Source organism: Rhineura floridana, chromosome 6, assembly GCF_030035675.1.
Source record: "Rhineura floridana isolate rRhiFlo1 chromosome 6, rRhiFlo1.hap2, whole genome shotgun sequence".
Lineage (NCBI taxonomy): Eukaryota > Metazoa > Chordata > Lepidosauria > Squamata > Rhineuridae > Rhineura > Rhineura floridana.
The window spans coordinates 16,005,905-16,150,083 of record NC_084485.1 but is presented as its reverse complement, the minus strand read 5'-3'; the positions used below and the strand labels follow the sequence as shown (position 1 = coordinate 16,150,083).

The window sequence follows — 144,179 nt, the reverse complement described above, 5'->3', positions numbered from 1 at the left end:
AGTATGTCACATCTCCTAAGTATCTTAAAGTAATACTTGATGATATTTCCCCAACCAGTAAACAAACTGATTATATTACAAATAAGATTACCTTTCAACAGAGCCCTTTTAAATGAGGGAATGACAAGGGTGAAGGTGTCTTTGCTGGCAGCCGGAAAGGGGGGGGGGACACAGGGAATCTGGTCAGCTTTTTCCCCTTCAGAGACACTTCAATCTGTTAAGCGACAACTTGATGGTTCTAATTTGATTTTATTTCCCATTATGTTTAGGAACAGAGACGTAAGAAAATGAAGGCTGTGGATGGGATGGGGTTATGTATTGTATCCAAGTAAGATCTACTCAGAGTAGATCCAGTGATATTAATAGACCTAAGTTAGTCATGCCCCATAACTTCAGTGGGTCTACTCTGGGTAGGACTAACATTTGATATAACCCTAGGTTGTTGTTTTTAATGCAAGAAATAAAAAAATTGGGAAATGAAATAAATATTTGTTTTCAACCAGCGATTTGGTTTGTTGGGGGTTCCCCGGGGTATGATCTCAAGGTCACCACAGAAGCCAAGCAGGCACTCCTGCAAATGACCTTTTTACAGAGCATTCATCCTGATTTGCTAGCACTAAGCTTGTGCAGAGATTATACAACGCCCAGTCTTTCTTGAGTGTTTGTTCTGATTTGTTTATGGGGAGGTCTTATGGAAATGAGCATTCATCCCGATTCTTTTGCATGAAGGTTATACTTCTTCCCATCAGTCATTATCCCACACTTTTTGTGCCTCTCCCCATCACTTTCCTAACCACCAAAAGTCAGTGGTGCTTTTTAAAAAGTGGATTTGTTGCAACGGAGCACTTTAATCCACTTTAATTGCACAGACTGAAATTTGCAATATGAGATTGAATCCCTCTCACAAAATACTGACAGTCTAGAGGTGACCAAGGTCTGGGGCTAGTGAGTGCCTGGATGGGTGACTACCTGAAAACTATCTTGGGTTCCACAGTGGAAGAAAAGTGGGATATAAATGTAATCAGGGCTGGTGAAGGGCCCCTCATTAGGGTGAGAGAGTAGCGCTCCCCTTCCATGATCTGCAGGTTCCTGCCACAGATTGCAGGGAAGGAGCTACTAGGTCGCCTGTCCGTTTGCATGCTCCACCTACCTCTCTCCTGTCTTTGTTGCTGCACAGGCAGGGCTGCCATCAACCAAGATGGTGGTGGAGGCTTCTTTAAGAGGCTGATGCCCCTACTGCCATCTTGGTTGATGGCAGGCATGTGCACGTACCATACCTCACATGCGTGCCATCAACCAAGATGGCGGCAGGGGCATCAGCCCCTTAGAGAAACCTCCACCACCATCTTGGTTGATGGTAGCCCTGCACATGCACCATGCACAGCAGCAAAGACAGGAGCGAGGTAGTGGAACAGGTAGGAGCCACGTGCCTGGGGCAGGCTGGTGCCCAAGGGTCCAGTCATGCCTGGGGCCAGCCCTGAATGTAATAAATAAATTTGGTTCAGAAATCCTTGGTAAACAATCAGGGATGCAACAGATTCTATATACAAAAGACCTAAAGCATTAACAAAAGAGTAGTGCTCCTAATGAGCACTGCTATAATTCCTTATGAAGAACAGTCTCCATTGAGCAGGATGCTGGAGTCAGCAAGGCCAATATAAACCTTTTTTCACACATACTCCTTAAGAAAAATTGGCCAATTGTTGGAGCCACTACTGAATCTTCATGCACAAGCAAAAATATTGTTTGAATGGGTATTAAGTAGAGCTGAGATGAACTGAGGGAGCTGGTTACATGAAAAATGCTGTGCTCCTCAAAAGCCTGCTTGCGGGCTTCCCCCAGGCACCTGGTTGGCCACTGTGAGAACAGGATGCTGGACTAGATGGGCCACTGGCCTGATCTGTTCTTATGTGTTCCTTGCTTTTGGCTGCTTTGGTGGCGGACATTCAAAAATGGAAATGGACTGCCTTCAAGTCGATTCTGACTTATGGGCGACCCTATGAGTAGGGTATTTAGTAAGCGGTATTTAGAGGTGGTTTACCATTGCCTTCCTCTGAGGCTGAGAGGCAGTGACTGGACCAAGGTCACCCAGTGAGCTTCATGGCTGTGTGGGGATTTGAACCCTGGTCTCCCAGGTCATAGTCCAACACTCAAACCACTACACCACACTGGTTCATTGGATGAGAAAGAGGAAATGTATCCCCACTGCTGTGACAAATTGGCAGATGCTCCCTATTTCACCTTGCTGTTCTTCCACAATGAGAGCATTGCAGCATTGGCCCAAATGCACACTTGCAGTTCCATGAAAATGAACATCTGAGTACTGATGGGTGCTTGAATGCACATCACCACCCATTTTCAAATATGTACTCCAGTGCAAGTGCCAACATAACTGTAAGGGCAATGTTTGCTTTCACCAGTGTCACCACATAGCCAAATATGATTGTCTTCAATGGCACTATTATGCCACCATATTCAATACATGATCCCTGATTGGTTGGGAATCATATAGTAAAGAAAAAACAAGCTTTAACAAACTTGGGAAGGGGATATAGCACGAGAGCAACCATAGACTGAATTCTCATTGGGCGCAAAAAGAAGATGAAAGAGTGAGAAGTAGGAGTGAGAGGAGTGAGTGAGAACACATTTGGGCCCTAAGAATCATGTTCTTCACCCTGGAATTCATTGTGGACTAACTTTCAACAGCTCTGCTCAACTCTCAAGCATTTCCTGGCTCTGCACCAAACCTACACAAATGGTCACCCATCAAATCCAACACAGTCCGCCAGCCATGTGGGTCCGCCAGGACTAGATAAACTGCCTGTTGTTAATGTTGCCGACTTGGGACTGCAAAAAGTGGGCCCCTGACTATGCTCAGCATGCAGCTTGATCCTATAGAAGGCTATTGAAATCCATGAGTTTAAGCCATGATTCTGCATAGGACTGCAACCTTAGTCAAAAGGTCGGGTCCATCCAAACTAGGGACAAAGGCCAATTTAATTTAAGAACTTGTAATTCTTCTGAATTTCAATGGAAGAGATGGGCCAGGCAGTCCCACCACATTGACGGCCCACTTATGTTGGCTTTATATTGGCATGTCCTTTATATTTCACCAGCATTGGGCCACTAAGAGAAGCTAATCCCCAGCCAGCTTATCTGGAGTATAGGAATGTGTTCTTAAGCAAGGGCTTAACTCTTCCATTGATATCAGGCAATGGGAATACTTAACTTCAGCTAGATGATGTCTGAGGCCCAATTTCAAAGCTTTCCTTATAGAGTGGCATGGTGATATTTTCTTTTGTATGCATTGGGAAAATATTCATCATTATGAATTAGGAAAATTGACAACCAGGGTTCTCTGATTGTAAAAGTTCAGGCCAAGGGATTTTCCATGATTTAACTGAAAATGGATATCACACTTTCCCATTCAGTAATTAAAAACTTATCTGTCGGTTTAACAGTTCACAATCGTAATTATTTACACCAATGAGTGTCTTTCTAATGTAAGAGTCTCTTCGGCACTTTGACAGTTGCAGTTTGATTATAAAGTTCTTAAGACCTTTTTACAAGAATTTGACAACATTGTTTATGATCATGATTATTACAGTTGTTTCCTTCAATTACTGTCATTTTCTTACACTAAGACTTTTTATGCTTTATTCACTACCTTTGCTTCAAGCAAACATGTAGCATTATTATTTTCTTTAAAAACTGCCATTGCTTCAACAACTCATGTTGACCCACTAAACTGTCATTTATCCAGCCATTCTTTCTGACCTCCTCTACTTCATTTTGGATGCCGCTGCCAGAACAAGAGTCCGTTCAAAGCTTTCCTGCTACCTAATAAGCTAACACTGGGGTCACTCATTCAGACAACACATCTGCAAGTATATGATGGGTGAGTTGATTTGCAGGAGCTGCTCCATATCTTAATAAAAATATGATGTGAGATGCAGCCCTGGGAAAACAACTCTTGGAAAGGAGCAAACGTTCACATTTCAACAGCAGAAAGGCTGATGGAAGGAGATCCCACACAAATCCAACATCCGAACCACCGTCCTTGCCCAGTTTCCTTGGTGATGTCTCAGGATACTCTCTGCTATATATTACTTTCACATCCTTTGGTTTTATTGATTTATGAGTTTTGTTGTCCTGCCCTTCAGCTAGGATAAACATTCCAAGGCAGCTTACCATTATCAGATAAAACAATCACAGACAGTGGTGGCTGGTCGATTAGGACAAATGGGGCGCTGCCCTACCAATCTTGGTCAGCCCCAGCCAGCCCCCGCCTGCCTGCATTCTTACTTATACCCAGTCCTGGGGATGGACCTGGCTGTCAGCTTTCTACGCCTTAGTCTCTATGGTGCCATTGTGGAGGGTGGGAGCTAAACTAGCATTAGTTAGCTCTGCCTGTCATTGTTTCTGTCTCCACCAGCTACTGGGCAATCTGTGTTCTGCCCCACTTGTCTCAATGGGCACCAGCTGCCACTGATAGCAAAGCAAACCTACAGCTGTTGTGAGAGCATCTGAGCAGCCACAGGAAGCATTTGATCTCCCTCTCTGTGGGTAGAGAGAGAACTTGACCCTCAGAGAGGGAGATCTGATGTGGGATTCCCACTCCCCACTGCCACAGAAGCTTCCATGGCTCTTGCCCTACCGACATTGGAGCTCCAACATTGGTAGGGCCTAAAGGGGGCATGCTGGGGAAGACTTGGATCCAAAGGCCCCAACATTCCCCATTCCCTGACACACACCCAAACCAGTGATTGACCTATGCCAGACCTGGAGCAGGCATTGTTTCTTCCTCTTTATTTTGGGAATAATTTAATTTTTTAAAAAAACCATAAAAGCCCTAACTTCCCCCTTGCTGGTGAGAGTCCATCAGGGTGTTGGATGTGGCTGTTGACCTTCCTTTGATTCCACACCTACCACCACCACTGCATCTGAGGATTGCATTCGAAAACCATTTTTTATCTGTCAGGTTACAATATATTAACAACAGACCAAAGAAGTGAGGGAATCAACAGCATTAACTCCACAGGCAGATAAAAAGAAAAGAAAAGGCTTGAGTACGTGAAGTCTCGTCCAACACCGAAAGAACAAAAGCTTTGGCAATACACTTGTGCCTTTCTAATGTCCCCAAATGGGACACTAAAGGTGGGAGAGAAATTTGATTCAGTCCACATTTAAAGGCAAACCTACCCAATTTGAGCTTTTCAAAACAATATAAAAACAGAAAGACAGGCATCCTTCCAAATTTGCACTTCTCTGAATTTTGCAATTCAGTTCTCCAGCCAAGTAATTGTACAAAAATGCATATGCTGGCATTAAATTGTGCATAGAAATGCATATATTAGTGAAAATAACATACAAAAATGCATTATACTAGGGTACATTGCTCTGCAAAAATGTATTGCATATGAATGTGTGTATATTAGGATACATTTAAATGAAAATGCTAATATTTTAGGATCTACCCTGTTCTCTTGATTGCAACTAGTCTAACACTTTTTAATATTGTATTTTTACATCATTGTAACACACCCTGGGACTCTATGGTGAAGGGTGGGTAAGAAATCATCACCATCACCATTGTCATCTAGAAGAAGTTGGACACCATCTCCCAGGATATGAAAAAACTTTGTCCCTTAGCTAAGGGTCCAAATCATCATCAACAACAACATAAAAATGTAAGAAGAGCCCCACTGGATCAGGCCAATGGCCCAGCTGGTCCAACACCCTGTTCTCACAGTGGCCAACCAGATGCTTATGGGAAACCCCAAAGTAGGACCTGAGCGCAACAATCCTCTCCCTCTTGTGATTCCCAGCGACCAGCATTTAAAAGCATACTGCCTCCAACCATGGAAGCAGACCATAGCCATCATGGCTAGTACCCACTGATAGCTTTATCCTCCATGTCAACATGGATTATTCAGCAGGTACCATGCCTTTGCGTGACTGTGTAATTCCTTTGACACATCCATGACTTTTGGTTCCATGTGAGTTACTGAACAGACAAAAAGTGGGTTCTTCAAAGGATACAGTCTTATAACAGGTGCTGTTTGGTCACGTAAGTGTTTAGTCCTGTTTTTAATGTGACACCTTATCACACCTTTGAATTCTCATCAATAGACCTACGCCATTTTAGCTTTACTTAAAATGTTAGTTAGTGCTTGGAGTGAACTCTGTTGCCTTCCTTGGCAGAGGGGAACACATGCTCCTAGCCATAACTGACGAGCCACCATGGGTGGGAAATTCTTTGCAAAAGCAAACCAATCAAACGGCATGCAAACAAGTCTAGAAATCAAAGCCAGACAAAACACACAATCCTCTTCTGAGTGGCTTAGGCAAATTCAGTGATTATCAATGGCTGCTAGCTACTATTCATGGACTATCAACGATTATGGTCTATCTCCATTGTTGGAGGCAGGATGCCTCTGAATACTGGTTGCTTGGAATTGCAACAGTGCAAAGTGTTGCTACACTCCGGTTCTGCTTGCAGGCTTCCAGTAGGCATCTAGTTTGTCACTGCAAGAAGAGGATGCCAGACGGCCCGTTGGCCAAATCCAGCAGGGCTGTCCTTATGGTCTTATGTTATTGTGAGTGTTAAAATGACACTCGAGTCGAAGTCCTCCCCTTGTAATATTAAACTTTTAAAAATTCTGTTCCCTTTTCTATTTCAGAGAGCCAGTGTGGTGCAGTGGTTAGAGTGTTGGACTACAACCTGGGAGACTAGTATTCAAATCCCCACACAGCCATGAAGCTCACTAGGTGACCTTGAGCCAGTCACTGCCTCTCAGCCTCAGAGGAAGGCAATGGTAAACCCCCTCTGAATACCGCTTACCATGCAAACCCTGTTCATAGGGTCACCATAAGTCTTGACTTGAAGGCAGTCCATTTCATTTTCAAGCATGATTGCACAGGAGTAAATCCCATTGAACTCAATAAGCATGCAAATGATCAAACCTGCCCTCCCCTCCTCCTCCTCCCATCACCTCTGTCCCCCTCCCCTCCATCCCTCCCCCTCCCCTCCCAATCCCCTCCTCCTCCATGGTCAGTTTACCTATCCTTTACCTTATTCTTCATCTTCAGATGTCTCAACTATTAAATAAATATGCTCAAGGATGGTTACTACCCCTAATATTAAACATTTGTGCAAACCTTAGTGGTTAAGGTGTTGGACTACAACCTGGGAGACCAGGGTTCAGATGCCCACACAGCCATGAAGCTCACTGGGTGACCTTGGACCAGTCACTGCCTCTCAGCCTCAGAGGAAGGCAATGGTAAACCACCTCTGGATACCGCTTACCATGAAAACCCTGTTCATAGGGTCACCACAAGTCGGGATCGACTTGAAGGCAGTCCATTTTCCATTTTTTCTATTTCTATAGATGAATTGTTTGTTATATATCTTTTTAGACAAACTTTCGTTCCTCATTTTAGCAAAGCTGTTTCTTACCAACCAGGGAACCAAGGAGTTAGCAATAAAGAAAGGAGAACTTCTGTGCTCTGCTGTAGTGTGTGCTTATTTCTGATGTGTAGGCTGATAGCACCACCTGCTGTCCAAAGGGGTAAACAACCAGGTTAAATAACACAGACCCTCGATCTAGTAAAATATTGTTAAAATCTTGTCAAGCTATTTCTGCAAACATCTCAGAGGGAAGTTGCTTCAATACCACGTAGAAACTTATACAATTTTTCAATGCCAATAGATCAAATGAGATTGTGATTGTTTTAAAGTGTCCTCTTTGTTTTCACTTACCTTCCTCTATTTTTAATGTGGTGTGGCTGCATTTGGGATACTGTGGTCACTTTACCTCAAAAATGATATTGTAGAATTGGAAAAGGTTCAGAAAAGGGCAACAAAAATGATCAAAGGGATGGAGCAACTCCATTATCAGGAAAGTTTGCAGCACTTGGGGCTTTTTAATTTAGAGAAATGGTGAGTCAGAGGTAACATGACAGAAGTGTATAAAATTATGCATGGCCTGGAGAAAGTGGATAGAGAAAAGTTTTTCTCCCTCTCTCGTAACACTAGAACTTATGGACATCCAAAGAAGTTGAATGTTGGAAGATCCAGGGCAGAGAAAAGAAAGGACTTCTTCATGCAGCGAACAGCTAAACTGTGGAATTCACTCCCACAAGAGGCAGTGATGGCCACCAAAATGGAGGACTTTAGAAGAGGATTAGACAAATTCATGGAGGGTAAGGCTATCAGTGGCTGCTAGCCATGATGTCAGTGCTCTGCCACCATAGCCAGAGGCAGGATGCTTCTACAAACCAGTTGCCGGAAGCCACAGGAGTGAGAGTGCTGTTGCTCTCAGGTCCTGCTTGTGGGGTTCCCATGGGTATCTGGTTGGCCACTGTGAGAACAGGATGCTGGACTAGATGGGCCACTGGCCTGATCCAGCAGGATCTTCTTATATTCATTTGTTCTGAATATCTTACCATCTGACCTCTGTCTGCTTGCCCTTAATATCGGCCATGCCTTTGTTTTTGGCTTCTGAAGAGAACTTCCCTGTTAGTTGCAACTTTAAGGGGTTTGTTTGCCATTGCCCCCCCCCCAGCTGAATGTACTGGACACTGGATGCTGAGATCAAGAGGGGGTGTTGTTTTTCGGTCTTGCATATGGACTATCACCCACACCAGTCTTTGTGCTAGGGTGGGAAGACTCACATCAGCAGTTTCCATCTGAAGGTGCACTTTTTGGACTATACAGATGAGAAGCCTTATTGTAACTGAGTTAGTCTCTATGTTATTGTTTAGCTTTCTTGCTTAGTGTTTTGGTGTTTTTGATGTTTTATATGTTTTTTGCTTTGTACATCACTCAGAGTGGCTGGGTAGCCAGCCAGATGAGCGACTAAGAAATCAAATAAATAAATAAATATGGAACGAGAAATGCCAGACATCCAAGCTGGATTTAGAAAGGGAAGAGGCACCAGAGATCATATTGCAAACATACGTTGGATAATGAAATGGACGAAGGAATTTCAGAAGAAAATCACCCTGTGCTTTATAGACTACAGCAAAGCCTTTGACTGTGTAGATCATGAAAAGCTATGGAATGCTTTAAAAGAAATGGGGGTGCCACAGCATCTGATTGTCCTGAAGTGCAACCTATACTCTCGACAAGAGGCTACTGTAAGGACAGAATATGGAGAAACCAATTGGTTCCCCATTGGAAAGGGTGTGAGACTGTCGGGACGCGGAATTGGGGTCCCGGGGATTTAGAGTCAGAAGACGAGGGGGAGGGGAGCCCCCTGTCAGACTTGAGCGAAGGAGAAGGAGAGGAATGTCCAGAGATAGGGTTGCCCAGCAACGGAGATCCTGGGAGCGCCAGAGTCTCGGAGCCAACCTTGAAAGTTCACACGCCTCCCCCTCCGCCCGGACCTCCCCTTACGCCCATACCGGAGTCGGAATCTTCAGAAGGGGAGGGGCCGGCGCTTCCCCCCTCACCACGTACTCGACGACGAGTGAAGAGACAAGAAAGGGGGAGGGGGAGACAGGTGGCCCCTGAGGGGGGATTGAGGCGGAGTGAAAGGCTTCGTGCCCGTTTGGGTCCTACTTAAGAGTTGGGCGGGAAAGTGCACTTCGCTCTGTCAACTATCTTTCCATGTCGCAGGATCTGTAAGTCAGTGGCGCTTTATGAGAAGGCGCAGCGTTTGTGTGGATGTCACTCTAATAAAAACTGAATTGCTTTCACCCACTGGTCTGGTTCCTCAGTCTCATCCTGGACCTGACAGAGACAGGGGAGTATTTTATCACCCTATTTGTTTAATCTGTACGCAGAACATATCATACGGAAAGCGGGATTGGACCAAGTTGAAGGAGGTGTGAAAATTGGAGGGAGAAACATCAATAATTTAAGATATGCAGACGACACCATACTCTTAGCAAAAACCAGTCATGATTTGAAACAAATGCTGATGAAAGTTAAAGAGGAAAGCACAAAAGCAAGACTACAGGTGAACATCAAAAAGTCTAAAGTAATGACAACAGAAGATTTATGTAACTTTACAGTTGACAATGAGGACACTGAACTTGTCAAGGATTATCAATACCTTGGCACAGTCATTAACCAAAATGGAGACAATAGTCAAGAAATCAGAAGAAGGCTAGGACTGGGGAGGGCAGCTGTGAGAGAACTAGAAAAGGTCCTCAAATGCAATGATGTATCACTGAGCACTAAAGTCAGGATCATTCAGACCATGGTATTACTGATCTCTATGTATGGATGTGAAAGTTGGACAGTGAAAAAGGCGGATAAGAGAAAAATCAACTCATTTAAAATGTGATGTTGGAGGAGAGCTTTGCGGATACCATGGACTGCGAAAAAGACAAATACTTGGGTGTTAGAACAGATTAAACCAGAACTGTCACTAGAAGCTAAAATGATGAAACTGAGGTTATCATACTTGGGACACATCATGAGAAGACATGATTCACTAGAAAAGACAATAATGCTAGGAAAAATAGAAGGGAGTAGAAAAAGAGGAAGGCCAAACAAGAGATGGATTGATTGCATAAAGGAAGCCACAGACCTGAACTTACAAGATCTGAACAGGGTGGTTCATGACAGATGCTCTTGGAGGTCACTGATTCATAGAGTCACCATAAGTCATAATCGACTTGAAGGCACATAACTATAACAACAGAATATATGATCTGGCAAAAATGGACAGAGTTAAGGTATTCTCTCTCTCTCTCTTTCTCTTTCTCTCTCTCTGTAGGGGGGCATAGCTCTCTGGGAGAGCATCTGCTTTGCATGCATAAGGTCCCGGTTCAATCCCCAGAACCTCCAGGTAGAGCTGGGAAAGACTCCTGCCTGAATCCCTGGGGAGCCACAACCAGTCAGGGTAGACATTTCTGAACTACATGGACCAACTTGGTCTAAGGCAGCTTCCTATGTTTCCAATATACCGGTGGAACTATGAAACCACTTTCAGGTGCTTGAGGATGAGACTGGAGGACAGCCTGCAGAGGAAGAATGACAGGAGACCCCATGGAACAGCGAGTGAGAGGCTGAAGCGCAGTCAAGCAGAGGCAATGAAACCACTCCCTACCACATGGGATTGAAACCCAAGTATGCCAGGAAGACCCATGAACTCACCAGGTATGCTGTCTCTTTGGAGGATGGATGAGAGAGCTCACTGAAGGGTTGCCAACACTCATAAATCCCACTGACACATATCCTTTTCTTCTCATCCATGTAGGAACGTATGATATAGCCAAGAGGAGCTACAAAGAATTCACAGCAGACTTTGAAGCTCTGGGAAGGAAATTCAAGGATCTGGGGAACCAGATGGTTTTCTCATCCATCCTTCCAGTACTTAGAAGAGGAGTAGAAAGGGAAAGAAAAACATTCCAGGTGAATGATTGGCTATGAAAGTGGTGCCAACATGAGAGATTTGGATTATGGGATCACAAGCTACATTTCCTGGAAGATGGGCTGCTGGCAAGTGAAGGGTTGTACCTCACAAGGACTGAGAAGAATATGTTTGGCCACAGCATGGAGAACTTCATCAAGAGGGCTTTAAACTGAAACCTACAGGGAGGACAGACATATACTTGGAGGTAACGATTGGTGAAGCTATGCACAATAAAAGGAACTGAGAGAACACCTCAAATGGGGCCCAATAACAGTCTTCATAAAAATATAGGCAGGAAGCCAGGCCATAAATTACATGGTCTTCAGTGTCTGTATTCTAATGCCCAGAGTATGGAAAAGAAACAGGACAAACTTGGACTCTTAATACAGGAGGATAAATAGGACTTTAGGTACAACTGAAACTTGGCGGGATGATTCCCATGACTGGGATATTTAAGGATATGAATTGTTCAAAAAGAACAGAAGGAATAGAAAGGGAGGCAGAATTGCACTATATGTTAAAAATATACTGTATATCCCTGCATAGAAATACAGGAGGATGAGCTTCGTAGCCCCACTGAGAGAATCTGGATTATAATAAATGAGGCAAGAAGTAAAAGGAACATGGTGGTTGGAGTCCACTACCAACCACCTAATCAAGAAGAAGGCGAGGATGAAACTTAAACTTTTGAAAAACAGATTGCCAATGGGGGACTTCAATTACCCTGATATCTATTGGAAGACAAATTCTGCCAAACACGGCCCCTCCAAGAAATTCCTGATGTGTTGGAGATGTGTTCTGTCCTCTACAGAAAGTGCAGGAAGGAACTAGAGCAGTCTTTCCTAACCATTGGGTCCCCAGATGTTGCTGAACTACAACTCCCATTAGCCCCAGCCAGCATGGTCAATGGTCAGGAATGATGGGAAGTGTAGTCCAGCAACATCTGGGGACACAAAGGTTGGGAAAGGCTGAACTAGAGGATCAGCTATCCTTGGATTGATTCTAACCAGTAGAGATGACTTAGTGAATGAAGTGGCAGTTACGGGAACTCTGAGGGAAAGTGACCATGCTATACTTGAGTTCTTGATTTTAAAGAAAGCAAAAGCTGAGAGTAGCCATATGTGTACCCTGGAATTCAGGAAAGCCAATTTTAATAAACTCAGAACAATGATAAGTAAGGTCCCATGGCAAGCGGCCCTCATGAGAAAAGGAGTCCAAGATGGGCAGGAGTTTCTAAAAAGGGAAATTGTAAAGGCACAACTGCAAACAATTCCAACAAGGAAAAAAGGTGGAAGACAGCGGAAGAAACCAATGTGGCTCCACAAAAAGCTTAAAGATGACCTGAAACAAAAAAGGACACATATAAGAAGGAAGGCCAGGCCACAAAGGAAGAGTACAGATAGGTAGCATGTAGTTGCAGGGATGGCGTTAGGAAGGCTAAAGCTGAGAATGAGCTGAAGCAGAAGAAAGGCAGCTGGCCGAGTGGACAGCAGGAGAGCAAGTGGGTGGTGGCCAAGACAGGAGAGAATGGAAGGGGGAGGGCCAAGCACACAGTGGGAGAACAAGCGGGAGGCAGCCAAGAGGGAGGGGAAAGTCAGCGGGTAGCTGAGTAAAAAGTGAGAAGACAGGGGTGATGTCCTGGGCAACCCGCAGAGCCACTTCCTGGGAGGCCTCAGTGTCACTACCGTGAAGACTCTCTTTCTTCCAGGCTGTCAGGATGCAGGATTGGGGCCCTGATGTTTCAGAAGATGAGGATAGGGAGGGGGTCATTTGGCCAGAGCTGTGTGAAGGAGAAGCAGAGGAGGGGGAGGGAAGCCCAGAGATAGGACTGTCTGGCAGCAAAGACCTTGAAAGTCCAACAGACACAGATCCTTCCCGGGAGCTTCCCACGCCACCTCCCCCTTCGAGCTCAGAGCAGTTGGAGAAGGAGGGAGGGCAAGGGGGAATTCAACCCCCTCCTGATCCAGGGAAAAACAAGGAAAAGCAGCCAGATGCTTTAAGCATTGCCCCCCCACTTCCCCCCATACCCGACTCAGAGTCCTCAGAAGGGGAGGGGGCTGTAGCACCCCCTTCACCATGGACAAGACGGCAGTTAAAGAGGCGGCAAAAGAGGGAGGAAAGGAGGGGTGTGGATGAGAGCACTTTGAGGCGGAGTGAGAGAATTCGCGCTCGATTGCCCCCTTCTTAAGGGACATGGGGCCTGGTGATTCCTTGTTCTGTCAACTCTCCTTCAAGTCGCAGGTTATGTTTCATAGTGAAACTTCATGAGAAGGCGTAGTATTTGTCTGGATATTACTTTAATAAAAACTGAATTGCTTTCACCAACTGGTCTGGTTCCTGAGTCCCAACCTGGATACGACACAGGCTGTGTGGTGGGGGGGAGGAAGGAGGGTAGCAAGATCAGGTAGAGAGCTGCGGGGGAAGGAGCAGAGCTTGGAAAAGTTACTTTTTTGAACTACAACTCCCATCAGCCCCAGCCAGCATGGCCACTGGATTGGGCTGATGGGAGTTGTAGTTCAAAAAAGTAATTTTTCCAAGCTCTGGGAAGGAGGGTGCCCTGGAGACCTGGGGGAGGGGGAGGGGCCTTGGCAACCTGGGGAGGGGGGCCTTGGTGACCCACAGGAAGGTGAGGGGGGAGGTCCCTTGGCAACTGGGGGGAAGGGGAGGAGAGGTGTCTTGGCAACCCTGGCCGAGGGTGTGGTGCACGAAGCACACAGGGACAAAGCTCCTAATAGAGACAGAGCTCTAGCATGGAGGATGGACACACCATATGGCTTTTTCTCCTGTGGTATCAAAACATCTTAGGACAGCCCTGATGACAGGGAAACATTTAACAGCTTAACTGGGCTTCAAAATGTCCAGGGAGCTACAAAGATGTGGAAAAAAATGGTTGGATTTCTGTCTATCATATCGTTGTTAATAGTACAGAATCTGTCATGGTGGATGGAGAGAGCAGAAGGAGAGAGAGGGCAGGATAATAGCCTGACTTGAGGCAGGTGCATATTATGGACACGTTGGAGAGTGGACAATGCCAGGCAGTTTCTCAGTATGGTGGAAACAGCCCACGTGCAGAAGCAGCTACCACAGGGAGCAATTTAAAGCAGCCTTTCTGGAATGGGTGCTTGTGTGCGTCGATACTTGAAGAGAATAGTTTAGGGAGCATTGAGTTCTAGCCAGCAGCATACTGCACTGTGTTCCTGAAGTCTGTGTTTTAACCATCTCTGATGACTGAGGGGTACCTTCTTTTACACAGTCAGGATGGTGAGCAGAGAGATTTCTCAAGGGAGCAAGGAGAACGGGCAGGTTGTCCCAAAGGGGTAGACACCAAAGAGGAGAGGTGTCCCCTCTGAGGCCACTGCTTTTGGTTTCTCCACAAGGGAGAAGGGGCCGCTCCCTTCTCTTTTGTGTTTGTTTTTTGCTCTGTTACTCTTGTGGGGAAAGGGGTGAGATGTTTTTGTTGCAGATGCCTGCGGGCAAAGATCCGTGTCACTCAGGGCGAGAGCCTGGATGGATAGGAGATTGGGGGTGGAAGGTGTCACCTTGCTCAAAAGCCACAAAGTGAGAGTCTGTTGGCACAGAATGGGGCCCTCTCTGTGTGAAAGGCAGAGGTGGAGGGATTGGGGTGCCATAGGTAAAAGAAGGGGCGGGCACTGTTAATAAGACCATTTGGTTGTTCAGGCAGTCAGATGTCCTGTTTTCTCTACCCAGATATGTGAAAAGGGGGAAGAGTGAATGTGTGCATGGCTGCAGTGAACATGTGTGGTTGCGTAGTGCCCACAAGTTTTTCCAGCTTGCTATGTGCCCACGGGTCCAAAAAGGTTGGCAACCCCTGTGTTAGGGAGACAGGCTGATGTCTCTCAATAGCTGGCTTTCTCAAGCTGACACAGCAGAAAAGTTGATATGGATGTTGTGTTTTAGGTGTCCTGATGTGAAGAGAAGCTACCATGAAGAAAAAGAAAGGCATGGACACAGAAAGCTGGATTTGGTCTCTGTGGCTATTGCAGGCTGCTCTGGCTGCATTTTCCTAGAGGTCTGATGGGGTAGCAGTGGATGTGGACTGTCTGACAGAGTGTCTAAACTGTGCCACCACCTATGTTCAACAGGTATATTTGCAAATAAATGCAAGTAGTACAAAACACCAATAAGCCTCCAGTGACTTCCTTCTAAAGGGAACAAAATGATAGTTATGGGGCAGAACCAATTACTAACTGCTCCCCATGATCCATATGTTGAGGTGACCTGTATATACAAGTCCATATGCCTTTGAAAGCAGGAATGTACCAGCTGCAGTTTCTGAGATGCAGCAACAGGGAAAACTACAACTGTTGACATTTCTCCATACGAAAGGACCGCGTGCTTTCATATATTTATTATTTAATTTTTATATATATTAAATCAAATCTTTGCAGAGCCATCCTGCTTGGCATCAAGTGTAAATTTTGGACATGGGCTGGACACAGACCTTTTAAATTTGCCTACGATGCAACCTTTTGCATTGTAATGCTAACATAGGAACATAAGAAGAGCCTGTTGGATCAGGCCAGTGGCCCATCTCATCCAGCATCCTGTTCTCACAGTAACCAATGAGATACCTATAGGACAGAGCTTGGAAAAGTTAATTTTTTTGAACTACAACTCCCATCAGCCCAATCCAGTGGGCATGTTGGCTGGGGCTGATGGGAGTTGTAGTTCAAAAAAGTAACTTTTCCAAGCTCTGCTATAGGAAGCCCACAAGCAGGAACTGAGTGCAAGCAGTAACTGCTATTCAGAAACATACTGCCTCCGACCGTGGAGGCAGAGCATAGCTGTCATGGCTAGTAGCTATTGATATCCTTATTCTCCATTTGTCTAATCCTCTTTTAAAGGCATCCAAGTTGGTAGTCATCACTGCCTCCTGTGGGAGTGAATTCCATAGTTTATGGAATCGGTGAATTCCATAGTTTATGGAATCGGTGGACACGATTGCTCCCGAGCGTCCTCTCTTTCGGAGTGGAGCCAAACCGGCCCCATGGTTTTCCAAGGAGCTGGTGGTGATGAAGCGTGTCAGACGGGGACTAGAGCGACATTGGCGGAAGACTCGGAGCGAAGCTGATCAAGCTCAGGCTACAGCCTATTTGAAGGCCTACTCTGAGGCAGTACGGACTAAGAAGAAATCTTTCTTCTCAGCCTCCATTGCCTATGCTGGGAGCCGTCCAGTGGAACTGTTTTGAGTGGTTAGGGGGCTTTTAAGTTCTAGCCCCCGTGAGGGTAATTCTGACCACTCAGCAGACCGCTGTCAAGAATTTACACGGCACTTTGCGGACAAAGTCGCTCAGATTCGCTCTGACTTGGATGCTGAAATTGATACAGTCTCTGAGGATGTAACTTCGGCGCCTGTTTGTCCAATTAAAATGGATTCTTTTCAACTTGTTTTGCCTGAGGATGTGGACAAGATCCTTGGAGCGGCGCGTGCCACCACGTGTGTACTGGACCCTTGCCCTTCCTGGCTCATTAGAAGTACCAGAGGGGGACTGGTCGATTGGGTCAGGGGAGTAGTCAATGCCTCTCTACAACAAGGCAGAATTCCATCATGCTTAAAGGAGGCAGTTATAAGACCACTGCTGAAAAAGCCCTCCCTGGATCCCTCTTTACTAGGTAACCATCAGCCAGTCTCCAATATTCCATTTTTAAGCAAGATAATACAGCGTGTGGTGGTCACCCAACTCCAGAGATTCCTGGATGATACGGATTATCTGGATCCATTTCAATCTGGTTTCAGGCCTGGCTATGGGACAGAGATGGCTTTGGTCGCCTTGGTGGATGTCCTACGCAGAGAACTGGACAGGGGGAGTGTGTCTCTGCTGGTTCTACTGGACCTCTCAGCGGCTTTCGATACCATCGATCATGGTATCCTTCTGGGCCGCCTTGCCGAGATGGGACTTGGGGGCACTGTGTTACAGTGGCTCCAGTCCTTCCTGGAGGACCGAACCCAGAAGGTGGTACTGGGGGACTCCTGCTCGACCCCTTGGCCATTGACCTATGGGGTCCCTCAGGGTTCCGTTCTGTCCCCCATGTTATTTAACATCTACATGAAACCGCTGGGAGAGGTTGTCCGGGGTTTTGGGGTTCAGTGCCATCAGTATGCTGATGACACTCAACTCTATTTCTCTTTTCCACCTGAAGCCAAGGAAGCCGTACAGGTCCTAAACCAGTGTCTGGCATCAGTGATGGACTGGATGAGGGCAAACGTTGAGATTAAATCCTGACAAAACAGAGGTACTCCTGGTCAGTCGGAGGGCAGATCAGGGAATAGGGATTCAACCGGTGCTGGATGGGGTCGCACTCCCCCTGAAGTCTCAGGTTCACAGTTTGGGTGTACTCCTGGACTCAGCTTTGAATTTGGAGGCCCAGATTGCTGCTGTATCCAGGAGCGCATTTGCCCAATTAAAACTGGTGCGCCAGCTGCGCCCGTTCCAGGAGCTGCCTCATCTGACTAGGGTGATGCATGCCTTGGTTACATCCCGCTTAGACTACTGTAACGCACTCTACGTGGGGCTGCCTTTGAAGACTGTTCGGAAACTTAAATTGGTACAAAGAGCTGCAGCCAGAGTGCTAACCGGGGCTGGTTACAGGGACCATACAACTGTAACAGCTGTTACAACAGCTCCACTGGCTGCCAATTTGTTTCTGGTCACAATTCAAAGTGCTGGTTTTGACCTACAAAGCCCTATACGGCTCAGGTCCAGGCTATTTGACAGATCGTATCTCCCTACATGAACCTGTCCGGAATTTGAGATCTTCAGGTGAGGCCCTTCTTGTGTTCTCCACACCTTCACAAGCACATATGACGCAGACACGAGATAGGGCCTTTTCGGTGGCTGCCCCTAGGCTGTGGAACTCCCTTCCGAATGAAGTACTTTCAGCTCCCTCCTTGCCGTCTTTCCAGCGACAAGTAAAGACTGTTTTATTTCAACCGCATTTGGGATAGAGAACGACCAGGATTAAGTGTCATAGGTTTGGTGACTACATTATATGATTTTATTATTTTAAATTGTCCGCTGTTTTTAACCTATTTTTTATGGTTTTAATTTTTCTCATAGTTTAATTCTTTTTTAATAGTATACTTTGTATGTTTTAATTGGTGTTGTTTTTACTTGTAAGCCACTCTGAGTCCTATTGGAAAAAGGGCGGGGTAGAAATAAAGTTTATTATTTATTATTATAGTTTAACTATGCACTGCATAACGAAGTACTTTCTTTTGTCTGTTCTGAATCTTCCAACCACATGCTGCAAGTTGGACTTGCTTTTATTGCTGTACTCATGTTTTAGCATTGTTTTAAATCCTTTTTTGTATAATTGTGTGCAGCCGTGGAAGTTCTTAAGACTTAAACGGCATAACAAATATTTCAAATCATTTATGTTTGGACAGACGCAGCAGCGTTGCTAGAAAAAAGGCAAGGCAAGGAAGCCTTTCACCTTCTCAAAGAAACAGAAAGTCTGTTGAGCCTCCAATTCTAGCTTTGGACATTTCACTAGGCATTGCCCACACATGAGAAAGCCTGTGTTCACATCCGTAAGAACTAGAGACCTTGAAAGCTTGAGATGTTTGAGGTTACTGAATTCTGCAATACTACTAAATTGTGTGCGTTTCCCTTTGACTGCACTCTCTCCTATTTTATGACCTGCAACTTGCCGAAGGAGGTAGGGCAAGTAAGTTAGTTAGAGAAAAACACCGCTGAGTCAGGAAGAGAGGGAGAATCTCCAACAGTGATTGTAGCAGGTGTCGGAACTTTAAGCTGCTACAGGCAACCAGAGACTTCTTGTCACAGGAGAGCTATTGCTTGCAGGCTGTTATGTCATCTAGGGTTGGATTCTGGATCCTGGAATGTTGGGCTGCAACACTGGATAATGTCCATCTCCTACCCAGAAACCAAATCCTTTGCAGTACAGACAGTTAAAACCATCTCCTGTGAGTTGCCGGATTACTAAAAAAATTAGCAAAATAAAGAACTTTATATTCCATTTGCTCAGTCTATAAGAATTTAAGATTACACTCACCACCCCTTGCCTGCATCTCTTTTCTGTTGCAGCTCCCTCTCATAGGAATAGCCTCCCAGGTGATATCCCTCTCTCATCTGTTAGAGTCTAGCAATTTTAGATGCTTCACAAATATTATACACTGCATATGGAGGTTGCTGGCAGTAGCAGCTGGCTCTGTTGCTCTCCTGGCTTCTGAACATGGTGAGTTGTGGCTGCTGGCAAAGAGGGGTGAAGCATGGGGAGAAGCGGGGTGACAGGCAGCACACAGCAGCAGGAGCATTGGATTGACTTTACTGTACCATGTTGAGACTCCTGCACGGGCGTCACTACCGGGGTGCAGGGGGTGCGGATCGCACCCAGGTGACACCATGAGTGAGGTGACACCCAGAGCCGCGCCGCCCCACGCCATTGCCCAGCAAATGAGCCAAGAAGCGCTCCGGGTTGGTCGAAGCAGCCAACTCCTCCTTGGAGGCACGCAGGCGGGCGGGTGAGACCGGGAGCAGTGTCGGTGGGGCGAGGGAGGTGCGCCGGCATTCCCAGGCCTGCTTCTCCGGCTGGGTGCCCCTCTGGCACGCACCCTCCCAGGGGCATGGACGGGGGTGGCTAGCCTCACGCACATGGTCAACACAAGATTTGGGGGCTCGCCAAGGGCCCACCGGCACCCGGTCCAGTGCATGCCGAAAGCAGGCGCCCGCTCGCTGGCGGTGAAGCCTGGATGGGCCTTCCACCGTTGCCTGGAGCATGTGGTGAGTGCAAGCATGCATGCCTCTGGGAGGGTGCTCGCCGGAGGTCCGCACCGCCCCGCACTCCCGCTAGTGATCCCCCTGGACTCCTGCCCCTCCTCTCTGCCTCTTGATCAGCAGCAGCAACCAGTAATGTAGTGGCAAATTCAGAAGTGCAGGGTCCCTTCATGATAGTCACAGCCATACACACCCTTTTTTGCTCCTGGGTTGAGAATCAGATTTTTGCTAATGCCTTCTCCCACAACAACAGACATCTCTAGGAGTCAATCAGCATGAAAGGGAAGGGGAGTGTTAGCTACTGAAAAGAGTCTTCTCAGTGATGACTCATCTCCTTTCACTCTGATCAGCTCCAATCAGCAGGAAAAGACAAGGAAGCATGTTAGAAGCCTCTTTTCAGTGACTAACACACTCCCTTGTCATGCTGGTTTGTAGGATGCTGGAGACATGGGGACCCTGTTGGGACCCTGCTCCCAAAAAAGTAGGGGGACTAAGACCCTCCCAAGACCCTGGACAACTACACCCCTAGCAGCAACCCACCATTTCAGAAATGGGAGAGCAATGGAGCCCCACCTGTGCTACTGATTCAGAAGGTGGTATTCAATGTCAGTCCTACTCTGAGTAGACCCACTGAAGTTAATAGATATGAGTAACTTAGGTTCATTCATTTCAATGGCTCTACTCTGAGCAGGGCTTAGTTGAATACAAGATTTTTTTTAAATGCATAATTATGTATTTCCTCTTTCCTTTTGTGACAAGCATACACTGTTCACCGGTACCCACTCATCTCCTTTTGCAGTGAAGAAAAGGCATAGAAACATAGGAAGCCGCCTTATACCAAGTCAGACCAAGTACATCTAGCTCAGTACTATCAACACTGACTGGCAGCAGCTGTTTAGGGTTTCAGGAAAGGTGGGATTATAAATTTAAGAAAATAAATACAATTTCCTTTGGGTACACTGCTGGCTACATATAATTAGCAGAATCATGATGTGGACTGATCTATTTCAATTATTCTCCTCATGAAAGGAGACTGGACTTAGTTGTTGTACACATGTATAAATTAGGGTTGCCAGGCTCAGGGCCTGAGACTGATCCTGTATCTTTAGGAGAAGAGAAAGTCAGCCAAGTGCAGGTGTTCTTGCAACACTGTAATGGAAAAAGCCACAAGGTGGAATTCTCCCTTCCCTCTGCACAACTTTTAAAGATACAGAAGACCTCGAGGTTGCCAGGCCCGGCCTCCAAGAGGTCTTCTGTATCTTTAAAAGTTGTGCAGGGGGAAGGGAGAATTCCACCTTGTGGTTTTTCCCATTACAGTGTTGCAAGAACACCTGCACTTGGCTGACTTTCTCTTCTCCTAAAGATACAGGATCAGTCTCAGGCCCTGTACCTGGCAACCCTAGTATAAATCCATGTATGTTACTCAGTTCCAACATATGTATACCAAAGTTGGTCAAGAGTTGGACTTTTTAAAGTGGACCTCGGACTGACTTTCCAAGTTTATGATACATACACTATTTCAAGTGTGGAGATTTAATGCTTCTATTGTAAATATAAAATGTTCTCAGGCCTTGACACTGAAGAAAAGAACATCAAAGGCTGCAAATCCAACATACATTGACTGCGCATTGATCTCAGTAGGTCTTACTTCTGAGTAAACATGCATAGGACTAGGCTGAGAAATATATTGCCTCTTGAAACTCAGAAACCAGGTAGCTTTACAGTGCAATACTATGCATGTTTACTCCAGTGCTTGGAATGACCTAGATCACTGAACTAGTAAAAATAACTAAATCTCTGAATTACACTTGAAAGTAGTTCCCATAATTGCCCTGCCAACAAAGGGTGAATCAAGTTCATTTTGGATTCTAGTTCATTTCTCCCCTACCAGAGCTTGGAAAAGTTACTTTTTTGAACTACAACTCCCATCAGCCCCAGCCAGCATGGCCACCGGATTAGGCTAACCCCAGCCAAGTAGGAGGCCCAGATACTTAAGTTTTCATTTTAAAAAAAAAGTTAGATATCTATAAAGAAAGTTATAAAACAAAATGTGGAGACAACATTCCAAGGCTTATTAGGCAGATATGGTGGTGTTGCCACTGCCAAGGCCACTTAGGCTGCAACCCAATACACACTTACCTGGGAGTAAATCCTATTGAACCCAACAGAGCTTACTTCTGAGTAGACATGTATTCAATTGCAGCCTTAGTCACTTAACACTATTGCTAAGCAATCAGAAGGATGGGGGGCATTCACTCTCTTCCAACAGAAGCAGCTTGCAACAAGACATACAGGTACAGGAACAAAGCAAATGATGCCTTGTGCCTTTAACAGCTGTGTTTCAGTCAAAAATTAAACAGGATAAGCCTTTCTAGTATGGAAATACAGTTATGAGAATAGCTTCACCTGCTGATATTCTGTCAGAAGTCTTTTTACTTGTGCAGGGTCTCTGATTTACTGCTGGGCCCTATACTTCAGCACAGCAGCTTGTAACATTCTGAATGCTAAATTGTTGTTGTTGTTATACCAGGGATGAAATTTTTATGAACTAACACGTTTATCTGGATGAAGTTGAACTTCCTAATTCATTTTGTAAAAGGATGGACTGGAACTAGTTCATTTTTGGATATAGTTAACTTGAATTTGAACTAACTCCTTTCAAGCACTGGTTTACTCATAAGGAGCTCAAATGCCGGCATAATTACAGCCTCCTCCATGGTTTCCTGCCCGTTCCCACCCCTCTTCTCAGATACTTTTGTCTCCATTTGCACCTCCATCCACCTCTGCCCCAAGCTCTGTATATTACCCAACACTGATGGAAGCACAGAAATATATATATATGCATGAATTAAGCAAAAAGCCAGCATCCTAAAGCTACAGTATAAACTTAATAGTGTGTAGGCAGTGCCTGAAAATATCTCGGAAGCCAGATTTCACAGGACTGAGTAAATAAACGTTCCAATGGTCAGGAGATAGAGCTGGTTTGGGGAACCTGTGGCCCTCTAGACATTGCTGGATGACGACTCACATCACGTCCGACTATTGGCCACGCTGGCTGGAACTGATGAGAGTTGGGGGCCAACAACTTCTAGAGGATGGCAGATTCCCCAGTTGTAAAGGGTGGTGACAATGCCTTCCATCTCTATATCCTTCGTTAGCAGAATTTATTTATTTATTTATTTATTTATTAAATTTATATACCGCCCGACTAGCAATAGCTCTCTGGGCGGTGAACATAATTTTGCAATTATGCAAAATTGCCATGTATCCGTAGATACACTTCATTTGCATAGTTGATCCAGGTCATAGAATTCAGCTTTTTAAATTTCAGAATTAGCACTGCAAACCTTTGTAAACCAGACAAGCAACCAAACTTTGAAGAAACTTACCTGTTAGATTTAGCTCCCTCTGCAGCTCATGTTGGCACATATGATATTCCACCCTCACCAGCTTATTCTCTCAACAACCCCATGAGTTAGGTTAGGCTGAAAAACAGTAACTCATTCAAGATTAGGGTTGCCAGGTTCAGAGCCTGATCCTGTATCTTTAGAAGAAGAGAAAGTCAGCCAAGTGCAGGTGTTCTTGCAACCCTGTAATGGGAAAAACCACAAGGTAGAATTCTCCCTTCCCCCTGCACAACTTTTAAAAATGCAGAAAACCTCGTGGAGGCCGGGCCTGGCAATCACTAAGTATAGCAGCCTTCCCCAGCCTGATGCCCTCCTATTTTGGACTACAAATCCCAGCAGCCCCAGCTAGCACAGCTGTGCTCCATGCTCTGGTAAGCTATAGCCAGTATTATTACAATATGCTCTATGCGTGGCTGCCCTTGAAGATGACTTGGAAACTAGTCCAAAATGCAGCAACCAGATTACTGGCTGGGGTTCTATTCAGAACTCATAAAACCCTTGTTTTTAAACAGCTGCACTGGTTGCGAGCTCATTTCCAGGCCCAATTCAAGGTGCTCGCATTGTGTAAAGCTCTAAACAACTTAGGTTCCAAATATCTGAAAGACCACCTCCATCCCAACTAGGGTTGCCAGGCCCATGGCCCAAGACTGATCCTGTATCTTTAGGAGAAGAGAAAGTCAGCCAAGTGCAGGTGTTCTTGCAACCCTGTAATGGGGAAAAACCGCAAGGTGGGATTCTCCCTCCCCCCTGCACAACTTTTAAAGATACAGAAGACCTCCTGGAGGCTGGGCTTTTCCCATTACAATGTTGCAAGAGCACCTGCACTTGGCTGACTTTCTATTCTCCTAAAGATACAGGGTCAGTCTCAGGCCATGAACCTGGCAACTCTAATTCCGACCAACATTCTCAGGAGTTAAGCTCTGCAGAGAAGGTTCTCTTGGTAGTTCTGCCACCCTCAGAGTTGCAGGGAATGGTGGCCTACGAGAGAGCTTTCTCTATGGTGCACCCCAAACAGGTGCATCTAATATCTTCACTGTACAACTTTCACTATATGCTGAAGACATACGACTTTACCCTTGCCTTTGACAGTTAGGGTATTTTGTTCAGTGGGTGCCACCTCTTTTCCTGAATGTATACTGTTCGGTTCATTTTAGAATACCTTTATGTAATTCAGAATTGTAATGGTTTTATTTGCTTTTATAATTCTATATTCCTGTTGTTATAATCGTATAATGGACAGGTCTCTCTCTCTCACACTCTCACACTCACACTCTCTCTCACTCTCTCTCACTCTCTCTCACACTCTCACACTCTCTCTCACACTCTCTCTCACACTCACTCTCACACTCACTGTCACACTCACTGTCACACACTCTCACTGTCACACACTCTCACTGTCACACACTCTCACTCTCACACTCTCACTCTCACACACTCTCACTCTCACTCTCACTCACACACACACACACACACACACACACACACACACACACACACACACACACACACACACACACACACACACACACACACACACACACACACACACACACACACACACACACACACACACACACACACACACACACACACACACACACACACACACACACACACACACACACACACACACACACACACACACACACACACACACACACACACACACACACACACACACACACACACACACACACACACACACACACACACGGGCACCAAGCTGAAACAGGAAAGTCCAGCATTCTAACCACTACACCAGATAAGCGGAGTCATAGATGCAGAATTAATTAGGCGAAGTACTAATTAAGTTTATGTAACTGGCATAATTTAGTCCAAGTGCAGAAGCTGGGCTTGGAGCACCTTCAGGCACTGATCACCCTGATGAATTGTCTCTTCTCAACACTGCTTAAAACCAAGTTTTTTTCCCCTTCAAGATTTGTTTTGGTAGCAGTGTAGGGGTGGGGGGAGAAAATTAAATAAATCCAGGAACAGAAGTATTTTTATAGAGCAAAAATACATACACCGATACAGATAAATTTGTTTTTAATAAAGGAGTTAATTTTCTTTCAATCCTATATAAAACAATAGCAATTAAAAACTTCATTTTTGAAAGTAAAATATTTACATATGAACAAGGAACTGTGCAAAATTTACATGAAAAAAAATGGAAAGACAGGATTTTTATTCCCTAAAAGACAAAATAAAAAGGTGTAACAGTTTGTAGGGTGTTGATAAAAATACTGATCAGCATTCAGTTTACACACAAAAAGAGTTAAGGTGCAATCCACCAGAAAAGCTTCCTGCACAAGGCTCCGTTGAAATCAATGCCAGTTCATGTTGCTCAGCTGCCTTCATTTCAATAGGATTTGCACAGGAAACATTCATGGTGGCTCCTGCCCTTAAAATCTAACATGAGAGTTCACACAAAGAAAGCCGGCATATTTACAGTCATAAAAGTACTATCAATAGACAATTTAATACAATAACCTCTGAAAATATAAAGAACCAATTAGTATATTTGTAATAAAAAAATAGGTACAAAGAGGGGAATTTTGCTTTGGACTTCTTTAAAGAAAGCCCATCGCTTGCATACAGTCTTTTAGCAAAATAATTATAGTTTACATAGCCATTTTTTAATGTTATGTGCCAAAAATTATGTACAATTACTGACAAAATACACCAACCATTTTTCAACACTTGATTTCACACTGAGAAACTGTCTTTTTGATGATTCCTCTCAACTTTGATTTTTATTTAATCTAAGCTTTCACTTTCGCTAAAAAACACAGTGCAAGTAAAATATATTTATGCTGAAAAGGTTTTTCTTTTTTTCCTTTTTCCTTTTTTATTTTAAACTTTACAGCTTTACAAACTATAGCAAATAAAATGCATTTTTTTTCTTTTTTCTTTTTTTACAGATGCTGATAAAACATTCAGAAGTAACCCTCCTTTGTGGGCCTTCAGAGGGGGGGTGCCTCTAATAAGCGATAATAACGAGATTAAAAGAATTGAAGTTACGCTTAAAATTAAGTGTAATCTAGAATTTGAACAATTTTGGGCAGGAAAAGATAAATATTTATTACAATCAGTTCGCTTTGCTAACTGACTCCTTTTAAAAGCTAAAATAAAATGAGGTCATCTGCTGTAGACATATACCTATATAATTGATTTTGTTAAGTAAAACTGAACTAAAATGCACAATTAATGTTGAAATTGCTACAGGATCTGACACAGAGTAGCTGGTTATTTGCTAAACGGTTCCATCAGTCTCTATAATATGGCTTGTTTGGCAAGAAGGCCACTCAATCAAAGAGATGAGTTAAACTTTAAATTGTCCTCTTATCGACTCCTCAGGCCTTTGCAAGTCTCCTTACTGTCAAAGAAAGGGATCTCTTACACCAAAGAGTTTATAATAAATGGGAATAAAAAACGGTTCCTTGTAAAGAGGTGGTTGTCTCAGAGTGGTGGTGGTGGTTGATGACAGGTGTGGTGTTTTTTTTAAAACAATATCCCATATGCTCGTTACAAAAAGGTGTAATCTGCAAATATATATAAAAAAAGTGTCCCCAGGTGTCTCTTCCGCCAAAAATACCTTGATGTTCTCCACTTTTACTTAAGGAATGCTTTGTATAGCAATAGTGAATGGCTTGTCTCTCGCTCATTTTCTAAACAAAATATGAGGTCCCTGAGGTTCACCCGCGTTATCCTTTGCCGTGTAAACTGCCTGGTTGTTCCAACTCCGGAGCTGCCTGGGACTGCTACACTCGTACTGGATCCCTGAAAATGAAAAAAGGAAAAGTTATTTTTTTTAAAAAAAGTCCTCATATAATCCTTTGTGATGACAACTTAAGCCATATGCAACACAGTGTGAGTGAACTGGATAAAACGATATTCCTTCAAGCTAGCAGTATAGCTGAATAAGCAACAGATACCCCCTTAGAAGGTTTCTCTGTGTCAGGGATGGGAAACCTGCAGCCCTCCAGACTTCAGTGGACTACAACTTCCATTTTTTATCTGACGTGCATGCTTCTGAAAACCAGTTGTTGGGGAATATGTGTGGGGAGAGTGCTATTGCGCTTAGGTCCTGCTTGCAACTTTCCCACAGGCATCTGGTTGGCCGCTAAGAGAACAAAATGCTGAACTAGATGGGCCTTTGGCCTGATCTAGCAGGACTGCTCTTCTGTTCTTAGCCTTAACCAGCAAGGCCATGCGCACCTGGGGATGATGAGAATGATAGCCCAACAACATCTGTGGGGCAACAGGTTTCTCATCTCTGCTCCGTGAAAATATATTAAACTGCCCTATACTGAATAAGTTCAGCTAGCTCAGTATTGTCTACTCTGGCTCTCCAGGATCAAGGAAAGGAGCTTTCCCAGCCCTGCTATTTGAGATATTCTTAACTTTTCCATGGATTTTCCCTATGTGCACCTGCATCTCCTCTGGAAGAAGATGTAGCACTGATGCTTTTAAAAACAGCTGCTGTCATAGCAGAGCTGGTTTCAGCTTTAAGCGGCTCCTCTTATTTCCTGCCCTCCTCCAAAAGCTCTAGTGCTATGAAGACTCTAGCTCTTCCCATCTGCAGTCACTATTTTCTGTCTCTTATGTGCAAATGCATTCAAGATTGTTTACCATTTCTGTACCCTTTTTTCAGTAGTTTTCATTTCTTAACCTTGAAACAATTCTGGGAAGACAGCCTGGAGTGGCCAGCAACACAAATGACTTGCCTCAAGATGACCTAGAGAGGCAGATTTCAACTTGTCCTACCTCAAACGCACAACCCTTTACTATTACACCACAGTTGCTCCAGGGAGCATCCACTGATATCTTAGCAGAGGTCTGGACTTTTATCTGAAAGGGCGAATTGGCCGATTTATTTATTTATTTTATTAAAGCAAATTTACAATTCGTTTTGTTTCAAGAGAAATACTGAGGGTGGCTTGTAATAAATAAAACTGTTCCTCGCTTGCTTGCTTGCTCCTCTGGGTTGCTGTCTCCTGAGTCCCTGGCAAGTGCTGCAAGGACTGGGACCCCCTGCCTGACCCTGACTCCAGAGAGAGGCTGCAGTTAATCTTGCAACCTCTTGCATCAGCTCCTGGCTGGTTCAGGGGCATAAAAGCCTGGCTGCCCTTGGAGTCCTTGGGAACAGCTGCAGCACTGGAGGACTGGAGAAGACCTGCCCCGGGAGGGAGTACTTGAGCATCTGGGTGCTTGCTCACTCGCTCCTCTGGGTTGCTGTCTCTTGAGACAGCTGAAGTCCAGGTAAGTGCTGCAAGGACTGGGACCTCCTGCCTGACCCTGAATCCAGAGAGAGGCTGCAGTCAACCTTGCAGCCTCTTGCATCAGCTCCTGGCTGGGTCAGGGGGCATAAAAGCCTGGCTACCCTTGGGTGGCGGGTCTGCTGCTGGCAGGGTCACCACTGAAGAGGTGACACCAAAGGGAGTTGTCTCATGGGGAGCCCCTTAGGGAGTCCTGAGAGTGAGGGCCCTAGCCCCTTCTGTATTTGTTTTAGACCAATCTAGAGGAGATTGGTAGGGCTCCTGCTGGAAGAGCAGGATATAAATCAAATAATAAATAAATAAATTGGTAGTGGGGAGGGTGTATAGTGCATGTGTTGTTCCTGTGCAGGGCGAAAGCCTGTGTAGTGAATTGAACAATAGGAGGAAGTCGCCAGATGCCTTCAGAGTGAGAGTCTGCAATTGGCAGAAGGCTGGCCCTCCCTGGGTGTCAGACGGCAGAGTTGATGTGCTCTGTGTGAAAGATATTGAGTGGGTTTGACTGTTCCCAATTCTCTCAGAGGCCTACTGGGAAATAAAATAAAAAATAACTGGTTCAGGCAGGTTTTGTTGGTGGGCTCTTGTTGGGTTCATATCAGGTGTTTAGGAGGGGTCTTAGCAAGGAGGGACATGGGTGATGCCACCCCAATTCCAGTGATCATGGGTAGAGGGAGGTATAGTCATGGGAAGGTAGGGAACTACCATAGAAGACGAGGGCAAGGCTACCTATGCGTTGTTCCTCACTCCCACTCCTTTCATGGATGGGTTCCTTGTTGCTCATCTACTGTGCCCACTGGCCTGTGTGTTGTTGTTTAACGCTAGATCAGTACATAATAAGACCACACTCATCCATGATTTGATGCTGATTTGGTGTGCATTACCGAGACCTGGGTGGGTGAGCTGGAAGGAGTTGATCTGACCCAGATTTGCCCACCTGGATACTCGGAGCAACCCCAGCACAGGCTACAGGGCCGGGGGGAGGGGTTGCTGTGGTCTACAGAAGTTCCATCTCTGTCACCAGGAAGCCACTCTGTCTTGGAGCTGGCTGTAAGGGCCTGCACCTGGTGTCAAGCCAAGGAAACAGTAAACTAGGGTTGCTGCTGGTATATCGTCCACCCTGCTGCCTGGCAGCTTCTCTGACTGGGCTGGTGGAGGCTGTCTCGACTGTGGTGTTAGAGGAGCCCAGAATGATAGTCCTGGGCGATTTCAATGTCCATGCTGAGGCTGCCTCTGGTGTTCCAGCTCGGGTCTTCATGGCCTCCATGACAACCATGGGCTGTCTCAAGTTGTCACCAGCCCAACATCTAGGGCAGGTAACACCCTTGACTTGGTGTTTGCTCCAGACAGAGGAAGGGGTGGTCTGGAGATGGGAGGGTGGATGTCACCCCATTGTCATGGTCATAGGATTCCTCAATGCCCTGAGGGAGTTCACAGTAGATAGAGTAGATGACCCTGCTGAAGCCCTTGTCATGTTGTGGAACAGCGAGACGCGTTGGGTTCTTGGCATGGTTGCCCCTGAGTGCCCTCTCCAACGTTGTGAAGCCCGGTTTGCACCGTGGTACACTAGTGAGCTAATGGCAATGAAACAGGCTGGATGATGGCTAGAGTGCAAGTGGCCAAACTTCTAACTGTGCCTACTGTGTGGTGGTGAGCGTGGCGAAGAAGGCCCACTTCTCTGCCACCATTGCAATTTCAAGTAGCCATCCAGTGGAGCTTTTCTGTATTCTCAGGGGTCTGTTGACATCAACTCGAGGAAATGGAGTTTGAGACTCTTCGGGGGCCCACTGTGATTTGTTTGCAAAGCACTTTGAGGGCAAAGTTGCTCGCCTCCATAGCAGTCTTGATGCCCCATCCACATCTACTGTAGTCCCCAGTGAGGTGTCAATTTATCTGATAATGTCAATTTACTGGCTTTCAATTTATCTGATTATCATGACAATCTTAAATTCAATTACTTTGTTTGCAAGGCACTTTGAGGGTAAAGTTGCTCATCTCCATAGCAATCTTGATGCCCCGTCCATATCTACTGTAGTCCCCAGTGAGATGGCCAGTGCAATGTCTGCTGCAACTTTTTGGGAACAGTTTCAGTTGATGCTGCCTGATGACATGGACAAGGTGCTTGCAAAGATGTAGCCAGCAAAGTGTCCTCTTGCCCCTGGCCCTTCTTGGCTTATTAAAGCTTGCAGAGGGAGTTTGACCGAGTGGATCCAGGGTGTGGTCAACACGTTGTTGCGGGAGGGAGAGGTTCCACCCCCCCCCCAAAAGAGGCAGTGATCTGACTGCTTCTGAAAAAGCCCACCTTAGACCCATTGGTTTGTGACAACTACTGCCAGATCGCAAATACCCCCTATTTAGGGAAGGTGATTGGGAGGACTGTGGCACAGCAACTGCAAGTAGTCTTGGATGAAACAGATTATCTTGACCCATTCCAGTTTGGGTTCAGGTATGGCTATGGGACTGAATTGGCCTTGGTCGCCCTGATGGTCCTTTATCGGGAGGACAGGGGGAGTGAACCTTGTTATTCTTGATTAATCTCTTGGCGGCTTTTGATACCGTTGACCATGATATCCTTCTAAGCCGACTTGGTGAGATGGGTATCAGAGGCACTGTTTTACAGTGGTTTCAATCCTATCTCTATAGTCGTTTTCAGAGAATAGCGTTGGGTTATTGTCTTTTGGCTCCTTGGCAGTTGTGCTGTGGATACCACAGGGTACCATCTTGTCTCCCATGCTGTTTAACATCGATATGAAGCCCTTGGGAGTGGTTATCAGGAGATTTGGGTGAGGTGTCAGCAATATGCTGACAATTCCTTGCTCTACCTCTCTGTAACATCTGAACTGGGAGAGGCCATGCAAACCCTGGACCGCTGCCTGGACTCGTTGGTGGGCTGGATGAGGGTCAAGAAACTGACTCTGAATCCTAGCAAGACAGAGACACTCTGGGTTGGTGGTCAGTTGCCTGCTTTGGATGGGGTCGTAGTCCCTCTGAAAGAACAGGTCCACAGTCTGGGGGTGCTCCTGGATTCATCTTTGTTGCTAGAGGCCCAGGTGACCTCAATGGCTAGGAGTGCCTTTTACCAGCTTCAGCTTGTAAGACAGCGTCGGCCATTTCTGGACCGGGATAGCCTGACCACTGTTGTCCATGCACTGGTAAACTCCAAGCTGGATTACTGTAATGTGCTCTATGTGGGGCTACCCTTGAGGTTGGTCCGGTAGTGCAGCTGGTACAAAATGTGGCAGTGAGACTGCTCACTGGGGCAGGGTATCGCCAACATGTCACCCCACTGCTGAAAGAATTACACTGGCTACGTATTAGCTACCGGGCCAAGTTCAAGGTTCTAGTTTTTGTGTACAAAGCCCTATATAGCTTGGGACCAGGATACCTGAAATACTGTCTTACCCCTTATATACCCAGCAGATCACTACACTCTGCAGGTGAGGGCCTCCTGCAGATACCATCTTATCAGGAGGTCTGTTCCCCACAATATAGGAAACGGACCTTTACTTTAGTGGCACCTATGCTTTGGAATTCCCTCCCCTTAAATATTAGACAGGCACCATCTCTGTTATCATTTCGGTGCCTACTGAAGACCTTACTCTTTTAACAAGCCTTCTAAGCAGAGACCTTATCCCAGTCTGTGTCTGTGTTGGAATTGCTTTTCAGGATGTTTTTAAACCTTTTTTTAAAAAATATGTTTTTAAACCTTTTTTAAAAATGTTTTTAAAGATGTTTTGTTTTAATATGTTTTTAAAAATGTTTTTGTGTTAATATATTTTAAAGTCTGTTTTTATAATGGTTCAAAGTGTTTTTAGTACTTTTGTTTGCCGCCCTGGGCTCCTAACTGGGAGAAAGGGTGGGATAAAAGAGCAATGCAAAATAATTAAAACCATTAAAACAGAATTGCAGCGAGGAACAGACAGAGCAGGTAAAAAGCTAGTACAATTTTACAGATAGCTTAACAACATAAAACCACACAGATTAAATGCCTGCTGAAATATAAAAGGCTTCATGAGGTAGGAACTAACATTCATAGTATGATGTGACTCTGCCTTAGCATCCGTGGGGCAACAACTGTTTCATAAGCTGTTATGAGCCACACTCATGGGAACTGTATTATTCAGGGAACCCAAAGCCTCAGGGGAACTACAGGTTCCACATAGGAGTCAGAGGGAAAATAAGGCACATCCTGGGATTTTGAATCCTCTAGGGTGTCCTTTTAACATGCACTGAACATTCACATTTGTAGTACTACAACGTAAATGGTGCCACATAACAATTTGCGTGTCCACAGGGATTACTTCTGCATCTACTGGATGGTGGTTGCTGTTTTTTTCTAATAGTGAAAACGCTTCACGATGTTATCACAAAACAAAGATCTATCTATGAGTGCTTCTAAAGCGCTTTAAAGAGAACAGAAGATATCTGGCCCACTACAAAAGGGTTAGCTTTCCGTCACCAAAAGGTTAGGCATTTTTCATTTCCAGTTGGTGCCTGGGGCTGGGAGTTGTAGTCCAAAATATCTCAAGGGCACCAGGAGGGCAAAGACTGGTCTATGGAAATGCCAAAGGGAGTGGAGGACCCAAGATTGGGAAATCTTAAAGTGGTCATAGAAAGATTTAAGTGTCTAAGGCTGCAATCCAATACATGTCTACTCATAAGTAAGCTCCACTGGGTTCAATGGGACTTACTCCCAGGTAAGAGCATCCTGGATTGCAGCCTTAGTTACAGTTTGGGCCCCAGAGTGTTCTGGTTTTGGTATCACCATCACTGGGCACTTATAAACTGAATATATTATTGTAGCAAGAGCATTGAACTTGTGCTATATGTCTGAGGCTAATGCAGATGTGCTCACAAAAGCCACAAAGATAAAGGTAAGCTTAAGGTACAAGCACTAGAGTTTGGCAAATTTACAAAATTCCCTTTCAATCCCTGGTCTCCACCCCAAGTCTCAGTTCCTATATGTCCCAGGAAGCCAAGTGCTTAACTTTCAACCAGCCTATGTAGTTAAAACCTATCTCGCGACCAGTTCACCTAGCTTGGGCAACTATTCAAACACTTGACACCCGACATATACAACCTTTTATGAGCATGCAGCGCAGCCCCTCCTGGGACTATACCAGCTGAACGTGTGAAACCTTTGCAAATAAATGAGAGGTAGGAGCAAATGCTCTGGCCCACAATAAAAGTGATTGTGGATGACTGAAGCTGAACTTGTTTATCACCATAATATTCAGAAAAAGCTCAATATTTTTTAAAAGGGAAGGGACAGCAGGGGTTGTAATGGCAGAGTTTTGCATTCTAAACCCAAGTAAAGTCAATGCAGAGTACATAATTTATCACACTGAAACTATAGAAGCAGCAGGTGCCCTTTGCTATGTAAAATTGTTACTGAAAGGTGAGTCAACTTAACAAAAAATTAGCACAAGAACAGGACTGGGTTAAACAGACGGTTTTGTAGCATCTCCTCATTGTCAGGGAATGTGTGCAGAGCGGCAGTAATGACCTGAGACCAGCAGGTGGCACAGACGGACCAGAGAATTTGTCTCTGCTTTGATTTTCAAAAAAGAACCAAGGGAGATTTATTGCCTGGAAAGATTGCTAATTGGTGTGCAAGTTGCAGTTTGCACAAACTGAACATTAGTGCTTTCGTACTATTTGTCTTAGCAGGGTCATACTGGAGAGAAATATGAGGAATTTTTAGTGCACTGTGATCCTTTCCCCCCATGTCTCTCAATCCTCTGCATTCTTGATTCTCAGCACCCCCTCAACATTTGGCCTTCCTTTTCCTGATGCAGTGTACTGACCCAATAAGGTCCCATTCCTTCACAACTCCAGCCGGGAGCATGATCCCGCTGCCCTTTCTTCCATGTGCAGCCTTCCTTCTCTCCTCTGGACTCATTGTGAGTGAGGCCAAGGCTCACATATCTCACAATCCATCCCTGCTGGATTCTTCATCCTAACCCCCTTGCTTTAGACATGACAACCCCAACCCCCTCAATTTCCTGGCCTGATTAGGAACAAAGAAAGCTGCCTTATCAGACCATTGGTCCATCTAGCTCAGTATTGTTTACACTGGCTGGCAGCAGCTCTCCAGGATTTCAGGCAGGGGTCTCTCCCAGCCCTACCTGGAGACACTGGGGACTGAACGTGGGACCTTCTGCATGCAAAGCAGATGCTCCACCGCTGAGCTATGGCTCTTTTCCATCCCTTCCTGTTTCCCTTCCTGTTTCATCGAAGTCTTCCCCTTACTTCATCTGATGCCCAAGCATAGCTTTCAAAGAGGAAATGGAACATATGAATGGCTGCTGCAGAAAAAGCACTACCTTAGGTAGCCAGCCTGTGGTACAACCAGTTCAGCATCTTTTAACAAGGCAGCAAATTTAATGCAAACTCTTGATGGAAGCAGTTTTTCAGGGTTAATTAACAGAGCAGTCATGCAATCAGTTCCCCGGGCTGTACAACAGTTGCTTCCAGGCAATGAGTCTGCCTGACCTATGGCACCACAACACCAACTCACGTTGGTCAAGTCTTCATGTTCCCACACCTACCATGTTCAATTGCACAGGACTGCCGTACAACAGGTAGCTTGTCTGTACAACCTAAACATGCTTGGATAACCTAAGGAGCCAGATAGTTACAGGAACATAGCCTTTAGAAGATATAAGGCTGCCTTTTTGTATTTTTCTTGCTCCTTGTGATACAACGGGCATGTTTAGGTTGCACAGATAAGGTAGCTATTAAATGGCAACATCATGCATTTTGGACACAGTAAGTGTGAGACCTCAAACAAATGCTCTATGCTGTTAAATGTGGCATTGCCTAGTTTAGTTTAAAACTAAAAGGTATGCAGGGAAATTAAGTTCTTTTTTGAGGCAGGTGATCTATCTGATGTTTGCTGGCCAACTGGATAATTTCCTATAATTAGAAGATTAGCAACACAAATGCACTGGAAACGTCTACTGAACCAAATAAATGACACCAATGACATACAAGAAGCACAGTTCTGGTGGACTTTGACATAAGAACCTCACCATAAGCATGGTTAGATGCTTAAAGATGTGGAACCACATTAAGTATAAGACTGCCACCCTTCACAAATTGTCAAAAATGCTTGGATAAGCCTGAAGAATGCCACACATCAGAATATGTAGGACTGCCAAAGCTTTGTGATGATCCTCAAAAGAGGCTTGCAGGAAGCCACAAACGTTGAGCTAAGACTTACTAGATCATGAAAACAAAAACCCAAGAAGCTGGAAAAAGGTGGGAGACAGAGATGTTAAGGTTAAGTTTTAGAAGATTTAAAACATTCTGAACCTATGTTCAACTCTGCATGGCAAATCCTTGCACAGACAGCATTAAAAGTTTCACGGTTGCGTCTGATCTTACATGTTTTTAATCTAGCCATGGCGATTCCAGGTTGCTACAGATATATCCTCCTTTTTTCTTAAGAAAACAGACACCAAGATCAGATCATGTAGAAGGGGAAAATAGACACACGAATGGGGGGTGTGAAGTTTCAGGGACAGAGCAGACTCTAGGTCAGATACAGCTTCCCCCATCTCCCCCAGAACAGCTGCAGCTTTGCTTGCCTGTGTGTGCTTTTAGAATTGGGCCAGATATCCCGGTCTGTTACCTAATGTGTGTGGCAAATATATAACTGCACACAAGGATCTCCCCGCAGACTCCTCTTTTGGATAGATGGATGGTGCTAGTATGGGGGCTGTGATGTTCCTGCTTATAGTGTAAATATGGTAAGTGCTGTTTATATAGAAGACATATGGTAAGTGGAGTGAAAGAGGAGGGGGGAGTACATGAGCAATAGAATGCTGGATGATTGGCTGAGCGTTTGAATGGCTGGGAGTATAAATGGAAGAATGACAGTTGAATCTGGGTGGATGTTGGGAGTGTGGAGAAAGAGGGAGTTGGAGTTCTGATTAATAATAAGTCAAGTACAAAACAGGAATAGATGAAACCATACGCTTGTGAAACATTCTAAAACTAATCTTGCTATTTCTGATATTTAATAAATACTTATTTGGTTTACCAAAGGCCTGATCCTTGGCTGGGGGATATACATACCAGAAGGGAGGGCAAGGTAATTACCAAGGCTGAACAGAAACAGTATCTAATGGTGGCAGCGGTGAAGGGAGGAATAATAACAATTCAAGTATCCAGAGCAACCCAGAGTTGTATGCGTTATCTATAAAGATACAAGGGGGTTGGGAACAGCATAAGCACGCAGTCACAAAAGTAACCAGCTAGAGAGAGACTCAGGCAAAGTCTCTGGGAGTATTGGTTATAGGACGTGACTGGTGGTGCTGCCTAGCAGGGGGATCTAGTGAGATCTGTGCTAGAGCGGAGTAAGAAACCATATAAAGGACGGTCCAGACTGGTGGTATCCCTGGTGGTGCCTAGTGAAAGGCAGTAGCCACAAGCAGGTGGGAACCTGACAGGGAGAACCAGGGAAGGACGTCACATGTGGTGGCTGTAGCGGTGGGATACGAACAATAGAGAATCCCTAAAAGTGGTGTGGCTAAAAGAAATAACAAATAAAGATTACTTGTGAGAGTGACTGGCAAAGAGTGTGTGGCAAAGTGCGAGTGAACTCCTAAAAACATGGCTGAATATATAAAGATGAAAAGAGAGGAGCTGGTGGAGAAGTGCATAACATTCAATTTACCTCATGAGGGTAAAGGGGTAGATGAATTGCGAGTAGCATTGATAGCATTCACATCTGTTCAACAAAAACAACCTGTCAGAGAAGAGAACCCAGAAGGGTACTCAAGCAATCCCACTTATATAGAGTATTTGAGAGAGAAGTTAAAGTTGGAAACTGAGAGATTGAGGATGGAAGGTGCAGAGAAGGAAAAACAGCGGGAGTTGGAAATTGAGAGAATGAGAATGGATACTGAAAGGATGAGAATGGGGTTTGAGGAGAGGGAGAAGCAACGAGCATTGGATGCTGAGATACAGGAGGAAAAGTTAAAATTTGAAAGAGACGTTTCATTCTGATGAAACACGGAAGGACAGAAATGAAACCAAAATAAAGGTTACACCAAAAGATTTTGCGGTGTTTGAACCTGGACAAGACCCACAGATTTACCTCAACACCTTCGAAAAGGCAGCTCAGATGTGGGGGCTACCGGAGGATAAATATATGCAATATTTATCAAATCTGATCAAAGGGGAATTGGCAGAGGTATACCAATATTTCCCCTCAGACATGCCTGTCACATATGCCGAGTTTAAAGAGGCAGTGTACAAAAGATTCAGACTGGGACCTGACTACTTTAGGAAGTTATTTCGAAACTGTCAGATCCAAGCAGGGAGGTCTTTTGTTGAACTGGGAGCAAAATTGATGGACATATTTGGAAAGTGGATGGGAAGTGCCAAAGCTCAGTCAGTGGAAGAGGTGAAAAGCCTCATGAAACTGGATCAATTATACCATCAGTTACCACCAGAAATAAGGCTCCTGGTCAAAGACCGTTCCCCTACATCTGTTCAAGAGGCCGCAGAGTTGGCAGATCACTTTGCCTCCAATAGAACTGGCTGGGTGAAATCTATGGAATTAATTACAAATATGTGACAATGGAAAAACTCTTAAGAGATGAGCCAGTGCATTTTGTAAAAAAGAAGAGCAGAGAAGTGACTTTACAACAATATTTCAGCAACATATTTAGAATTGATGGAAAGGACATATTTGTGATGGGGGAAATTCCCATCAGACTGTTATATGACTATGGCTATGACAGCAAGATCATCATGAGATACTGATAATGGATGAGTGGATACTGAAACCACTGGATTTAACAGGACTATTGAAGATGGAAGATAGAATTAATACTGATAATGGAAGAATGGTTATGGAAATTATTGGACCTAATAGATTCGACGAGATGGATTAATCAATATGTTTATTTGGATTATGGCTATGACAACAAGATTATTATGGGATACTGATAATGGAAGAATGGCTACTGAAATTACTGGATTTAACAGGATTATTGAAGATGGAAGATGGAATTAATATAGATAATGGAGGAATGGCTATTGAAATTACTGGACCTAACAGATTTGAATCAAGATGGATTAAGCGACATGTTTATTTGGAGAAAAATTGAAAGATATATCTCTCAAGGAATTGAAATCTCTTTTGGACTTTTTGTGGAAAGAATAAAGTAATGTTTATGAGATTTGATGATTAATTAAGATAACTACTGGAGGAAAGTGATTTTGTAATATAATTTTAGAGACAGGATTGTTATATATTGTAGACCTATGGTTGATCTGCGACAAATCGGAAGTCAACATTTTATTTTTTTTGTATAATTGTTTTTGTTTTGTGTTGTTTTTTTGTTTTTGAAAATTTGAATAAAAATTAATAATAAAAAAAAGAACTGGCTGGGTGGGGAACACATCAAGAGAGTTTAAACCCAGACCATATAATGGTGGCAGAAAGGATGTGGTACCACAGCGAGTGAGTCCTCCAATAAAGTCTGAAGGGCACAGGACACCCCAGAGTGGATCTGTGTACCCTAAAATGGAGGAGAAATTATGTTATAAATGTGGTAGACCGGGGCACCTACGTTTTCAATGTGAGGTCGCCAACCCCATTGGTAATCCTGCTCAGGGAAGGGCAGTGAAAACAGAACCAAGGGAGTTAGAAACGAAGAAGGTTCAGTTCCGCCAGATAAACTGGACAAATGTAAAAGACTTTGATTCGAGTCTGAGGGAAGAAGTGAGTGTGCAAGGGGCAAATTATTGGGCATTGCTTGATACTGGTGCCGCTCAGACGTTACTGAGGCCAAATTTGATAAAATCTGAGGAAATATTACCTCAGGAAACGGTGACAATCCAAGGAGCGAGGGGTAAACCAGAAAGCATACCCATGGCCCTGATAAAATTAAAGTGGAGAGGAAAGGAGGAAATATGTAAAGTAGGTATTAATGCCCAACAACAAGAACCAGTGATACTGGGAAGAGATGTTATGGGGGCACAAGGAAAAATATATGTGGTGACCAGACAACAACTTGGCAAAGCAACAGAAACCATTTTAACAGAGGCCGAAGAAAACAGGGTGGAACCTGTTATCGAGCCTACGGTCGCCATAGCAACCCCTGGCAGGCCTACTAAAAGAGACACAGGGGCCCAGAAAGAAAAGTGTTTATCCCTACTTGTGAACACTCCCAACCTAGCACCAGTTCAAAAGCTTGAGAAGTGTGTGCGTGCGTGTGCAGAGAGAATGTGTGTTTACAGAGGGAGTTAGGACACAGTAGGTGTCTGCTGAAATACCAGTTCAAGGGCTGCCTATGAGCTGAAACTCAAATTTTCACAATAAGAGCAACAAATTAGTCCTTGATAAAACTTGGGTGTTTGGCATTGTTTCAGATACTGAATATTATGTCCACAAGTTAATTATGCAATTACACTGAAGGGATTACATTCCCTTGGCTTTTGTTCTTGTAGTTAGTATTAATTTTCATAAAGGTAACTTTACATATAATTACTAAGACTGGACATTCCTTGGACATCAGCATGCCAATCTGATCAAACCATTTTGGTAATATGTTTTAACTGCAAAAAAAAAAAAAACCAGAACAAAAAACCCTATGCAGATAGACACTAAATGAGAGACAAGGGAAGCTCAGTTTAAAAAATGTCAACTGCAACAGCAGCTGCACAGCTGTGAGTCAATTAGATCCAAAGCAGCTGGTTCTTAATTAAGTAAACAAAAGCTCCAATTCAGGAAGCCTGCAGCTGATTTGGCTATCAAGTAACTGATTAATCTTAGATAACTAAATTCATCAGAGGTTGTTGAAACGCAAACAAGAATATAAAGGAGACTCACTATATTAAAGGGAATATTACGCTAAACGTGCATGTATATAGGCATGTGCGCAGACACACACATACATACCTTACATACTGAGTCTGTGCTAGAATTGCTTGTTAATATGTGTTTTTTAACCCTTTTTTTAAAGATGTTTTTAAAGCTTTTTAAAAAAAATGTTTTTAATGTTTTGTTTTAATGTATTTTAAGGTCTGTTTTTATGATGTTTTAAGGTGTTTTTATTGTTTCTGTTTGCCGCCCTGGGCTCCTGCTGGGAGGAAGGGCGGGATAGAAACCAAATAATAAATAAATAAATAAAATGAACCTTGGATAAATACACAGGAACTCTGTTTAAATGAAGCTACTTTCAGACATTACCAAAGGAACAGTAGCAACCCATGTCCACTTAACAGGCAGTGAACCACCACTGGAAAGAAACAATTACAATAAGGCCTCGTGGTATGATGTACTTGGGGGACAGCTATGCTAATGCACACTACTGCGGGGGGGGGGACCTCAGGCCCAGGGGCCAGATGCACCCCTTCGGGCCTTTCTATCTGGCCTGTGAGGCCGTGCTCCCTCCCCAGACCGATACTGCTCCAAGCACTCCTCCAGTGCTTTTGCCTGGCTGGAACTGCATGATGCCTCATGCTTGCCTGAATGGAGGAGGGGGGGTGTTTATATGGTTCAAAAGGCAAGAATCACATCCATTGTTCCACCAGTTCTTGCCTCTGGCCCCACCAACCACTGGCATGTGGCCGACAGCATGGAGCATCTGGAGACAGACTTCCCAGATTATGAGTCAGACATGCAGACATCCTTATCCTAAACAGTAGACAGAAATCCAGATCCTGAACAAATTGACTAGAAAACAGGGCCACTGCTCCTCCTTGAATCAGTGAGTAGACACTATTGCTCAATAAAAGAAATTGAGGGGGGATGCACCATGCATCTCCATCTACCGTTTCTTCTCTCCCCCCCACGTTCCTCCCACTCTTTAGGGGAAAGATGACAAGGCCTTACTTCCACCTCTTTGTGCTGCTAAGAATGGGTGCGGTTATTAGGTATGTGCTTATATCACCTCCCACAGCATGTGTGAGCAAGCAGGAGGGGTAATAGTCATTACTGGAACAGCCTACAGCTGTGTCTCAAGGAGTCTGTTTTCCAGGTTTGTACCCTACACCTTCAATGTTTTCCCAGGATGGTATACAGCTAAAAAGGAATAACTCGGGGTGGGGAACCTTTGGCCCTCCAGATGTTGCTGAATTACAAATTCCATCAGCCCCAGCAAGCATGGCCATCTGACTGGACAGTTGAGACCCATTCACTGATTCTGACCAATAATGTTTAGAAGTAAGTTTACTGATAAGAGTTTGGAAGTGAGTTATTTTAGAATCCAATGCTAAACAAACTTCCTAGGGAGGAAACCCCACTGAACACAGCAGGTCTTACTTCTGAGTAAATAGTTCTAGGCTTGTGCTACGTATCAAATGGACGTGGACATAGTGAATCTTATTTTGAATCAGTTTGGTCAATGATGATTTTACTGTATTCATTATTTTTGTACATCCCATTAAGTGCTACTACTGCTGAGAATGCAACTAATACGTTTTAGAATTAAATATGTTGTGACCCCAATTCCCCTCTGTTCTCTATGGCTTCATAGGCATAGTCCTTTTAGGGTATCTGCACTCAAAAGGATTTTCAAAAATATTTAATATATATAACTGTTTACAGATTTATAAAATCTAAGATTCATAAAATATTTACCAGTAACTACATAAACACATCAACCATCTTTTCATCATGCTTATCAGAGAAACTTGCATTTCCTACTAAAGGGGCATTTTGCTATTTCTAGATAGGATTGTCAGCTTTGTGCCTTCAGCCAGGGCCAGCCACACATTTTGGCAGAGTGAGGCAGGTACTTTGGGTAGTTGATTTGGGGCATCATAAAAGGACAGCAAATTGTTACGTTATTTAATTCATTCCTGTTGCATTTTTACTGCCTGGGAGGAGAAAGAGCTGCTCATAGGATTTTCTGCCGCAGGTGCCAAAACATACTTGGCTGGACTTGGGTACTAGTGTGCAACTGGTGCTCTGCCTCAGGCAGCAAAATGACCTGGGCCAGTCTTGCCTTCAACAGGCAGACATTCAACAGGTTTCACTAACTGTGTCACTGTCTCCAAAGCAAGAAAGCTGCACTGGTTGAACTTCTGCCTGTCATTACAGCCTGTTAGGAGAGAGCGCAGCAACTGTCTTTCAATGAGTGTTATCCGAATTCCTATTTTCAAGAAAAGCTTCAACATGTCAAAGAATCATTTTGGCAAGAGCTAAATACGTAGAATCAGATGAACTTCAAAGCCCATCTTTTTTTCACTGCTACTACAGCAATAAAAAAAGAAACTGGCAGAAATGTCTTTTATAGTAAATATCGGTTTTCCGTGAGGCAACTGGAGCTGCAGATCAGATATATCGAGGCTTTGCTCAAGAGAACTACAACTGTTTGTTATCAAGCGTTCCAGAAGTTATATCTCATACACAAAGTGCCAACTTCATATCCTGTTTCACTCCAAAAGAGAAAATTTGCATATTCTGCACCACTAAGGCAAGACAGCTGAAGAAGTCATCTACTCCAATGCATCTTGAAATTATCAGTCCAAGGACATTCAGAAATCTTTAACAGTAGAGGCCCCTTAAAATATTACGCCTGTTGAAACGTAAAAATGCACTTTCTATGAAAGAAAATGGCAGATTCGTTTAAAGACATTTAAAAATACATAGCAAAACACACTAAGGGTAATTAAAAGATGAAGCGGGGCAGGAAATTGCAACTTAAGGAATTCCAAAGTATAGAAGCAATGAGCATGATCTACTGGAAGAATTCCCAGACCAGCAACTTGCATAGAAACACAGGATGGTGGGCATCATTGAGCTTGGGGTGGGTATTTCTAACTCTTACACCCTCAACAAGAAAATCTGTCTGAAGCAAGAGTAAAATGTGCTTCCAATTTTAGTTCAGTTTAAAGATATACCAGAGCTATTAGAACTTTGGGTTCCAATGTTACACAAACAGAGTTATGGTCTTGTACCTCTGTCCCTGATCCAGAGCCTGGGGAATCCACTTTCCTCTTCTTTCTGGGTCCTATTGCAGCCAAAGCAGTCAAGTTGGCATCCCTCTGTCTCATTTGTGCTAGTTCTTGTTGCTGCATCTGTGTTTGGTAAAACAGAACAGTCGCAATTTGTGGTTTTGTTTTGTTTTTACTCTGTCTTAAGCTTTTCAGAATGCAATCATTATTACACAGTTGTAAATATAATGAATGCAGCATCAAAATGGTAAATATTGTTGAAAATGGCATGCACTTTTGGAAACATACCTCCTTGGCTTTTTGTTTCAACCTTAGCTGCTCTGGATCTTCTTGTCTAGATCGAGACTGTGTTGGTGAAGAATTTTGACAGAAGGGCATTTGGGGGGGGGGGCAACAAACAGGTAAGAAATGAAAGAATAAATCAGAAACATTTTTTAAAAATTGTGCTTGGCTATACCTTACATTTTATATTTTAATTATATTCAATACATGGATAATGGTACATTCCCATATTTTCATCCTTAAAATATAATGGGCTACCTTGAGCATTAAAAATAGCTTAAGGGCATCAATTTAAAATCAGTTACACCACTGGTGGCCGAAGGAAGAGGGAGGAAATGGACCCGATCCAGCCAAATTCCCAGACAACCACCAACCCACCCAAAGCTCAGGCCTCGGTCTACATAAGAAAGAAGGCTGAATGAGTTTTTCCTCCTCTAGCCAGACTTGACAACACACTTCTTTTCTGATGTCACATCCAAGAAACCTAACAGGGGAGGCCTTCTTTTCCCCAAATTCTGGAACTCAGTGGGGCTCAAAATGATCAGGCTTATATACAGGCTTATATACAGCCAAAGGCTAGCGGTTGCTTATTAACACCTTTGTACCCTGCTTTTCCTTCAAGGAGCTGAACAGTGAAGCCTAGTGGCTCTGATGCCAGTGGGGCAGTGAATCTACTCTGGGTTTTAGTCTAGGCTTCAGCACCTTGGACAGCTCCTTGAAAGTCCAGACCGAAACCTAGAGCAGATCCACTGCCTCACTGACATCGGAGTCACCAGCCTCTACTGGAGTCACAGATGGCGTACATGAGGTTATCCTGTTTAATCCTTCCTTCAATACTGTGGGCTGAGACAGAAGGTCGTATCCAATGCTGCTGTTCCACTCTCACAGCAGATTTCAACTTGTGCAACAGAACTTTAGGGAAGAGGATCTGCCTTGCACGCAGAAAGCCACAGATTTAATCCCCAGCATCTCCAAGTAGGGCTGGGAGAGAACCGTGCCCGAAACCCTGGACAGCCACTGCCAGTCAGTGTGGACAATACTGAGTGAGACTGGCCAATGGTCTGATTTAGTATAAGGCGGCTTCCTATGTTCCTAACTTCCCCCTCCTCTTCTCTGCTGTTCCCACGTACACTCAAAATCTGCTCCAGAGGATTGGGGGACCCTCCAGAACACATTCTGGAGGGGTACAGGGAGAGGAGGGGGAAGTCCTGTGGCATAACTTCCCTTGTGCACCAGTGGATATAAACCACAGTGAATGGCCCAAACTTGTCCAGGGAGCTTTGTGGCTCAGTAGGGATTCAAACCGAGCTGCAAAGCTCTCATCTCTGCAAAGACAAGGCAGGAAGTTCTGCACTGCCCCTTTTGTGCCTGGTTCTAGAAAATGATTTGCCTCTTACAAGGTATTTGTTTCTCTTCCTCTTTCCCTTAGAAGAGGAAAAGAGGTTTATTAACAATCAAGAAGAGTGCAGAACACTAGGTAATTCAATCTCCATGTCAAAGGGAATACAGAGCATCTTCCACTTAAGTTTCATTCCACTAGAGAGTAAAAGGAATGCCATTAGACATAGGAACGTTTACATATCCACACCAGAGTCCCCAGCTATCTTGGTCAGAGCACAGCACCAATATGCTGTTGAAGGCCATTTCCAAAACTTTTGGGAGTAGCTTCTGGATGATGCCGAACACTACCCCACAAATGGGGGTGGGGGGGCACTTGATGCCCCATTGTGCAGATGAAGCTCCTCATGTAGCCCTTTAGTAGCACTGAGCAGTGGCTGGCATCCAAAAGAGCAACATCACACTGTGTGGTGTCTGGGGTTAGGAAAAGAGCTTCCTGTCTCATTCCACAGCCTGGAGAATAAAAGAACCTCTGTTCTTTCAATGTCATATGTGACACTTTGTTAATCTACTAGGGGTAAAAATCCCAAAGCACTTGCCTTTGCTGCGCGCATTAAAATTTCCCTTTCTTGTTCATCTTTCCGCTGTTTTTCTATTTGATCAAGTTGTTCAAAGAACTTGAGCTGCGCCCGAACATCACTTGCTTGCTCGTATCTTTCATCGTCCTGAAAAATGCAATAAAATGCTTTTCAAAAGAAATGGGAGGGAATCACAAAGCTGCCCAATTGTACTATACAATACACACACATATATATCAAAATGTTCACTTAGTCATCGTCAAACAGCATGTTAATCTTTAAACTCATAGAGCTGGCTAAAATTATTTTTTATTTCTCATTCTTTTTCTATAATCTCATCAGGGCATAACGTTTAAGTAATGTTTTCAGTTTTCTTTTTCAATTTTTTTTAAAAAATCAAGTTCTTTAGGGCATGAGATCCTGTCAAGTCAACTCAAGTAAATCCAACATTTATCTTTAATATCTTATACAATTTTAACTTCCAGAGCTTGGTCTTTGGGAACAAAAGAACAGGACCGGTAGGTCAGGCTAATGGTTCATCTGTTCCTCTCTTGTGTGTCTAATAGTGGCCAGAAGTGGGTTCTTGAGAAAGCAAATAATGGCACAGAATATTCAGGACAACAGTTGCCTAATATCCTGTCATGTCCAGTGTTGAGCACCATTAAGTTTAGAGATTCTCTAACCATAAGTAAGCCCTGCTTTGACTATCTCAACTAATTGCTGTTTATATTATATGTCGCCCTGGGCTCCTGCTGGGAAGGGAGGGATATCAATCAATCAATCAACCAATCAATCAATCAATCAATATTCCTATTTGCCCTAAGTCAAGTCAGTCCTTTCCATGGATTCCATTTTGAAGGTGCTGGCAGCAATGAGTTCCACAGTTCAGCATCATGCTGTATTGGAGGGTGCAGGGGAATAATTATAGTTCTGTATTATACAGAACAAGAGAGTGGCTGTATACTATAGTCAGCAAGGATTTTTCGCATTCCGTAATGTTAAATTGAAAATACCCACCATGCCATTCTGATGCTTACCATATGCTCATTTCAAAATAAACCCTTACAAAACTTATAGTCCTGAACTCAGAAACACTTGCTGACCAATCCTCTAAATTTTCATGGTGATACACAAAACAGTCAGATAGAATCGAGATTCAAAGTGTAAAAAGAGAGAAAAAACAGACCCTTGATGGACTTTTTTCTGTCAGTTCTCATAATCTGTTGAAATTAATTAAAAATCACTGATGTTCACAGAGTACCTGTAATCTTATTACTGACCTTGCCTCATACTCTGATCTTCATCTTCTGCAGTTTAAAAATTAAAAAAAAATGCCTGACTGATTTTTAATTAATTTAAGGCATTTTTGCTTGAACTCAATGATGTCAGGCATACTCAGTAAGAACCAACTGTGTTCTAAAAGCCAGACTCACATCTGCTGGGTTTGCCTAATCAGGGTGCCACACCCGCACCAGACTTTAATTTCGCATCAGACAGTCATGGCTTTCCCCAGAGAATCCTGGCAAGTGTAGTTTGTGAAGGGTGCTGAGAGAAGACTCCTATTCCCCTGACAGAGCTCCAGTGGCAAGAGTGGTTTAACAGACAGCCACTCCGATTGAAGCTCTGTGACTGGAACAGGGCATCTCCTAGCAACTCTCAGCACCCTTCACTAACTACACTTCCCAGGATTCTTTGGGAGAAGCCATCACTGCCTGGTGTGGATGTGGTCATGGACAGTTTTGGTTTAAATTTGGGTGGGAGGCTACATGTACCTGCTGCAGAATAAAAAGGTGGGGGAAACCCTGAAAAAGAATGATACTGTTCACAATGTTTTCCTTTTGGAAAGGAAAGGGGCTTTTCCTCTGGCCAGTGTCTGGCCACCCAATCTCCTCCCCTCCCCCTCCCCTTCCTAACATAAGAACATAAGAAGAGCCTGCTGGATCAGGCCAGTGGCCCATCTAGTCCAGCATCCTGTTCTCACAGTGGCCAACCAGGTGCCTGGGGGAAGCCCGCAAGCAGGACCCGAGTGCAAGAACACTCTCCCCTCCTGAGGCTTCCGGCAACTGGTTTTCAGAAGCATGCTGCCTCTGACTAGGGTGGCACAGCACAGCCATCACAGCTAGTAGCCATTGATAGCCCTGTCCTCCATGAATTTGTCTAATCTTCTCTTAAAGCCATCCAAGCTGGTGGCCATTACTGCATCTTGTGGGAGCAAATTCCATAGTTTAACTATGCGCTGAGTAAAGAAGTACTTCCTTTTGTCTGTCCTGAATCTTCCAACATTCAGCTTCTTTGAATGTCCACGAGTTCTAGTATTATGAGAGAGGGAGAAGAACTTTTCTCTATCCACTTTCTCAATGCCATGCATAATTTTATACACTTCTGTCATGTCTCCTCTGACCCGCCTTTTCTCTAAACTAAAAAGCCCCAAATGCTGCAACCTTTCGTCGTAAGGGAGTCGCTCCATCCGCTTGATCATTCTGGTTGCCCTCTTCTGAACCTTTTCCAACTCTAGAATATCCTTTTTGAGATGAGGCGACCAGAACTGTACACAGTATTCCAAATGTGGCCGCACCATAGATTTATACAACGGCATTATGATATCGGCTGTTTTAATACCTTTCCTAATTATCCCTAGCATGGAATTTGCCTTTTTTACAGCTGCCGCACACTGGGTCGACATTTTCATCGTGCTTTCCACTACAACCCCGAGGTCTCTCTCCTGGTCGGTCACCGCCAGTTCAGACCCCATGAGCATATATGTGAAATTCAGATTTTTTGCTCCAATATGCATAATTTTACACTTGTTTATATTGAATTGCATTTGCCATTTTTCTGCCCATTCACTCAGTTTGGAGAGGTCTTTTTGGAGCTCTTCGCAATCCCTTTTTGTTTTAACAACCCTGAACAATTTAGTGTCATCAGCAAACTTGGCCACTTCACTGCTCACTCCTAATTCTAGGTCATTAATGAACAAGTTGAAAAGTACAGGTCCCAATACTGATCCTTGAGGGACTCCACTTTCTACAGCCCTCCATTGGGAGAACTGTCCATTTATTCCTACTCTCGGCTTTCTGCTTCTTAACCAATTCCTTATCCACAAGAGGACCTCTCCTCTTATTCCATGACTGCTAAGCTTCCTCAGAAGTCTTTGGTGAGGTACCTTGTTAAACGCTTTTTCAAAGTCTAAGTACACTATGTCCACTGGATCACCTCTATCTATATGCTTGTTGACACTCTCAAAGAATTCTAATAGGTTACTAAGACAGGACTTTCCTTTGCAGAAGCCATGCTGGCTCTGCTTCAGCAAGGCTTGCTCTTCTATGTGCTTAGTTAATCTAGCTTTAATAATACTTTCTACCAGTTTTCCAGGGACAGAGGTTAAGCTAACTGGCCTGTAATTTCCGGGATCCCCTCTGGATCCCTTTTTGAAGATTGGCGTTACATTTGCCACTTTCCAGTCCTCAGGCACGGGAGGGACAAGTTACATATTTTAGTTAGCAGATCAGCAATTTCACATTTGAGTTCTTTGAGAACTGTCGGGTGGATGCCATCCGGGCCTGGTGATTTGTCAGTTTTTATATTGTCCATTAAGCCTAGAACTTCCTCTCTCGTTACCACTATTTGTCTCAGTTCCTCAGAATCCCTTCCTGCAAATGTTAGTTCAGGTTCAGGGATCTGCCCTATATCTTCCACTGCCCCTCCCCCATGGTCAGTTTTACCTATCCTAAGCATGATTGTACAGGGGTAAATCCCACTGAACTCAAAAAACATGCAAATGATCAAACCTGTCCTCCCCTCCTCCTCCCTCCTATCCCCTCCCTCTTGCCCCTTCCCTCTCCCTTCTTTAACCCCTCCCTTCCCTTCTCCCATCCCCTTCCAATCCCCTCTTTCCCCTTCCCCCTCCTCCTCCCCCATGGTCAGTTTTAACTATACTAGCCATGATTGCCCAGGAGTAAATCCCATTGAACTCAATAAGCATGCAAATGATCAGACCTGCCTTTCCCCTCCTGCCCCTCTCCTCTCCCTTCTTCCTCTCCTCTCCCTTCTTCCTCTCCTCCCCTCTTCCTTCTTCCTCCTCCCCTGCCCACTCCAGGCTTCCCTCCCCATGGTCAGTTTCACCTATTCTAAGCATGACTGCATGGGAGTAAATCCCACTGAACTCAATAAGCATGCAAATGATCAATCCATTCTCAGCAAACTTGCACAGGATCCAATTTCTTACCTCCCGGATTAAAAAGCAGGGAAATTGTGGTTTAACAATGTACCTATAGCCAACAGATATTTCTATTAAACTTTAAAAAGCAGGGAAATTGGGCAGCTATAGTGAATGCACCAGGGGAGCAGGAGACCTCACCTCCTCTCTGAGATATTGGACTGCCCTAAAATTTTGTCAAAATGCAAACACAATTTGGGTTGGTCTTTCACAGTCCAATCCACTTGCTGTGTAGCTTGGAAGAATTTGGTAACATGTGCCTCTTACAAATTTTTACTTTTTAAAGTTTGATAGAGATATCTGTTGGCTATAGGTACATTCTTAAACTGCAAGGTTTTTTGCCCATTAGTGAATTTACTTTAAATGTGCTGTGCGCCCTTTAGTTGTCAGGCAGCAACATCCAAACTGTATGACAAGAGTGTCCTGAGAGAAGCTGAGGTATGCTTTCCTAAGCCACCATGTAGGAGACATCCATCCCTGGGCAGGGAGGTCCTCCTCTGTAGCACTCATTTCAGTACCACATTCCACCAACAGATGGGGAGGGACATCATTTTGAGGAAGAGCACACCAGCATTCTTTACAGATGAAGCCTCACTGTTGCCCAGACATAACAGTCCATCTCTGACCCATGCCTGATCAGGCAGAGGAGAGGGTGGGACCAATGAAGGCAAAATTAACCAGGCTATCCTGCAGGTGGAAATAAAGCAATAAAAATCCCTATGACTGGTGATTAACTACAGTTTGCCAGTTCATAACGACATGCTCATCCTACTCACCTTTCTATGAGCCACAGTTCATAGACACTGAAGTTTTGAAAATGATGCCGCATGATGCCCTTGGAAGCACACTACACTGTGGGAATTTTGGGAGGAAGCTGACTCAATGAAGATGCACCATGATTTGTTCTTTATGAGAATATGAGGCTTGTGTATTCCCTCCTCTCCACTCGCCTTCCTTTGGACAGGAGGGAAGGAGATCAGAAGCTTCGGCTTCTGGTTTGCCACTTCGCCTGAATACATCTAATTGTGTTTGGCCTTCAGCCAAGATGATGTGCACCTAAGTCTTCTCTAACCTTTAGAAGAAGAAGAAAATTAAAAATCTCTACCCTCTCCAATTTTATCTATACTGCATTGCCCACTTTTGAATGCACTGGATAAATATATCTGATTTCTAACCATACCTGCCAGCACCTGCATTGGTTTTACTTCAGAGCATAAGATTCAGCCACAGAAAGGGCCACACAGAAGCTAAAACCAGCCAATGATTGTGTAAATCTGAGCTTTTATTTATTAATTTAATAAAAGGCATGCCGCTTCCAAAGGAAACCAAGTGTTATATCCGACTAGTTCTACTCAGAGTAGATCTATTGAAATGAACGGACCTTAAGTTAGACTAAACCCATTGAAACTAATGGATGTGACTAAGTAGAACTAACATTAGAAACAACCCTAAGAATGTAACTTGATTGCAGGTTTCAATAACCCAAATTGGCTTTTCCCTTTTTGTCTATGCAACAGCACTTTAAGTTTAAGAAGCAGTCCTGGTATAGTTATTAAAGAATAAAAACATTCCTGTTATTCAAGCCAATTTTTTTACACTGCCATTCAAGACCCTTCTTGGGGTTTATTAGGAGTTGTTTCATTCCCACACTGCCTCCATTATCACAGCAAAGGTTGTGTCTATAATTCCTTCAGACCTAGAAGCCTTTGTTCATCACCATGAGGTTCTCTGCTGCTAGGAAGGCTGCAAAAGCTGTAAATCACTAGCTAGAAGAAGAATTCCTGGGACTTCATCAAAACCCTTTTAAAGTGAGCTCAAAAAGAACACAAATTGTCAAACAGCCTCACAATTTAAAAGGTTACTACCTTGTAAGAAATATTCTTTTGCTGGGCAGTCTCCGATACCTTCTCAACCAGGTTTTGTAACCTTTGTTGCGTTGCATGCGATACGTAGCTAACTACATCAGGGTGGATTTCTGTTATTCCATGCTTTTTACCTGGGTTTCCAAGAAAGACAAAGGCATGTGGTAACAAATCAAAGCAACTGTTGCAAACTTAGGGTTGAGTTCATATAGTCACATTACTTGGATTCTCATTACAGTAGGGCCCCACTTACCGGCATTCTGTTTTGCGGCGTTCCGCTCATGCGGTGGCTCTCAATTCGGGGAAATTCCCCATTTTAAAGCCGATTTTGCACTTTTACGGCGTTTTGCGACATTCTCGTGTCATTTTCGCACAACGCGGCCCATTATAGTCTATGGGTTCCGCTTTACGGCGGGGGCCTGGTCCCTAACCCGCCATATTAGCAGGGCTCTACTGTACTTGACTTGCAAGTAAATGTGTGGACTGACTCCACAGAATAGCACTGGCTTCAGATGATGGGAAAGTTCTATCTACGGTATATGAAGTGTGACGGTTCATTTATACATACATGATGCCACTTGATACTGCAGCTATGAAATCAGTGGCCATGCATGAGCAAACCAGCCCTTAGAAATAAGTCACCAAATGTGACTTACAAACCAAGAGGCCCATGAACACCTCTTGGGCAATGTCTCGGGAGCTACTCATGTACTATGAACCAACACAACTAATATATTAGGATTTCATTACCAAGAGGACTGTGATCCTAATGAAGGAAGTGCAGTGATATTATTTAGGATCATTTTACTACTTTTTCAAGCAACATGCATAATCATCATCAGTAGGTCCCAGGACAGGTCACAACAATACAAAATACATTAAAAACAGTTTAAAACAGATTATGAGTTCCATTGTGTTCCTTGCTTGGAAGACAACCAAGTGAGGTAGGTCATGATAAGACCTGTTTTAGAGATGGCAAGTATACCAGAGACTGACTGGGGCTCAAGGCTGTGCAGGAGTTTAATCCTAAATCTCCATCAGTTTCCTCCATGCATGCCTAAAGCTGGACCACCACCACCCTCGCAAGCACCTTGCCCAAGAAGGGGATATTTGCCACTGGGCAATGGTTGTTTAACACTTCTGTGTTCAGGGAGATCTTTTTAGGGAGGGGGTGCATCATCATGTCCTTCAAGGTAGATGGTACTTCCCCCTCTTCCAGTGAAGCATTGATCACTTCCTGGACCTACCTGGTCAACTATGTCTAGCTCTAAGAAGCCAAGATGGGCAGGGGTCAAGGGGACAGGTGATCAGCTGCACTTCTAAAAAACGCCGTAAAAGCAGAACAAGCGCCTTAATGCGGGGACTTTCCCTAATTGAAAACCACCGCATTAGCGAATCACTGTAAAGCGAAGCGCTGTAAAGCGGGGCCCTACTGTATAGCAATTTATTTAACAACTTGAAAAAGCTTCTTACTACCAGAAATATTTTTTGCCAAGAAACAAAGAAAGAAATCTGGTAGCCTGCCACAGAAGCCTGATACAATCGTTATGCATAACTGGTGATTGATGGAGAAAGTATATTTGTGTGCACAAATGCATCCTGCTTTGCTGCCTGCTACGTGCAATTGTTTTGCATGAGTCAATTCACACGTTGAGGAGGAAAATACAGCTTTTCCCCATACTGATACATCCCACAGGAAGCTGTAGCCAAGCCATGGTCCCTAGTAGTGCGTAACTACACTGCCCATGTTTTTTAAAAAACTTCAGTTTTGGAACACAAAAGTTACATTTTGTGTATGCAAATTATGAATATATTCTAAAAGCTAACATAAAAAGTGTCTCGTAAGCCACTGCAGTACAGGAATGTACCTAATGCATCTGGCTCTCACAGTGGCTGAAAGGCCTTTAGAACGGCACACAGACAAATCTTGCCTCCATCCCACCCACACCTCATCCTCTGTTTTGGTTTCATGTAATGGCTGTAGGTGTCATCTCTAAGCTGCAGCCTTTATGGGTCCCGTCACTGGCAAAAACAGCTGTATTGGCTGCCAGTTCATTTTGGGGTCCAATGTAAAGGTGCTCACACTAGTGTTTAAAGCCCTAAATGACTTAGGCCCCAAATATCCGAAAGACTGCCTCCTGCCCTACAGACCCTCTCGGATGTTGAGATCAACAGAGGGGGCCCTTTTGGTAGTTCTGCCTCCCGCAGAAGTGGGCATTGTCTGTGGAAGCATCTAAGTCATGGAATTCCCTCCTCACCGACATGTGCCTGGCACCTGCATTATACAGCTTTCGTTATATGCTGTAGACACACCTCTTTACCCTGGCCTTTGACACAAGAGATACGTGTTTTCAGGACCCACCCTATTCCTGTGACTGTAATGTCAAATTTTAGATTGTTGTAACCCATCCTGGGACCTAATGGTGAAGGGCGGGTAATAAATTGAACTGTAATTGTGATGACATCATGTGTAGTCCTGGGTCACTTCATATCATCAATCAGGCCATTACACTGCCAAGCTATGCTTACAGCAGCAACCCACCTATTTCTAATATCCTTCTTTGCAAAGGTGCCGGGAGAAGAAAGGTTTCATCTTTGCACGACCTTGTTAACGTTCCCACCAACTCAGAATTTGTGGCCAATATACGCGCACTTTCTTCTGACAGATTAACTCCCGCCATCGATGCAACATCGTTAATATCATCATCATCCCTTCAGGAACAGAAAACATTAGAATCAAAAACAATATTTTATCATCTGGAACGTTAAAAAAAAGCCAAGAATTTGCAAAACAGATTTGCAAAGTTGGGCAGCTGAATATAATAATACAAAGGAAAACCTAAGTCAAGGAAGTTGTACAAACAATATTATGGTACAACTCAATGGGATTTAAATATAATTTAATTGGCTTGAATCCAGAGATTTTGGAAAGGCATGTTAAGGAAAACATAAGCATTTTAGATTTTTCAGCTAGGGGTAATTTAACATATTATTCAAAAAATCCGTATTAGAACAATACCTTTATTAGACCAACTAACATGTCACAAAACAGCAAAACCACAAGTCTGTAACTTTCACAATAAAACAGAATGTGAAACCTACACAGAAACAACACAGCCTCATATTAAGGTCTGCCACCTTCTCCCACATTCAGTCTTAAAATGCTAACAACCTGCAGACTAGTGGCTTTAATCAGCAGCTAACTTTTCCCCTTCTTCCTTGTTTACCATCTAATCTGATGAAGACTCCTGGAGAACTCAAAAGCTTCCAAGCTATTTTGCAACAGTTTAGGTGGCCTAATAAAGGTATTGCTCTAGTACAGATTTTGGAATTGTTGTGAGCCAACACAACCAGCTTTACTTTTTGTCCGACATGTGTAGGAGTAAAAGGAGTGAGTCACTAGTTACATAAATAGCCGCAATTCTAAAAATTAATTCACTGAAGAGTGTTCATGGTCTCTTGCACCTGGTTCATCATCCCTACTGTTTTTGATCTAGTAACAAGAATGACATGCGGATACCACTCCTAATACATGGGAACAGAGCTCAGCAGCCACTCCTGACAGACAGGCTAGATTGGCAGTTCTCAAACTGTAGGGCAGATGGGGTGCGACAGGTGGAGGACAGCGTAATAGGCCTGGGGATTAGGAATCAAGGAGGAAGAGTTTGGTTGGGGGATAGGGGAGAATAGCTTAGCTCTTTGAGTGTCCCCCATGTCCAGCAGGGGGAGCTATTACCCAACAACAAAAGCAAAATATAAGGGAAATGCAACTCTAGCTCAGTTTCCTGCACACAGGTATTACTGCCCCTCCTCTTTAGTATTTATTTGTTTATTTATTAAATTTATATCCCACTCTACCTCCTAGAAGGAGCCAACGGTGGCCAAGGTTGGCAAACAAAAAAACGTTAAAACATCTTAAAAACAAAAGCCTTTAAAACATATTAAAACAAAACATCTTTGAAAACTTATTAAAACAAAACTTCTTCAAAAAAAACCCAAAGCTTTAAAAACATCTAAAAAAGTATCCAACACAGATGAAGACCTTCAGCAGGCGCCAAAAAGATAATAGAGATGGTGCCTATCTAATATTGAAAGGGAGGGAATTCCAAAGGGTAGGTGCCACTTCACTAAAGGTCTGCTTCCTATGTTGTGCGGAATGGACCTCCTGATAAGAAGGTGTCTGCAGGAGACCCTCACCTGCAGAGCGCAGCTATCGACTGGGTATATGAGGGATAAGACGATCTTTCAGGTATCCTGGTCCCAAGCTGCATAGGGCTTTGTACACCAAAACCAGAACCTTAAACTTGGCCTGGTAGGTAATGGGCAGCCAGTGCCAGAGGAAGAAAGGAAAAACATGATGTGCTCCCTGGTTCCAGCTATGCATCTTGCAGCCAATGTTAAGTCTGCCTACCTTTTTGTGTGAGAAGTGATATGAGGCTTTTCTATTCCCTCTCATATTTAAGACACCAGGAGAAAGAGAGAAGGGAGTGGGGGAAGCAACATTCAAGGGGCCCCCATTTTTACTGGGTAGGATTTAAAGACCATTTCCATCACCCCTACTATTTCTGGGGAAAGAAACCTGGTGGTGTATTGAGATGGAGAGGGAGGGAAAGACAGCTCCTTCCTGTCTTCTTTTCCCCAGAGTTCATTCCATCTCTTGTTATGCCTCAAACTAGGAAAGACGTTTAGGCTATGCCATCTCCCTCCCTTTTTCTTTAATAGGCATCTTATTAGGGGCAGGGGATCCCAAAACTGTGGTCCGTGGACTACCAGTGGTCTACAGCATGGTCACATAAGATATTCATTTTGGTTTCTCATTTATTTGTGTTGCTTCTTTCATTTATTATATTGTACATTGTTGTATTACGGTAGCAATTCCATGGAACACAAATTGTAATGCAATATAAGAAATAAAAGAAGCAATACAAATACAATTAAAAATCATCCAGCATCCAGCACAGTGCACTGCAGTTGCCACAACAGGCAGAAAAATCATTAAGTGCTCCACCAAGACCATTAGCAATTTTGAAGTGGTCCACAGGGGGGAAAAGTTTGGGAACCACTGTATGAAGGTATACTGCTTCCTCACCAGAGAACGGATTCTTCCTGGGATTTTCACCCTTTCACTATCTCACTGAAATGGGAAAGTGTAAGAGAGGAGAAGCAAAGAGATCCTTATCCAGGATTCATTGTATCCCTTTGTCCAAATCGACAGCGCTTTGTGCACAGAAGTAGGCTACGGGTATGCAGCTACATGTGAGGATCTCCATTCATTAACCTATCACATGCGTAGTTTGGGAGGCATATTAAGTATCTTCAGAAGCTGCACAGGGGTGCAGCTCCAGGGGTGCAGCAAATCCAAAAGATTTCAGAAACACTGGGCTATAAAATGACTACAGAAAAACAACTCAACTTACCAGAGGGGTGCTGCCTCATTTGCAAACCTATGGCTGCTGAGAAGGTAACATACAGCAGAATTTTTTTTTAAAGTGAAGTATTTGTCACAGAGGCAGGTGTCATCTCCCTTATGCTTCCCCTCCTACAAGTCTTTTGGCACAGATGCACATATGTATAGAGTTAATTACCTGAAAGAACCTCCCCCAGGTTCCTTGAGTTTATTTTTTTGAGCAGCAGCTGCTTGAGTTGAAAGTGTAGAAAGAGCTTTGGTTCCAGGTAATACTGTCTGTTTTACCACAGGGACTGCAAGGAAAGAAAATCAAGAAGGATGCTCTATAATTCTAAATTTGCACACACATATACACAAAAAGCAGAATTGTGCAAAATAAGGGAAATTATGCAAATTTGCTCAATTTGCATAATCAATATAGGGCACGGAATCTGTCTTTACTTGGAACAGAATTAAGAGGAGAGGGAGCTAGGCATAGAATACACATGGTTCTGCCTAATGATCTGATACTGATGATGTGCTGGTTCAGAAAGACTGCACTAGCTGGGGCTGATGGGAGTTGTAGTCTAAAACATCTGGAGGGCACCAGGCTGGTCAAGGCCGCTGTAGAGAATGTGCAGCCGAGATCTGATTCTTTAGCTGACATATTTCCTGTGCCAGTTATCTGTCTTTCAAGAATCTAAATGAAACATCACTTTCCCAAATCAGTCATAGACCAACAAAAGGCCCTTGCCTGAAAATATTACTGAAAAAATATGACACACATACATGCACACCCCATTACAATAAATAATAGGAATGCTTCTTTCTTACCTGTCTGAAGTGGGTTTAGCTGGATTTGTTGAGGAGCTGTAAGCATAATACGGTTGTGCGGTGGCCGCAAGGCTACCATAGGGGTCTGTGTCAACGTCACCTGTGGAGGCCTAATCAAGGTGCCTGGTTTTTGAGACTGCTGGATAACCTGGAAACATTTGAAGAGAGAACATAAACTAGGTGAGGATTGGAAGGTGGTCAAAAGATGCCATAAGGGAGAAACCACTCAAAACTTTTGTGAGTAGCTGCAGTTGGCTAAGAATGGCCAATTCAACTAACTTTGGAGCCCTTTAAACATGCAGCTAGTCTCTCCAATTAAAGTGGGCATGTGTGAAAAGCATACTTTGCAAATTAGTCTGTTAGGGGGCAGGGCTACAAGCTACGTGAAGGCCCTTGATTTATTTTATGGAGCCCTAGAGTGGACCCCCTTGATGCATTTATGCTACATATGGTCTGCAGGGGCTCCTTATCTCATATCGCCACTAAAGCCCTGCCCAAGGTTTTTCAAGAATGAACCCCATTCAGTTTTGTAGTGGACAAGGTTGCTCTGACATACTTTGGGGAGCAAGGATGTCAGAAGCTTTTCCCTTTGCAATGCACAATTTAAACAGCTCTCATGGATCATGAGTGCACCTTGCCACAAACCCCAACTCCCTGCAGCACATAAGTAGTGGCTTCTAATGAACACCAGTGGGGGCCACAAGAACCTCTTACTGTGAGTCTCTTTAGTTTTTAAGAGTAGCTCACCCCCACAGTTATAAATACAGGAAGAGAACAGATTAGTTCTTCAAATAACTAAGAACAGGAATATTGACAAGCAAGCACAGGTAATAAAAATCAATTCAGACTTTAATCCTAAAACACAACCCATAATCAAACTGAAGGAAGACTGAAGAACTGTCTTATTTTTAAATGACAACAGAAACTCTTTTGGAAAGGTTACCAATTTGCTCTCTCTTATCCATGGCCGGCCTGATGCTCCTGGGAATCTTGCAAGCACAGTAAGATGGGAATGGCTATCCCATCCTGTTTACCCCTAGCCTCTGCCAATGCAGTGGTGCACTGCTTCCGAACGTGAAAGTTTTACCTGTCATACATAGTTAACAGCCACTGATAGACTGATAGAGCTATCTAGAGCAATCAACAGTAGTGGCTATCTTTCTGCATTGAAGCCAATAAGTTGATTTTGCACTGTTTGACACAGTTACCTTCTTTAATTTGTCCTGTACCTACTGCTATATATATATATATATATATATATCTCACAGGTTGCACCATACAGCTGAGGCCAAGCTAGACACTATGTGCAAATCTGTGCAATATCTCCCTGATTTTTTCTTTTCTCTACCAAGGAAAAGCAGGTTCAGATAAAGGGCATGTGAAGCAGAGAAGCAGTTTTGGGGTGCAGGAATCATTAACTCTTTCCTTATATACAAACTTTTTCCACTCTGAATTGCTGTCTCTCTTCTCTCCTGCCCCCCTGCCCCAAACCAGCTACTTTCCCCTTGCAACTGGAATCCAGCTGGGGCAATTTGGAGCAGAAATACTGTATGGGGAGAGGGTGAAAGCACACTCCGCTTTACATGGCCCCCTCCTGAAGATACTTTTCCTGGAATGGGAAAAAGGGTGTCATTGACTAATGAGTCACACACATTTGTAACATCTAATTTGGCCTGAATATGTATAAAATATCAATAAGATATGTTTTGCATCCAATTTATGCCCATTATCAATTAGCTTTAGGAAGAAAAAGCTTCAGTTTTCTGGGAGACAAATCTGTAGGATTAATTCATTTCGGTTTACACACCACCTGCGTGGGCTGCCCTTGTTTGCCAACCCCAACTGGCATTGGCTGCGTTAGACTGATGACCGGCTGCTGCAAGGTACTTGTTACGGTGGCAGTGGTCTTCCCTGCTGTACGCTGGACTGAGCCACTCAGCATTACCGCTGTTAGAGACGTCGTGGGCTGTGGCACGGGCTGCTGCGGCTGCTGCTGGCTTTGCTGAATGAAAGCCGCCGAATCGGGAGTCAGCTGTCTCAAGGCAGGTAAGCTCCGCTGCAAGAACAGAAAAGAAACTGATGTGATACTGCTCTGCAGCAAGCAAAAATACATATGCATCAAGTTTCAATTATCCCCAGCGGTCCCCAAACTTTGTTCCCCATAGACGACTTTAAAATTGCTGAGGGTCTTGGCAGACAGCTTAATGATTTTTCTGCCTATTGTGGCAATTGTAATGCATTGTGCTAGATGCCGATTCATTTATTCCATACAGTAAAATACAATGTAAGAAATAAAAGAAGCAATAAAATACAGTTAAAAACTGTATGGACACACCGCAGATGACCTGAATGCAGCTTGCGGGCCACTGGTGGTCCATGAACCACAGTTTGGGAATGCCCGAGTTATCCCAACGAAACTAGAGGCATCCAAAATGTGTCGTAATGCTGGTAACATAATCTCTCATGAATGACACTCCCATCTAACATACTATTATACTGGGAACAAAGGATGTGATATACAGTCAAGAATCAGAACTTATCTCAAAGGCTGTTATCCAGAGATTTAAAAAATCCCCATCTAGATGAACAAGGAATCACAGGATGTATTTGTAACACTTATTTGTCGAAATATTCATGAGTGACTGTCTTTCTCTGTAGCATGGTGAACTCTACTCCACCTGCGCTAATACACAGGCTACAATTTTTCATGAGAAGGGCAAATCAATACCCTGCAGCTGTGCCAGTGTTGTCTTTCAGCTCATTTCAATCAGTGATTCACCACAATGAGAACTAGCGTAGTGGCTAACAGAGCAATCCAACTAAGGGGAAGCCGGCAGAAGGGGAGCCAGCGCAAGAAGAGCCAGCAGGAATGTCCACGGCATTCAATTGCCGTTCAGAAGTCTCCGGCCCAGCTGAACACCGACTTAGCTGGGAGCTGCACACAGGGAGCAGAAAGTAAAAGCCGGCTCTCACAAATACTCCTACTGAGGAGTAAACGCTCTCCATAGACTTCCATTTTCTTCAACCGACCTTTTTCCCGGTGTAACTTCTGCCTGGATCGGGGCCTGCAGGAGTGCTCCGAATACGAATATGGGTGTGGTCTAAGTCCTCCCCTCGGCCCTTCCTGCAACACCCCCCCAGAATGCCTCTTTTGGAGGCTTCTGCCAGCTCTCATGCCAGGCTGGGCTTCCTTGGTGGACTCCTGGCTGAGCCAGCTGGGTCCCAGCTCCAATGAGGCTGAGCCGGAACCCAGCTGGCTCAGCTGGGGGTCCACCATACCCAACTCTCCTCAGCCCGGCATAAATAGCAGCTGGACTGCACCCTAAGAGTGTGACACGTGAGCCAGGGTGTCCCCAGTTCTTGCCTCTGACAAGAACACAATAGGTGACCCTAGGTAAGGTACATGAACCCTGTTAAGGACTGCCTGCAACAGTGTATGAAGCACTAAAGCAAGGGTCAACAATGGGAGGCCCCTGGGCCAAACATTGCTTCCTGGGAGGCCCACCACCTGTCTCTCTCTTCTCAGACTGGCCCTCTAGGAAAACTAGTTGCTGACTAGTTGTTCCTCTAAAGCACTACAATTCTTCTTCTTTGGTGGGTGCTATTTTAATTTCCCCCCCAAATATTTATTAGCAAGAAATAACTGTTGTTTTACCCCTTGAATATGTCATCAAAAAGAAAGACTGCTACCCCAGGATAATTGCTCATCTAAACACATCCAAAAAATAAAGGCCTGTGTTTTACTGAAGTGGCAAAATTGTATATGGCTGTACGTCAGACAGCAGGTGGGACAGATCACACCATCTAATGCTCCTCCATACAAAAAATAAATCCTGCACACAAAAAGCTGGCACATAGCTAAGCTAGAACCTTTATCCCTGATGTGCTGGTTTTCTATGCAGAAGGAACTTTTGGTATGGAGGAGCATTTAAGGTAGCTCCTGCCTGCAGTCTGAAGTGGTGCCGCTCAGACATAGGTTTTTCACCACAGTGAGAACTAGGCCAGAGTTGCACAATCATGTTCCCTCCCTCCAAATGCATGTCAATTTCTGCACCACCCTGTGATGAGAATTACAAGATATCCATCCTTATTGAGTCCCACATAGTGGTCAACACTGGCATGCCCATAATTATCCCTACACAGAGAAGAAAGGCAATTATATGAAAGCACTTTTAAGAGTGCAGGCCAGACAAAGTACAGAAAACCAATATATCACGATTTCAAGAACTATTTATTCATCCCAAAATCTCAATGACAAGATTTGCAGACACATACAGTTGCCCAACATTTCCTGGTCGTGCTCACTGTGGCCAAGAGGAGGCTGTGCCAATTATATTTGATCCAGCAATATGTGGTGGAGAAGAGGAAAAATCCTCCCCTCTCCCCATCCCATCTCTTTCAAGCCATGCTGTGGCCAAATCCTCTGGACCATCCTTCTCCCCCATGCCCTATGGTTCTTAATAAAGAAGATACAAATGTTTTATAGGATACCTGATTTGATTAATAAAATGACTGAAGACCAGAATACGCTACTTCAAAATGGCTCTACTAATAATGCAATATTCTTCATTGTTAAATAGTTTACTTTTTCAGCACCTACATATGTAATCCAACTGCCTTCATCATGATCATCATCACCACCATCATTATCATTATTCCATTTGTTAGTCAGTTTATAAAAAAAAGTCTCAAAAAGACTTAAGATAAAAAGCAAACAGATAAAATCAATTAAAAGTGAGAAAATTTAAAACAATGAACAATACAAAATTCCTAAAAGGCTCATCCAACAACACAGTAAGGACAAGTCTGACCCCACCCCACTCAAAGATGAGCAATGATGACAACTGACAATGAAGGTACCAGGCGTGATGGTACCAGGAATAGGAAGAGCATTCACAAATGGAGGGCCATCACTGCAAGACTGCTCTTGTGAACCTCACCATCCACACCTCCCTTGGAAGAGGCACATAGAGAAGGGCCTCTGATGGAGACTGCAGGGTCTGAGCTGGTTCATGTGGGAGAGGTGGTCCTTAAGGTAGGGGGGCATATGGCTATTAAACAAATTCCTTTTGTACTGATGCATTTCTCGTGGTACAAAAGGGTATCAAGGCTGTTCTATGCTCCTTTGCATAGTTTTCATGTAGGGCACTAAACTCTCTTGTTTGAATCTCAGATCTACACTTTATGTTAATTTACTAGGACCTCAAAGCTAAAGTTAGAATTGCATATACCCCTCTTCACATTGCTAAAATGGAAATAGTACTTGGCATCTACCTCTAGCCAGGGGAAAGCCCATCCTTGAGGAGGGAAAAAAATGTACAGTTAGCAACCCTTGACTGCACACGCTGACAGGAATGCTGACTTCTGAGACAAGGAATACCTCATGAGTGTAAGCTTTGGAATTTCAGTGCTGATCCCCTAGGATAGTCTGGAAATAATGTGCATTTTAACACTATATCAGCAGGAACCATACAAAAATGCAGTGTACACTGCACTGTAGTTAGACCTAACAGTACACTGCTAATCACTGGGATTGGTTCACAGAACTACCATCTGGAAACTGCAGCATGTGATATCACTATATGCATGTGTGCACACACCTTCCACATACAATATAACATGGACATAGCATATGTCCACAACCTAAAATTCTTCCGGTTGTTCCACATAGACCTTGTTTTTTAGGGGAAGGAATGTGGAGAATACATGTGCATAGCCCGTGTCACACTTGATGCCTTACACAACGCAGGTTCCACTATCTCACATGGAGCACAGGATTTCCAACAGTGATTTGTGTGAGCCAGTTCTTACTTCAGTATTCTGTATCCCTAGTTCTTCACAATACTTGTTGCTTTAGCTGAACTCTATAGTTTTTACAGCAACAAATCTACCTATGATTCCACTTACTAAGGAACAGTGAAAGAAGAATTTATATTCTTGTAGTCAGTCAGTCATCTTTATTACCCTAAATCTGGAATCATTTTAAACAACATTTGCAACTTCTTTATTGAGAAGGGCCGGATGTACCTCTGCAAGAGATGCAATAAAAATGAAGAGAAGTTATTACCTTCAAGAAAGGCACAAGGTAAGGTTGAGGTGAAGAATTAAGTTCCCGGTAGAGTCTGCTGGTGAAATCTTCTGCTTCAATTTTTCCATCCTTTGGAATAAATTTCAGATTCACATTTCCCAGATAATGAATTGTAGATATTAAGCCCTCAACCATTTAAATGTACAAGGAGAAAGTATCTTCTTAACATGATATTTCACTGTATAAGTTAAAAGACTCACATTCAAGGCATTTTCCAAGAAAAATGCTACATATCCATCAAACAGAAAAATACGTATATCACATCAGCTAGTGAATCTAGTTCAAACACATATTTAAATCCATCTGCTTTTATTTTCTGTCTGTATACAGTGGAATGTCCTAATGATTTCAGAAAGAGGTGAAGTATTTGTTTGCATCAACTGGTAGAACTTGAATTTTGTTTCATTTTTAATTGCTATTTCTAGTTATTAAAGGGTTAATTGTTTTTCTAATATTGGAGTACAAAGAACACATCTTTATGCTTGAAGTCTTCCATAATGTTTACGCCACATGGATTAATTCTGTCTTGATAAAGATATATTTTGCATAAGTTTTGTTATTAGATACATATATAATTTTTCTCAAAAAAAAGTTGGGGTGAAAGTCCAATATCTTCATTTCAAACACTACATCTTTTTAATATTTTGAAATTATTTTCTTAATTCATCTTTTTTAAAAATCAAAACTTGTTTCTCATAAATAAAAACAGAACTATAAAACACTGGAAAATTATGACTGTTTGCTACAGAGGGCTCAGTCCTTTCCTATTGCCTGCCTTCCTCGGTTACCTGATCTCCACAAAACAGAGTTTTTGGAGCAGCAGTCATAAGACTCTGGGCACTACTTCAAACGTTGTTCACAGGTATTATAACAGGGGTGGCTAACTTGTGATCCTCCAGATGTTGCTGGATTCCAAATCCCAATTGGCCCTAGCCAGCATGGCCAATAGTTAAGAGTTGATAGGAGTTGTAGTCTAGCAACATGAAGGCTGTGTTACAGGAAACAAAATGAGCAACCCTTTATTCAACTGATAAACTCATGAAAAATATCTGTCATGGCTACTGCTTCTCAATCTCTGTTTCATGAAACAGTATTGAAAGCCAACATTCCAATCTCCATTTTGAAGCTGTTTCACAACAATTAAGTTTAGGGGAACAAGCCACAGCACAAGCTCCCCTTCTCCTGAAGGAGCAGAGTGGAAGTTTTCGTTTAGAACAAATCACAGTTATATGTTACATTCGAATTCAAGGAACTGTGGTTTGTGCTAACTGAAGTTGTTTAAAAAAATTATTAAACTGTGGTTTCAGATCCTGTTAATTCACTTTGGTTGAGTTTGGACAAACCACTGCTCCTTAAGTTTGGACAAACTGGGAACTGAAGTTTGTTCTGAAGTGGAAGCTTTCATTCTTTTCCTCCCAGATGCAAAGTCAGAGGACAGGCAGCAGCCTCATCACAGCTCATTCTTTAGGTGACAATCTAAACCAATCCCACAACTGTCTTACCAGCAGATTCTGGACTAGTTCTTTCACATTAGCAGCAGTCTCTGTAGATTGCTTTCCAGAAGAGGCCAGTTTTATTAGCGTAGAGAGAAAATTCTTGCATTTCTTCACATTTTCCATGGTTTCCTATTGGACAGAAAGACAGAAAAGGCAAGTGAGACAGGACGTTTTTAAAATGTAGCATATCTGAATTCTGTTTGAGCATTCTAGAATCCATGCCAAGCCCATCATTTGGCAACCTCGCCGTTCAAACGTGTATTTAGCCAGGGATATGAACATTCCTTGCTGACAATGAGAACAGGCCAGATTCCTAAGGATCTTGGCTTTCATTTTAAGAAGGAAAGAAAAAAAATTAAGAACTTTCTGCCCTGTCGGCAATGCCTGATGAGTCTTAGAAACCAGAAGGAATAGTTGAATAACTATTTGGGGGGAGGGGGAGGTTTCAGCACCCTGCACAGTTCTTTGCCCCTCCCAACACCACCAGGAGTCAAATAAATTGTACAAAATAAGAACAGTATGCAAATTACACATATAATAAAATCCAGCACAGAATTCTCTACTTGGCACAGAATTTAGTTTACTTTGATGCAGAACTTTTATTTACTTTGTTTCAACACAGCATGCGTGCGGCACATTAATGTTTACCATAATTCCCATAAACGTTTATCGGCTCATAGCATAATCACCTCACTTAGGCAGTATCATACTCATAAGGGATATAATGGGCTGTTAACACAGTGCCAGTGTAGTTAGTGATCGGTATGTCCCCACACTGAACATTTATTTGATGGCAATTAATGGATTCTTCTCTCAGGAAGCTGGCAAGATTTGGCTTTTGACTTGCAGCAAACAGTCATCAAGATCTTACTGTGGCTGCAGTTGAGGTCGCTGTGGATCCTTGCACCGTTCTCTGAGGAGTTCCAGTCTGCACAGCAGTTGCTGTTCCTAATGCTGTCGTTTGTGCAGGACTACCCAGAACAATCTGAGGCTGCAAAATACACAGATGTTAGGTAATTATACAGTCACAAACAAAGGGAGAATTTTTGTTATCAGACAGAACATCCTCCATAGCAGTGTTAAAACAGGCAACAAAAAGGGGGCACTTGCTCTGCTGTCCATCTGGCACAGTTAAAAGAAATGACCGCCAGGTGGCACACAGCTCTATGTATTCAAAATTTTAAACTGTGAAAGTTGATTAAAGGAAGCATGTGTTTTGCTTGAAAGGTAGAAGGCAGCGGAACAGTGTACATAGAAGTGTATGAAATGGGCTACAGACCTTCTGGTACAACCAGATAAATCTATTTCATTTCTGCTTCTTAAAACTCACTCGCAAATATTTTAAGAGCGCTGTGCATACAAACAGAACAGGCACAGGAGATTAATCCTGGAAACAAAAACTCTTGTCGACATGCCACATCACACAAGAAGGTTGAGGGCGACTGTCCAATAATAGGTGCAAATAGAAATGAGCCGAACAACCCAGTGAGGTCAGCACAAGCTGTTATTCAGGGGGGAACTTAAATGTATGAATAAGTGAAGTCACTGAAAAAAATGCTTTAGTGGTTCCTCCTCCTGTCCATTGACTATCAAAAGTCTAAAATAGCTGGAATAACTGTTCACAAGTACTAATCTGAACCATTTGCAAGAGGATTTCAGAGGATTAAAGAATCTTCCACAATACTGTAATTGTGCAGCTCCTGCAGAAAGTCCACTCCACTTCTGAATTAAGACACCACCGTTTGAATGCAGCTTTCTAAAACTCAGCCTGTGTCAGGGTATTCAATCATTTCTGTTTACATTTATTTTTGCACTTACTCTTCCTTTACAAGCTACATTATTTCAACCATAGGAAATCCAGAAAAAAAGTATTTAAGCAAGGGGTAAGGACTACTATAAATAAACTAGTTTATTTGGCATGAGCATGGTAACTAATGGCATACTTCATCAGATACATGAAATGGACTGAGAAGTTGGGAGGTGCATGTGTATATGGGAAGTGAAGGATAACCCACCCCACAGTGATAGTGACTATGAAATGCATCACAACTGCGGGAGAAGAAATATATTAATGCACAGCATGCTGGGAGGAGGAAAAGGCCAAATTATTTTTTCTGGTGGTATATTCTATAGGTTTTCCAACTTCTGTTCTTCATGGAATCCTTTCAAAATATGTTTCTCTGTCACAGGCAATGCCCGTGCACAGAAGTCCACTCTCAGTTTGCATGGGATGCCAGCCAGGACTACAGGGCCTAACCATCGCCCCACGTAACCTGAGAATGCACCCAGCAACCCTGTGAGGTTGGAATACTGAAAGAAAACCTGCATTTCAGGTAGACTAATCCATCATTACCAATTGTCTTGTCAAAGAACTACCAATAAACTTCCTAGAAACCCAGGTTTCTCAGGAACACCACTGGAAAACCAGTGTAGGCTATTTTGAGGAATGTGCAGAGCAATCCTATGCATGTTTACTTAGAAGTAAGCCCCATTGTGTTCAATAGAACCAACTCACCTATTTGAGAGAATGCCCCACTCACCCAGTGCGAGTTACTTCCAAGAAAACATGTCTGGTAGTTTTCCTTTTCCATCTACCATTTTCATAAAAATGAATGGCACCCTCATAGCACAGTGATTCCCAGCTAATACCTCATTATAGGATTAGCAGGCACACATGCTGGTTTTGACAAACTCACCTGAACTACAGGCGGCCGCTGTAGCGTTGTTGTGGACTGTACATTTGTCTGTGCCTGAGAGACTTGTTTGATTATAGTGGTTGGCGCCACCTGCCGTGCAATTATAGGCGTTCCAGGAGCCTGCAAAAAGAATCCCAGGTACATTCACAGAGAAGCAGCTACATACACATAGATGACATGCCCAGTTTAACCCAGAATCCTAAACAAGTTATAGGTACAAAACAATCTAAAAGAACTTGGCTTAAATTTAACTTCTAGCACTTTCTTCAGTTTAAATCCTTCAAAGCAAGTCTTTCCACAGCATCAAATTTGGTCCGGATTTTTTTTAAAGCCATCTTTCATAAGCATAGTTATGAAATCACAGGGTATTAATTCATTATTGATTTCTTAAAAATCACGTTATAACACATTTGACTGTAAAAAATTTATATACATTATGGTCCTATGTTTACAGCCCACAAAATCATGTAGAAAAAGCACACACACAAAGGTTAAAATCTAAGAGAGCTTTTTAAATTTATTTTTATTTATTTATTATTTGATTTATATCCCACTCTTCCTCCCAGCAGGAGCCCATTTAATTGAATAAATGTGTTTTAAAATTTAAACAACATTACTATAATTAATAGCCATCTATACTGAAATACACTAAGGGTTGTTGTAGTGTGACGGGGGCAAAACAGCCTCTCCATAGCAACTATGACCTGAGTTGTCACAGGTGGGAAGCGAAGGAACTAAAGGAAGAAGAGGCAGAGGCATGAGATAGCAGCAAGCCAAGGGTGTGTGTGCATGTGCTGGGGGCAGTCTAGAGAGACAGAAAAGGATGATGGAAAAAGAAAGAAGAGGAAAGGGAAGGCCAGAAAGAAGACTTTCAGAAAGCAGGAAAACTGGGAGAAAGAACAAGTCCATCACAGTCATAATTTTGCTGCAGGACACTGGAATCACAGCAAAGTCATAGGGCTTCTCTTACTATCCTAATCCCAAAATTAATGTGGCAAATTAGATCTTCACAAAAGTTACTGTGAAAATGAATAAACGTCAGGATGTAATTGGAGAGAAGTCTGAATTTGATAATTGGCATTATTGTTATATTATTTTATCACTAAAGTTCTAAAAGATACATGTCAAGTCTCTGAGCCTCTATGAAAAACCTTGAGATAAAGACTGCTTTTCTACTGGAAAAGTTCTCCTTCAATTCTAATATTTACGCCACAGGATATCAATTTATTTGCATTTGTCTGAATTGCAAAAAAAAAAAAATGTTATGGCCCTAAGACTAAATCAGCATGTTCTAATAGTTACTCTATATTGATAAATCACTATATTTATTGTGAAAACAGCTGAGGCACAAATAGAAAACCTGAGAAGATTAATTATTAAAATAAAGACTTTCAGATCTTTAAAGTAATCCATCCCAGCTTTCTCCTGGCTTTGCCTCAACTCCAGGTCCCTGTCAATCCATCCCTCAGCTCTGGCCAAATATTTACCCAAACCCTTAAATATTGCAGTTGAGATGGATTGTAAAAACCTCTACAACTTGAGCAGGTTAACCAAGCAAACTCTACAATTTGAGCACATTAACCATGCTATCACATAATTTGGATTTTGAAAAAGCAGAGGCAGACATACAATACTAAACTTAGATAAGGAGTTACAATTTGCCTTAGAATATCCCACATGGCACCCAGTACAATCCTGTAGCTCACGGCCAAACCAGATGTTAATTGGGAATCACCGCTAGGCTTATTTTTCTGTACTGAAAAGTAGCCATGGGAGGTTGCAATCAACCAGAAGAATGGGGCCGGGGGCCGGTGGGTTGCTTATTTATTTTTGGAATTTATATCCCACCCTTCAATTGCCAATTGGCATTCCCAGAGCAATTTACAAAATAATAAAAATAAAATCTTATAGGAACATTGAAAATAACAGTATAAATAAACCCCAAACAACAAAAATGCACAGCAGCTTAAGAGAGTTCAAAAATATAGGTTAAAAGTTTGTTGTTGTTGTTAGGTGCCTTCAAGTTGATTACGACTTATGGCGACCCTATGAATCAGCAACCTCCAAGAGCATCTGTCGTGAGCCACCCTGTTCAGATCAGTTAAGGTCTGTGGCTTCCTTTATGCAATCAATCCATCTCTTGTTTGACCTTCCTCTTTTTCTACACCCTTCTGTTTTTCCAAGCATTATTATCTTTCCTAGTGAATCATGTCTTCTCATTATGTGTCCATAGCATGATAACCTCAGTTTCATCATTTTAGCTTCTAATGATAGTTCTGGTTTAATTTGTGGTAACACCCAATTATTGGTCTTTTTTGTAGTCCATGGCATGCGCCAAGCTCTCCTCCAACACCACATTTGAAATGAGCTGATTTTTCTCTTATCCGCTTTTTTCACTGTCCAACTTCCACATCCAGGTTAGAAGTTAGCAACATTAAACAGACTGGGGGGAAAACAGGAAAGTCTTTGCCTAGCACCAAAAGGCTTAACCTTTTCCCTTGGGCATTTTTCCATTCAAAACCAAAGACATCCCCAAACTGCTCTTACACCTGCCCTGTGGAGGGAACTATATCTCTCCCTAGGCAGAAAAGCACCTCCTCACAGTTCATCCAACTGCAGCTTCCTATGGTCTTTTATTTTTGTTTAGAAACAAGCAAAACACTGGGAGCACAGTTGCCTGCATCATTCATGTAGGTCTCCCTCAGAGTTCTGAAGTCTTAAGGTTCCTTCTAACCACAATGACCAATAAGACTTATGCCAATTCCACATATCTAGCCCATTACCTTATATATTTTTCTTAAGGATTGGTTCCATGAGTGAAATTAACATAAATCTAACAACTGACCTCTATCTAACAACTGAAAAGTGGGTCAAGTTCCAAACAAGAGTCTACAATAGGCCTCAGATTTAATTTACAAAGAAAGAAAGAAGGGGCAGAGAAGAAATAGGAAGAATTTCAGGTCTCTAAGCTTCCTTATTAACATGTCAACATATATTGGGAGCATCTGCCACACACAAAGTTCTGGGTGGGAATTCCAGTGGGCAAAGAGCTGGGATTTTTATTTACACAACTCTCAGCCTCTCCGCATAGCCCATAAATGCATGTCTCCCAATATACACACTTTCCCCTTTCTTTTACAGTTGCTCACAATATGAAAAAACCAAATGTAGTACTGGACTACGCAAATAACATTATGCACACGTATTAAGCAAATCTTTGTAAATTTGGCCACATTTAGATCATTCATTTCAGCTATGAAACTGAGTTTTGGAGCCATAGAATTTTGGAGCACTTTCAGCACCATGACGGAGGTTCTATGACAGGAAGTACAGGCAGAGGTGCTACTTATTCTCAGGAATAAAGGCTTCATTGGAAGGCTGAGTTGGTAATAGTGTGGCACCTGAGCCCTGAAGAAGAAGAGAGGCAGTGGCTTGAGAATCCTGCTAGCTAGAGAGTCAGCACAGACAACCTTTGCAGGCACACAGAATAAAACACAGGCCATATCAGGTAAAACCGCCTGAAGGCAGCTGGTTTGGACACCCTAAAACGTAAGGAAATTTAAGATTTTGTTTTACTTACGTTTCTCAGTGAACTGACCTGCACAGTCGAGATCTGGACTGGAGAAGCACTGGTAGGTGTGGCAGGGCGAGGAGTCATGGTAGTTTGCGGCTGGGATTGCGCATGTGCTTGGGCCTGCATTTGCGCCAAAGCTTGTTGAGGGATCATCAGTAACTGGCCATTCTCACTACGCACTAGAACCATGCCTAAAATAGAATACAGGAAAGTACCAATCAGGATTGGTCTGGGAAACAGAAAGTTATTCCGTGTATAGGAGCAATGAAGATGCAACTTCAGACATCATTCAGTGAAAAAAGTTTAAATGCGATTCTGATGTTATATTTTAGGATAATTAAGCTTAAAATGACTAAATAATATTTCCATTACTAGAGTGCACAACAGGGACCATGGTTTGGCAACAGAACATGTTTTGTGTGCATAAGGGCCCAGATCCAATTACCAGCACCTTCACTTAAAAGGCAGCAGGGCTGAAGACCTTGGAGAGTCACTGCAAATTCAAGTAGGCAATGCTGCGTTTGATGGATCAATGGTCTGACCCATATAAGGCAGCTTCATATGAAGCATTAGTTCATATGAAGCAAGCAATTTGTTCAGAGCATGGAAGAAAATATGCTAGTTGTCCTTTAATTTCACATTATGTCTTTTAAATGGATAGTCTGCCACATCCTGAAGGCTCAGAGCAGGCAACAAGAGTAAACATATAAAAATCATTAAAACAGAGGAAGGCATGGCTGAATTCAAGCTGATAAAGTAAGTTAAAGTTCTCCCTGAAGGCCACCTAGAACCGCTCTACTGGACAGCTCTTGCAATGGCAGTACCTTGAGCTTGGTCTACCTGTTATTCCACCAGCCAACACAGCAGCCATTGTTAGTGGCAGCATCCAGCAGGACTCCCTAAAGCCCCAAAAATCTTCATGGCCCCTCTCCCATTCCGAGCAAGATTATACCTTTCCAACAAGCTTTGCCTACTTCCTTACAACAATGTTCTCATGAAGCAGAATGAGGGAAGAGAGCAAGACTGGCAAGAGAGGTCTAGTAACCTTGCTTGATAAAACAAAGGGACATGCTCCAAAGGCAGAACCAAAGCTGGAAAATTTGTAGGCCAGTTACAATGCATTTGTAGGCCACTTACAATGCATCCCAAGCTCTGAAAGGACCATGAAGGTGCCTTAGATACACAGTCATGCACATTCCTTATATGAACACTCAAAGCAGGGTGGGTATGTGTGTGCGTGCGCTAGAAGAATTTTTTGTAACACACCATATCTGTATCCCACTCTTCCTCCAAGGAACTCAAGGCAGTGTACATGGAATCCATCCTATTTTAATGGCTCAAAAGTCCCCTAGGGCAGAGGTGCCCTAACTGTGGTCTGTGGATCACCAGTGGTCTGCAAGCTTCATTCAGGCGGTCCACTGCATGTCTGGATTTGTAGTTGAAGAAAGGAGATGGTACATCCATCACATTTAGTATCCACACTGATTTTAATTGTATTTTTATTGGTTCTTATACTGTATTTTATTGTATTACAAATTGAATTCTATGGGATATGTAAGAAATAAAAGAAGTAATAAAAATACAATTAAGAATTATACAGCATCTAGCACAGCACACTGCAACTGCTACAACAAAAGAAAAAAATCATTCAGTGGTCTTTCAAGACACTTGGCAATATTCAAGTGGTCTGTGGGGGGAAAAGTTTGGGAAACAATGTCCCAGGGTGTTTCAGGGCATCTTCGACTCCCCAGTCGAAGTCCAAAATTCTGATTACTACACTGTACCAGTTTTCACACTGATGTAGAGTTACTTATCCCGAAAAATCATCCAGCTTTCCCCATTAGTCACTTTTGAATACAACAGCAGAAGGAAAAACCTGCTATTAAATACAATCCTTATTAGGCCAGCCTTAAAAACCACCAACCAATTAAATACAGGGTTCGTCAGAAACGGGAAAGCAAATTGTCTAACTTCTAAATTAATTTTCCATAACAGATTTAGTCACAAAAGTGGTTATAAAAACCATAACCAGCCTCCAGTGCATCTGTAACAGACGGCGCACTGCTGAATTACATCCCAAAAGAAAAATAAAGGAAAGGCAAATAAGGCAGCCATTCCCTGCATAGCCACACATGTCTACACTGATAACCCGCTGTTGCAGCTACAGCAGGGAGACGGCTAAAAACAAAACTTGCACCTGGCACCAGTTCTTATGGGCAGAGCCCATGGGATGCAACAAATCTAACAAAATTAGGCAAGTATTCATTCACTGCAACTCATATAAATATATGTCATGGTCCATCCACACAGATAACTGAGCAAGAGATGAACACTCATGTCTGAACTAGCCCTATTATACAGAATTTGCACATAATGCATTTCTGTGGAGCCAGTTCACACATTCAGCCACAAATAAGAGAAAAGAGTAAGAAAGCAATGCCCATGCATGCACAAACAAGCTCAAAGTGTGGCTGCTAAGCAGGGTGGTTTGCACTGCTGATAGAATATTTACATAAAATGGGGGAAAAGACATCTGACCAAGAATGTGTTATCACAAGGATCACATTAAAAAGAGGGGCACTCTCATCCTCTCCCTCTTACTTAAATGCTCCCTTGTACTTAAAAGATCAGGCTAAACCTTCAATGTGCCCAACCAAAGGATCTCAGACATTAACAGTAGGTAAAAATCTTTGGAGAGCTGCTGTCAGTCCAAACTGACAGTTTTGGGTTGGAAGGACCACAAATTTAACTTAATGCAAGATAACTCCTTATATTTTGATGCTGCCTTCCACGGGACAGGAAGAGTCTCTAGAAAAATCAGCCCTGGTACAATTGTCCCATGTCAGTATCCATCAAATATCACAGAAAGCACACTTCCCAACCAAAAAGTAGATTCACTAATAGGCAAAAAAAACCTTGTGGTTTAAGAACGTACCTGTAGCCAACAGATATTTCTAACAAACATTAAAAAGCAGGGAAATTGGGCAGCTATAGTGAATGCACCAGGGGAGCAGGAGACCTGAACTCCTCTCTGAGATATTGACTGCCCTATAAATTTGTCAAAATGCAAACACAACTTGTGTTGGTCTTTCACAGTCCAATCCACTTCCTGTGTAGCTTGGAAGAATTTGGTAACATGTGCCTCTGAGCACATGGTGAGTGGTGGCAACACCTGCCATCTCCAAAGATGGAGAATTACATTTTTGTATGTTTGTTGGTGTTCTTACTTTGCTTCTTTCCTGTGTTACTATTGTTTCTACAGAGAATCTAATCCAGAAATGTTTATTTCACTCATTATTCATCTTAGAAATCTGTGTCAAATTTATTTTTATTAATTTCAAAACCTTTTTATTGGTCAATGTCATCTGATGGTGAAGACAGCCTTTTGTGTTTCAAACTGGAGGTTATGGTCTATTTCCATTTTGGGTGCGTTAACAGTCGAATCTGAAACTGCAGTTTGATGTAAAATCAGACTGATTACAATATGTTGCTACTTAAGCAATGACTCTAGCTGTTGGAAAAAAACAAACTTGGCCTACCCAAGATGCATGTTTTTAGCCTGCTATGCTTAAACTACTCCACTAAAGGAAAGGTGGGCATGGTCAATCAAAAACATTGAGCACACCTAGAATTTTGCGAGAATATATTTCACCACCCACTGTTTTATCTTGTACAAACTGAGACACTCCTCATGTCCATCAGAAACTATTCTGCAGAATAACCAGTGCCATTATTCCACAATTGTTTTTGGACGTTTCCTTTTAGTGTTGCAACTTGCTGCTGTACTTCACATATTCACAGAAACAGAAGCAAAAGAAAATGATTTACTCTTGGAAACTTCACTAAAATTGCAAAGTAAATCAAACATATTTAAAGTGACTATCTGAACTATATCAGCTGTTTTAATATTGTTGCTTCCTCCCTGCTAAAACAAGATCAGCAGAGCACGTCTTGTTTCTGTTATTTGGGCTGATTGCAGGTGTTGCCACCATTCACCATATGCTCAGAGGCACATGTTACCAAATTCTTCCAAGCTACACAGGAAGTGGATTGGACTGTGAAAGATTAACCAAAATTGTGTTTCCATTTGGACAAATTTTTCGGGCAGTACAATATCTCAGAGAGGAGGTCAGGTCTCCTGCTCTCCTGGTGCATTCACTATAGCTGCCCAATTTCCCTGCTTTTAAAAATTTAATAGAAATATCTGTTGGCTACAGCTACATTCTTAAACCGCAAAGTTTTTTCCCTATTAGTGAATTTCCCTGCTTTTTAATCCAGGAGCTAAAAAATGGGATCCTGTGCAAGTTTGCTGAGAATGGATTGATCATTTGCATGCTTATTGAGTTCAGTGGGATTTGCTCCTGTGCAATCATCCTTAGGCTAGGTAAAACTGACCATGGGGAGGGAGACCTGGAGTGGGATGGGGAGGAAGAAAAAGAAAGAGGGGAGGGGAGGAAGAAGGGAGGAGGAACTGAGAGGAGAGGGGCAGGAGAGGAAAGGCACGTCTGTTCATTTGCATGCTTACTGAGTTCAGTGGGATCATGTGCAATCATGTCTAGGATAGGTAAAATTGACCATGGGCGAGGAGGGGGAAAGGGGAGTAGAAGGAAGGAGGAGAGGGGAGTAGAAGGAGGGAATTGGAATTGAAAGGGTGGAGGGGTTAAAGAAGAGGGAGGGGAGGGGTAAAAGGGAGGTGATGGGAGGGAGGAGGAGGGGAAGGCAGGTTTGATCATTTGCATGCTTATTGAGTTCAATGGGATTTACTCCCGTGCAATCTTGCTTAGGATAGGTAAAACTGACCATGGGGGAGGGCAGGGGAGGGGAGGGGCAAGAGAAGAGGGAAGGAGGGGATTGGAAGGGGAGGGGGAGGGAAGGGTGAAGGAAGGGGAGGGAAGGGGCAAGAGGGAGGGGATAGAAGGGCAGGTTTGATCATTTGCATGCTTTTTGAGTTCAGTGGGATTTACTCCTGTGCAATCATGCTTAGGATAGGTGAAACTGACCTGGGGCGCAGGGAGAAATGGGGGGAGGAGATTGGATGGGTGGGCACTGGGCAGAGGGGAAGACCCTTTCCTTTCCAAAAGGAAAACATTGGGAACAGTATCATTATTTTTCAGGGTTTCCCCCATCTTTTTTTTCTACGGCAGGCACATGTAGTCTTCCACCCAAATTTAAACCAAAGCTGTCACTGGCTGCATCCACACCAGACCTTTATTTCACTTTACACAGTCATGGATTCTCCCAAAGAATCCTGGGAAGTGTAGTTAGTTGTCGGAAGGCAGAGCTGGGGTCCCAATCCCGGGGAGCTGGATCCCGGAGAGTTGGGAGAAGAGTATTCGGATGGATGGCAGAGGGAAGGGGGAGGAACTTTCCCCCTTTGGAGCGAAGACGAAACAGAGGAACTGCCAGTGATAAGGTCGCTTAGCAACGGGGAGCCTGAGCCCTCCCTGGACATTCTCACGCCTCCCCCTCTTTCAGGCTCAGAGCAAGAGGGGGAAGAGGGAGGGCTGCTCACAGCCGAAAAGCGGGGAGGCAGTTTACCATCAGCCCCTCCCCTATCCCCCATCCTGGAATCGGAAACTTCAGAAGAGGAGGGGGTGATGCTTCCCCCCTCACCGCGCACACGCAGACAGCTGAAAAGACAGGAGAGAAGGGGGGGAAGGTGGGCAGTACCTGAGGGGCAGTTAAGGAGGAGCGAAAGATTGCGCGCCCGTTTGGCCCCTTCTTAAAGAACAGGCGGGAAGAAGTCCCTTGCTCTGTCAACTTTCTCCCAATGCCGCAGGGCCTGTATCCCTGTATTGCTTCATGAGAAAACGCAGTCTTTGTTTGGACATTACCCTAATAAAACACGAATTAACTACAGCCGTTGGTCTGGTTCCTGAGTCACATCCTGGGCCTGACATTAGTGAAGGGTGCTGAGAGTTGCTAGGAGATGCCCTTTTCCACTCACAGAGCTTCAATCAGAGTGGCTGACTGTTAAACCACTCTTGCCACTGGAGCTCTGTCAGGGGAATAGGAGTCTTCTCTCAGCACCCTTAACAAACTACACTTCCCAGGATTCTCTGGGAGAAGCCATGAGTGTCTCATGTGAAATAAAAGTCTGGTGTGAGTGTGGCTCTCTGATTAGCCAAGCCAAGCAGCTGTGAGTCTGGCTTTTAGAACACTGACACTTGGTTCTTAGTGAGCATGCCTGGCCTTATCATTGAATTCAATGCTAAATTTCTTAAATTAATTAAAAATCAACCAGGCATTTTTTAACTTTTAAACTGCAGAAGATTAAGGTCAGAGTATGGGAAAAGGACAGTAATAGGATTACAGGTACTCTGTGAACATGCCTGATTTAATTAATTTCAACAAATTATGAGAACACTGACAGAAAAAAGTCCAACAGGGGTCTTCATTTCTGAGTTCAGGACTATAAGTTTTGTAAGGTTTTGTTTTGACATGATCTTATGGTAAGCATCAGAACGGCATGAAAGGGGGTATTTTCAATTTAACATTGCGGAATGTGAAAAATCCATGCTGACTATAATATACAGCTACTCTTGCGGCTGTATAATTCCTTTATCTCTGAAAGTAGTCCACATTTTATTATTATTTTATTATTATTATTTTATTATTACATTGCCTTCTAAAAGCAACCAGACTCAGGAAAGTTTTCATAATGTTATTTTTATCCTCCTCCTCCTCCTCCTCTCAGAGCTCTGACCATCCCTACACCATCCTCCTGTCCACTCAAAGATCCTGAGCAAGTTTTTCATCCTTACCTTTAAAACTCCCCATGGCCTTGCCCACCCCACCCCTCCACTCTCATTGCCCAACACTGTCCTTTCCTTGTCCAATTCACCACCATCCCTCCAAAGACTCTGTTCATTTCCTTTGCTGCCTTTATATCTAGAACTGCCTCCCAGAATGCCTGTGTGCAAACACCTCCTTTACCTCCTTCATGTCCCTCTTTAAAATCCAACTTTTTCAAGAAGCATTTGGAACACCCTATCTAGTGATGAGTATTGCTTTCCACAGTGGCTAACGAGATGCCTATGGGGCCAGGTGACCTTCAGGGACTGCCTGCCCCTGTATGGACCTGTAAGATCACTTAGATCATCTGGGGAAATTTTACTTGTGGCATTGCAACCTACAGAATATCACAAGGTGGTGACCTGAAAGCGGACATTTTCTGCCATTCCTCCTCCACTGTAGAATGCCGTTCTCTACCATACATGAAGCTGCAACCACCAGTTGTTTCAGTTGTTTTGTGAAGACAGATTTTTTGGCCCAGGCTTTCCCTCACTCATAACATTAGACCCTGTTAATTCCTGTTTTTACAATGCTGTTTTACTATTTTTATAATCTTACTTTTGAGTAACGGAGCAAGCTTTATCCAAGAGCCCTCAACACAGGTTCCGTGGTAGGCTCAGGTTACATAGGGCCACAATACAAGAGTCTGACACCCGGGTTTGGAGTTCAAGACTGGGTGGTAGCAACAAAGATGTCCCAACAAGCTGCAACTCCCTTTCCTGCCTAGCTTTAAAAGAGCAAGAAATGGTGAGATCACTCATGCATCTCTCATTCAATCACAGAATCCAAGAGTTGGAAGGGGCCTATAATGCCATAAGTCCAGCCCCCTGCTCAATGCAGGAATCCAAATTAAAGCATACCCAACAAGTGGCTGTCCAGCTGCCTCTTGAATGCCTCCAGTGTTGAAGAACCCACCACCTCCTTACATACTTGGTTCCATTGTCATACCACTCTAACAGTTAGGAGGTTTTTCCTCATGTTCTGTCGAAATCTGACTTCCTGCAACTTGAGCCCATTACTCTGTGTCCTGCACTCTGGGACGATCGAGATAATATCCTAGCCCTCCTTTGTGTGGCAACCTTTCAAGTCCTTGAAGAGTGCTATCATACCTCCCCTCAGTCTTCTCTTCCCAAGGCTAAACATGCCCAGTCCTTTCAGTCTGTCCTCATTTGTTTTGAGTCCCCTGATCATCCTTGTTGCCCTCCTCTGAACCTGTTCCAGTTTGCCTGTACAAGAAGACCATGCTGGAAGATGGGTGCTTCTACCGGGAGGGAGGGTACAACTGCTCGCATCAACAAAGGCAGCGCAGAGTCCTTGGCACCTCCCTGTCTCCTCCTGCTCTGTTGCCGCTCCCAACTGGTCAAAGACTTCCCCGGTTCCCAGTGAAGCATTCTGCTCTGTGGGCTGCATGGGGTCAAGAACCAAACATTCTGCTGCCCCTTCCCTGGCATCCAGAGTCAAGAGGGTTGGATCCTCACCCTCCTACCCAGTTTGTCCCAGCTCACTTGAGCCCTCTGCTTCCTCCTCTTCCTCCTCATCTGTCAAGCACTACCACCCCAGCCCGGACCATTTAGGAACCATGGGGCTCATGACAATACTGTTTGAATTGTATTTATGTTATTTTTGTATATCACTTAGAGATTTTAAAATATTAAGCAGTTTAGAAATGCTTTTGAATAAAATGAACAAAACAAATAAACCCTATTAGTTATCCTATTGTAATTAAGTCAAACTATGTTTAATTAGGGGGAGGGATGGCATTATGCCACAGGGGTAGCTAAGCGTGGGCCAGAGTTCGCATTTGATACCACTAAGGAAATTAAAGACATCAGGCCATGGCTCAGAAGGCCTAGAGGGCATGATTGAGTTGATCCAGAGGAGATAAGTACTGCTGTTACTAGGTGTTTGGATGGCGACCAAGGGCTATAAATATCTGCTGTTTCCTAACCCTGTCTTTTAATAAATATTTTGTTAGACCTTATCAATCTGATGTCTTTAATTGCCTTACCAGTATCAAATGCAAACTCTGGCCCACGCTTAGCTACTCTGTGACGTAACAGATGGCATATTCTTCCCATATTTACCACTGTCTCCATTCCCTCCTCTGCTTTACTCAGTTGTTTCCCTGTACAGTAATACCTTAGTTAACAAATCCTCCAGGAACCAAGCTCCTTTTAAGAAAGGCTTTTTTAAAGGCAAAACTGTCCAGCTTTGCTTTGCTATGGATAAACTTTCAAACCTGTTCCTTTGCTTTAAGGTGAAATTGACCAACATGTTGTTGCTTTGCTGTCAATAAACTTGATAATCCTATGCCTTTGCTTTAAGGTGAAACTGATCAAGCTGTGTGTTTGCTTTGCTGTGGGTAAACTTTCAAGCATTTGCCTTTGCCTTGCTAGGGTGAAACTGACAAATCTGTGTGTGCTTTGCATTAAAGAGATCTCTGCTTTCTCCCAGGGCTGGGAAGGGAAGTATTCAATATATTCAGAAGGGGAGGGGGAGGGTGATGGGTGGGCATCCTTTAAAGCCCTGTTTGAAGCTGTCCCCATCATCTATGAGCGGGTGTAGAAACCTATCCCTGTTCTTTCCATGTTATTCCTACCTCTGGTACCAAAGATTCTGTTAAAGTAGTAATGTCCAAGAACGCATCTACTTTGTTAACTGAGGTATTACTGTTTCTATTTGAGATGATAAGCCCCTTTAAGTAGGGATCTGTTAAGCCTGATCTTTGTGAAACGCCATCTTTAGAGACAGTGACATATATGTAAGTAACACCACCTAGTGGTTCTTCCCCCTTGGGAACTCCTTCCCATTATATATCAGACAGGTGCCTTCTCTACTGTCCTTTTGGCACCTGTTGAAAACTATCGTCTTTCAAAAAGCCTCCAAATATGGAGATTTTCACCCCAGTTGGTATCTGTATTACATTTGAATAGATTTTATATATTCGTGTGTGTGTGTGTGTTTATATTTGTTTTTATATATGCAACGATTCAAAGTATGTGTGTGTGTGTTTATAACTGTTTTTATATATGCAATTGTTCTATATATGTTTTTATTGCATCCTAAATCAATTTGGGATACCTCATGGGAAGCAACTCATAAATGAAATAAATAAATACAGCAACAAGAACTTTTTGCATACACTTGACATATGCAAGTCTCAGGAAACATTGAGTTATGAGTATTTTAAACCCTCAGGAAACAAGAGAGGGAAAAGATGTATTAGGTAGAAAGCTAAACAAGAAGATGAGCACATAAAAAAACTGAGAATGAAAGGATTCTCTCTCTCTCTCTCTCTCTCTCTCTCTCTCTCTCTCGGGGGGGATATACACAGACAGAGAAATCTGTTTCTTAGTTCACCTATGACAGACTGAGCATTTTTGAGAGACCCAAATCCTAGAGCATCCTTGTATGTATGTATTCATACTTTCTTTCATTCACCATAAGTCTTTTAGATCAGGCAAATAAAATAACCCCATGATATTTCTGACTCCCAAGCATCCTGCAGCAAACAAACCCTGACACAACAGTCCTCCCCTACATAGTCGATAGAGAAACTCCACAAGCAACAGTAAGGAAGGATACAGAGTATGCCAGTGAAGTCAACTGGTGCAAGCTTCCCTCCTTGGATAGAAGTTATTACAATGGAAGTACTTGGAGATTTGAGATTGCAAAACTTGATATTTTTAGTCTGGAATATCCATCTTCTGAGACCATCATGACAAAGGAAAAGGATGAGTCAGAGAAGATCAATATAACCTGAGAGAGTTCTGCTTGAAAAGACAGCCCATAAATATTTTTAAATAAAAAATCCATAATGCACAAGTATATGAAGAAAAATTATGCGAGTCCTTATAGTATTAGTAATGGAAACAAAAAAGTTAAACTGACCAAGGGGTTGGAGCAACTCTCCTATAAGGAAATATTACAAAATTTGGGGATTTAGTTTAGAAAAGAAGGTGAGTAAGGACAGCCAGCATGATAGAGGTGTAAAAAATTATTCATGGTGTGGAGAAAGTTGATACAGAGAAGTTTTTCACCCTCTCTCAAAATACTAGAACCTGGAGTGGGCTAATGAAGCCCACTCCCTTCTATTTGACACTGGTTAGGCTTCATCTTGAGTTCTGCCCAGTTTATTTATTTATTTTATTTTATTAAGCTTATATACCGCCCGACTAGCAACAGCTCTCTGGGCGGTGAACATTAAAAATACAATAAAAATAACACAATACAGTATATCACAATACAAAACTGTACACAAAACTGTACAGTCTAAAATCAAAATATAATAATTTACAATTAACAGGAATTAAAATGCCTCAGAGAAGAGAAAGGTTTTAACCTGGCGCCGAAAAGATGATAGTGTCGACGCCAGGCACACCTCCTCGGGGAGACCATTCCATAGTTCGGGGGCCACCACTGAGAAGGCCCTAGATCTTGTCACCACTCTCCGGGCTTCCCTATGAGTCGGAACCCGGAGGAGGGCCTTCGTAGTAGACCGTAGTGTACGGGCCGGTTCATATCGGGAGAGGCGTTCCGACAGATATTGTGGTCCCGCACCGTATAAGGCTTTATAGGTAAGTACCAACACTTTGAATCTGGCCCGGAAGCATATTGGAAGCCAGTGCAAACGGGCTAGCACAGGTGTTATATGCTCAGACCGCTTAGTTCTTGTTAGCAGTCTGGCCGCCGCATTTTGCACTAGCTGTAGCTTCCGAATCGTCTCCAAAGGTAGCCCTACGTAAAGCGCATTGCAGTAGTCCAGACGCGAGGTTACCATAGCGTGTACCACTGATGTGAGGTCCTCCTTACTCAGATAGGGACGTAGCTGGGCTACCAACCGAAGTTGGTAGAACGCATTCCGGGCCACCGAGGCTACATGAGCCTCAAGTGTGAGGGAAGAGTCTAAGATGACTCCCAGACTACGCACCTGTTCCTTTAGGGGGAGTGTAACCCCATCCAGGACAGGGTATATATCCACCATCCGATCAGAGAAACCATCCACCAACAGCATCTCAGTCTTGTCAGGATTGAGTCTCAGTTTGTTAGTTCTCATCCAGTCCATTGTCACGGCCAGGCAACGGTTCAGCACATCGACTGCCTCACCTGAAGAAGATGTAAAGGAGAAGTAGAGCTGCGTGTCATCAGCATACTGATGACAACGCACTCCAAAACTCCTGATGACCACCCCCAGCGGCTTCCTATAAATGTTAAAAAGCATGGGAGACAGAACCGAACCCTGCGGGACCCCACATTGGAGAACCCACGGTGTCGAGCAATGTTCCCCAAGCACTATCTTCTGGAGACGACCCGCTAAGTAGGAGCGGAACCACTGCCAAGCAGTGCCTCCAACTCCCAACTCCGCAAGCCTCTCCAGAAGGATACCATGGTCGATGGTATCAAAAGCCGCTGAGAGGTCAAGGAGAATCAACAGAGTTACACTCCCTCTGTCTCTCTCCCGACATAGGTCATCAAACAGGGCGACCAAGGCAGTCTCAGTGCCAAAACCAGGCCTGAACCCCGATTGAAATGGATCTAGATAATCGGTTTCATCAAATAGTGCCTGGAGCTGGTCAGCAACCACACGTTCCAGGATCTTCCCCAGGAACGGAACATTGGCTACTGGTCTGTAGCTGCTGAAATCCTCTGGGTCCAAGGAAGGGTTTTTCAGGAGTGGTCTCACTGCCGCCTCTTTCAGACAGCCAGGGACCACTCCCTCTCGTAAAGAGGCATTAATCACTTCCTTGGCCCAGCCAACTGTTCCTTCCTTGCTAGTTTTAATTAGCCAAGAGGGGCAAGGATCCAGTACCGAAGTGGTCGCACGAACCTGTCCAAGCACCTTGTCCACGTCCTCGAACTGAACCAACTGAAACTCATCCAACAAAACATGACAAGACTGTGCTCCGGACACCTCAGTAGGATTAACTGCTATTAAATAGGAGTCTAAGTCCCGGCGAATGCATGAGATCTTATGCTGGAAGTGTTCAGCAAATTTATTACATCGAGCTACCGATGTATCTGCCGTATCTTGTAGGCCTGGATGGAGTAGGCCATGAACCACTTTAAAAAGCTCCCGTGGGCGTGAGAGAGATGACTGAATAGTGGTGGCGAAATGTTGTTTTTTTGCCGCCCTCACTGCTCCTACATAGTTCTGGACACTGCACCAAGAAGGATGCAGACAAACTGGAACAGGTTCAGAGGAGGGCAACGAGGATGATCAGGGGACTGGAAACAAACCCCTATAAGGAGAGACGGAAAGAACTGGGCATGTTTAGCCTTGAGAACAGAAGACTGAGGGAAGATATGATAGCACTCTTCAAGTACATGAAAGGTTGTCACACAGAGGAGGGCTAGGATCTCTTCTTGATCGTCCCAGAGTGCAGGATATGGAATAATGGGCTCAAGTTCCAGGAAGCCGATTTCAACTGAACATCAGGAAAAACTTCCTGTTAGAGTGGTACGACAATGGAACCAATCACCTAGGGAGGTGGTGGGCTCTGTGACACTGGAGTCATTCAAGAGGCAGCTGGACAGCCACCTGTCAGGGATGTTTTAATTTGGATTCCTACATTCGGCAGGGGGTTGGACTAGATGGCCTTATAGGCCCCTTCCAACTCTATGATTCTATGACTCTATAAATGAATTCAGGACCAACAAAAGGAAGTACTTCCTTCACACAGCACATATTGCAGTTATAGAATTCACTCCCACAAGATGCGGTGATCCCCACCAACTTGGATGGCTTTAAAAGAGGATTAGACAAATTCATGGAGGATGAAGTTATCAAAATGGCTAATAGCCATGGTGGCTATGTTCTCCATCCACCGATGGGAGTAGTATGCCTCCAAATGTCAGTTGCTGGAAATCACAAGTGAGAAGAGTGACATTGCACTCAGATCCTGTTTGCAGGCTTCCCACTGGAAGAATGCTGGACTTTAAGGGCCTCTGGCCTGATCCAGTAAGATTCTTATTATGTTCTTATCTACTCTAACTGCAGCCTTTCCCCACAGTGGATGTTTCCTGTTCTAGGAAGAAAATGCTCCCTAGACAACTACTAAAGGAATATACTTCTCTAACATGAAATCATGGAACTGATATATGTATGTACCTGTAAATCCCACACACAATAACTTTGATGACTTTCAGTGTGAATTCCTTTGGTAACGTGAGCCTTGAGAGATGTTGCCTTGCTGCAACCTTCTAGTAAGACCAACATCTCTCAATGAATTTCTGTTGCTGCTGCTGGCTTTATTTGTAATTGCAGTCTGCAATTTGTTTTACACTGTTTTAATCTTATTGTTTCATTTTGGTTTAGACTATGTATTTCAGCCTTGGGAATTTTGGGTGAAGGACAGATTATAAGCAAACAAATTCATTTAAGCAGGCAACAAGAAATTGCATGCAGGTGAGTGCATGAGCAAGTGAGTGGGAGGAAGGATGGAGTGCTTTGGCCTTTCCCTGCGCCCAGCACAGAAAACCGTTGCCAGAAGAATGGAGCTCTCTAACCCTCCTCTGCCAAAATCCAGCAAGCTAGTATCTTCTGTGGACTCATTTACAATATAGCCTTTCTAGGAAAATTGTGTCCCTGCACCCTTGAATATGTTCTTAATCAAAATGTGATGGGCGCTTTATTATTCCCCCCTTCCCCCCGCTACCATTTTCATGCCTTGCTGCTTCTTTTTCTGCTTTCTTGTTTTTGTTGCTGCCCCTCTTTTTAAACTGCATAGTACAATTTAACCATTGCATATATATGGCTTCCGCAAATCATTCTGTGTGTGTGTGTGTGTGTGTGTGTGTGTGTGTGTGTGGTGGGGGAGAATGCAGAACGCTCGAATCCACATACTACAGAGGTCTGTGCCATGACCAACCTATGCAGGTACAGAAAATTGGGAGTGGGTCCAGGGTTCAGCACCTTGAGAACCATGGTGCTCTCTCATTTTGGTTATAGAAAGTTTCTAGTCCTTATGAATGGCTAGGTGTGTGGCTAACACGTCGTAAAATATCAAACATCAGAAGGTGAACTAAGAGGTTGTATCCAGTACTTGCCCCACTCACAACAGCCCCACTGTAATGGAAATGACTAAGTTAGGTCAATTAATTTAAGTGGGTTTATTCTGGGTAAAACTTAGGTAGATACAACTCAATGTTTTCTAGTGGTTATGAGGTCTTGTTTCAAAATTCTTTATAGCTGTTTGTCCAGCCCCATGATTATCCACAAGAGGGCATTCATGTGGAGGAGTATGGGCTGCCACTTGGATTAGGAGGACATTGTGTGGACACTGCAGAGAGAGAAAGAAACAGCTTCAAATCCACATTAAACTCCTGTGTGGATGAGCCCTAGGTGTTCTTAATTTGCATAATGTATTCATGTCACAAAATTTGTGTTTTCTTGGCACAGGATTCTTATTCAGTGCTGGAGTGACTAGATAGGAGGAAGGCATAAGTACTGCCCACTTGCTTGTAGATTCTGGCTGTACTCATATCATTTAACTATAAATACCTGGATTGGAAATACAGCTGAACTACACCCCCCCAAGTAATTTAGCCAATGACTTCCCTACCATTCTGCAAATCCAAAATATTTGCCTACAATTCAACACCTGCCTTAACCAACACAAATCCCCCAGGGCTCATCCATTTATCAGAGGCTGATAATTGATGACAATTAGGAAGAAGGGCAATGGCACGAATCATTCAAGCTGAGTCAATATTCTGAAGTTAGTATTCATGCATTGGTCAACAGATGTGCCAAATTTATATTACTCTTCACTTGTCAGCAAAAAAAGCCATCACCTTCGTCACTTTCACAGACTATAGAAACATTAACTATATTACTTGCTGATAGCCAAAAAAAACTTGAAATGTTTGAACAGCAGCCTGAAGCATTTTCTACTAATTTAGGGGTTAGCAACATACTCTGCAGGAAAGTCACACTCCCCCACCCCATGGCATGCACTTCACATGTCAAGCAGAGTATGATGAATGAATGCAAATGATGCAAAGCCATTAATAATGGTTGTATTACTATAGCATTTCTTGAATAAGTGTAACAAACAAATATGACAATTAGCCTACTTGAAGCTCAGGGAAATGTTTGAAAAACCACGGACAGAAGGCTCATATTACTTTCAAGCCCAAAGCAAAAGAACATACCAACAATGTACAGTATATCTTTAGGGGTATCTCTGCAACAATGAGGGCTTGACTTAAAAAAAATGAATAAAAAGCAAACTCCAATCTGAATCATTTTTAACAAACTCATGTTCCACACAGAAGTAGCATGAGGGCAGCACTTTTGGCGATGACCTTTCCTTCACTCCTTTCCAGAATAATTCGGAACCCTTTAAGACTGGTAATTGACGGTGCAATCCTAAATCACACTGTGTTCAATGGGATTTACTCCCATGTAAGTGTGCATAGGACTGCAGCCTTAATATAGATAATTTTGGGGGGTATGCTTAACAAAATCTTGTTGGAAAAAAAACTGAGCCACAGCCAGACCTTAATTGCTAACAAAACCATTTTGTTTTTCTCTCTAATCATGATATAATGTGCATACATTGCCGCTGTTTCAGCAAAAATCAAAACTGTTCTCTTTTAATTAGTAATGATAAGTCACAAAGGGCATGATCCAGCCACGGTTAACCACTTTTAAGTCACATTGGCCTCAATGGAGGAATAAAGCACTTTCTTAAATGTTTCCCACTGAAATCAGTGGGATTTAGAAGTGCCTAACATTTGCTCCGTGGCGCAGAGTGGTAAGCAGCGGTAACGCAGCCGAAGCTCTGCTCACGGCCGGAGTTCGATTCCAACGAAAGGAGGAAGTCAAATCTCTGGTAAAAAGGGTCACAGTCCACTCAGCCTTCCATCCATTCGTGGTCGGTAAAATGAGTACCCGGCATATGCTGGGGGGTAAAGAAAGACCGGGGAAGGAACTGGCAATCGCACCCCATATATACGGTCTGCCTAGTAAACGTCGCAAGACATCACCCTAAGAGTCGGAAACGACTCGCACTACAAGTGCGGGGACACCTTTACTTTTTAACATTTGCTGGATTGTACTCACAGAGGCAACAAATCAAATATAACTCTAAAAACTTAAGTGCCCTCCTTCACAACTTGGTATTTTTATTCCAGTATGTAAATATGAAATAATCAACAAACACACACTTTTTGCCCATTTCTCTGTCACATTCTTGCATTAATTAAGCCTAGAACGAAGCACTGAATCAGCATAAATCTTCAACACACTCAAAAACTGAAAACAAACACCTGCTGCTCTGGAAAATGCATATCAAGTGCCACTTTTAAAAAATCATCACCAGTGTTGAGACTGCAGAAAGAAATTAGCAATTCTTCAAAAGTGAAATTGGCATGGCTAGAAGAAAATATAAATGTCTCTAGCTAGAAAGCATAGTAAGCCCAGGACAGCTATAACAAATGCAGATTCTTCACGTTCAGCGCCTCTCCTATGGTGGTACGTTATTCCAACTTCCCAGCTTTCCATGTCTCCTTTTCTGCTCAGGATACCTTCACTGTCAACCATAAAACCCCACTGCCTTGCAGAGAATTCTGGGGCATATTCTAGTGCATGCAGGTTCGCTCACTGTCTACTGTCTGGGCCCCTTAGGGCCTACTATTGCCCTGCATGAACTGACAGGTAACCCCAAAACACATTCTAACCATTCCTGCTGGGATCAATACAGCAAACAAGGAAGCTTGCCATCTGTTAATTGCCTTCTCATTGAAGCAGCCCTGGATTCCTCAGAACATACTCTGAAAATTACTGGTTGAAAAACATTTCACAACTAGAAAATATATATACTCCAGCCATGGGCAAAGTGCATTAGCTGCCTGCAAACCAAGCACAGGGATGCAGTTACAACTACAAGATTTTAATCCAGATCACAGTTAAGTGGTTTAGACCACAATTCTAAACAAACATACTAAATAAACACACTAGGGAGTAAATGACCTCAGTGGAACTTACTTTTGAGTAAACATGCATAGGAATGCAGTGTAAGAGAGAAGGTGATGCTGCATTTCTTATTTTGATTAATATTCCATTCAACTCAAACACTTAAAGCATCATCCAAATTTCCTGGAAGTTCAACTAATTTATTTTAAAATTGTCTTGAATTTCAACTTAGTCTGAGCAACTTTTCTCATTGTAAAATTGTTTCATAACTACCCCATTGTTCACGTACATTGAAACCCTGATAGAGCAGTAGTTATATATGACAACAATATCATATTGCATGTCAAAACAAAGATATCTTCCTGGACTACTTCGCACAGAGGATGTACATAACCTGGCACACACACCCATGCTTATAAAATAATGTTAACAACTTTAATAATTACAGTACCTGCTACCCACTTCTAACAGTACTATAGAAAATACTACAGAAGATGAATTGGACTATGATCTTGCTGCAGCATGACATTAAATGTAAACTGCTTGTAAAGGATTGGTTGCTGTTGCTGAAAGAATAAGTTACAAAAACACTGAAATTTGCAAAGATTATAACCCAACTCAGGAAGAAGGTTTGACTGTGGAAACCCTGCCCAGATGTAACTGCACAGCTTACGTTATTCTAGCAAGCCTACTAGAGATGGAATTGCACAGAAATTGTTGCCATGTTGGCCCCACAGGACAAGGGACAATTTACATCACCATTTTACAAGTGGAGGCATCACCGTGAAGCAGCTTTGCAAAATTTGATGGTAACTGTCTTGTGAATGTGCCCCCCATGCACTTCCAAGGTAACAGCTTGTACTGGTCACTATTCCTTAAAAAGTAAGATGCCAAGTTGTTCCAAGCAGCCCTTCAAGCTTCTCTCTCTTCTCCCACACTCCCATCTTTCTACAATGCTCACTGTGGCAGTGGCTGCTGATGCCACAGTCCCAAACTTAAAACATATGCCGCTATAAAGAACTCTTATTCTCTATGTAACCTGCAGATTGTTTCATTCATTTATGCCTTGCTTTTCAGTCAAGACTGACTCGCAAAGAGATATACAATTAAAATCTAGCATAAGTTACAGTATCTGTGTATGGTGAAATTAGCAGCCTTGCCATTTTGCCTTTTGAAAAATATCGCACAACCCAGAAGTTGGCATCTTCTGGTGCCCAAAATATCAATTGTTACACTTTGGGGGGGGGGATGACTTTATCCATGAAGTACATGAAAACAATCCTGAACATTATAATCTCCGTTACCATAATAGGAAGAAAGGTTAACAGTCAAGCCAGTTGCAGGCATAAAGGTTTTAGGTTCAAAGAGAAGTAAAGAGTTACAAGCAAAACTCTTGTTATCAAGGCCGAGGGTCACTTCTAGGACAGGCTAACTGACCTAAGGTTAGGTTAGGGTCAACATAACCATCCTAAATGATGTTTATGTGTATGATGTCCAGAAATTAGGAACAGGTATATTCTGCATTATACAAGGAACAGAAACCTCTGAATCTTGAGACATTAAAAAAAAAATCAACAGGATGAGAAAGTGAAAAAAAGTACAACTATAAACTAATTGAAAATGAGTGACTGGGGCATAGCACTACATGCAAAATAGCAGACAGATCATCTGCTGTTGAATGCAGTCTTTGAACATTACAACAGAGTACAAGAAGAATATAAGTTGGAGATAACTGCCTATCATTTTCATCCACTCATGCTTTCATTTTAATACATACATGCGTGCGTGAGTGTGCATGCCTGTAGATATAGATATAGACAGTCACACAAACAAAAAATCCTCCTTATATAACATTGAAAGAAATTTATTAACTACCAGGACTGAGGACATGCAGATTCTAGCACCAAATTACCCACCAAATCTAATTTACTCAACAAGTGTCTCACTAGGCAAGGTTATTCAGAGAACCATCACTGTCTCATTTTCAGGTTTTTATTTATCACATCTGTATCCCATCCTTCCTTTAAAGAGCATGGGCAGTTCACATGGGGTGTTTGTTTTCTTTTTACAGCAACCCCAGTAAGATATGTAGGGCTGAGAAAGAGAAACGTTCAGAGCCATCCAGTGGTCTTCATAGTCAGATGGAAAACTGAACGTGAATTTCCTACCTCTATATCCAAGGATGCGAAAAGATGTGAAAGGAGAGTCCGGAGTTATACGATGCACACAATAGGAACACGGAATGTGAGAAACATGAACCAGGGAAAGTTAGAAATTGTCAAGCAAGAAATGGAACGTATCAACATTACAATACATGGCGTGAGTGAATTAAAATGGATGGGAATGGGACATTTTCAATCTGGCAACTACAAAATATTTTATGCAGGAAATGAGAAATTAACAAGAAATGGGGTTCCTTTAATAGTGAGAAGTGATGTAGCAAAACCAATTAGGAGCTACAACGCAAGGTCTGAGTGAGGGATATCAATGAGATTAAACAGGAAACCTATTAACATAACCATCATCCAAGTCTATGCTCCAATGGCAAACGCAGAAGAAGAGGAATTGGAGAGATTTTATGCAGAAGTACAGGTGGAAATTGATCACACACCAAAACAAGATGTGATGATAATCATGGGGGACTGGAATGCAAAAGTAGGGAACAGAGAAGAACTAGGAATTGTGGGGAAATGGGGTTTAGGAGATAGAAATGAAGCAAGAGAAAGACATCGAATTCTGTGAACCCAATAATTTGTTTCTCGCAAACACATTTTTTGAGCAACCGAAAAGAAGACTGTACACATGGACATCACCAAATGGTCAATATAGGAATCAAATTAATTATATAATTGGTAGGAAAAGATGGAGAAGTTCCATAGTTTCTGTGAAAACAAGACCAGGAGCAGACTGTGGTACAGATCATGAACTGGTCACATCGAAAATCAGAGTAAAGCTAAAGAACAACAACAAAGCAATTATAATGCCAAAATACAATTTAAATAATCCAGAAGAATATAAAGATCAAGTAAGGAACAGATTTGAGGCTTTAAACTTAGTTGACAGACAACCAGAAGAACTATGGAGTGAAGTCAGAGACATCATCAGGAAAGAATGCAAAAAGACAATACCTCTAGTTAAAAACAGAGAAAGACCTCAATGGATGACTGAAGAAACTCTTAAAATGGTTAAAGAGTGAAGGAAAACAAGAGCAAGAGGAGATGGAAACTAGGGTTCTAACCGCAACAATACAGCGACTGGTACGTAGGGACAAAGAGAACTTTAAGGTATAAAAATAGAAGGGGACAACAAAAAGGGAAGAACAAGAGCCCTATTCCAAAAGATTTGAGAAATGAAAGGGAAATTTAAACCAAGAGTAGGGATGGTGAATAATCAACAGGGGAACACACTGACTGACCGAGATGAAATAATAGGAAGATGGAAACAATACACTGAAGAACTCTATAAAAGAGAGGCCAGGATGACAGATTCATTCATGGAGGACCCCTATGATGAAGAACCAGAAATTTTAGAACGTGAGGTGGAAGCTGCTCTTGAAATACTTGGAAGAAACAAATCACCAGGAATAGATGGCATACCAATAGAGTTGCTACAAGCTACTGAGACTGAATCTGTCCAAATTTTGACAAAGATTTGTCAACAAATATGGAAAACTAAACAATGGCCCACAGACCGGAAGCATTCAATATATATCCTAATTCCAAAGAAAGGAGATCCCAGGGAATGCAGTAATTATCAAACTATTGCCTTAATATCTCATGCAAGTAAAGTAATGCTCAAGATTCTACAACAAAGGCTCTTACCATATATGGAGCGAGAAATGCCAGACATCCAAGCTGGATTTAGAAATGGAAGAGGTACCAGAGATTATATCGCAAAGTTACGTCGGATAATGGAACGGAGCAAGGAATTTCAGAAGGAAATCACCCTGTGCTTTATAGATTACAGCAAAGCCTTTGACTGTGTAGATCATGAAAAGCTATGGAATGCTTTAAAAGAAAAGAACCAGCATCTGATTGTCCTGATGTGCAACCTGGACAAGAGGCTACTGTAAGGACAGAATATGGAGAATCCAATTGGTTCCCATTTGGAAAGGGTGTGAGACAGAGGTGTATTTTATCACCCTATTTGTTTAATCTATAAGCAGAACACATCATACAGAAAGTAGGATTGGACCAAGATGGAGGTGTGAAAATTGGAGCAAGAAATATCAATAATTTAAGTTATGCAGACGATACCATATTACTAGCAGAAACCAGTAATGATTTGAAACGAATGCTGATGAAAGTTAAAGAGGAAAGCACAAAAGCAGGACTACAGCTGAATGTCAAAAAGGCTAAAGTAATGACAACAGAAGATTTATGTAACTTTAAAGTTGACAATGAGGACATTGAACTTCTCAAGGATTATCAATACCTCAGCACAGTCATTAACCAAAATGGAGACAACAGTCAAGAAATCAGAAGAAGGCTAGGACTGGGGAGGGCAGCTATGAGAGAACTAAGAAAGGTCCTCAAATGCAAAGATGTATCACTGAACACTAAAGTCAAGATCATTCAGACCATGGTATTCCCAATCTCTATGTATGGATGTGAAAGTTGGACAGTGAAAAAAGCAGATAAGAGAAAAATCAACTCATTTGAAATGTGGTGTTGGAGGAGAGCTTTGCGCATACCATGGACTGTGAAAAAGACAAATAATTGGGTGTTAAACCAGAACTATCACTAGAAGCTAAAATGATGAAACTGAGGTTAGCATACTTTGGACACATAATGAGAAGACATGATTCACTAGAAAAGACGATAATGCTGGCAAAAACAGAAGGGAGTAGAAAAAGAGGAAGGCCAAACAAGAGATGGATTGATTCCATAAAGGAAGCCACAGACCTGAACGTACAAGATCTGAACAGGGTGGTTAATGACAGATGCTCCTGGAGGTCGCTGATTCATAGGGTCGCCATAAGTCGTAATCGACTTGAAGCCACATAACAACAACATATCCAAGGTTAACCTCTCCACTCCATTGGTTCTCTCCCCCCCAATGGCCACAAAAGTTTTGTGATGTGATTTAGAAAGGAAAGATTGTGATAATAAATCCTCCTAGAGGGAGGAAGGACAGGATATAAATCTAATTAATAAATATATAATCTTCATATTCTAGATAAGAAGCATTAGCAAGTCTATTCCAGAGAACTATTAACATCTCAACAAAGAAGCTGCAGCCCAACTTATAAACTATTTTAATCTACATAATTTGATTTTAAGCAGATGCATATGGAGTTCAGCAGAAGCAAGAGCTATTTCACATAATATTCAGAACGCCAGGTCTGTTACTAGGTCATCCAGTCCTGACTTCCCTGATAAATATGACTGTGTGATAATACACATTTGAAAACATGTCACATTTGCACTTTACATCTTTTGCCATACACTTAATTTTTTTCCTAGTTCTATAACTAAAATGCAATGTGTGAATTAACTTAGGGGCTGCAATCCTATGCACATGTACCTCTCTCCATGTCCTAATGAACCCAGGACTTGCTTCTTAGTTTACATATTTAGGACTGAGCTACACATGTATGAATTCAGTTTCGGTCATGTTAGGCTGCACAGTTACTTGGGAGGAAGCCCCACTGGAATCAACGGAACTGGCTTCCACAGGATCAAGATGTTAAGATTGCCACCCCAAACACATTCTCTGTTCTCCATCCTCTCGAAAATTATTTCCAGATATACCACTCCTTTAAACCAGTAAAAGAAAAAAAATCTCTTTGTCTCCCTATTAAGCTTTTAATTAGAAATTTCCAGAAGACATACTTAGTGTTTGATCTATCTGGTAACTGTTTAAAATAAAACACATTTAGTCAAAAGTCTCAGGTACTGTCCATGCGTGTCACATATTTGTTGAATTAAAGATGGAGCACTAATGTAGCTTTTCCAGATCTATTTTAAAGCAAGCTTAAGAGAGAGAAAATGTTTTTAATTAGTTATCAAATTGATCCTTTCCATTAGAACGAAGCAGATACAGCTGAGACTTTAAAAGTCTAGTTCTTCAGTCTGTATTAATTTTATTATCTCTGTGTTTAAAAAAAATTACCTAAATTGGTCAGGAATGGTCCTTTGTTTTAATTATAAAAGTTTGCATATGTCACAACAATTCTCATATTTTCCTTGCTGTAGGCCGCTTGTGACAAGGTCTCAAATACCTCCATTAATCATTTCCTCGCAAATATTACATTACAAGAGCAACATCTGAAAAAGAAACAAAGCAGCACAAACAATTGTTTTACCCAGCCATCAATCTGGCTCTTCTGGACTCTGATTTATTGTTTATTTTACTTTATTTAAAATGTGTAGCCTGATCTTCACTACCAAAAAGAGCGGGCTGGTTCTGCAGCTGTTCCTGTCCACCACATCTACACATGTAGGACCAGTAGTGCACCGAAAGATAATCATCAAAAAGGCCTATAAGAGATATTTTGCATGATTTGCAAGGAGCAAACATCTCCTTGCATCTTAAGATATTTAAATACACTTGTGAATTGATGGTTATTAGGTCTGTGCCCAAAATTCATGGTGCCCCCTTCTCCGGATAATCTGCTTATTTTTCATTTCAAAGCCATTTGGCACTCCACAGCTACTTCCGTTTCTATGGCTAGCAACAACTTCTATAAGCAAGATCACATGGGCCTATATAGCCAGTCAAATAGTACATAAAATTACACAACATTATCCTAGTTGAAGAGCCATGCAATTCAAGCCAATTGAGAAAATATGAGTATTTTAGGAGCACAGAAAGTAAATTCAAAGCAGGGTAAGTTCTGAGGGAAAAGTGAAAATGAAAATACAACAGAGAAGCCCCCACAACAGTCATTTTAAACCGGTGTCTGGCATCAGTGGTGGATTGGATGAGGGTGAACAAATTGAAGCTTAATGCAGACAAGACAGAGGTGCTCCTGGTCAGTCGTAAGGCAGATCAGGGAATAGGGATACAGCCTGTGCTGGATGGGGTTATACTCCCCCTGAAGACACAGGTTCGCAGTTTGGGTGTCCTCCTGGACTCAGCTTTAAATTTGGATTCCCAGGTTTCTGCAGTGGCCAGGAGAGCTTTTGTACATTTGAGATTAGTGCGCCAACTGCGCCCGTTCTTTGACCCGTCCGATTTGACCACAGTGACACATGCCTTAGTCACATCCCGTTTAGATTACTGTAACGCGCTCTATGTGGGGCTGCCTCTGAAGACTGCTCGGAAACTTCAGCTGGTACAACGTCCTGCAGCCAGAATGTTAACTGGGGCTGATTACAGGGACCATACAACTCCCCTGTTAAAAAAGCTCCACTGGCTGCCAGTTTGTTTCCGGACACAATTCAAAGTGCTGGTGCTGACCTATAAAGCCCTATACGGCTTGGGTCCAGGCTATTTGTCAGATCGCATCGCCCTCTATGTGCCTGCCTGGACCCTGAGATCTTCAGGAGAGGCCCTTCTTTCAATACCTACATCCGCACAAGTACAACTCGTGGGAATACGAGATAGGGCCTTCTCGGTGGTGGCCCCTAGGCTTTGGAATTCCCTCCCTAGGGAGATAAGAACGACCCCTTCCCTGCAGTCCTTTCGCCAACAGTTAAAAACTTTCTTATTTCAACAAGCCTTTGATTCCGAAGGCGGCCAAGGATAGGTCCAAAAGGATGTTATATTGTTCTTGCCAGTTTATTTTTTAATTATTCTGATTTTATGATTATGTTTTTTAATTATTAGAAACAGTTTAATGCTATTTTAAACAAGAGTTCATTTTTTAATTATATCTGTTTAAACTTATTCATTTATGTATTATATGCTTTTATTTTTGATAGGTTTTTAATTGTATGTGTCTTTTATCTGGAAGCCGCCGTGAGTTCCAATTTGGAAAAACGGTGGGGTATAAATAAAGTTAATAATAATTATTATAATTATAATAATAATTTCTCAGGAAGCTTTGGTGAGACAGATGGACAAACTGGAGGATAAATGCTGAAATCAGACAAACCAAAATTGCAACACTGACAAATCAGCCTCTGTGGCTGTCAAAAACACCGTATTTCAGTACTCAAATGAGCTGGAGGGCAAAAACAACCCCCCTAATCCAGCAGCTACAGGGGCCTTGGCTATAGTTTTCACCCACCAAAAAAAAGGGGGGGTTGAACAAAGACAGGGCCAGGACAGGACCACCAATTAGCTTCTAAAAATACCCCTTCACCCTGTGTTTTATTTTTCTTACATTTATATCTCACCGTTCTTGCATCAGGGAACCCAAGGCGCCATACATGTCATTCCCACTTACTTGTCTTAATTTCTTTGCTAGTCACCATCTCCACTCTTCCCTAGGGAGTGAGCAGCCCTCAACGTGCCACCAAAAAGGCCTATCTGCTTGCCCTCCACAATCTTTCCACATGCCACTGCAAACCAATTTCCACCATCCTGCCAGCCTCTGTCACTTATGCCACCCAAGTCTCCTTTTCCTTAAGCCACACATCCCACACACCCATCCCATACCCTTTGTCCTTATTCCTAAAGGCTGGGAAGTTGCACTCTCTCCACACTCCATGACACCAAACTGGTCATTTAAACGGAATGGAGAGAGGTCAATGCTGTGGCACACGGCAGCAATCATAGGTAAGTCAGCCCCTTTGTTTTGCTAAGGGCATTACTTTATCAGCCTGAGGATGGGTCAGTAATCTCCAACTAGTGTGGTAAATGTTGCTATGGACCGCACAGGAGAACCACAAACCTGATATAAAGAAAATAAACCTTGACAAGAGAACAAATGGAAAAAGAACAAAAATCAGGGTCTAAATAGACATAATAAGATTCAAAAAATATGACAATAAATAGTAGAAAATATAAACAAAGCTGGTAGGCGACAGAATGCGCAAAGCAGCCCAATTTCAAATGCACAGGCACTTTAGTAACAGAGTGTGCTGTAAAATGTTGATTCAAAAAACAAAATACACATACCACACAATGTACCAATAAAATGCAGAGATGTACAATCACAGAAATATGAACATTACAAAGATAAAACGCACAACAAAAGTAAAATAATATGCCAAATATGCCAGACGCGTTTCAACTTAGTTCAAGTCTTCATTAGTGGCATCTGTTTGGACAGCTTCTCTTTGTGTGTTGATTCAATTTGTACAATACTTAGAAATATAAAACACAAAATATAAAGTGCTTCTATTAACCCAAAAAATGTATACCAATTTTTTTAAAAAAAACTAAATGCTAAAATTAAAAATAATTTTAAAAAAGGCTTACCAGATGAACTATGTTGCTGCTGCAGATATGTGAGAGTTACAATACAATACTTCTGTATTTCAGAATAAGATGTTTGGGCAAATTTCTGGTACAGCTATGGGGTGTCATTTGCTCCAGAATTGGCTAATATATTTATGGACAAATTTGAAAAGAGACACATTTTGCATGATGGTAACCCTTTTAGAAATGAGGTATTGGTGTACAAGAAATACCTAGATGACATCTTTATGATTTGGACAGGCACTGAAGGTAGACTTAAGGATTTTGATAAGTTTATTAACACTGCATCCCACTATTAAGTTTGAAACCATTTATGATGCCAACTGTATCCATTTCTTGGATATGGAGATTAAAAACAATCATGGGACCTTAATTACTAATTACTAATGTTTACAGGAAACCAACGGATGTTAATTCATATCTTAGGTATGACAGCTATCATCCCATCTACCTTAGTCGCAATCTCCCATATTCTCAGATGTTGAGATTAAGGAATTGTAGTCATATGAGGGATTTCCTTACCCAAACCAGTGTGTTGATCAGACAACTACAACACAAGGGATATCCTCACAGGATCCTAAAACAGGCATTATATAAAGCCAAAAACATAAATCATACAACCTTACTTACACCCAAGGCTGGACATACTTCGGGGCATAGGATGATTGTACTAGTCACATATGATACTATTTACAAACATTGGCACCACCTGGAGGATATTCCATAGTGTAAGAATTATCCCGTTTGCATACAAACATGCACCTAATCTAAGGGATTTGTTAGTACATTCCAGACTGAAAGCACCAAAGTTGCTTAACAGGACCATAGATAGCAACATTGTACGTCAATTCCCATATGGCAATTGTAGGGTTTATTCCAATTGTTATAAAATTAAATCATTTACTAATCCTGGAGATCAGAGACTATTCCACATCAAAGATTTTTTTACATGCAATACTAAAGGGACTATATACACAGTGCAGTGTCCATGTCCACTTTTGTATGTGGGTATGACCACTAGGAAAATCAAAACTCGCATTTGTGAACACAAAAGTTGCATCAGAACTAAGAAAGTGCATGTCCCATTAGTAAAACACTTTTTGGAACGTAAACATGATGAGAACTCTTTTATTTTGGTGTGTAGAAAAAAATTAAAACTTCGGGTAAAGAATTGTCTAAACAGTTAAAAATGAGGGAAATATTTTGGATACAAGTTAGACACTTTAATGCCAAATGGTTTAAACAAAGAACTAGACTGGATGCCTATCATGTAGGATCATAGACTTAAGAACATAAGAACATAAGAACATAAGAAGAGCCTGCTGGATCAGGCCACTGGCCCATCTAGTCCAGCATCCTGTTCTCACAGTGGCCAACCAGGTGCCTGGGGGAAGCCCGCAAGCAGGACCCGAGTGCATAGAATTATTTATTGGGTATTCCTAGCCAGTGTCTGTGAGTCTTTGTGGCTCTGTTTTTAAGGATTTATGACTGTACTGTATGTTCTGTAATTTCAGTTCACTGTATTCAACATGTTAAGTATTGACAGAATTAAGCCCATTGACAGGGGCGTCGGTTTTGTACCAGCTGTGGTTAATTCAAGGTTGCATCATCCCTCTGCTGGATGATAAGTCATGGGATACATAAAAATATATATTAACCAGCCTATTTTTGAGCATGGACCTTAAATTGGAAGCATATGCATATTGTATACAAGCAAGAAATATTATTGTTGTTGTTGTTGTTATTGGGTGAATTTATATTTTATTGATATTTGTGATAAATTTTTGTTCTTTTCAAACTTTTGTTTGACTTGGAATATAATACTTAGCAGCTATGTTTACACAGGCTTATATTATGCTGCCTTACAGAAGTATTGTCTTGTAACTCTCACATATCTGCAGCAGCAACAAAGTTCATCTGGTCTTTTTTAAAAAAAATTAATTTTAGCTTTTTTTAAAAAAAATTGGTATACATTTTTAGGTTAATAAAAGCACTTTATATTTTGTGTTTTATATGTTTAAGTATTGTACAAATTGAATCAATGCACAAAGAGAGCTCTCCAAATAGATGCCACTGATGAAGACTTGAACTAAGTCGAAACGCATCTGGCATACTTGGCATATTATTTGACTTTTGTTGTGCATTTTATCTTTGTAATTTTCATATTTCTATAATTGTACTTCTCTGGATTTTATTGGTACATTGTGTGTTATGTGTATATTTTGTTTTTGAATCAACATTTTACAGCACACTCTGTTACTAAAGTGCCTGTGCATTTGAAATTGGGCTTCTTTGAGCATTCTGTCGACTACCAGCTTTGTTTATATTTTTTACTATTTATTTTCATATTTTTTGAATCTTATGTCTATTTAGACCATGATTTTTGTTGTTTTTCCGCACTGCAGAACCCACAATAACGTTGCCATACAGCTCTGCCATGCCTAACAAGTCACTGCTAATGGGGAGGAAAGCAGCAGGAAAAGGCTTGGATCAATCTCCTAAACATTCTACATACACACAGAAAAATAGCAGCTCAGACACAGAACATCATTACATCTATGGACACTGCCTAGGTGAAGTGCTTTGAACACTCTAAAGTTAAGTTTACACGCAATGCTAGGCCGTTAAAATTAGCACTTGTTCAAAAGTTGGGTTAAAACAAATTGTTCCTTGACTTTCCTCCATGTTGGTAAGCAGGTGCTTGCCACCTTCCTGTGTTACATTTTTAGATGTATACTTGAAAGACAGAATATGGAAAAGCACTGTCACACCTGCCACTTCCTAGAAGTGAAGCAAGACTGTATGAAATGAATGCAGGGAAGAAGAGCTTCTGACCCTGTGCTGTTTTTCCTGCTACAAAGTACATTTCCTGACAAAACGACAAGGTTGCCATATCCTTCATTTTTCATATCCTCCCAAGCTAGAAGCAATGCCCTCATCACCTTAATACAGTTGTTATCATTTATTAGTACTATACAATCATGAGAGTGGCTATATACTATAGCCAGCATGGATTTTACGCATTCTACAATGTTAAATTGAAAATATCCCCTGTGCCATCCTGCTGCTTCCCATAAGCTCATTTCAAAACAAAACCTTACAAAACTTATATTTCTGAACTCATAAACACTTGTTTAACAACCCTCTAAATTTTCATGGTGATACACACAACAGAAAGAATCGAGAGAGGGGGGAAATCAGACCCCTGTTGGACTTTTTTCTGTCAGTGTTCTTATAATTTGTTGAAATTAATTAAACATCAGCCATGTTCACAGAGTACCTGTAATCCTATTGCTGACCTCATCTTATGCAGTTTAAAAGTTAAAAATATGCCTGGCCGATTTTTAATTAATTAAAGAAATTTAGCATTGGAGTCAATGATAAGCCTAAGAACCAACTGTCAGTGTTCTAAAATCCAGACTCACAGCTGTTTGCCTTGGCTAATCAGGGGGCCACATTCACACCAGACCTTTATTTCACTTTAGACAGTCATGGCTTCCCCCAAAGAATCCTGGGAGGTGTAGTTTGTGTTGCTGAGAATTGTTAGGAGACTCCTATTCCCCTGACAGAAGCTCTGTGAGGGGAACAGAGCATCTCCTAGCAACTCTCAGCACCCTTCACTAACCACACTTCCCAGGATTCTTTGGTGGAAGCTATGACTGTCTAAAGTGAAATAAAGGTCTGGTGTGAATGTGGGCAGTGACAGCTTTAGTGTAAATTTGGGTGGGAAACTACATGTGCCTGCTGTAGAATAAAAAGGAGGGGGAAATGCTGAAAAACAATAATACTATTCACAATGTTTTCCTTTTGGAAAGGAAAGGGGCCTCCCCTCTCTCCTCAGTGCCCACTCATCCAATCTTCTCCCCCTCCCCTTTCCTTTCCTCCCTCCCTGCCCCTTCCCCAGGTCAGTTTCACCAATCCTAACATGATTGCACAGGAGTAAAATCCCAATGAACTTAAAAAACATGCAAATGATCAAACCTGCCCTTCCCTCTTCCTCCTCCCCCCTCCTATCACCTCCCTCTTGCCCCACCCTCCCCATCCCCATCCCCTTCCAATCCCCTCCTTCCCCCTCCCCCTCCTCCCTCTCCCTTCTTCCTTCCCTCCGCTCTCCCTTTCCCCCCTCCTCCCCATGGTCAGTTTTACCTATTCTAAGTATGACTGCATGGCAGTAAATCCCACTGAACTCACCAAGCATGCAAATGATCAAACCTGCCTTCCTCCTCCCTCCCCATCTTGCCTGCTCCCCTCCCCCTCCTCCCCTTCCTCCTCCTCCCCTCTCCACCCCCATGGTCAGTTTCACCTATCCTAAGCACTGCAGGGGAGTAAATCCCATTGAACTCAATAAGCATGCAAATAAGCCTTCTCAGCAAACTTGCAGTGTGTCCCATTTCTTACCTCCTGGATTAAAAAGCAGAGAAATTCACTAATAGGCAAAAAAAAAAATCCCCTTGCAGTTTAAGAATGTACCTATGAAATGAAATGGACTGCCTTCAAGTCGATTCTGACTTATAGCAAGCCTATGTATAGGGTTTTCATGGTAAGCGGTATTCAGAGGTGGTTTACCATTTCCTAGCCAAAAGATATTTCTATCAAACTGTTGCCACCATTCACCACATGCTCAGAGGCACATGTTACAAATTCTTCCAAGTTACACAGGAAGTGGATTGGACTGTGAAAGACCAACGCAAGTTGTGTTTGCATTTTGACCAATTTGTAGGGCAGTCCAATATCTCAGAGAGGAGGTCAGGTCTCCTGCTCCCCTGGTGCATTCACTATAGCTGCCCAATTTCCCTGCTTTTTAATGTTTGTTAGAAATATCTGTTGGCTATAGGTACGTTCTTAAATGCAAGGGTTTTTTTGCCTACTAGTGAATTTTTTCTAAATTTGATATCTCATCTTTTAATGAAAGCAACCAGCTTTCCCATGGTAATATTCCCAAAGGAATATAAAACACAAATATTACAGAACAGCAACATAGGACAAGAGCTCCAATCAAGAAGAATTCCCACAGACTTGAAAAAATTAACAACTATAATTTTGGAATCAATGGAATGGTGAGATGTGTCGGGACACACACGTTTGCTCCTGAATGCCCTCCCAATACTGTGGAGCCTGGATTGCTCCTTGGTTTCTGGGGAGCTATGGAAAATGAAACAAACTGGGGGATAGCTGGGCTAGAAACAGTGTAAAACTTGCAATGAGGATGACAGAGCACACATTAGAGCACATGATGGTGTCGACTGCAGCAAAGAAATTGTACTTTTCTGCCTCCATTGCATCCCCAACTAGCCATCAAGCAGTTATTCTAAGTGGCATAGGATGTTGGAGCTCTCAGAAGCCTGCAGTGACAAATTTGCAAGGCATTTTAAGGATAAAGTCACTTGTCTCCATGACAATCTGGACATCATGGTTATGACAGATCCAAATGTCCAATGCACAGAGTAGTGTGGTATTATAGGTTCTCTGAATAAAGATTCCGAGTTGAATCCTCCTGCTCAGCATTTTCTACTGCCAACCAGATTCAGAGATAGGCTTGGAAAAAGAAGTCCTGGTTTTTCAACAGTGTTATCAGTCCATCGGCAGTGCACTGAAGTGTCTGAGGATGTTCTCACTGTGTTCAAACATGTCAGAACAGTCCACCCAGCTTGGACTGTCAAGCTGGACAACACCAATGTGTTGTAATAATAAATGATTTCACTCCCCTCGTTTGTACAGTATCTTAGCAAATGAGTTCACAAACATTACTAGCCCACATGCTCATACCTATCAGTGTCACTCATTTATGGAACATCCATACAATACAATAAAACAAATGCAGTTTAACACAATGCAAGATTGTTAGTATATATTGGCTCAAGAGAGATCAGAGTTACAGGAGGAAGTGGGACAGAGTGGAGAGGGGATGAATCCACCCTTTTGGAAAATATTAGCTGGTGCCTTGGCCCTCTTAAGTTTGAGTCTTCCATGCCTGATGACTCTTGTGTGGCACAACTTCCCTTTGTTCATGCTTCAGCATCCCTCAAGTGTTAGAACAATGGTTTGTGCTTCTCAAACGCCTCTGGTAAACTGAAGATGCCTCATCTCACTGTAAAATTTCATCGATGTCAGCTACCAACTTGTCCATGATTGCTGGGATGAACTTGCTCCTTAGAAAACTAGGCATCCAACAGCTATTCATGGTATGTCCTAGTGACCCTCCAAAGCAAACAGACAAATACCTATAATCTTGGACCAGAGAGACCGGGTTTAAATGCCTTTCCAGGCATGAGGCAATCTGAGGAACCTTGGACCAGTCACTGCCTCTCAGCCTAACCTTAGGATTGCTGTGGGGATAAAATGGGTTAACTCCACATACATTGCCCTGAGCTCCATGAAAGGCAGGATATAAACGTGAGAAACAAATAATACTTCCTCATGTGTGTGTTGTTGTGAAAGTGGGACACAAGAGATATTTAGGAAAAACATAAATCAAATTAGCTTAATTTGTAGTCTGCAGAAGAATTTCAAAATCTCTCCAATAGCCATCCTAATTGTTATACCCCCCCCAGTCTCATGCTGTAAAGGACATTATACAATTATTCATGTAAGTTATTGCTTTGTGTTTTAGTTATCTGCTGCTTGCTTCTCCCACACCATGCCTCTTGTACACAGAATTCTACATTGGTGTCTCATTCTTTGGGTTATATTCATACCGCCTTCCCAATTTGGCAGCCTTATTATTTCTCTACCCCCACCCCCTGTCATTTGCAGCAACAGCAACCATTTTGAGGTAAACACAATAATGTGTTTTATCTCATTCCTGCCTGCCCTGAAAATGGGTGGGCAAATCATGGTAACAATTTTTTAACTTGAAATGTAGAATTATGCCCTGAATGAGTATACCCGATGCTACCGCTCTCCCCTCTTAGCCTAGTTTTCACCAGGGTGGGTTGAACCACTTCAGATTGCAGGTTGGGACTCGCATGTTTAAATGTTCCTCCAAACAGACAATTCATTCCACCTAAAAACTAGATTTCAAGAGATAATGGCTACAGCCTATATGAAGGGCGGGGGGTGTTACATGAAGGAACATTCCATTGTGTAAGCTCCCATCCTCAATGAGACAAAGACACAAGTTTACCACCTCAGTGACAACTAGGCTTTAGTATTCATAGAAAACTGTGAAGTACAAACTAAAAAAATACCAAACATGTTGGTTAAACCATGGTTTCACTTGATCAAAAGATGGTTGAAGGTTACAACTGTATATAGAAATTAATTACATATACATCAGTGAGTTGTGCACATCATTTTGCATTACTCTCCCTCTCCCCACCACACACACCCCTTTGGACAGATAAAAAGTTATTAAAGGACTTACTTGATGGCATTTGGCTATACTCTCTAGTATGATCAATACTCAAGATTACTTGTTTTTAGAAGTGGCTTATACTGAATTTAAGGTTATAAATACATTTATATTCAGCTACAAGAGACATAAAGACTTCTGAAAAAATAGAACTATAGTGCCCCATTGCAACAATGGCCAGAGAAGCCAAGCACTAGCCAAGGGGAGCCCATGGGCTTTGAGATGCCCAGCTGAACTGACTCCTAGGGTCAACAGTCCCCATTCCAGGTCACGTGTTCCTTTGGAAAGTCCCTTCAAGTCCAAACGTGGCTTGTTCTGTGGCATGGGAAGTAGAGGGAGAGGCTGCTGTTCAAAACACTGCCCCTTGGGCACGCTGAACTAGTGGTGCGATTCGTTGGATCCTGTCCAACATAATTATTCACATTAAATTTCAAGCCAGAAAAAAGCAAGGACTGACATTACCAATAAAATGTAATTCCTTCTCCTCCTTTCCCACTTCTATATGGATGGGGTTTTCACTTGAACACACATGGCCATTAAAATATTAGTTTTTGTGGTGGGTTGGGACACACATACTGGTCCCAAAGAACAGAAGATTATGGCCATTTCTCAGCAACATTAACACTGAATAATGAGTATGTTAAGATTCTAAATTACTGTATGTTGTAATACGCGGCTGGGATGATGAGAAAATGTTGGGAGAGTGGAGTCCTCAACTTTAATGTATCAACATAGCATGATTTCCTCTATGGGCACAACCAAATTTTTTTATTTCTCCCTCTTTTTTCACTTTAATAAATATAGTGACCCCTGTCCTTCTTTACAGTTGCTCCAAAAATTTTTTTCTGTTCTTCCATTAGAGGTATATTTTCAGAGCAGTTAGCAACTCCACAGCAGTACCCCAACTCTGATGAGGGGTTTCAATGCACGTTTTAGTATTTATGTATATATTACATATTTATCCTGCCCTTCTTCCAAGGGACTCAGGAAAGAGTAGATGGCTCTCTTCCCCCACAGGTTATCCTCAGAACAATCCTGAGAAATAGTGACAGGCACAAGATCTCCAGTTAGCCTTCATGGCTGAATGTGGAATATAAATGTGGATTTCCTCAGTCCAAATCATACACTCCACCCCACTACATCATTGTGATTCTCATACAGAATGGCTTCCTCATTCGGTTCAGTGGAGGGAACAGATCTATGCGTGCAATACAGATCTCCCAGCATTTGTATTGAGGTTGGTGCTATTTAATGTGTTTATTCATGAACTGGAATGAAGTGTGAGCAGTAAAATGGTCAACTTATTTATTTAATTTATTCATTGCATTTATATACCACCTTTTCTCTAAGGAGCTCAAGGTGGCATACATGGTTCTTCCCCTCTTCATTTTATCCTCATATTAACCCCGTGAGGTAGCTTAGGCTAGAGGTAGTGACTGGCCCAAGGTCACTCAGTGAGCTTAATGGCTGATTGGGGATTTGAACCCTGGTCTCCCAGGTCATAATCCAACCACTCTAACCACTATACCACACTGACACACACTCTCTCTTTTTCTTTTTAAGGATAACAACATACCAAGGGACTGTGAAGAGCTCTAAAAAGGTCTCTCCAAACCTTTGTGTGAATGGGCAACAAAATGGCAAATGATATCCAGTGTAAAGTGATGCACATTGGGACCAAAAACCCTATCTTCCCATGCACACTGAAGAGGTCCAGTAAGGTGGTAACCATAATGGAAAAACATTGTGGAGGTATGGGATGACAAACAATGGCGTCAGATTTCTGCTTGGGCAGCACAACTTCCCCTTCCTCTCCTTCCCCCTGCAAAGACCCTCCAGAGTAGATTTGTGGGACGCAAAGGGCTTCAGGGGGAGGGGGAGAGAAAAAAGGGAAAGTCCCATCACATCCACTGGTGTGACACTGGATATTCTCCATGACAGACAGGGATATAAGAAGCTGCCTTATATCAAGTCAGACTAATGGTCCATCTAGCTCAGGATTGTCTATAGTACAGTGAGTGATAGCTGCTCTCCAGGATTTCCAGCCGTACTGGAGATGCTGAGGACTGAATCTGGGACCTTCTGCATGCAAAGCAGATACTTTGCTACTGATCTATGGTCCTCTCCCCAAATAGCTCAATTAAAATATCAAATGACAATGAAGCAGGTCTGAAATTGCCAAAAACCATACTATGGATTATTAGGAAAGGGAAGGAAAATAAAACTCCCACTATCATAACTTCTTTATATAAATATACAGTATTATGGGGTCACATTTGGAATTGTGTACAATTCTGGTTACCCGTATCAGAAAGGTTATAGTAAAGTGGCGGGAAATGCAGGTAGATAACCAAAACTGATGAGGGGGCTGGACCACCTTCCCCACGAGAAAAGCTACATTGGCTGGACCTTAAGTTTAGAAAAAAGAACCAGAACTTAGGGCCATTCAACCATACAGACTAGCAATGGATTCAGCAGTTTATTAATTTACAGAATTCACTGGTAGAAGAAATGGTGATGGCTACTAATTTAGATGGCTTTTAGATAAATTCTAGGAGGAAAGATCTCCACATTCAAAAGCTATATACCACTAAATACCGGTTCCTGAACAAATACTGGGAGAGGATTGCTGCTTGTGGGAATTCCCAGAGGCATTTGGTTGGCCAATTTGAGAACCAGCATGCAAGAATGGATGGACTGTTGAGTTGATCCAGCAGGGCTCTTCCTATGTTCATAAATCTACTAGCTCCTACTGATACTGGCAAATATCTCTTAAGGTTGCATAGTGCCATTAACGTCAACGGAACTTTACAACACAGTCACAATCCAGTATTTCAACCATAGTGGATTCAGATAAATGTACGTAACTTCTCAGGAAAAGATTGCATAACAGTCGATGGAATGAATATCCTAGTGCAGGTCTTCAACCTTTACTCTAGAAGGCAGTCATTGCTAAAATCCTAAGCATGGTTATCCACATGTAATTCTGTATGTTTCAGGGGGACCTGTACAGCACATAGCTGGGGGCAGGTTTTCAACTCCTGTTCTGTGCAAGATTTAGGGCTAGGTGACAAGCACCTGTCAAAATCAAGACTCTACTTCCTCCAGTTGCAATATAGTTTTTAGAAAACAATTAAACAGTGATGTGTGTAATCTGTGAACAAGATCTATTCACTTCAGGCTCCTTCAGCCTCTAAAACTTTTCTGTTGCTTCCACTCTGCTCCATACGCCCTCAGCTGTTTTCAACCTGAAAATGAAGCCCCCTTTCATGGTAATATTTATGGCAGGCTTTTAAGGAAAAAAATAATGAATTGCACATTACATTTCACAGCTCATTCAGCTGCTTTTCGTTTTGTTTCATCCACTTCCTTTTAGCTCTGCAGTATGGTTTTGCGGAGTGGGGTTGCAATGGTACAAAAGCGTACTAACTTTACCATCTTTGTTAAGGGCGTCTATTAAATTGGTTCAAACAGTTCAAGAAGAGTTTAGGGAAAGAACTAAGAGTTATAGCCAACTACGTTTTACTCAGAGCAGATCCATAGACAATAACAGACCTAATTTAGCCATGTTCATTACTTTCAATGGGCCTACTCTGAGTAGGACTAGTACTGGATACAACCCTAAGTCCCTGGTCAACAACTAGTTGAGGGCAGGGATGACATGTCAAAATCCCATCTCCCTTTTGAAAGGGATGGGAAGGAATTGCTTTGGTTTTTAAAATGCTGCAATTTAATGCAAAGGAGGGAGCAATACTCCTCCATTTTAAAAAAAGGCAATGAAGCCTGTATTATCAGAGTCATTGTAACCATTAGTCAACCCTGTCAACTTCAATAGGATTCTAGCAAGATCCTGGTGCTTGTTCTACCCTATTCTTAGCCATCATTCCTGGAGTGTACCACAGCAAAATAAAGGCATGGAGGTCAAATGTTTGAACGTGCCCTATAAACTCTTGTCAATAAAAAGCTCAAGCTGTAGTAAACAGTGACCATCTGGTCTTCTTCTTGATGTGCTAGCTTTTCACATGAACAGAAGATATTTTTATTGGGGACAGCATTCAAACATGCAGTTCACCTATCTAAGCACTGAAGAGGTACATTAGTATTTCTATTGTTTCTGCACATTTGAAATAGCTTTAATACTCTTGAGGAAAAAACACTTGGCAATGAAATAAACACCATATAATATGGCCACTGCCAAGAATGTGTTTTCTAACGCATGTTAATGGTGGGATTGCAAAGATAACTAAAATATGTAACTTGTCCCTCGGGTCCTCCTCCGTGCCTGAGGACTGGAAAGTGGCAAATGTAACACCAATCTTCAAAAACGGATCCAGAGGGGATCCCGGAAATTACAGGCCAGTTAGCTTAACTTCTGTCCCTGGAAAACTGGAAGAAAGTATTATTAAAGCTAGATTAACTAAGCACATAGAAGAACAAGCCTTGCTGAAGCAGAGCCAGCATGGCTTCTGCAAGGGAAAGTCCTGTCTCAGTAACCTATTAGAATTCTTTGAGAGTGTCAACAAGCATATAGATAGAGGTGATCCAGTGGGCATAGTGTACTTAGACTTTCAAAAAGCGTTTGACAAGGTACCTCACCAAAGACTTCTGAGGAAGCTTAGCAGTCATGGAATAAGAGGAGAGGTCCTCTTGTGGATAAGGAATTGGTTAAGAAGCAGAAAGCCAAGAGTAGGAATAAACGGACAGTTCTCCCAATGGAGGGCTGTAGAAAGTGGAGTCCCTCAAGGATCGGTATTGGGACCTGTACTTTTCAACTTGTTCATTAATGACCTAGAATTAGGAGTGAGCAGTGAAGTGGCCAAGTTTGCTGACGACACTAAATTGTTCAGGGTTGTTAAAACAAAAAGGGATTGCGAAGAGCTCCAAAAAGACCTCTCCAAACTGAGTGAATGGGCAGAAAAATGGCAAATGCAATTCAATATAAACAAGTGTAAAATTATGCATATTGGAGCAAACAATCTTAATTTCACATATACGCTCATGGGGTCTGAACTGGCGGTGACCGACCAGGAGAGAGACCTCGGGGTTGTAGTGGACAGCACGATGAAAATGTCGACCCAGTGTGCGGCAGCTGTGAAAAAGGCAAATTCCATGCTAGCGATAATTAGGAAAGGTATTGAAAATAAAACAGCCGATATCATAATGCCGTTGTATAAATCTATGGTGTGGCCGCATTTGGAATACCGTGTACAGTTCTGGTCGCCTCATCTCAAAAAGGATATTATAGAGTTGGAAAAGGTTCAGAAGAGGGCAACCAGAATGATCAAGGGGATGGAGCGACTCCCTTACGAGGAAAGGTTGCAGCATTTGGGGCTTTTTAGTTTAGAGAAAAGGCGGGTCAGAGGAGACATGATAGAAGTGTATAAAATTATGCATGGCATTGAGAAAGTGGATAGAGAAAAGTTCTTCTCCCTCTCTCATAATACTAGAACTCGTGGACATTCAAAGAAGCTGAAGGTTGGAAGATTCAGGACAGACAAAAGGAAGTACTTCTTTACTCAGCGCATAGTTAAACTATGGAATTTGCTCCCACAAGATGCAGTAATGGCCACCAGCTTGGATGGCTTTAAAAGAAGATTAGACAAATTCATGGAGGACAGGGCTATCAATGGCTACTAGCCGTGATGGCTGTGCTCTGCCACCCTAATCAGAGGCAGCATGCTTCTGAAAACCAGTTGCCGGAAGCCTCAGGAGGGGAGAGTGTTCTTGCACTCGGGTCCTGCTTGCGGGCTTCCCCCAGGCACCTGGTTGGCCACTGTGAGAACAGGATGCTGGACTAGATGGGCCACTGGCCTGATCCAGCAGGCTCTTCTTATGTTCTTATGATACCCTGTAAGTGGCCTCAAAAAGATGTTGTGCTAATAAACCAGAAATGTATGCCACAATAGGCCTCTTGCCTGTCACATCAGATCTGCCAAGCCTTTCCAACAGGCCAGGGCAACCTAGCTTCTTCCCTTGCCATTGACAGAATCTTTCTTCATTATACATCACACACAACTGAGACGCTTTTTAGAATTTCTATTCTAATAATTTGTGTGGCTGAAACAATTTTCTGTTGTAAGGAATGATCATTCTGTTTATTTTATTTTGTTTTAAGAAAATATTTATATCCTGTCTTCATAAGACATAGATGAAACATATCGAATTATTAAAACACCATTAAAATCTAACAAAGTACAAAACTGAAACCAAAGTTAACTTTAAAACTGAGCAAAAATAACATGATTGATTTGGAACTTAATGTGCTCCAAATGAATACCAAAAAGCATGGGAGAATAGACTCGTTTTTATCTAGCATTAAAAGTCAACTGTGATGGCACCCTATGAGTGTTCCGAGGAAGATATTCCATAAAATGGGTGCCACTACAGAAAAGGTGCTATCTGTGATTGTCACCTTAGAAACTTAGACATCTAGAGCAGGGTCTCTGAAGTGGATCTCATGGAACAGGCAGGTTCATATAGGAGATTCAATATGATGCATAATGGGAGAGAATAAAAGCATTAGTTCAGGGCTCTGAATTGGCAGCAACTATCCAGCAAAGAGATAGTTGGGGTCATTTTCACATCACTCAGTGTGCGATGGCAGTGTAGAAGGTGAACTCAGGGTTAGGTATAATCAGGAAAAGGGATGAAAATAAAACTGCCAGCATCGTAATGGTTTAATACAAATCAATGGTGCAGACACACTTGAGATACTGTGTATGGTTCTGACTGCCCCATCCCTAAAAGTATTATCTTAGCAGTGAAAACATCAACTGAAATGACTGGATATGAGGCTCATTGGGAATTTTTAATTGGGGGGGGGAACTGGGGACAAGATAGAAGTTTATAAAATTATAAATGGTATGGAAAGAGCACATAGAGAGGTTTCTCTCACAATACTAGGCATCATCTAATGAATGTTATCTCAGTAGGTAAAGGACAGAATAAAATACCACTGCATACAATGCATGGTTAACATGTGGACTAAGTTCAAGCTGCTGCTTCTAGTATATAAAGCCATATACTACAGCTTGGGACCAGAATACCTAAAGATCCTCTCACTGCTTATATATCCAGCTGATCACTGTGTTCTGCTGGCAAGGGACTCCTGCAAAATACCATCTCATCAGGAGGTCCATTCAGCACAATATAGGAATTGGGCCTTTAGTGTTGTGGCATCTACCCTTTAATATTAATATTACCCTTAAATATTAGACAGGCACCATCTCTGTTGTCTTTGCAGTGCCTGCTGAAGACCTTCCTATTTCAACAAGCCTTTTAAAGTGAAGATCTTTTCTGATCTGCATATGTATTGGGATTGATTTTAGATGTTTTTATTATTTTATTGCAATTGCCTGTGTGTTTGCCGCCCTGGACTCCTTTGAAAGTGTGGAGGGAGGACATAAATAAGTCATTCACTGCTACTGGTCTATGACTTTTAAATTGGGTGAGACAAATTCCTGGAGGACAGGACTACAAATGGCTATTTAATCACGACAGCCGAATCAAACCCTTCTTTGGGGCAATATACCTGTGAATATCAGTTGCTGGCACCATTGACAGGTGGTCCCAACGGCTCCGTTCATGCCCTGCTTATAGGCTTCTGGAAGCATCTGGATGGCCACTAGGATACTGGACAGATGGGTGTCTATCAAACCCAGAAGAGTTTTACTTATTTACTTGTAACAAGTGAAGCCAGTGAGCATGACAGTTTTACTACAGCTTCCCGTCCTCTGGAAAAGTTTTCTTTGGCAAAAAATTGATATGCCTCACTACCAGCTTTAAAACTTTTGTCCACTTATCTTGGGCTGCAACTGAGCAGTGAGCAAAGATAAGATTCTCAAGTGTAGCTATTTTGAGGCCGCTGTTGCAGTTTTATGTGTTAAAAAAAATTAAGAGGAAAAAGGAAGTAGTAAAGATTGTAAGAAGGCATTCAAAGCTACTGGTCAATGCTACCTTTGAAGCATAAAATAAATTAAGCATAAAATAAATTAACAAGACAGCTACTGGAGTCCATTTTGGTAATCAGAACTGATGGCAATAAATCTATATGAATCCAATGTGCCAGTTTTTGCAGCATCCACTAAAAAACTTTAAGCAAGCATTTAAGTGCTATGGTAGATACTGGCCATCTTAGGTTATTTTTCCCATATCTTCTTCATCCACAAAATACTGTCATTAACTAAACCTTAATTGATGAGCCTCTGAAGTACAGAGCAAATCCACAAGCTACTCTTGATAGGCAATCAATTTATTTGTGCCATTTGACTGAATCCATGTGCAAGGGTAATATGCAAATATGCAATATGAATTATTTATGATTTCTGGCACCACATTCAGAGATGTGTGGGGCATAGAATGATAGGGAAGCTTTACATGTGCATAGCACAGTACCAGAGAAACTGGAGCATGGGATGGAATTCCACGTTAATTAACAAGTTAACATACTGCAATTTCTTAAATCTTCAGTGCAATATGTTTGGATGGAAATGGTACTTAAGGAAGTTTTTATTTCCATGCATTTGAATCTACTAAACATTCTGACTAATCTATAAATACATTCCCCAATTAACAGATAATTATCATATGATATGATCTATATTCTCCAGCACTAGGAATAAGCGGCTAGTCTGAAAATTTGTAGGCAGACTGAAGCCATGTTATTGTCAAGGCTCAGGGGAAAAAAAACCCAGAAAAATTCAAGGGGAAAACATTCCCCAAAGAAACACCCCCCAGGAAAAATCTGGAAGAACACAGGGGGGTTCCCCCTATTTTTTCAGGGGGGGGGACATTAGTTAAGCACAACAGCCAAGTCCGGAACTCTGTGTTGTATCCTAACTCCCAGTGATCCTGTTCAAATAGCCTAGCTAGGGCCAAACATATGGTACAGAAGATATGAGGCTGCTGCCTAAAACAGCACCCCTGTGTTGCATTTCCCCCTCTGTCCCTGTATCATACATTTCATCTAGTCCTCCCTGTCCAAGTATAAGACACAAAATATGAAAAGATGACTTCACAGTGCAAGGGAAACTACACATCACAAAAAGAAAAAGACATGGGAGATGTCCTTTTCAGTGGCAGCCTCTGTACACCACAACATATACTCTGGTTCTTAGATTTCTGTACCCAGCCAGCCACAATAGGTCATGCAACTAATGCCCTTCAATGGATGACCAAGCAGTGGGAACCAAAGCAGCCAGTCTACATGGCTTCTGGGTAGCAGCTCTGATCATAAGCACCTGCATGCTCCTCAAAATGAAACCGAGTAAATCAGAATGCTTGTTCTGGCCAACTTTACAATGGGAAGAGGTCAAGAAAACCCAACACCCTCTTTCAACACATATGTATTTACACCTTCAGCCCACTATTATATCTATAACATGACTACAGAAAACACATTCTCTACAGCATGGATGTGCTTTACATTCTCCAACAACATTCCTTTCTTCTCAATCCTCATGCGCTATGACCCTCAACTAAGGGACACTTCTCTATATTGCAGACAAAAATTCAATAACCTAAGAAAGTGCAGATACTTGGCTGGGCGTTGGGGGCGGAAGGAAGAGGCCTATGGTACATTATACTCAATCTTATTTAAAACTACAGGAACCTGGGTCACAGTTTGCATCTCCCATAGAGTTTTACCTTCATTAGACTGACTTAAAGCTCCCACAGCTGTATAAACAGCTTCCACAGCTAAAAAAACACTCAAGCCATATTCACTTAATCCTTAGTCTGCTTCAACTCCTGTATTGACCTCACTTGAAAGAGGAATAGGAGGGAGCAGAAGTCCAAACCCCCTTTCCAGAGGAGCCCTTATCTAATATCTGAGAGACCGCCTCCTTCCCTATATCGTCGTCGTCAATGTTTGTTTGCCGCTTTTCCATAGTAATCTATGCTAAAGTCAGTTTACAGCATGAAAAAAGTTGCATAATTTACTCAGTTACAAAACAAAATTTAAATAATCAAACAATAAGTTAATGAAAACATCTCATTAAGAAAGATACAATAAAATGAAACCATTCCCTGATAATTCACAATAAGCTCTAACAATAAAAGACAAAAACATAATCCCACTAACAGCAAAAATAATTGACCTCCAGAATTAAGTCTGGACCCCAACAAAAGTCCTTAAACAAGACCCACCATCAAGGTGGTCTCTGTCACCTTCCAGTAGTAGCAGCTTTTGTAGCTGACATCAGTCAAGGGCCCACCTGCCCAGGCTAGATGGAAGCAGGCCAGCAAGCAGAACTCACACTTGGATGCTCTCAAACCCTGAAGAGACCCTCTCAGGTGTGAAGATTAGGCAAGGGGCCTGCTTGGTAGTTCAGCGCTCGCTCGCTCTGTGTGTGTGTGTGTGTGTGTGTGTGTGTGTGTGTGTGTGTGTGTGTGTGTGTGTGTGTGTGTGTGTGTGTGTGTGTGTGTGTGTGTGTGTGTGTGTGTGTGTGTGTGTGTGTGTGTGTGTGTGTGTGTGTGTGTGTGTGTGTGTGTGTGTGTGTGTGTGTGTGTGTGTGTGTGTGTGTGTGTGTGTGTGTGTGTGTGTGTGTGTGTGTGTGTGTGTGTGTGTGTGTGTGTGATCATCACCACCATCAGTTAGCCCAAGTGAGTGCTAGCCCCAAGTGTCTCTTCCAAAGGCACCCATGTCCAGAGACATCAGTAGTTCACTGGAGAACAGAGCAGAAGAGGCCTCTGGAATACCTTCAATTGATATCAATGAGCATGACCCTCTTTAAAGAGAAAAAGTATCACCACACCAAAAACGTATGTAAATAGTGCAGAAGGCCTGCCCTCCTTTCCTCTGTTCATGTAAATGTAGCTTCTGTCCTTGCACAGGTTGTTGCCGAACCAGAAGTTAAGGTATTCCAGGCACATCTGCCTGGGGCAAGACTACATGTGTTTATGTGAGCACATGAAACACCCTCAAACTAAGTAAGAACATTAGTCCATCTTGTGCAGTATGTCTACTCCCAGCTTGCAATGGCTCTCTATCTCAGGCAAAGGTCTTCCCAAGACTTGCTATCAGCGATCCTTTTAAGCTAGTGACTGATCCTGGGACCTTCTGCATGCAACACACATGCTCTACTGAATTAGCTACGGCCTGTGCTAAGTATGTGAATATTGCCAGTCGAACAGTTACCCGTTTGTAATTATCCACAAATTCAGTCTCACACACTGTACACTTTTCCCAAAACTAACACTATACCAATTTATATTTTGTTATGTAGAACAAGTCACTCCTACACCTCTCAACTTTTTAAACAGATTCTTTCTATAAAATCAAAACTCTCAACTGAAGACTTTGGTTCTTTTTGGAGTTGAACCTAATGCCTAAGTTACATGACAAATGGGTGGCAGCTTCACTCGGTTTTAATCAACCTGAATTAGTATAGGCACTACTTATCATAGCTCAAGTAAAGCTAAAGCAAGTCACTTACAGTGCAATCCTATATATGTCTACTCAGAGTAAATCCCAAGATAGGGCTTACTTCCATGTAAATGAGTACAGAACTGCAGACTGACTGTAATAACATTTCTACATTAGACTTGAACTAGCTTTAATAATATATACATATTATAGCTTTTTAAGTTAACTTGAGCAGAAAGACACAAACACCCCTTCTCTTGTAGAAACAATCCCAAAGCCACAAGATGGTAATACTTGTATTAAAGCAAAGTAAAATGCCATAAAGTTGTGAAACTCTTGTAGAACAGCTTTAAGTTTATTTTTCTATGAAACCAGTAAATAAAATGTATTTTTCTTTATTCATGAAAGGAGAAAACACTCTTTTAACCATACAGGGAAATTCAAATATAAACAAAGCAATGATTAAACAGATCTAGTATCCCAGCTGCGTTGGAGTGAGAGCACACACAGGGGGCTTGTGTTGGTGTAGCTGTAGTGACATCCTGTGGTTAGCAAGTCCACCCTACCTACTACAATGTCTGTTATTTGTAATAATATTATGAAGGGCTACTGAAAACTAAATATTCAGTGTTGTCAGGACTCAAGACCACAGCAGCTCTTGAACTGGAGATATGAGAGATGTAGAGGGGAGATTCTGCCTGTCCCTAAAGACACTGACCAAAGAAATCTCTTTGCACCAATAAGTCTGACCTCTATAAAAGCTTCTCTGTCAAACTTGCTCACTCATCTGAACAACTAGATCTACTCTTGCCAAGCTACAAAGCAGGCCTTTGCTCATCCTGCCCTTGAAGGTAAAGGAACCAAGTCTGACAATGTGTACAGTTGCACTACTGTAAAATAGTACTACGTTGGCAGAAGCGCTTCTAGGATGCTAAAAGGTGCTCCTGTTCAATCAGTTCTGACCTACACCTAACAGTTCTACATAGCACAATTAGACATGTCTAGTAATGACGGCGACGGCTCCTGTAGCAACACATGCTATCACAATATTCTGGAGCAGCTCACCACAGTTGTTTTAATTTATCCTGTGCATGTTCACTGTGCAACAGCTGATGGCATCAGGCAACGACTGTGGCTGGACGACAACTGTGCTTGGGTAATGAACCCTAATCCAGAAATATCTACATCCTATTCCACCCTCGACATGCAGTGGGCCAGAAACCTTCCCACAACACATACTGATTGGTTCATATAATGACTCTCCCCAGCCCCAGCAGCATCCTTCTGTGCATGCTGTGGGGCCCATCTGAGGATCAATCCTGTTTGGACTGGGATCAGATTTCTTCAGTTTCCTTAAGAGTCAAGGCTGGCCACAATTACGAAAAAACTGCAGAAAGAGTTACAGGTACATGCATGGGAAGCTTTGTTATTATTTTTTTAAATAGCAGTCTACCTCCCTGAGCAGCATGAAAAGCAACTATTCCTGCTCCCTCAAGTTTCAATAGAATCTCCCAGAAATCATGGGGCGGGTGTGATGCTGCTATACAGAAAACAAACAGAAAGATCTTGCTGCATGTGTGCAAACCCAGCCAGGCACAAACAGGAACCTGCTTGGATCAAGACCACTGATTTTACCTTAATGAGAAGCTGCCTTATGACTCCAAAGTGCACGCTGTCAACTTCAACATACATTTCACGTTTGTATTTTTCTTTCCAGCAGCTTGTGTTATCTTATATAAATATTGCTCCAATGTATCCTCACAACACCACTGTGAGGTAGGTTGAGCAGGGATTTCAACCCAAGGCTCCCAAGTTTTGGTGTCCAAGTCATACAATGTCCACTATACTGTGTGGTCACAACTGTCTTTTTTTTGCTGCCATTATAATGTTGTTTTTTAAGTTAAATTAATATAATCTATGCTTAGGGTATAATCAATTATTAATATTTGGAGCACACCTTTTAAGTGAATTATATGACAAACTATAAATAAAAAGTGCTTTTACAGCTGCTTGACTTAAAAATGTGGGACAAACTTTATTTAAACCATTAGACTTTACAGGGCAGAAGTAGCAGTAATCAGCAATGGAATATACAGCACTAGTTAACAGGAATAATCTTTTGAACTTGGTTGGTAAATATTAGAAGTGCAATGCCATTTCACTATTTTGTGTTCTATTAATATTTAGCATACCATTTACATCTAAAGAGATAAACAAATTCCTTACAGCACATTCAGGTCAATAGCTAAACCTTTCAAGGGCACCCACTATACGGCTATACAAAAGCTACATTTCTTGGGGATTAACATGCATTCTGATATTCTGAGTAAAAATGGGGCAGAAGGAATTTTGACTACATCCCAAGGGGGGGAAAACAACTGTGTAGTGAAGAGGGTTTTTTAAAAATAAATAAATAAATAAATAAAGTAAAACAAAGATAAGTTCAGCATAAGTGCAAATTTCCCTGCCTACAGAATGGTGACACAGCAATGTCACTGGAGAAGGCTTGAGGCTGTATCACCTTAGTCCAATGAAGTTTCTTCCCTCCTCTCTCCTCCATTGACACTATCCTATGTCAGCTGCCTGTTAGCCCTTAAAGTCAGGGAAGCGAGCTGAAATTCCTCATTTCTTCTACTCTTTGGGGAAACTAGACAGGATCACTGTTGGCTGCGCAGATTCTTCCTTGTGTTCTCCCTTGTTCTCTAAAGGCCTTTTCAAGGTTGGTGGGGGACTCAGCACATCACTTGCCCTCCTTGACACAGCATCACAGGTGGGACAAAAAGAGCCCTCTCACAGCTGCAAAGTTCAGGGACGCTGACAGAAATAGTGGGAAAGAATATAGGCAGCTAGCAGTAAGTTGCAGAAGGAAAGAGGGAGAGTGAAGCGGGTGGAGTGGAAGTGAATCCCATGAATGTCAGAAAATAAGATTTTTACTTGCAAGGACTCAGAAACTCCTCACTACTCACAAGGAGGGAGCTTTTTTTAACCTTTGTATTTAAAATAGAACAAGTGGGACCTGTAACAAAATGTTGCAGTATGAAGTGCTCCCATTCAGTGTTCCAGAGAGAGAGACATGCCTTCTTCCAGGATACTCCATTTCATTCTCCCGCCTCCCTGATTTTCCATTCTCCCTGCCCCCAAACTGTCAGCATTCCAGGCCTACTATGCTCAGTCCTCTTTGGGCTGTCTTTGGAGTTTCTTGCATACTTTGATTTTTTTTTTCTCCTTCTGAAAATGTTTGGGTTCTCCAGTACCTCCCTCTTCTGCATGGATAGTGCTATAGATCCATACCGAGAGAAATGAGTTTGCTGTAGAGAGGTGAAGGCACAGAGGAAGAGAGCAAGAAAAATGTTTCCTCGCTATCATTTCACATTTTTCTTGCTTTTCCTCCCCTGAGCCTTCACACCCCTAGCTAGCATATAGGATGATCTGCACACCAGCCATCTAGGGTTGGATGAGAAGCTGAGGAAAGGCCATGGCTCAATGGTAGAGGCGAAGAGAACATACTTTGCACATAGAAGATCCCAGGTACAATTCTCTGCATCTCTACTTAAAAAGGGATCTCTGTTCATGGGTTGGAAAGATTCTTCTCTGAATCCCTGGAAAGATGCTGACTAGTAAATAATACATCTGGGCTAGGTGAAGCAGCTTCACATGTAGGGCACTGAAATCCATCCTGTAAGCAGTGCACATACTGCCCCGTGCTGGTCTCCAGGTCTTTTCCATGCACCCAGTGTGCTGTAGTAGGAGGAATTTGTTTATTTATTTATTGTATTTATATACCTCCCCATAGCCGAAGCTAGGATTAGGACCTGGGAGAATCACAGAATAGTAGAATTGGAAGGGGCTATAAGGCCATCGAGTCCAACCCACTGCTAAATGCAGGAATCCAAATTGAAAAGCATCTAACAGGTAACTGCCCAGCTGTCCCTTGAATGCCTCCAGTGTTGGAGAGCCCACCACCTCCCTAGGCCATTGGTTCCACTGTTGTACCACTCTAGCAGTTAGGAAGTTTTTCCTGATATTCAGTCGAATTCTGGCTTCCTGCAACTTGAGCCCATTATTCCGTTTCCTGCACTCTGGGATGATCGAGAAGAGATCCTGGCCTTCCTCTGTGGGCAAAACTTTCAAAAACTTCGACAGTGCTATCATATCTCCCCTCAGTCTTTTTTTCTCCAGGCTGAACATGCCCAGTTCTTTCAGTCTCTCCTCATAGGGCTTTGTTTCCAGTCCCCTGATCATCCTTGTTGCCCTCCTCTGAGCCTGTTCCAGTTTGTCTATATCCTTCTTAAAGTGCAGCATTCAGAACTGGATGCAGTACTCAAGATGAGTCCTAACCAATGCCAGAGGGGGAACTAATACTTCATGCGATTTGGAAACTATACTTCTGTTAATGCAGCCTCAAATAGCATTTGCCTTTTTGTAGCCACATTGCACTGTTGGTTCATATTTGGCTTGTGACCAACAACAATCCCAGGATCTTTCTCTCATGTAGTGTTGCTGAGCCAAGTATCCCCCATCTTATAACTGTGCATTTGGTTTCTTTTTCCTAGGTATAGAACTCTGAACTTATCCCTGTTAAATTTCATTCTGTTGTTTTCACCCCAATGCTCCAGCCTATCAAGGTCTCTTTGAATTTTGTTTTTGTCTTCCAGGGTATTAGCAATCCCTCCCGATTTTGTATCATCTGCAAATTTGATAAGCATTCCCTGCACCTCCTCATCCAAGTCATTAATAAAAATGTTGAAGAGCACTTGGCCCAGGGCGATCCGCGTTCAGATCAGAGTTCAAATCCCCACTCAGCCATGAAGGGCACTAGAGGACCATGGGCCAGTTGCTGTCTCTCAGCCTACCCTACCTCACAGGATTGTTGTGAGGATAAAAGGGAGGGGGGAATCATGTATTTCACCTTGAGCTCCTTGAAGAAAAGGTAGGATATAAATGCAACAACAACCGCCTACACATTCTCAAAGTAGTCTAGGCAACCACAGAAGAGTTAGAAACTTTCTTCAACCACCACTATTCTTCCATATGCAAGGTAAGGATTTGTTAGGTAGCAAATTTTGCACAGAGGCAACAGCACAGCCCTACTTCTAACTCATGCACAACTAGGTAACCTTCCAGAATGACACTAGCAGCAGACAGATAGTATTTCTGAACTCATCACCAAGAACTGAAGTAACCAAGTCAAATACACTGATTTACGCAGCCAGCTGGAGTAACCAAGTCAAAGATGCTGATTTACCACGCCAATACATGCACACTGGAGGGAGGGGTAGGGAGGGACATTCACTAGTAGAGAGGCTACAAGTTCTCCCCTACAGATGAATAGGATCTTAACACTCTGGGTGTAATGGGAGAAGAGGAAAGAATTCATATGTTGAGAGCAACATGCACTAATAAGCACATTTCATACACTATCCTGGATGTTCTCACATTCCTGGCATGAGGCTGGAATGACAACTTGTACCTTACAGTGTTATTGCTAGGGAATGCTTTCATAAGACCATCTGACCAGGGATACGGAATGTGGTGCCCTCCAGATGTTGCTAGACTCCAACTCTCATCAGTCCCAGTGAGCATGGCTAATGGCCAGGGACAATAGTTGTTGTAGACCAATAGGTTCCCCATTTGACAGTGTGAATACTGCAGAGAAAAGTTACCTTGTGGTGAACTTTCACCTCATAACAAGCCCTGCGGATCAGCCTGAGAATTCCAGATGACTGATTTATTTTTTTTTAAATTAACCTGTTATCCTTGGTGCTCCAGAATCCCATGGACATTGTGGCAAAGGAAATGTGAGCTCATCTCTGACTCCGGGTGCAGGCTCTTTACATGCTAGGGATGGGAAGACCAGGAGTAAAGTCCAATGTGAATCTTTTTCACAAGCAATAACATCTTCTCTAGTGGGCCTGCTCCCTCTTACTACCGCTCAGCGTGGAATTTTCATGACAGATTTGTGCACTCAGTGGTGGATTTAGAGTTCAGTTCTCAAGGATTGGTAATATAAAAGGCTGATCATCTTTTTCTCCCATATTTATTTATCCAGATTAGGCCAAGATCCAAAGCACAAGCACATTCACAGGTACACATTTACTCACAAATGCCAATGGACATTCATCAGAGTAACAACATGTCATTGGCATTTCCATTTCAATTAAAATACAATTGAAAACTGAACAAATGTATTTCGCCTCAATAATGATGCTCTACCTTTGGTAAACAAAATAATCCACATATATTTTGAAACAGTGACTTAGCCACAGTACTCTTATCTAAAATCTTGTTTAAGCAGATACACAAGTGTTTTTCTAAACTGTAATCTCTATGAGGAAAAGGCAGAGGGGAGGCGGGATTTGACTTTCCCTTCTTGAAAACCCTCAGGTGTCTCATAGATTAGAGACATCAATTTGTTCAGATGTTAAGGCCTTTCACTTAGCATTGAAATTTTCCATTCTGTTGTTGTGAACAAAGCCTGCTAGACCTGAATCTGATATAAATAGAGACTTCATACTTAACCTGCAGGTATGGAAGTCAAGCACCTGAGCATAGTTCTACCAATAATAGAGGAAAGCCTGATGGGAAATAGGAAATATACAACAAACACCAGCCGTTTTTGCTTCCAGTAATTCTAGGGCCAGGTTCAAGGTGCTTGTGTTAATTGACCCTTCACAATTTGGGTCTAGGACACCTTAAAGAGCACCTGATCCCTCATATCCCAGCTCAATCCGTGAGATTTTGGAGGGAGTCACTTTCAGTGGTCCCACAATGTTCAGATGCATAGCTTTTCACTACCAGAAACTGTGCATTCAATGTCGTGAGCCCAACCCTGTGGAACTCCCTCCTGATTGAGATTAGGCAGGCCCCCTCCCTGCTGAATTTCAGGTGCTTGACAAGTACTTTCTTATTTCAGCAGGCAGTTTTCTGTTTCTAGGGAGAATTTTAATTGTTCTTATTCTTTGTATGGTTGGGTTTTTAAACATTTTATGTATACAGCTTAGAAATTCTGAATATTAATTGGTATCTAAATAATACCAAAACAATAAAGAACTAGGCTCCTGTTTAACCAGAATTTGCTAACTAGCTTCAAAACATGGTTAAGAGGGGAATCTGACTAGCAGCTTTAACTTCAGGGTGGATGGAGAAAATTTGTGTCAAAGAGAGTAGATAGACAAAAAAGCACATTAACTATGGCTGAAGAGAGAACTTCCATTATGTCTGTAAAATTGCACCTACAGATTTCTACCTAATGTTGTTCTGGCCCACAAATGAGCATGTACTTGCTAGCCTGCCTTTAGGAAAGGGGCCAATTCACAATTCACAGCAATGGCGGTCCACAGAACTCCTATGCAAAGCTAGTCAATTTTGGGACAATGAGAGACCTGAGAAAATAGCCTGTATAGGGGGCTAAAAGGAAGAATACCCTTAACATTTTGTACCCAACATCTATACTGCAACTTACACAAAATAAGCTTGGGGATTCAATTTGGTCATGAAAAGACCACTCACAGGCTGCATTCTGATGCAACACTAAACAATGATTTAACATTAAAAGAATAAGTCTACCCTCCGTGCATGCACTCCCCCCGTGCAGAGCAGTCATGACAACGAAACCAGAAACTTCCACTTCTGTTTTGACTGTGGTTTAGTATGTCATCCAAAACCTAAACTATAGTTAACTGTAACTATAGTTAGTGAAAATAAGTCAGCTTCATAACCTATAGTTTGAAGATGGCTTGTTTCTACTAACGATACGAACACAGCAAACTACGGTTAATCAAAAGTGGAAGCAAAAGTTTGTGATCTCCTTATAGCCATGCCAGAGGAGAGGAGAAGGAAGGGTGAGAGCCTGGAGGATGCTAGGCTTGTTCATGTAATGCTAAATTATGGTTTAGCATTACATCTGAACCAGTACCACAACTGATCACTATCTGCTGTAGAGCTAACAGAGCTAAGCTTGGGCTTCATATTGAAGTGGAACAACTGAACTTTACTGTTGAGTCTCCCTTCACAGTACCACCTAGTGGCCCTTGTGCTCATGCAGCTAACACCACACCTCACTTTCTGAGAAAGAAGGATAACTGACATATGCTATAATCCAAATACACTAAACAGCAATGCATTTTAAGAATGACTACTGTAATATCCTGCAAAGCTCAGAATAAACTACCATAAGTTTCAGCTTCATGTCAGAGATTATACTGTCCTGTTGACATATAGCTACTAACTGCTATCCCCCTGTGGTTCTCCAGATCTTATGTAATGGCCGCATTCAGACAATCAAAGCTCAGTTTAATAAACCTAGATGTGAACAAAATTCACACCTCCCTTTGTGCAAGCAACAAAACAACTCAGGAAGTTACAGTTAACCATAGCTTCCCATTATATCCAAACCAGAACTATAGTTAATGGCTTCCAAATGAGCCATAATTCTGAAGGCAACTTCAAACCTTGGCTTCGCATATTCTGGCTTGTTCGGAAACCATTCTTCATAGTTTCCCAGTTTGGATAGAATGGAAAACTTATGATTAATCACAGCTTCCAAGCTTGTTTCCCCACTCATAGAAAGGCAGCAAATGGGCTGTGTGCAGGTGCATAAAGCACAGGTTATATGTAGAGATTTGATCATCCAAATGTGGCCACTCTCTCAGGAATGCTAGTGGTCTTCTTTCCCTATCAGACAACTCCTTGCAGGTAGAAGATCTGGAACATCTGTCAGGGGCATGGGTGTTTTCTGTATGCTGTTTCAAATGCATGCTGGTGAAGGTACTGGAGAATCCCTTGCCTCCAACAGATATGCCCAGATGGAACTTTAACCAAATACAGTCCCTGCATGTCCATGCGCTATTTACTATCTTGAGTTAAGTACCAAGGATCAGACAGACAAGACAAAAACGCTGCCCTTCTCATACCTTGTAATTTCTTCCAGAATGGGAGACAAAACACATGACAACTACCATGTTTATGATACTTAGAATCCTTCCACATACATCCCTCACGCAGAATGGCGGGGGGGTGTGAGAGAAAAAGAGTGTAAAATGTCATTCAACACTCACGATTTTTCTATGCAGCTGTTGCTAGAGATCTTATCCTGCTCTCCCATTTATGCCCCACTTAAAATATATATATATAAATCATGATACAAGCAATATGTCCAGAAACTGCTATGGCTCCTATTGTCATACAAATGATATGCAAATTCTAATAATTACATTTGGCAATACTAAAATTGCAATAATCTTAAGGAACAATTCTGACTAGCCTGAAAGCAGTAAAAGTTGCCCATCTCTGGTAGACAACAGCCAGAAAGTTTAAATGTTACTTACAACCTAGAAATGGGGGGAAAGTGCCACAAGATGATTAATCATACAGCAGAATTCATATCTAGGATTTTCCCTGTCCCTATTGGTGGTCACTACCAGTGTGGATCACAAGCTGGAAAACTCAATGTGTAATGGCCTCAAGGTCACACAATGAATAGGGAGACTCACCATGATAATGCCAGTCCCAATGGTGAAAATAATATCTAGGCCAGTGATTCCCAACCTGAGGATCAGGACCCCCAGGGGGGTCAGGAAGCCATCCCATGGGAGTCTCAAAGAACCAAGAGTGGGATTATCTATTCATTTAAAAAATTAATTAATGGCTGGTCTGTGCACCACCAGCTTGTGAGCCTGCACTGCATGGGCATGCAGCTGCTTCCACCTACCCTTCCTTCCTTCCTTCCTTCCGGGCAGCCAACACAGTCAGTTCCCACCGCACAGGGAGCTGAGCAGCAGGGCACACAAGTGAGTGATGCATGTGTGGTATGAATACATTAAGAGAAGGGGCCAGCTAGACTTATTTAAGCTCCAGCATATCTCCCCACCCAGAGTTGCCAGGTTCATGGCCTGAGGCTGATCCTGTATCTTTAGGAGAAGAGAAAGTCAGCCACGTGCAGATGTTCTTGCAACACTGTAATGAGAAAAACCACAAAGTGGAATTCACCCTTCCCCCTGCACAGCTTTTAAAGATACAGAAGACCTCTTGGAGGTTGGGCCTGGCAACCAAGAGGTTTTCTGTATTTTTAAAAGGTGTGCAGGGGCAAGGGAGAATTCCACCTTGTGTTTTTTCTCACTAGTGTTGCAAGAACACCTGCACTTGGCTGACTTTCTCTTCTCCTAAAGATACAGGATCAGTCTCAGGCCATGAACCTGGCAACCCTACTCCCACCCCTCTCTGTTGTCAGTGGCAGTGAGGGAAGATCAATCAAGCTGATTGGCTCTGGCTGTAGAGACAGATGGACCCCAGGAAGAGGTTGCTTGTCAAAAAAGTAGTCCTGGAGTGTCCCCGCATGAATTCACACCTGGGCACTCATTAAAAATTTGCGAACTTATAGAACAATGTCTACATGTCTACTCAAAAGTAAGTCTCATATATAATAGAACATACTCCCAGGTAAATCAAACTGCAGTAATCAGACCAGATGAAGATTCTGTTGAAGCTTTGAAGCTGTACTACTTTTTCTTGGGGGAGGGACATGGGGCTTTACAGTACAAAGCTGCATCATTCTAGTGGGGTTAGGGCTGCATCCTCAATGCTCTCTCCCGCCGGAGCGGAGCTGACTCCCTTGCTTTGCAGGTCGGTGACTGCAAATGCCGCCTCGGTACCTGCTTTGCGCGAAACGGGGGAAGCTTCTCCCAGTCTTCCGACCAAAGGCCACACAGATGCCAACAACAAGCGCTGAGACCCGGCCAGCGGTGCCGAGACCTGGCTGGAGAACAAGGTGGGTGAGAGACCGGGGAGTGCGAGGCCTGCCTGGCCCGCAGGAGCCACCCCCCTGGCTTGAGAGGCCGCCGGACTGAGCGAGCAAAGGAAGCAAGGCGGGCAGGCAAGCAGCTTGCCTGCCTTTGTTGCCACAGCTGCTGCCAGCGGGACAGGCCGCTTCTCTACTAACAGGCCTGGGCTTGGCCGGCGGCGCCTGGAGCCTTCTGCCGAAGGAGTCCTCCGCGAGGAGCAGCGGCGGCCATGGCGGCGGCGGAGACCAAGATCATCTACCATCTGAACAACCAGGAGACCCAGTACCTGGTGAAGCTGCTCATCCCAGCCAAGCAGGTGACGCTGGGCAACTTCAAGGCGCTCCTCAACCAGCCCAACTACAAGTTCTACTTCAAGTCTATGGACGACGATTTCGGGCAAGAATCCGATGGTGTTGGTGAGCGAATCCTTTACAACAGCTGCTCAATGTTTGAGGACTAAAATTCTTGGAGTGGCAGTGCTACATTTTAAGGACAGATTAACTCCAGGCCTGTAAAGAACCTTGTTTTTTAAACAATGTTAATATTGTGTTGTTTGAATTTTTGTACACTGTATTCTTTTCTGATGTATTTTGTATTTGTGTTTATTTTATTTTATTGTGAGCCGCCTTGAGGGCCTTTGGCCAAAAGGTGGCATAGAAATAGAGTAAATAAATAATAAATAAATAAATAGTTAAAGGAAGAAAAAAATGTCTATAATACAAGAACTTAGGCTGTGATGCTAACCAGGTCTACTCAGATGTACGTCATATAGAATTCAATGGAACTTACTCTCAAGTAAGTGGGGTTAGGACTGCAGTCAGTCTCCTTTTGTGGCCATTTTAATTTTGCCTTCTATGTCTTCACAACAGCCACATGAGGTAGGTTAGGTTAAGAGTTAGTGGCTGGCCCAAGGCAATAAAGTGAGCAAAAAGAAGGATGAGTAAGGTAAGTTTTAAAATGTGAAATTGCACATGCTCAGTGTACGTTTGTCACAATTTATCAAGGCTTTGATTGTGTTTCTATACAGTTGCATATGTATGCTCATTTTAAATATTCTTATGTTAAAATATGTTAACTTGCCAAAATTTTGTGGTTTTTACTCTTAACATGAGTTCTTTGCATGGTTTAGGGTTGGCATTGGGGGAGAGCAGGGCTCTTGTGCCTTTAACAGATGTGTGGCGGGCAGAAATTGAATATAAATTAAGCCTTTTCTAGTACAGAAATATAATTAAGGGGAAAGTTCCACCTGTTGACATTCTGTCTGTTAAACATATTATTATTATTGTCATATGGAGTTTCCTGAGCCAAGTGCTGAAGAGGAGGCATCACTGTATACAGATAACCAGAGTCCAAATGCTCTGGCATTAACTAGGATCTGTTCACTGCTCTGGGCGGTTTACTTTTATCTCCTTCCTTTTATTTCCTTCAAAATTTGTTAAAAGTTGTTCATATTGCTGTAACCTGCCCTGGGACCTTCTGGGGAAGGGCAGGTAACAAATATCATCATCATCATATTTATTTTTGTGATGAATATAAAGTGGCATTATTTAATGCTTCATTATGTATTTTTTTCAATTAACAGAGATTCACATGACAACAATTAGCAATTTTTGAGGTTACAAAGAGGGAGCTGTACTCATAAAGTCTAAGCGACTTCTCACACAATGCTCTCCCCCAACCCAGGTCCCATTCCAGGAGTGGGGTGGGATTGTGTTATAGACATTTAACAGGATAATAAGCATAATATACCAGCCATATTAGCCAAATTTTCTGGACTTTCAAGAATAACATATTGATAAGGTAATAGTAGGTTGGTAAATTTGTGTCTGTGCAAGTCTTTCAAGAGTGTGAATCTAGTGCTAAAAAAAGTGTTTTACTAAGCAAAATCCAGGCCTTTAGAAACAATTGAAGATCTCAATTTGCTTCTTTTTTCCTTTTCTCTTTTAAAGTATTTGCAGAGAACACCAACTTCCAATAGTGAAGCCAAGTGTGCATATAGAAGGTTGTAGAACTCAGGCCTAACATCACATGCCACAAATGATTTCAGCCCAGTGACACACTTCATAGCTCTTCTCTTCTTACAAATTTCTATAATGCTTAGGGGGCAACTAAATTTCTGGAAAATATTTCCTCAACACTCAAAGTATGTCTCAGAAAGTTGCTTTCTCACATATGAGAGCCAGTGTCGTGTAGTGGTTTGACTGTCAAACTAGGAAGGCAGAATTTCAAACCCCTACTCAGCCATAAAGCATTCCACCTAACTACCTCGTAGGGCTGTTGTGAAGATAAAAGGGAAAGATCACCTAGGTTGTTTTGAGCTCTTTTGGAAAAAAGGGGCAGATTAAAATACCAGTTTAGGCTGCAATCCAATAACACTTTCCTGGACGTAAGTCCCACTGAATCCAATGGAGCTTACTTCTGAGTAGACATGTATAGGATTGCAGCCTTAGTTACAAAACCAAAAACTGCAGTTTAAGTGTGACTGCTGCACTGGCATATATAAAAAAGCAAGCAGGATTCAAAAACTTTCAAATACCTCTTATATTGCTTGTATGAGACACAAAGATTTCAAAGTTGAACAGCAACATCTACCTGTGCATATGAATTGCAGAGTTCTATGCAACTTGACAACTCACCACTCATTCTATCAAAGACAACTGATCCAATAATATGCATCACAGGACTAAACTTTCAAAACCCTACCTAGTACACTTTTAAAAGTACCACACCTCATCATTTCAGGGATCAATGAGCTATGACGTAAAATTAAACCCTCCAATGTAGTGTCATGAAAATTGCTGCTATCCACACACTCTTGATTCACATCTTTCACAAATGTGGCATACCACTATCCTGGAGTGTAGGGAAATCTACCAGAGAATCACCTACAACAAAGACTTGTACACAAATTACTTGCATAGCATTTGCTACCTGGGGTATATTAATTTGACTATGAGGTATCTGTTGCAGATCCCTCATTAAGCTAGAGACAAGCTGCTGTTGGCCTGTAGGTTCTCATCTACCTCACCTACTAATATGTGGTAGACTTCCTGCTAACAAGAGGCAAATGCAGCAAAGACCTCTTAGGCTGTGGGCAGACTAGTCACTTCAAAAGTAACAAGAATGGTGTTTCTGGCTGCGTTTTGAAGCGACTCTGCCCTCTGCTGGCCACATCTCCCTTCCCCACTGCTGACTTCAGACCTTTCAGGACTGCCCACAGCAAAGTGTTGGGCCAATCACTGTCTCTGCCTGAGCCTGCAGCAAAGTGTTTCCATTGGCCACACCTGGAAGGCAAACAGGTTGATCTATCAATCAGATGAAAAGTCTGTCTGAAGCTGATTTTTTTTTAAAAAAACCGCACTGGAGCTGATCTGGCCAAAGTTTTAGAGCAAAAAGGGATGAGTTTGACTAGCGTCGTGTGCCCCCGTTTTCAGAAAAAAGGGGTGGAGACATACTGGAACCACAGCACAACAGTGAGTGTGTCTCTCCCCTCAGACTCCCTGTATGCATTCCTGTACCACTGTAGTTGCTGTTTTCTCCATAATTGCTCCCATGCAGATCCCAATATGTGTAAGAACTCCCACCCATGTGATTCTTAACATAACGTTAGAAAGAACCATGTGGTCAGGAGGCTTCATGTGTCCCAGGAATAGCATGCGAACATCAGCAGAGGCAGTCTCAACCACAAGCACGTATAAAGCATGGCACCCAAGAAAACATGTAATGTTGGAGCAATCATCTAATTTCTCAGGGAAGTATCAGAACTTGGGAGAAGGGAAGGGGGGCAGCAATGAGTGTTAAAAGATAAGCACCACCTAAAAAAGGCTTACAAAGCAAAATGCTGTTTTAATTTTTTTCTTGAAACAAAATATTGCATTTCTGCCCAAGTTCTTTTAGTTTCAGCCGTAACTTCTCTTGCCATGCCAAGTGCATACAAACAAATTGCTTTTTTACACCAAAGGATCTTTGCAAGTGATTTAGTGATTCAGTAGGAGCAGTTGGGAGACTGGGAAGAGGGGGCAGAGGTGCTGCTGAAGAAACCAGAGGAAAGTACCCAGTTTACACAGAATCCTCTCCCAAAGTTTAAACTTTCCCTTGCATGTTCCAGTTTGCAATTGTTGTTTAGCAAGATACCTTTTGTGCATCGGAACTCCACCATGCAACTTAAAACTTAAATGCAACAATGAGTTGTTACTTGGAGTAGCTTGGCAAATCTTTTAACAATCTTCACTTCTCTAACTCTCCAAAGACATTAGATTCACAATCATTCTTTGTTCAGGGCTGAAAATATATTTGCAATACCAAGCAGCCATTCTGAATTTTTTAGGAGCCAAGCTTCATTGACTTGTTTAAAATATTAAAAATTGTTCAGCCCTAGAATGAAACCTCTTGAAGCCCAAGAAGCCAGGCACCTCATCTCTTTGCTCACCTATCTTTGATATTAAGAGAATGTGGACACAGATGTTTTTAAAAACTGATCTCTCTGAAGAAAATAGCTAAAGATTGTTAACTCACTCAGGAAAAAATAATCTGCTAGTTATTTATACCAGTAGTGTTTAACCTTTTCAGACCTGGGATGAACCTTTAGCCCCAAACACGCGCTTGGGGACGTATATTTTTTATGACAGCAGTGCTGCTGTTGCAATCCATCTTAGGCTAGGCTGCAGCCCAGCTGACCCACCAGTTGAATACCAATCATTTACATAGTGTCATTTCTTATTAATTATGCTTTATGGCAGGTGTAGGGAACCTTTGGCCCTCCAAGTATTACTGAACTACAACTCCCATCAGCCCCAGCAAGCATGGCCAATGGCCAGTGGCGATGGGAGTTGTAGCCCAGCATCATCTGGAGGGGCAAAGACTCCTCACTCATGCTATATAGCTTACAGCTGAAGTGCTGATAGTGAAGAAGACAACAGAGGGGAGGGAAGAACAGAACCAGAAATAATCAGAAATTCATATATGCAAATGCAGTTACATGTGTTTAGGTTTTATTTTAACTGAGGATTATTAGAGAGCTACGGGGTTAAGCCAAAGGCTTCAAGGAAGCAATGTGTGGTTTAATCTTCGCCTCATTACCTACACATGCAATGTTTGCACAAGAGGAATCCATGGCCCAGACAGGAATCACACCTGTATGCACAGAGAGCAGCTGGGGGCCTGGTTGCATTATTCTCACATGTTTGGCATCACATTTAAATCAGGGCCAGGGCTGATGGAGTTGGAGGCGGAAAGGGTATGGTGAGAAATAAGGGCAGAACTATGATATTTACATTTATGAAAATATAATTGCATGGGGTAACTACTGTAAGAGATGGGAGCTCCCGATAAGAATAAGCCAATAAACATTCTGCTAACTTCACTGTCCCATGTTACAATATTTCAGGGTCCAATCCTTCCAAAAATTTTACTACTTGGGAAGTGTAAGAAATACTTTCTCCAGTGGAGTATGCACAATGTTAGTCGTTATGTTAGTAATGAAATTAAGTCCCTAAACTTATTGTACTCTCAGAAGAGACTGGGGAGCACTCAAAACACAGCCCTAGAAGGGAATGGCAGCTTTTTCAGAAACAGAGCCTTAGTGCTGTTTTGTGCAAATTTGTATGCTATACCCTGCATAATTGAGGCATTATGTTCAAATTCTGGCGATTTACAGTATCATATGCCACGCCAAGTATCCTGCAGTTTTGCACTTACTAAAACTCAGTAAAGAATCAAAGTATAGCCCCCTACAAAAGAAAGAATTACATAAAACCTCATCTGTAAAACAGTCCCGTCCACCCCCCCAAAAAATTATGATCATCATGGTTATAGCGTGCCACACAGTAAACAGAAACCAAGACTCTTCATGCCAGATTCTGACAAATCAAAACACAAATGGCATGAGCAAATCCACTAAGCTCCCTAGTATAGGAGAAGCTGCAAAACAAACAAAACACACACTTAACTGTTAACTCTGATCTGATGGCCAGTTAGGTACTCTATAAAGCAAAATGCAGCCACCAAGCTCCTCCAAGAGGATATTATCTCAGTCACAAGCCATTCTATCCAGCATTTCAAGATGTAGTAAAGCCGGACAGAAGAGGAAAATACTCCAACACATTTTTGGGGAGGAGGGGGGAATGGAGAGGTGCCATATTTTTATTTATCAAACCACTCTTCTTAAAATGTATCCAACTGGTTGAAACTAATGATTATTCTCTTTCCACCTATGCCTACTCTAGAGATATTATTGCAGAAGTCTAAAATCTCAAGTCTCCAGAAATAGCTTCCAGTTTGCATTTGAGATTTATTGATGGTTAGTAGCAAGTATTCCTTGGATCTGCATGCTCAATTACAACCTTTTTACTCCCCTCAAATTTCAATTCATTCTCAGGGACACAGGAACCCAACCCTGAAGGTGCAAATTATTTGGAAAACTAAGAAAAGAGTTCTCTGTGCTGTTGTTTTCCCAGGCAATCATCTCTTCAGGACTTTTCAGTACCTGTGGCATTTGAGGCACAGAAGCCTGCCACCCTACTCTGCAACGCACTCTACTCAGCTCAAAGTAGCTCTGGCGCCTATACCTCCCACATCAACAAGCATCAATACACCTCAAACATCAGTCATAAACTGTATTGTACCTATCAAAGGGCCTTTACAATATATAGAATATATTAAGAAAAATTTCAAATGCAATGCTTTAATTTAAAAAGAATTATAAATAATCAATGAACTGCTTTGGAACAATCCATTTTTGCCATCCTCTGAGAAGGATCAGACCCTCAGATCTTAAGGACTGAAGTTTATACATTATGATTCTTGATGTAGCAAGGACGCAGCTTCTTAGCTGCCAGGGAAAATTGAGCTACCAAACACATAATAAACAGTTGATTATCAAATAGAAGTCCTATTACCACTTGCTAGGGCATTTGATCCAAATACAGCTGAATAATGGGCAACAAAAAAAATTCTCTAGGATCCAGATACAAAGGACAAAACAACAAGTAATGGGTTATATCCTCAATCTTGCTATAGCCAAATATACATTTCTGTTCTGTGGCTAGAATTCAAAGGTATCTCCCTTCAAGATTCATGAAAGGAATCTGCTGGAACCTAAGTTGTATAAAAGTCCTACAAAACTGCAAGAAGGTCAGTGCCTCAAAGTAATGCGATCTTGCATGATTGACCTAAAATTGAGGGTACCAAGTAGAAAACTGTGCACCAACAATGGTGCCCTTTCTTGGCTAGCATCATGATTAAAGATCCAGTTCCTCACAGCATAAGGACTAAGACATAAATATTTATCCATGGAGAGATTATAGACCTTTAACTCATCTTGGCACTGCTGTTCTCAACCTCCAAACCTTAATTGCTCTAACCAGCAAAGCTTAGTAAGAGAATGGTCCTCCAGTCCATTTAATCTATGCCAATACTGTATCTTAAATATGAGAAGTCAATTCTAGCTGCAATTGATGGAAAACCAACTTAGCCCTAAAATACACCTTAACAAACACCGTGTGCTGCTGAAGTAGGCAAGACAGCTAGTTTTCCTAATCTGAATGCCACTCTTTCCCCCAACCCTAGTTGAGTTTCGGTTTCTTCCTTGACAGCAAATGCTCCATAATTTGGAACTTAGTAATAATTCAGATTCTCATTAAGATGGGCCTCTTTACCTGGTAACTTGCAGCTATCTAAAATGCCATTTAAGATTTCAGGCCAGCCTTCCCCAACCTGGTGCCCTACAGATGCTTTGGACTACAACTCCCATCACCCCAACCATGCTGCTTGGGGTTGATGGTAGTCCAAAACATCAGAAGAGCAACAGGCTTAGGAAGCTAGCTTTAGGTACACTAAACTGTCGCTGAAGATACCTGGGAGCAAACTTGCAATAACTTCTTGATGCAGCAACTTTCAATACATACATACACACACACCCTTTAAATCCATCATCTCCTAATGTGCCAGTGCACAACAGGATGCCCTTTATTGACTGCACTCAGAGACCTCCAAAACAAAACAACATTCCCCAATTCTGACATCTTATCTCAAAGCCATTCCACCTGAGACCCTTTTAATACAAAGGATTTAACCTAGGGCCTTGGGCATGGAAAGCATATGCTCTTTAACACTGACCTATGGGCACAAACTTTGGGGTCGTGTTGGCTGTGGGCTAATCCGCTTCCTGGAAATTACAAAACAGCATTGTTGTGTCTTAATTTGATCTGGCTTTTAGCAGCAATAGTGTTTGTTTTTATTTCCACATTTTATGGATCTATTAGTTTTTTACAAAGCGATTGTATCTTATTGTATTATAATCTTTGGTTATATGTCACCTTGGGCATTTTTATTAAAAAGTGATGATTAAATATTGTAAATAATTAAGCAATGAAATCCACTGCCTGTTCATATGATCTGAGTACACAGATTGTTTTTCCATTATAAAAATCCTGACACTTTGAGTGCAGTACAAGAACTGCATCTGAGTAATGTGCTGCCTAATCCCATGCATGTTTACCCAGCGGTAAACCCACTGAGAACAATGGCATCTACTCTCAAGCAAGGGAGCAGAGGACCAAAGCCATAATTTTCCTTCCCACAAGACTGAGGTGGTGCAGCACTTTTGGATTTTGCTGTGACCACAAGTCCAAATGCTCTAAAGAGCAAGCCACACACGTTAGGTCATGATTTGGAGCACATTTTTGCAAGTGGACAACTTTTTTAAATCACAAAACTGATGTAAAGAAAAGGTACTTGTGGTCATGTGCAGAAGTTTTTAGAACAGATTTTCCTTCTGCAGCACCAACCCCAACAGGGGCACCTTTTCACCTTTCAATAGGTAACTACAAGGGTGACAGCAAAGTCCTCAGCAAGGTTTAAAAGGTCTACCATTGAAGATTACAGTGTAAAAAAGCTGTTGTGCTTTGAGAGCACTTGTTGCAATTTGTAACTCCTAACAACTATAAAAATGATGTCACACAGTTCAAAGAGTCAGGCTTTTTTTTAAGTAAAGGGATTTGTTCCTTTGGCATACATAAGAGCAGCCCTGCCGGATCACATCAAGGTCCATCTAGTCCAGCAATCTGTTTCTAACAGTCGTCAGCCAGATGCCCCCACCTAACCCAGGAAGCTCATAAGCAGGGCATGAAGACAGTAGACATCCCCTGTTGTTTGCCTCCAGCATTAGGTATTTTTTATTTAATTGTTTATACAAAAAGCTTTATACCACTTTTCCTTTCTAAAAGGAGACAGTCAAAGTGGCTAACAAAGTATAAAAACACAAAAATAAATTCAGAAGCAAGTTGCTAAAACTTGCATGAACATGTCTATGCCTTTTGAAAACTGGGCCATTGCCACATCTTGTGGTAGCAAAATCAATACATTCATCATTCATCATGTGTTGTTCATTCCTAATACACTGACCCAATTTTGTTTTGGTTTCATTTGGGCTAGAAATACAGGTAGGTCAACGAATACTAAGACCCATGAGGTAGGGTGAAGTGGGTGCTGGATGGATCCTTCCTACCTTCTGGTACCCCTGCAACCTTATCAGAACGGAGTGCTGCTGCCTCTTTCAGCAGCTAAGTACTATATTCCATACAAATAATTTCTATTCTGAAAGAAAATGAAGACAGAACTTTTGGAGAGGCAGGGTGAACAGCCTTCTCCTCATCCCTTCAAATTAAAAATACAATGAAGAACAGCAATTACATGGTGTGGAAAGCTTTCTTGTACAATTCAAGACTGCCTTGAACCACAAGCATAATTAAGCCTACTATGCAGTATCTTTCTGTCCAATGCAAATATCCAAAGTTTGCTGAGTATCTAGCCAGCCTTTATAAAGGAACTGACAGACAGCCTCAGTGAACTGAGCAAGATCATCAGTTATTGCATACAAAATGCTACTGTATTAGAAAAGTATGGTATTGCAATATAATAGGGCTGCTGATCCCTCTTATGTGATAAACATATCAATCTAAGCATTTTGCCAAGTACGTTTCAACCAGTATATTGGTTTTGGTACTCAGCATATTGGTTTTGCTATGCAAAGATTCAATGAAATGAAGCACAGGAAACATACGCACCCCACTGATTTCATTAGGTACTAATAATTACAAAATTAATTAGATGTGCTTTGTGCAGGACTAATGCCATCTTGTAATAAGATTTTGGGGTAAAAAATAATATTCAACTATAAGTGTCAATGCTGCAAATCGTCATAGGCATGTGGGATTCAGGTAGAATTGGCAGGTGTAAGGGACTGAAACAGCCAGTTCAAATTAGTGCTGTCAGATTTCCATACCACAAAATATCAGGCAAAGGTGTATCGCTGTAAAGAACTGGCAACATCTGGAAACTCAAAATCCAAGAATGTTGCCCGTGTAATACACAGTAAGAACAGAAAGCTAGACACATCATGTTTACTAATTAGTTAAAACATCTCAATTAAAATCATAAGGTATGTATTATACCTAGGATATACTACTTTGGAATCATAGGGCAGGAAAAACAGAATGAAATTAATCCAGCCTTATTAGCTCTAGGATTATAGAAACTCCTTTGCACATTGCATTTTAGTACCAAAACATGATATTAGCTAACACATGTGCTGCAGCACTACACACAAAAGGGTGAGGTGAGGACAGAATGAAGCTGGAATGCTACTGCTGGCATGCCAGTTTTAAAAACCATCAAGGGCTATAAGCACAGCATTTGTGTGTCACTTGAATCAAGAGTAAAAGAAAGCAAATTTGCTCCCAAACTGTACTTGCTTTTTGCTGCTTCTGTGACAACAGTGGCAGACTGAAACAGAGGAGAAGTAAGAAAATGCTGGACATTATCTCCTTCGCTTAGCACATTAGTATACCACATTCATTGTATTGCAGGTTTACTGCTTTGCTCACTTAACCTCAAATAAAAATCTACCTAGCAGTGCATTCTTTCTTAGGGGTCAATGCCAGAATGCTTTGGTCCCTTGAAACAACAAACTCAGCAGGGATGTAGCATGCCACTCTGGAAAAAGCATCAGTATGAATTACAGCCATGCAGCTCATAAGCCCACTATTGGAATCTCAAGAATCTCAGCTTTTACTTCTTTAACAAAGTCGTGTCTCTAGCCCGCATGGCTGCAGAGAAAGATCCAAAGGAAAAGCTACTAGTGGACTAGAAACAATCAGAGAAGAGCAATCTATCAAGAACAATTGCAGATTGATGAATGGTGCAGAACAAGTGCAAGACTTCCATCAACTGTCTCCTGCACAGCTACCTGCATACTGTCAATTACAACTAATTAGAAAATGCAGAACACAACACATATAACCCAATTTCCAAAGAGCCCTTCACAGTACAAGTTGTTCGACCCTGCATTTACAGTAAATTCAAGATAATTTGCCTTATTTTAAACAAGAGCTATCAATACCACAGGGAAAAAAAGGATCGGGGTAATTCCTCAAGCCTTTCCTTACCTGGTGGCAACTGAAAGTTCTGGATATTTGTTGGATTCTGAGGATGCGGAGGCAGACGAGGTGCTAAAACTGTGGGAGTCAAGGTTGCTCTGATTCCACTTGTAGTTGCCGTTGGAGTCCTTGGCAGGCTCTGTGCCACTGTATTGGCTGTGCCCTTGGCCAGACCTGTGGGGGTACCTGGAGGCGCAGGCGGTACCCCACCAGGGTTAGGAGCCACGTTGGGCAGGCCAGTTTGCATAGTTTGCCCAATAATCATATTACCCCCTGTAGTACTGGGCTGGCCACCAGCCGCCAGCGTCTGCTGTTGGGTTACCGTCTGCACAATAGTTTTAGGAGACTCTGTTTTGATGACCTGTGTGGTGGGTGCAGCCGGTACCCCAGAACCTGGCTGGCTGTTCACAAGAGTGGTCTGGAGGGAAACACCAGACCCCACGGTGGCTGCAGCAACAGCTGCAGCAGAAAAACTCCCCACACCGATGGTTGAATTGATCACAGTATTGCTCCCATTCTGGGTGGCTGCAGCCACTGAGGGTCCTGCCGTGTGAATGGGCGGCCTCACCAATGCCACAGTTGGTCCCCCAGTCCCAATACTTGGGGCCTGCTGTGAGGAGATGACCGTGGGAGAGGGCGAAGAGGCAGAGGACACCCCAGTGCCAAGGAAAGAAGTCTGGATGACGGTATTTGAAGCGGATGGCAAGACGGCATTAACAGTATTGACTTTTCCCACATTTCCAGGTCCATTGTTAACAAGAGGGGTGACAGCAGGGATGACAGTAGGGTTTGCCGTCACCGGTGCAGCCGAGAAAGAAGTGTGAGAATTCATCACCACGTTACTCCCATTCAAAGTCTGCACCGCCGTGGTCCCAATTTTACCATTCCTGGTAGATAAAGCTGTTGCCATGGTGCTGATTACTACGGATTTGCCCTGGCTGAGGGTCCCTGGGGTGACAGCAGCTTCAGATCCACCTTGGACAGTTGCAGTGGTGCTGGTGCCAGTTGTAGTGGCGCCATCCAAAGCAGAACCCTGGGACCTGGCGTTATGATTAATAACACTCCCTTGCACTCCACCAGCTCCTGCAAATAAAACAAAGGAGATTCATTGGCAAGAATATACAAAATAAGAGAGAAGACAAAGGGGGTCTGTGGCTAGACAAGCCAAAAAGAAAGCATATCTCCCTTGTGCCAAACTGCGCTAAAACAGTGGGACTTTTTCTTTCACTTGCGCCAAACTCTTTACATTGAAACACCTGAAAGAAGGTGCAAATATTAAGTTCTACAGCAGAAATAAAGGAGTTCATCCCACTGTTCTCCCTACTGACAACTGTGAGTAATGCTACACTTAATGATCAACCAAAGCCCCATATAAATAAATAAATAAAAGTGCCAAACAAATATAGTAAGAAATAAGAAGAGGTGTTTCTTTTTCCTTCTTTGGATGCTATAGCACTGTGTTTGATAATATCCTACTACAAGCTTGCTCTAGCAGCTGGGGGAGGGGGGAAGGAGAAAGAAAAGTAAATAGGGGGAAGTCCAGAGGCCTAAAACTCCTCCATATGATCCCCTCATCTGCTATAGTAAAACCTAGTGGCTTTACATTTCCCGTTTAATGGAAGAACGTGAAAAAGTGGGGCTGAACAGGAGCTGTCAGAGTGGTGATACAAGGGAAGAGGTTGCAAGGCAGTGTTAGAGGACTTCACCCTCACTCTTAAACACACACACATTAAATCCTGCTGTTTTGATTGCTGTTCCTACAAAGGAAAACAAACACTTTAAAATGCTTCTTTTGCACCCAGAAAACCCCTCTGTCCCTAGCAAAGTCAGGCATAATGAGTGTACACCATCCCTGACTTTCCAGGCCCTACATTTAGAAAACGCAACTAATCAGACAGATAATGTACCACAAATCAAGGCTAAGGGAGGGTTCTCCTCCAAGATCCTACTTTACTAACCTGGTGTCATAACAAGGAACAGCATCCCTGTAATATTTCAGTAATACAAAAGTGAGGGAAAAATATATAATCATGAAGATGGGAGAAGAGAAAAGAAACACTGTTTTCTTTCCCTTACAATGCTCCTCAACCCATGCAATGAAAGACAGGACCAAATGTTATGATCCCCCTCGGTGTCCACCGTCTTGCTATAAGGGGGAAAACATTCACAGATGGACTGTCATCTCTCCCAACCCCACACGCAAAAGGGGTTGTCCTCTGTTTCTCTGCATACCAGAGTCTGGCACATTGTTTAAGGAGAAATAAGAGAATCAAAAGGTTGGGATACAACAACGGAAGGGAAAGCAGCCAGTCTTTGCAAAGAGGTATTTTTTAAAAAGGTTCCTGACCCTGAAGTCCCCCCATGACTTCCTCTTCTCAGGGGAAACTGGTGTCATGATTAATAACATTGCCCACCCCCACCCCCCACACTTCAGCTACAGAGAGTGGGGAGAGCAAAGAAGAATTTAGACAGCCACAGAAGAGCATTATATATGGGGAGGGAGAAAAAATGTCCCCTGTAAACAACACAATTTCTTATTTCTTTGTCAAGGAGGGGGGGAGGTAAGAAGGTGAAGAAGTCAAATGTGAAAGATCTCCTCTCTTGGTCCTCAAGAGCACCCCAAATGCTCCAGCTATCAGGTAACTGTGGGAAATGACATAATTAAAAGCAAATACTGAGGTGAGGAAGGGAGAATCATAAGAAGGAAGACTACCACACAGATATACACGTTGATCACAACAAAACCCCACATCCATTTTCACTCTAGATACTCGTGGGAGGAAGGAGGGGTGCCAGTCCCAGCCAAAAATAGTGTGTGTGGGGGGGTGGAGGCTAGCATTCTAGGAAGGCCTTTCTTGTCTCCCCAACCCCAGACCACCCCCTTGCACACTCCCAATTCCGATCATAATAACAACGAGAAACAACGAGGGGGGGAAGGATAGAAAAGGAAAAGGAGAGAAAAGAGGCAGAAAGATCAAGGAGGGAAGCAAGCAGTCATGGCTTAAGAAAGGGGGGAGGCAAGAGGAAAAGGGGAGGCCCTTGTTCCTGAGGAGGAGGAGGAGGAGGCAGCCCCCCTTTCCTCGCCAGGTTACCTGGCTTGGTGATCTCGGGGCCACTGAGTCCCATCTTGGCGGCGACGGCGGCGGCGGTGGTGCTGGTGCTGCTGCCGGTGGTGCCGCTGCTGGGGCTCTCTGTTTGGACATTAGCATTGCCTCCTACTACTCCTCCAGGGCTAGGGCTTGGGCTGCTGCTGCTGCTGCTGCTCACAACATGGTTCCCCAGCAGCCCCCCAGCGGCCCTGAGGGGCTCCTGCGCCCTGTGGTGCTGGTGGTGGTGGCCTGAGGCCGCCAGCTGAGACTCCAGGGAGCCCACCAGGTCGCTCACCACCTTCTCATCCACATCAGGGTTCAGGAAAACCTCATCCAGCAGATCCGAGCCCGCCGCCATCTTTTTTTTGGAGGGTTCCTGTGAGCGGCTCCCTCCCGCCCGCCCGCCGGCCCCCCCTTTCACTCCTCCCTGTGCCCCCTCCTCCTCCTCCTCCTCCTCCTCCTCTGCTTACCCCTCCTCCCTTTCCCTCACTCACTCATTTTACACATACACTGATCTCCCCTCCCGCCTCTGCCTTATCGACTAGGCATGCGCGCAGAGAACGAAGCAAAGGGGGGCCGAGGCATCACATCAGCGGCCTGAGAGGAATTCCGCCGGCTCCTGATTGGCCGCCGGCTTGTTATAAAAGCTCGGGCAAATGGCTGCGAGCGCTTAGTGAGGGAACGGGCGGCGGCGGGCCCGGCTGCGGCCTAGTCGAGGAAGAGGAGGGAAGGAGCGTCGAGTGCGCGCGCGCGGACAGCAGGTTATAGCAGAGGGATCTATTAAGAGACGTGTGAGCGTGGCGGAGGAGGTGGCACTGTTAACAGCGGTCGCCGCTTCAGAGGCAAACAGCCGCCGTCGTAGTTCTTTGTCTGGCGAAGCCCAAAATGGCTGCATATTCCGCCGCGACGGCTGCTACTGCTCTCCTTCCTTGCGCGCTTGAGGTTTCCCTCGCCGGAGCGAGTCTGAACGGCGCCCCACACCTGGGCCAGCTGCTGTAACCGATATACCAGCGGGAGGGGGAGAAAATGGGTGGCTGAGAAAGGGGGAGAAGAGGC

At 42.7% G+C, this 144,179-nt stretch overlaps 1 protein-coding gene across 3 annotated transcripts; it reads right to left on the bottom strand.

The window, feature by feature from the left end:
• Positions 1 to 25,677: 25,677 nt before the first annotated feature.
• TAF4 (TATA-box binding protein associated factor 4) lies at positions 25,678 to 143,501 on the bottom strand. Of its 3 annotated transcripts, none has more exons than XM_061631099.1 (16): positions 143,127 to 143,501; positions 140,044 to 141,117; positions 72,087 to 72,271; positions 68,507 to 68,626; positions 66,682 to 66,801; positions 65,817 to 65,939; positions 64,294 to 64,383; positions 60,034 to 60,282; positions 58,227 to 58,374; positions 57,592 to 57,706; positions 54,549 to 54,718; positions 52,010 to 52,140; positions 45,950 to 46,075; positions 44,019 to 44,075; positions 43,734 to 43,853; positions 25,678 to 27,315 (listed from the first exon to the last, which is right to left on the bottom strand). In XM_061631099.1, exons 1-16 carry the CDS (start codon positions 143,479 to 143,481, stop codon positions 27,148 to 27,150), a joined length of 3,351 nt encoding a protein of 1,116 aa, XP_061487083.1. In that variant the 5' UTR covers positions 143,482 to 143,501; the 3' UTR covers positions 25,678 to 27,147. The 3 variants fall into 3 exon arrangements, with proteins under 3 accessions (XP_061487083.1, XP_061487085.1, XP_061487084.1); XM_061631101.1 differs by having other exon boundaries at positions 60,172 to 60,282; XM_061631100.1 differs by having other exon boundaries at positions 72,105 to 72,271.
• Positions 143,502 to 144,179: the final 678 nt, after the last annotated feature.

What these genes read in the sequence shown, in the direction of transcription:
- TAF4 (XM_061631099.1), bottom strand. Translation starts at nt 143,481, where the DNA reads ATGGCGGCGGGCTCGGATCTGCTGGATGAGGTTTTCCTGAACCCTGAT. An exon ending in AGGTCAGTTCACTGAGAAAC is followed by an intron (nt 68,627 to 72,086) that starts GTAAGTAAAACA and finishes TTCTTTTTGCAG; the next exon opens with GCTCCTGGAACGCCTATAAT. An exon ending in AAGGGCAGCCCACGCAGGTG is followed by an intron (nt 58,375 to 60,033) that starts GTGTGTAAACCG and finishes AAATGTTTCCAG; the next exon opens with GTTATCCAGCAGTCTCAAAA.